This window comes from Abrus precatorius, unplaced genomic scaffold (assembly GCF_003935025.1).
Source record: "Abrus precatorius isolate BTA unplaced genomic scaffold, Abrus_2018 Scaffold9, whole genome shotgun sequence".
In the NCBI taxonomy this organism is placed as follows: domain Eukaryota; kingdom Viridiplantae; phylum Streptophyta; class Magnoliopsida; order Fabales; family Fabaceae; genus Abrus; species Abrus precatorius.
The window spans coordinates 22,245,996-22,349,578 of record NW_020874439.1 but is presented as its reverse complement, the minus strand read 5'-3'; the positions used below and the strand labels follow the sequence as shown (position 1 = coordinate 22,349,578).

Here is a 103,583-nt window from a genome sequence, read left to right as displayed (position 1 = left end):
TTCTTTCTTTCTTAATTCATAACATATTAAGGAAAAAACGGCTTAGAGATTAAACATAAGACTGAATTTTATCAGCTGATATTAAGTAACGTGAATTTCGTTTTGAATGCTCAAATTTTAATGTCACAAAAGGAAAAAAATTAAAATATTTTGTTTTGGGGATGAAAATCAATTTAACTATGATTGCAGCCTTTTTATTTTTTAAAGAAAAACCAATTCTAACTATCTTTCTTAAAGATATCTAGCTTCCTTTTATCCTTTAATTTTTGTTCGTCGGTAAATCTACCTTTGAACAATCTAATATGCAGCGTGAGACTCCTTAATTTAGACATAATCTAAAATTTATGGGCCTAATAGTTTTGGGTTCATATTTGCTGCTATCACTGACAAGTACATTGTTCTAATCCTCTTCTTTTGTTAAAAATTTAAGGAGAGAGAAGTTTCATTCTAAAGCCAATACATATCAAAAGCTTTAACAAAAACATACAATGAATGATGTTTATAAATATTAAATAACATAACAATAACATATATAAATTACATATAAAATATATAAATATCAACTAGAATCTATGAATATAAAAAACCATTATTAGCCATTCTTGGGCTTTTAGGTAATGTGCAGGGTTAACCATCGTTAGCCAGTCTTGGGCTTTTTATTTTGTATCTTTTAAAAGCCTAAAAAAGTCCTTGCCAATTATTCGTACCTCATTAAAAAAAGAGTGCAAAGTGCAAAGTTAGATTCTTAAAAAAATGTTATTTTACCCTTTCAATATATAGAAACGTTAGATTCTTAACACTTCAGCGTCAATTTAATTTATATTAATTTCAATGAACATTTTTTAGGGACGTTAACGATACACTTTTTTGAACATATTCTTTAACATACTTCATGCAATTATTTTATTTTATAAAAAAATTAAAATAATATTTAAAAAGTGATCTATTTATGAGACAAATATTTGACATTTTAAAAAATAACCAATTAAAAAAAGGTATATTGAAGAATGTGTAACTGGTATTTCTTTAAAAAAATAAAAAGAGTGTAACTCTAATTAGTAAAAGTGCATCAAGACACGTTTGCTTGCTTTATATTGCACTCGAGAGTTTGAAAAAATCTTCACCCAAACATTCCTAACAAACAGTTTCAACGGTATAAGCCATCACAAGTCACGGTAACGAGTTGCGTCGACACTCCTTCACGTAACAATTGATGATATTTTAATTATGACCATAAACACATTAAATTTTCAATATTTCATATGGTTCCTTGAATCGTACAAATAAATTTTGTGCACTGCACCAAAACGAGGTGTACAGTAAACAGACCAAACTAAACCGTAATTTTATCCCATTTAACCAGTTTACTGGTTAGATCAGATTTTTTAACACCCCTTGTGGTTTGGTCCATTTCCATAAATTTTCTCTGGTTGGACACATTGGGAGAGTGGAATCGCCAGAATCTACTTCTCAGAATAGCAACAGCTGATACACAGAACAAGCTTCCACTCCTTAATGTTTATGATTGCCATTGAATTGCCAGTGAGAATCATCAACTTCGGTGTTGAAAATGAAACTGGTAAATACTGTAGTGACGTCCCTGGCCAGTGACCAAACGAAAATGAGAACCATGAACTCACTCCCAACTAGCGCAATGCAAATCATGGAGATAAAGGAATGCAGAGATGATCCCATTTAATTAAGGACAAAATGAAAAGTAGTTCCAAACAAAAACGAACGAAAAGATATAGGAAATTGAAGTAACTGTGATTCCCATTATAGGCACCCAAATCAGTTTGGTTTGTTTTTGTTTTCAGTTTCATTTTCAATAGATATGTTTTCACTAATAATCACAGAAATCCCTCCTTGTTTTCACTTTATTTCATGTTTTGAAGAATTTACATTAGACATGCTGAATTCAGAAAAATGAAGCCATATTTTTATAAGCATCGATAAAAATTACAATAAGTAATAACAAAGGTACTTTTTTTTTTATTTGTCCGATTCTCAATATACTATTTGCTGATTGATACACAATAATGACATGATGGAAAATTATTCTGATAGACCTCCAATAACTAGAGTCGATAATAGACAAAATAAACAGGGGAACAGGGAATCAGACCAAAAAGGGCTTTAACCTAATGTAACAGAATATGCTCGATTGAAACTAGATTGAGGCATCTTGGAGATCAGAAGTATAATTGGGACTTGGAAGAATCCCGGATCTCTTGAATATCCAGGGAATCAACATTCTTTCTTTACATTCTTCCCATTCCCCAATGTTGCACCACATTAGGGAAAGATCAGAATTCGGATAATAATACATTCTTTTCATTCATATTTTTATCCATGTTTATCGCAATCATGATGGAAAAAGATATTAGTAAAAGAGGTAAGGTGAAAAAATTAATTACTTCAGATAAGGAAGAGTCAGGTGCTTTAAGAGTGTTGGGTGCCGAATAACAAAAGCCTTCCATTCTTCTTTACTTATCTTATCATCCTTGTCAGCATCAGCATCTTGAAATGTCTGATAAATTTTTTAAAAGGAAAAAAGGTTGGTTAAAGTATCCAAACTCAAATCAACAGAGAGAAGAAAATGTTCATGCTAACAATCACCTTATCAATAATGACATCAAGGACTTCATCTTCCAGATTCATGCCACATTCTGACAGAATGGCAACAACCATTTGCCTAACCTGGAAAAGGTTGCAGATTGAGAAAATGATTTCAGACGTTGGTAAACACTAAACTGACAAGAATAACAAGAAACACTTCATATGATTTACGTTCAGTTTTAAATACTATTCAATGGACATAAGATTGCTGCAGAGTTGGCAAACAGAAACCACCACTTTCCTTTGTTAAACTTGTCAAATCAAATTGATATTGCATAAGAGAATTCTGGTGCAACATTATTCTTTTATCACAAAATATATTTAAGCCAATAACATCTTCATAACCTGGACATTCCAAGATACTCACTTCTTCTCGCTCAATATATCCTGTCTGTCTCAAGTCATACAATCTAAAAGCAACTGCAAGCAAACCAATAAAAGGAAATTAATATTTTCATTATTACTAATAGCTTTAAACAAGGTAATATAAAAGTACAACTGCAAAATGCTTACTGAAGGCTTACAATCAATTTTCTTTTCCAAAGGAGTATAAGGATGAAAGACACTGAGCGCATGCACAAACTCTTCAAATTCTATAACGCCATTTCTTTTTTCATCGAATAGATCAAACACCTAGGAAGGAAAATGGCTGTAAACAATAAATCTTTCTGCAAAACAAGTATATATATGCGTGTAACCACACAACATTTTACTCTTTCTAACGGCAGGGGAATGGGGCAAACATACATAAAACAACAAATCCTGATACCATTGGCTATGCCGAATAAGGTCAACAACGTGAAATTAGATATTGAAACATAAAAAATACAGTTGTCAATCCGTAAGATACACCTTTCAGTGTCTTTATTGAAAAAAAAAAAAAAAGAAATACATCCTTGACCTCGAGTCAGATGACAAACAGTTTGAGTTTTAAGCCTAACACAGAAACCATTCTAAACTTAATACACGACAAAATGGGAGATAGCAAGTATCAGGTTGCAGCGGTGGAACTTGATAAAAAGAAAATCTTAAGAGTAGCGGTAGCTTGAATATGCTCTGGGGTTTTACTTTTTAGTTTATGGCTTACAAGGGATGACAATTATTAAATGGGAAAGGATTAAATTGAGTTGTGTGAACAATACTTCCACCTTGATTTGCCCAAATGCAACAGGAGATCAAAGAGTATGAACAAATTGATCAAAATAGCCTTCTTTACAATCATGAATGAAATCAAGGAAAAAACGAAAAACAGTTGTGAAAATGCTCAATACCCTGTCTAGGAAAAGATTCTCTCCAGTTGGGGTCTTCAACAGTGCCAAAGTGAGCTCTTCCTTCATAAGAGAAACAACACTAGTTAACAGTGATTGTACAAATCACAGACTCGACCCATAATTCTAAAAAGGAAAATGCACAAATCAAAAACACATTCCCAAACCCCAATCTGACTCAAGTAGTTACAACATATATCTTTTTCAAATGATTTAATTGAATCAGGTACCTTGTGGATGAGGCCATCATCAATGATTGAACTACTTAACTTCTTGAACAACTCACGCAACGCCTCAATTTCATTAACAGTAACTACCACAAATCAGAAATTAAAAATAATTAAAAAAGAGTTGCATTTCACGAACAATAATATAACAGTAATTAAGGGAAAGAGAAGAGATGAACATGGAGAATCCTTGGCGAGTGTGAGAATATCGTTGAAGGTAGGAGAAGGTTTCTTCTTCTTCTTGGGATTGAAATCGAAGCAACCAGCGAAAGTGTAAAACAAAGCTTCAGCTATTCCGATCAACGGAATGAACACCGAACACAAAATCTCTCCAAACGTCAAGCTCGATCTCTGACACAAATTCAAATCCAATAATAATAAGAACAGTGAAATTCATTTTCTTGGTATCCAAACACATATCAAACTGAAAATCGTGAGTTAGAAAAATGTATTAATTACCAAAGACAGAGAATTATTGGGGAAGTCCATATCATAATCAACCACATCCGAAACTTTTCGAGCAGATTAAAATGTCTTTTATTAATTATCCTCTTGATGACAAAATTTAGCTGCGTGCACGGTTTCTATATTTACGAGTTCAAACATTCTTGTTGAAAAGTTAACTGCAAATTAAAATTTGTTTAATTAGAAGGGTATTACAATTAATTATTAAACTATTTAAATGTAGAATAACATAATATGACACTTTATATGTAATAAAATTAGATGGCATAAAATTAGTTCGTTTTCAACTTTGGTTATTTTTTATATATAAATCAACTATTTATTAATAACTAAAATAAAAATAACTTAACATTGATTAAGGATTATATTAATTAAATTGATTAAATTTTTTGACAAAATTCTAGAAGTGTCTAAAAAATACAAGTTGAGATTTTAATTTTAGCTTGGTGCCACATGTTATTAGTTAATTATTAATTTTATTCATATTAAAAAATTATCAAATATATTTAATATTTTTATAAATCTATATAACTTTTATTTTTATGTAATTTTCAATTAACACTATTTTTTTTTAATTTTTAACAGAGTGACTAACTTGTACTAATTCACTTTTAAATAAGTTAAAGCTAAAAAATTTTGTTTACTTTAAACTAACACATTTTTTTAACATAATGTTAGCACAAGACAGGTTAACTTAATCCGACACCTCTACTTACGAAGTGTTATTTTTTTCAAACAATGCATCTTTACACTTATAATAATTACTACTTCTAATTTTATTTATAAAAATAACTATTACTTTTTTAAATTTAATTATCAAAAATAATTTTTAGTACATTAACCATTAAATTTTTATATACTTATTTATTGTAAATATTTATCTAGTATTTATTAAGTAAATTATATTTATTTATTCAATATAAAAATATTAATTTAACTATTTACTATTGTAAATATTTTTAAAATAAAACATAAATTTATAAAACATAATTAATTTTAATTAACTTAATAAAATAAGGATTTACTTTTTACAAATTGAAGCAAATATAGTATTTCTTATAAAAATTCGAAAATTATCTAAAATTTCCCAACAAGAAAATAAGAAATCCAACGCGATAATGATCGTGTTTGTGGTGAGGGGCCCAGGATATACAACGTGAGGCTGCGAATAAATGTGATTAATATACTAATCAAAGATAACTATTAATTAAACTAGTGATTAGTTTTTCTCCACGTGGATTAACTATTTCTTTCTTCCATGGAAACGGTCCAAACGGTCCAAACGGTCCAAACGGTCCAAACGGTACATACAAAAAAGGCAGTTAATTATTTGGCTAATTTTTTATATAGTATTTAAAAATAATATATACTAAAATGTGATTTAAAAAATATAAAAATACGATAAATTAAAATTATTAATTACAATTTTTAACTAAATTTAATTAATTTCTTTTAATTCAAAAATTACTAATGAAATTTTTAAATTAATTTATTTTATTTAAATTTTTTAATAATAATTTTTAAATTTAATTTTTTTTTGTAATTCTCTTTAAAATTTCAGATTTTGATATATAATATTTTATAATCTCATATTTAAATTAATTTTCTTCTACTTTCAATATGATCAATATTTTTGTGTGACTGTTGCATTAAAAAATTTATTAATTTCGTAGTACAAGAATTAGAATTAGTATATAGAGTATGTTTATAAGAATTTAAAATTATTTAATAAAAATATTAATATCAGTTTTAAAAATTTATTTACAAAGTTTTTTAAAAATGTTTTTATTAAAAGGTTACATATAAAAATATAATAAATATTTTTATTTCAATTAAAAATTAATGCTTTAATTTATTAAAAAATTAAAAAAATGATGTTGATAAAATCATATTTAAAAAAGTCATTTTTACTTTGGCGTGTAGAAGTCAATGTTCAACCTGATTAGGCGAGCATTAACCTTAAACAACGCTAAGTAATTAGGTACACGATTATTTAATGGATCCTTAATCAATTATTGATTCTTAAATAAATAATGAAGTGCTTATTTGACATCCTTATTAACCAATTCCTCTGTATTGACCTTATTTTAAGTATTTAAAAAATAGACTTAAATAGTTTTCTATTTTGATAAAAGTTGTTATGTTTAAAATTATTTTGTTTAAAATAAATTAACACATACTTTATAATAAAATAAATAAATAAATATATTTTTTATCATTAATTTTATAGGGCTTTAATTTAATACTCTCACATGTTAAACATGTGATAGAGGCTTGTCTTAATTAATGTATAGCATTTAAAAAGTCTTAGAATAGAGATTTAATTAAATTTTATTTTTATAAAATTGTTGTGTTTGAAAAATTAGCTTCTTAATTTTTAAATTTTTGTTAAAATTTAGTTTTTAATGAAGTTAGTAAATAAAAAAATAGTCCATATTTTTAACTTGTATATTCTTTAACAAATATCTTAATGAAATTTATTAACATTTAATTTATAACGATAAATGCATCATTGCTTAGTAGTAGTATTTTACAAACAAACTGATCTATAAGAATAATTTTGGTTGACACTGGCACATGTTATGGGTTGAAAAGTGCTTTTATTTTCTCTGCTTCCATATTTATTAGAACACTAGTGTTTGTGTGTTCATACTCAACCGTAGGTCTATGTGGTAAAGATAGGAGGCAATATTTTAGACCTCTTTCCTTTCACTAGAGAATTTGTATCAGGAAAATGAACTCCATCACTCGAGTCCTTCACATACCCTTCTTGTGTTACTCTCATAGGGTATGTTACAAGGTGCACGCCTTCCATGTCCACAATTTCTTCATTGCTATAGATTTCCCACATTTGATCTCCTATTGAGCACATTCTCTTCACACACTCCAAACTTTCTGGCTCTAAGAACAATTCATCATCACTAACAGTGTGCTCATACCATAGAGACATTCTATATGCATGAATATCACCAAGGTTCATTTGGTTATCAGCTACATCTTCATATTGGTAGCATCCTATGGCAATCTCAGTGTCTCTTTGCCCGTCCATGGATCTTTGGTTCATATTTGCTGATCCAATTAATATGTATAGGTCGTCCACTAGTGGCACATGCAAGAAAATATTTGTCAAACAAGAATATCAATAGAACTTTTACCATAATTCAACAATTTCACACTTCAATGACTTGGATGTTTATCATTTTATAAAATGCAGACAGAATACTGTGCAAACATCATTTCGAATAAGAAGAACCTTGGAAAATATGAAAAGGTTAAATAGTCTAACCGGTACACAACTAAAAAAATGATATAAAAATAAATTGATGAAAGAATTCTGTTATTTGAATAACTTTATTTTTAATATCTATACCATATTTTTATACTTTATTATACTTGTTCATATTTTTTCTCTCTCCATATCACATCAAAAGTTAAAAATGTGGAGACACCATTATGGGAGATTTTCAGATAACATTTTCAATGCTGAAAATGGTGTGCATGAGCTCAAAAGGTTGCTAATAAGCCAATTTTTAACTCTTGTCACAGCATATGAGGGACAAAGAAAAAATCAAAAAGTGAAAAAGAAAATAATAAATGAAGAATAAGGCTTAAATACCTATCATGAGCTTGGAGTGAACATAAACCATGAATCTCCTATTCTTTTGTGCATTCCAATATTGAGTTTCAGGATGGGGGGAATCTGGTGGAAGATACTCCCCTGGTCCCTTCTGCTCCCTATTTGCAAGGCAAAAGAAATTCAAGTAATCTCTTGGGTGTTCTGGTTCTCCACTTTCTTCTATTGCTTCTCCAATCAACCTATACATCATTGATATTGTTTCTCTAGTCCAATGCAGTATATCTTGAACAGGTTCACTTTCAGGCTCTCCTTCTGGCCACATTGGTATGACTATGTACACAGCAAACCTCTCCTTTGCTTTAATCTTACTTACCACCTTGAGTGCAATTTCAATAGGAACTAGATTATTGCAACCACAATGCCTATCCTTCTTCCACCAGTGGCACCCCCCAATGAAGTATTGGTTTTCAATGTAAATAAACCTTTCAGCTCTCCTAATTGCTTCAACATAAGCTTCATGAATGCTCCTCTCCACAGTTAACTTTGTAAACAACTCACCAACTGAAACGTGGTCAATTGACCTATATACTTGAACTTTCCAATTCCTCTCTCTAAGAGTGCTTGTGCTTTCCCGGGGCATAAGATTTTCTAAGGTGCTTGAAGGAACTAGAAAAGAAGGATCACACTGCTTTGTCCATCTTTGCTCAAAATTGGTTAGCACATCCCAAGCAGCTTCACCAGTAACACAAGCATGAGCATCATGCCAAGGCATTCTTGGCCCTCCTTTGTTTAGGCTAGCTCGTTCAATGTTAGTTTGGTAGAAATCATAACAATGAGATTCCCTAATGAGTGTTTGAAACAATGAATGTTGTTCCGTGTCATATCTTCCATCATACAAATCTAACCCTCCAACAAAGCTCATAAGTTCTCTGTCACCAACGGATGTGAGTGCTTTTGTGTCCACTGTTATAGTCTTTTGATGGTGAGCAAAGAGTGTGGGAAACTTAGGGTGTAATCTTGGACACTTCCTGCATATTACTTTTGTGTGGTTAAAATAAGCAAAAGCCTCCTCATCATGTGTGTTCATTTCACCTTTGTTCTTAATAAAGGGCAAAGACGTTTCATCATCCCATAGCATAACCCTCACAGCCACTCCTTCCTCTGCCTTCTTCTTCAATAGGTCACCCAACTTTATTCCTCTGGCATGTGGGATTTCTGTGTGAGGATCTCTAACCTGGCAAGGAGCATATTAGCTTCTCAAAAATGTCTATCAATATAAAAGGGGAGTGGTTCCTCTCATGTACACAATTTCATGATAAAATTTTGTGTCTATATCTCTTCAAAAATATTAAATAGGCCCTACCTATAAGGAGAAAGAGCTTAGATACAAAATTTAAACATGACTTTATGACATTAAAATTTAACATGAGAGGATCCATTCCCATCTGAAAAAGAAAGTCTTAAATATGAGCTCAAGCCTAACCAAGTCCCAAAAGCTAATTTATAAGGTGAAAATTGCTTTAACGTATAAAAGTTCTACTTTAGCCATATTTATTGTTGACGTGGGACTACAACAAAAAAAATGAAATAGCATTGCATTTACCAGAACCATCTTGGGATTAAAGGACCAGCCTGCAATATAAACTATATACTTTGCACCCTCAATGGCTTTATAGACATCCTCCCATAGCTTTTTTGGAGCTCCAAATAGATCAAAGGGAGGTAGGAAAGCAGAAGAATGGTGAGCATCATGATAAAGTTTAACATGACAATTGGACCTTTGTGGGAATGTAACATCCCTCAGCCCTTGAAATTGACCATTGCTTAACACCTTTGACCAACTTAGTTCCAATTCTGCTGGCTTGAACCATAATAGAAACTTTAACTTTAGTTTTGAGTTTGGCTTTCCATTTTCAATGAGGAGAGGGAAGAGTCCATTAATCAAGCCTCCTTTCTTCAATAGCTGCTGAGCTTGGATGTGGAATTTTCCCAATATGGAAGAACATGATGTTTTCAGTGTAATGGTGATAGATGAATCAGCTGGATGAGCACACTGAATCTGAAAGGTTTGGTTCCATACACGGTTGCTTTCTTGGCTGGTTTTTGCAACCTTGTGGTTGTCTATCTTAATAGTCACATAAGCAGCCTTTCCATTTGTACATATGCACTGAAAAAATTTAAAGCGCTGAAAATAAAAATAAAAATAAAGTTTAATACAAGGCATGAGTTTATTTAAACACTACAGAATTTTCACTGTAGATATATAAATACACAAATACACTAAGGATGAGTTTAGCATCATAGTTTAATTAAGAGCCAATAATCCCTTTTTACATGAGTATTTAGAGTCTATTTGAAATAACTTCTAAACAGTTCATGAAAACTAACTTATGAGTTATCTTATTTCAATAAAAAATTTTGTATAAGTTATTAAAATAAGTTGTTTTTACTTTATTTCAATAATTTTTATCATTAAATTTATAACATAACTATATAAGTCATTGTTCTTAAAAATATTTATTGAATAAATACTTCTAAATAAGCACTGATATAAGGGCATTTTTACTGTATAAACTTGACCAAAAATCTTTTTGAAATAAATTAAAAAGAACTGTTCTAATAAATTATACTGAAAATTTTATTAAAATAAATTTAAAAAATATAAAAACTATAAACTATTTACATGATCTCTTCCAAACATCCTTAAATACATATATGCACGGATATATATACATGACATATACGCATACTACACGTGTGTGTGTGTTAATGGAGCTCACATTGAAGGGAAATAAAGGTGAGTGAGGTGAGGCATGAAAGATGGTAGCTTCAATTGTTCCATGGAGGAGCTTAGGCGTTTCCTCCATTGCTTTTAAGCTTCAAATATTGACCAGGAAGAGAATTTGGAATGCAGAGATAGAAACTATGTAGTTTGGTTTAACATATGAAGGATTTTGTGCCAATTTACCATGCCATTTATTATATTACATTTATATAGGTGAGTAATTTTATTGTTGCAGAAGAAGAAGCAAAGGGAACCTTGGAATACAATTGAAAGTCAGCATAAAGGGAAAACTTGTATAACTTTTGCCTTATGTAGACACAATCCAATCTTCAAGTATTTGCCATCACAAGTTTTAGCTTCAAGCTAAGTTTCTTAAATCCAAATCACAGTTTACCGTAATCAGTACAGCTCTCGTATATTGTTAGCACACTAATTACATCATATACTGATTAATTAACAAATATATGATTTTTTAGCAGGATAATTATTTTGTGATTAGTCCAAATTTGTTGAATAAAAGTTTCATGTCAAATGTATGTTAATTTGGCTAGAACGAAGAATTAGGTGAGTGCCTTGCGGGAAAGGAAAATTCCAGCAAGAAAAATCATGGTCTCCATATACCACAGGAATCCGTATGATAATATCATATAATCATATCAGAAAAGACAAAAATAATAATAAAATCGTATTTTTAAAGAAGGTATTATTAGATTAATATAAAAGATAGAAAAGTAAAAATAATAGTACAATAATAATATTATTAAAATATAAAAAGTATTATAAAAAGGAAGATGGTATAAAATTAAATTATTATATTCTTGTAAAATAACATCTTCCACTATAATGCAATAATCAATTTTAATATTTACATAGATTAATATTTTGAATGTTTTATTGTAATTATTGATATGAAAATTTTTATCATAACTAATTAATATTTTATATGTATAATAATAATGTTATTATTTTTTCTTTTAATTATAAGTAATTGTGTAATACTCCAAAGAGAATATCATATTTACACGCCATTGATACAGAAGCAAAGAGTTTCAGCAAATTAAATTGATCTGATCAGTTCAACATTAGATTCCGAAAATCCTTAGCCCAGAATTAACTAGAATCTCTGCAACCGTATACACGTGGAAGTGAAGTTATTTTATGAACCCTGTTAATTGGCTTTGTCCCATGGTTACGTCTTGTTACCATCAAGAAACTGAGCTATTTTTGTGAACCCTATCTGCTTTGGGTCATAGGAGGGAGAAAACCAAAAGGAAGAAAAATAAGCTAAAAAATTAGTTAATAACGTAGAATTATTTTAACTTTTATGAATTTTATTTTAGCCATATCTTATAATTAATCTTAGTACCAAAATTTTTTGTAATATTATATTGAAAAGGTTGAGGGACTAAGTTAATCACATTGAAAAATTTTGTAAGACAAGAATTTTTTTGTCTGTCAAGAATGATTCAATATCAGATTTATTATAAACTCTTGTACTATATGGAAAAGAGAAGATGTTGAGTAATTATTATTTACAAGTGTCAATACGTATTTTTAAAATACTAATTTAAGAATTAACAATAACGTTTTTTTATAGAAAATCATACTTGAATGACATTAGATATCATAATAAAGTGTATTGGTAACATTTGTTTATATATTTTTTTTAATTTTAAAAATAATATCTTAAAGGTATTTGTTGGTATTTTCTTCTCTTTAATTGACAAAATCAAAAGAAAAATGTTTGACAACTTTCTCTGAGATTCCAACATGGAGAAGGGGGGTCTAGCTGGGCTGGACCTTTCTTAAGTGGTTACTACCTTGTCGTGGCATTATGATTTGGTATCCCTACATGCCATGGTGTAGTGTGGCCTGAATTATCCACTGTATACTCCAACTTAATATTATCCTTTTAGTTGCAAGTGTCAAAGTGTGGGATCCTTCCACTCATATAATATATTAGAGATGAGTTTTTGTATCCCACCACCCAATGACTTCACCACTTTTAGTCTCTGTCATATGCAATACAACAAATACAAGACAACAACTTGGTTTGAAAATAAACATGGACTTGAACAACAATTTGATCTTGTTTCTCCATCACCTCTGCTTAGATGAATTTTAAATATCTCTTCTTTTTTCACCTGTTTCTTCAATTGTAAAACGATAGTTTAACTCAGTTTTAATATGCAATTATTTGTATTAACACAATTATAATAGCATAGATAAAAAAAGAAAAAGAAAAGTATGCATATAAAGATTAAAACAATTTTTTTTATAAAAATTAATTTATAAACGAATTTTAATTATATACTTTAACCATGTTGAGGGTGGAACCATGTATATGTGTAACAATGAGGCCAAGGCCAGTGGCGAGTGGACCTTTAATTCTTCATAATTGTTAATTGTTACTGTAACATCATTTGCTCTGTTGAATAGGGATCTTTGAGCAGTCAGAATCTGTCATTTTCGATTCCCTTTCAACATCTTTTCTGCTCCACAATGAGCTTAAAGTTCAATGAATTAGAGAATGCTAAGAATAGGGTGTGAAGATAATATTAGCTGCTTAATTCTTCGTTCCAAATCTCTAATGCCACACGCCAAAGGAGATGACGAGATAAACACTGAAATCCTCTATTATTCGACTATTAGATGAAAACAAGCATATAGAAAATGTATAATCTTTTCTAGCATGTCGACCATTAACAGTGTTCAGAAGGGTCGAGCTAAATCCTACTTCTATGATATATAAATTTTACATGCAAATTAAATTACAAGTCTATCACCTAATAGTGTTTAGGCAATTAGAGATTTTACTTAACCATCGATCTTAATAGAACCAAATATGAGTCTATTAATTTGCTCGATCCAAATTCTAAAATAGTTTCAACATTACAACCAAGGGAGAAAGCAACACCAACCTCCTTCCAAATTCGACAAGAAAAACTTGCTACGAATGTCCTCACGCGTTTGGAAACTACACAAATCAAAACCCATCAACGACCCTTTTTCGCAATCATAATCCAGGAGTGAAAATCAAACTCAAATTAACATCAACCCCAACATGCATGATATACCCAATCATACAACATCAAGATGATAATAATACACACATAAAAGTAAAAAAAAACATAAACAAAGTCACAAAACACATCACACCGTAGGACCCAACATCGCCTATAATTATTAAACCCCATTTCATTATTTCATAGTGAAGTGTCACTCAAATCACATGCATAACGCATTCCCATTCTCAAAACCAAACCTCGTGAAACTGCGAAGAACTAAGAACTTTGAAACATGACAACAACCTACGGCACAATTCCAACCTCGCCACCGCCGAACCTCGAGTACATCTCACGCGCCAAGCAAAGAATCAAAGCTGGCTTGGGAACTCGCCGGCCATGGAAAACCTTGTTCAATCTCCGGTCACTGAAGATTCCCGCCAGCGGAATACCGGAAGCGGTTTCGCGGGTGCGGGTGAACGTGTCGTATTTTCGAATGAACTACGCTATGGTGGTGTTGTTGATCCTGTTTCTGAGCCTTTTGTGGCACCCAATATCGCTGATCGTGTTTCTTCTTCTAATGGCCGCGTGGCTATTTCTCTACTTTCTCAGGGATGAGCCACTGGTGCTACTTGGACGCTTCGTCGACGATAGGTTGGTGCTGATGGTGATGGCGGTGCTTACGGTGGCGGTGCTGCTGCTGACGGACGCGACGGTGAATATTGTGGTGGCGGTGGTGGTCGGGGTGGCGGTGGTGGTGGCGCACGCGGCGTTGAGGAGAACGGAGGATTTGTTTTTGGGTGAAGAAGAAGAAACTGTTGTTGGTGCTGCTTGAATTTTCATCGTTATTCTTTTTCTCCATCGTTTTTTTTTTCTTTGGAAAAAAATGCTTAGATTTGGTTGGGTTTTAAATTTTATGGTTTATTATTATATTTTTTTGGGAGATGTGGGATTTGGGAGAATGTTGGTGGTGTGAGACTGCGATGGATGATGTAGTTTGTGTTGTGAGTTGTCACATCAGATTCTTTTAACCATTTCCTTTTTTTTAGTATTATTTACAAATATATATTAACATTAATCTTTAAAAATGATTTTAGATGATTAAAAAAAAATCTTATAAATTTCATAGAGACACAAAAATATAATAAATGTTTTAGTGAAAATTATTGTTTTAAATACTTCAAACCAATAACCAAAAATTCAGCAAAATTGTTATTTTATAGCACTATAATAGCTAAAGAGAGATATAAATAAATAAAAAATAAAAAGTTAAGCATAAATTGTATAAATAACATTGTTTTTTATTTTATTTTTAACTTTGACGTCTAAATTCGTTTTTTGGTTTTGATTTAGAAGGGGAAATTGAAATATAAAAGAAAAACAATATTTATATATGCTGATTAGTTGCTCAAAACAATATGTTATTAGAGAGTTTTACATACTACAGTTTACAAATTAACTGAGGAAAATAAAGAAGAATGACAACGTTGATGATTTCGTTTTGTATTCCCTATTTGGAAAATGATAACATTAGAACACTTTTTCATTTTCTCAACAATGCTATCAATTTAAGAGTATGTTATATTTTTATTTTAAAGACAATTTTTAATTTTTAAAAATATAATATAATATAAATTTATATTACATTTTATTTTTAAAAACTAAAAATTATTTTTAAAATAGAAATTAAAGATCTTTTAAATTTACTATATTTTAAGGATCAAAATAATAATTTATTCATATAAAAATAAATTTTTCTTCTCGTGGGAAGAAAACAAACAGGTGGTATGAGCACCGATGATATTTCTCTATTTTTCATAGACTAAACTAGCATTTTAATCCCTGAGAGAGTTTGGGTCTAGCATTTTAGTCTCTAAGACATTTAAAATATCACATTAGTCCACAATTTTCTTCTTCGTTATGCATTTTAGTCCCTAACGTTAGACCCCATTAAGAGACTGTCACAAAAGGCTAAGTTGTCACGTTAAGTGCTACATCAACATCCTAGTTGGCAGCAACGACATCGTTTTGGAAGCTGGCGTGCACAGATAAATGCGAAACAATGTCGTTGTAATTGAAACCCTTTTTTGTCCAAATTGAATCAAACATTTTTTTATTATTGTCGAAGAACTCTACCTTAATTTCAGGCTCTCTCTCGCCCAAATTCTTATTCTTGGTTGTGTTTAGGGGTGAAAAATTTAAAGATTGAAGTTTGTTGTTGTTGAAGAAGGGTCAACACATGGAGAATTCGGTAACAAGAAATTTTCTTAATTCATTGAGTCAATTTTTTGGTTTAGGGACGAAGAACCTGTTCAATATTTCGGAGACGACGAACCATAAGTGCTCATTGTTTTTGGGACGACGAAGCCTATTTGTTTTCTTTCTCCTTAATCAGTGTCAATGTGGTTATTGAAAAATATTTTTTATTTTTTATCGAGAGATGGTAGAAAGTGGTCCTTGGTAGGCAGTGGTCCCTTATGTTGTTTCCTACAACTTTTTAGTTTTTAAAATTAAAGAAGATAATGTTAATGAAAGTGGTCCCTTTCTGCATGGTTTAACCCATTTTCTTATGTACGTGCATGAAAGTCATTGTTTATTCAGTAAATTAGTTTAAATTTGCAAAAGATTGCTGACTTTATTGATAATTGTTTCTCTATAAATGCAATCAATTAAGTTTTACATTCACCATAGGGGAAAATTTTTGGAAGAAAATAGAATTAAGAAGGAGTATAGGTGAGATAAAATTGAGGTTTGGGCTGATGTTGATGAAGATATGGTTGATATCTTTAACTTCATAAACTTTGCCAAGGCAATGGGGTATTTTAGTAACATAAAAAAAATATATTCTGGTCTAACCTTGATAAAGAGTTTGATGAAGATTTGAAATTATTAAAATATGATGCTGATGTGTTGAAAATGGTGGCTGTTGTTAAGAGGAATAGAAGGGAGATGCATGTCTATTATGAGCATGAGATAGGTAGACCACAATTGCTTGAAGACAGTGAAATTCTAATGTTGGAATGCCCTGGAGGTGATATTGCAGCAATGAAAGAAGAAATTCAAGTTGAAGAAGCAATAATATAAGAAGAAATTCAAGTTGAACAACCAACAATGGAAGAAGGTTTGAAAGTTGAACAACAAGCAACAGGAGAAGTACAAGTTGCACAACCAGCAATGGAAGAAGTACAAGTTGAAGATGTAATAGTTGAAGAATTAGAAGTTGAAGTTGAAGTTGAAGTTGAAGTTGATAAGAAACAACAAAAGAAAAAGGCAAAAGGAAAGCAAATTGGAAAGGGAAAAGAAAAAGGTATCTCTAGTAAATCAGAGAAGAAGTTTGCAAATTGGAGCCATGAAAGAAAACGTTCAATCTGCTACATCAGAGAAAAAATAGAAGAAAAAAAAGCATGGGAAAAGAAAAAGGAAAAGGGAAAGTGGCAAAAAAAAATTGAAAAAAAAGGTAAAGAAAAAATGACCTATATTGATGACGAAGATTATTTACATGAGGAACTTTCTGAAAATACCATAGAAGATGTAGAAGAGGTGGGTCATAGGGAAACTCTAGAAAGAGAAGAGCATTCTGAAAATTCATGGAGGTTTAAAGAATTAAGAACTCCAGCAAACTCATCAGAGGATAGTAACAAACAAGTTTTTTCCAAATTTAATGAATCTGCAAAAATTGGAAATGTTTACTTGGAGCTGGGAATGGAGTTTGAAAGTTTACAATCTTTCAAAAAAGGTGTTAAGAATTAGGACTGCAGAATGAGTTGTTCTGATTATGTTACTTGTTTTTATTATTTTTTATGTAACAAGTTTATATTATGTAAGACTTCTGTCATTTGGACATGCTTTATTTGGAATAGTTATTTTGATTGAACAAATTGTCGTTTCAATTATTTATTTCCACTGAAGTGTTATTTTATATTTATGAATGTTTGTTATTTGTGGTTTAGTCGTCTTTACTTCATTCATGACCCAAATTAACATTTAGAACTCCAGCTTATATAACACTAAAGGTTTGATTGCATTAGAATTGGTAGGGATTGAATTGTATGAATAATACATCAGTTAGGGACTAAATTGCATGGTTTTTATTCTATTAAGAACTAAAATGAACTTCATAGTTTACTGCAATGTTTGATTCCAACTTTGCAATAATTGATGTCAGGTGCACACCATAGGTTTTGTGTGTGACATTTATGGTTTTGTAAGCAATGGAAGGATAAAGTCTTCAAGCACCTTGTATGGGAATGTGCAATCTCCAGTTCTATGTTTCATTTTTCTTTGGCGAGAACTTTTCAAAATCTATGTGTGTTAATATGCCATCTATTAAATGATAAAAACGTTCAATGAAAAAAATAATATTTTTTTTTCAGTACTCTCCTCTTTCCTTTCAAATCACACATATTTGATCCACTTATAATGCATTCTAAATTGCAAATTCATATAGCCTTCAAGTTACTGCTAGTTGTCCATAGTTATTAATTATCAGTACCTGATAGAACAAACTAAAAAATTGCTCTGTTTCATTCTTCTTTTCATAAATTTTTTCACTAAAATATAAACGAAATGAGGGTCAACAATGATTACAAAAGCATTCTTTATTAATATTAAAACAAAATTTTATCCAATTCTTACAACAAAGTACATGACAATACACATCAAAATACAGATAATTTCTACAAACAACTTTAATTTCTTAATTTCAGCCTCTAAATATGTTATTTTGACAGCCAAATTCTTCATCCATTCTTCATTCATAGCTGCTACACTTGTAAGAGGAGACGTTACTTGACAGGTTGCATAATTAGCAACATTATAACTATCTTCCACACTATTTTTGTTATCATCTTATGCAAAATAATTGCAATGTTCACTAACCTACATCATATGTAAGAAGTAATTTAATTTAAGAAATGGCAATTGAACACAACAATAAATTAACTTTGTTTACCATATATTTGGGACATCCAAAGAACAATCTTTCAGGATTAGCTTCTATTTGTGAAATTCTAACAGCTACTTTCAACTCACAATGACAAATTTTGTCATTTCATTTCTTATTTTGTTCTGATGATGACCTTGAAGCAGAACTCATCAGAGGGCTTCTATTGCTATTACTAGCCATATAAAGTATTGGAAACCAAAATCGTGCAAAGAAGGAACGAACCTAATAATAGAAACAAGAAACCCCAACAATAGAGGAACGGAAGAAACCCAACAAAATCAAGTAACCCAATTGCAACCATGAACCCTAACCCTAATGGTGGAAGAAGACCAACGGCGCAACATATATTCTGATATGTTTGATTCAATTTGGACAAAAGGGGTTTTAATGACAACGACACCGTTTCGCATTTATCTGTACCACGCCAGCTTCCAAAATGACGTCGTTGCTGGGATGCTGATGTAGCACTTAACGTGACAGCTCAGCCTTCTGTGACAGTGGTCTAACGTTAGGGACTAAAATGAATAACGGAGAAGAAAGTTGTGGACTAATGTGATATTTTAAATGTCTCATGAACTAAAATACTGGATTCAAACTCTCTCAGGGACTAAAATACTAGTTTAGTCATTCTCCATATGTAACTTACCAAATAAGGAGATTAAGAGATATTTTTTATTTTTATAAAAAAAATTATCTTATATTTTTATATTTAATTTCACATTAGCTAAATAAAGTACTTGTTTGTTTTTAAATTTGATAAAATTAAATTTAAATTATAAAATATAATTAAGATGTGAACTAAAAGTACTATCTAACTATAGATTTTTATTTTTATTTTTATAAAAATTTATACATGGTTAAAATTCTGATTCTAGGTAGTAAAACAAGATGGAGGCAAATCGGTCGAGCCGGATAAATAAATGACAATTTTTTATTCAATATTTAATATAACTATATTTATTAAGATTTAAACTCAATTGTTGATTAAGTTAAAATATTTACTATTCAACAAAGTATATGTTTAATATTTATTTTACTTTTAACAAAAAATATAAAAATTGAAATAAAAAATAAAAATTATATGTTATTTAAAATTTTAAATATTTATCAATTTAATTCTTACATTTATAAAAAAAATCAATTCCATAAATTATAAAAAGTCAATATTTTAGTCCATAAAATGAATCGGGTAACGTTAAGCATGCATTCATTTAACCCACGAACTGATGTCGTTTACTTGGGAACGATAAAAGCGAAGTAAATAAACGACACTGATACGAAGAATTTCGATTTCGTTTCGTTTGTGCAAAACAAAAGCTAAACCCGTCATCGACTCGGCAGATTAAAGTGAAGAGCTTCGTCTTCGGCCACCGCCATCTCCGCCGTACACGACGGTGTTCACCCTCTGAATGGCTCAGCAGCCGTTCGATCCGTACTACCTTTATCAACAAGATGAGCGCAACAACATCAACACGCTCTTCGTCTCCGGCCTCCCGGACGACATCAAGGCGCGTGAAATTCACAACCTCTTCCGCCGCCGCCCCGGCTTCGACTCGTGCCAACTCAAGTACACCGGACGCGCTAACCAGGCACGTACTCGTTTTCCCTTTCCTTCTCCAAAAATGTTAAAGTTCCTATCTACTTATGCAGTTTCAATGGACATCGAAACTCGCGAATTTTGTATATATTGAATAAAAATTCGATTTCCTTTTCAGGTCGTAGCATTTGCTACATTTTTCAATCACCAATCAGCAATGGCAGCGTTGCACGCCTTGAATGTGAGTGTGTCTTGGTTCGAGTAGTAGAATTCACGATGCGTGTTTGAGTTAGGGATTTAGTTTCAGACACCTTAGTTTTATGATAATATAGTTTTTTGTTTAAATTTCTGTCCCTTACAATGAAAATTATGGTGTTATATTCCCCTGTTAGGGCTAAATTTGTCAATTGCAGTGGGTTCACACACAGTCAAAAGGAATTTATAAGAGTTAGTGGAGTTTTTTTTTATAGAGAATGAAGTGAATTGGGTTATGTCTTACATAGAATATGCTTGCCCTATAAATTGGTCTTCTATCTAAGTTTTATTTTCCTCATCAGGGTGTGAAATTTGATCCTCAAACGGGATCTGTTTTACATATTGAACTTGCCAGGTCAAACTCTAGGAGGAAGCGTAAACCAGGTATGTATGTATATATGTATTATATATTTATGTATAATTGTATATTATGCATGCTTTGACTAGAGATGAATATGATTGCAAAGGGAGGAATGGAAAATATGAAACTATCAGTTATCAAGCTATAACGCATATATAGATATCTTCTCATTTTCGCTTTTATTACATCAATTTTTTTATCCAAACAACTTTTCTTCTGTTTCCCCCAATTTATGAATTGTGTTTTGCTTTTATGGTTTTACTGCTTTTTCAGGATTATTACTGGACTTCTATTTTGCACAGGTGGTGGAGCCTATGTGGTTATTGATAAAAGGTCGAAAGGGGAGACTGATGTTCAGGGATCATCCAGTGATGATGGTAATATTACGTTAGTTATAAGGTCAAGGCAAAGTGTATGTGTGCGTGTAATTTTTCAACCTGAAATGACTATGATCTAGCTTGCTACTATTTTATTGAATGAATCTTTTGTAATACACACATGCATAGCTGTATGTTCTTTTCTTTCAATTTAAATTGGGTGAGGGAGAATAAAGAGGGAAAAAGGGAGAGGAGTACATCAGGTAAATTAGATTTCATATTCTTTCTCTTCTTGTTCATGTCTCACCTGAACATCTTTCACTTTTAGGTGACAGTGATCCCGATGAACCATTGGAAAGTGGCAGCAACCATGGTGATTTAGCAATCACAAAAAGGTTGGAAGTACAATAAATTTCAATAACTATTTGCAAATTGTCTGCACAAACAAAAAAGATGAATGATAAAATTTATACAAGTACTTTGAATATTCTAGTGGTTCACTAAGTCTGCAATATTATCTGCTTGTTTGCAGTGGTGAAACTGCTGTTATTTCTGAGAATGCTGTTCCTGTGGTAAGTTCAAGTAAAAACCAGAAATATGTTGGAACTCTCCAGCTTAGTACATTTGTAGAAACCTTCCAATATTTTCCTCTGCTTTAAATGCATCACATAGGATTCATTTCATTTCCTTCTGTGTTTCACCCAGAGCATATAGATATGAAACACGAAAAAATGAGTAGTTTGTAAAAATTATTACTTCCTTTTTCCGTTAAGAACTTGTGTACTACCATCCTTTTTGGCTGCAGGAGCAACATGAAAAGGGTGGTGATGGAGGACCTTGTTCCACTCTCTTTATCGCAAATCTTGGTCCAAACTGCACAGAAGATGAATTGAAACAAGCTTTTTCTGTGTGAGTTCCTGCCTCTATCTTGTTAATTAATCTGCTAAGGGCCTCTGGTACTATTATTCAGATTGGAGCAGTTCAGTGCTTAACATACTGGTTGCTGTTATATCTAGATCCTTCAATGTTCTTCATCTACTTAGTTTTGATCATATAACTTCGTGTCTTCAATCCATTTTTCCAGATATACTGGATTCAATATGGTCAAAATGCGTTCTAGAGGAGGAATGCCTGTTGCATTTGCTGATTTTGAGGTAAGTCACGGTTCTAGCAGGAATAAGTGTCATTAGTAGATTAGTAGGCATTTGTAATATTCATGCATTGTGTGTGGATGCCCAAGGGAGAGAAAAAGGAGGGGGGCGGGGGGGTAATTGTTTTGGTTCCATAACTTCTATTGCTGTCACCAAATTCTTTTCTTTGGAATGATGTGCTGGGTTCTTTGTATTGAAGTTATACATTTTATGTACAGCATAATGTGATCACTGATCATTGTCTGTGTCATGTTATCATTTTTGGAGCAGTTTTCTGGAAAACCTTATTTGATGTGTTCAGTTTGAGGTAAGAAAAACCAGCAACAAACTCTAGCTGTACATCCTCATCCTCAGCTGACCATACATGTCTAGTAGAAGTGTAGAACTAAATTTGATCCCGCACTGGGGGGGGGGGGGGGGGTTGTGTGGATTTCAATTGGTGCGCAAATGCTGTTATTGTAGCATGATTCTTGAACGGTTGACTCTTACTAAAAATGAGAAGATCCTGGCATAGGCATACTTGAATGGGACAAGGTTGTTTGATTTTTTTGGGTCAATTTCTTTTCTGTTGTTTTGCTGATTGGTATTTATATATCAAACGTTCTCTGTTGACTGCAATTACCTTCCCTCCCATACACCCCTGTCCTCTTCAATGCTTTGCTACCAAAATATGGTTAAGCATATCATATACATATCATATATATCAAACAAACATGCCCTGAATTTTTGCTCATTTTTTATCATCTTATCAACCTTCTTTTGATAGGAAGTTGATCAAGCTGCTAAGGTCATGGAGGAGCTTCAGGGCAGCCTGCTGCATTCATCAGACCGGGGTGGCATGCACATAGAGTATCTTTTAAACCTAATGAGTTCTATTAAATCTTTGTCTGGTATGATTGAATATTTCATCCTTCTAACTCTTTTCTCTTCTTGCCTGTGCTGTCTAGATATGCAAGGTCCAAAATGAGGAGGCATTAGAAGAAACAGGTTTCCGGACAATTTGGTTGTTTGATATATATAGAATAGTTGCAACACATAGGGAAAGGTTGAGAAGGTGGTCCAAATTGAAAAATGATTACAGCAGACATTTATTTGTTATGTCTAGAACCTTGTACTATGTTGGAATTAAGGGAATTAGTTCTTGCCATTTGGCATAGATGATTCCAAAACTTGGGCCGCTATCGTTTGTAAAATCTCTTGATATACTATATGCAAATGCTGACTACATCAATAGTAAGAGTTTTTTAAGGGAAAATTACACTCTAGTACCTTCGAATTATATTGTCTTCTCTTAAAAATCTACTTTTTTTGGTCTGATTAATGTGTTACACTATAATTCATTTTAATGTTGAGTAATTTTTCATTCTGAACCCCTATCATCAGTGATAGTTAATTTTATATTCTTATTATCAATTTTAAATTTTCAGAAAGTGAAAATTAATTTTGGATAAGGTTTCATGGTCAATAATAATGGTTTTTAAAACATATCTTTTAACACAAAAAAAAAAAAAAATCAATAATTTTTTGGGTAAAGTATCGTGGTCAATCATTATTGTTGGACCATTGTAACGGAGGCTTTTTAGAGTAGACAATAGAAAATATGGAATAATACGGATTTTCGATCCTTTACTTAAAAGGATTCGCTTACAGAGGCCCAACGTTAATGCTGTGAATTGATCAACCGTTTATTGAATTGGTAGTGACTCAGTTATCAATTCGCTATACAATTGAGCAAAGTAACGATTAGCCTCTTTTTTTTTCTAACAACCTACCAAAAATTAATTATCAGAGACGTCCAAAATTTAGGCACTATGCTTAACAAGGCACCTGAGAATTTTTAGGTGACATTGTCATGTGAAAATTTTATTCTATATAATGCAAGTCTAGTCTAGAATTCCTTTCGTTGATAACATCTTGGATCAGCTCCTTACACCAGAATTAAATAAATAATAGAAACTCAGGAATAAACAAAACTGATTATCCCTTGAGTATCAATATCCAAATTGTTAACTTATCAGAGGAGATCAATTTTGCCACTCTCAACAAGTGCCTTTATTGATTTGTAACATATGAAGTGGAGGACGCCCGGTTCCATCTCAAACAGCTTCGACCTGCCACAATAATCAATTGAACTATTATTTTTTTTACCCTTTTCAAAATAGAGAAGAATAGTTTCATGCAAGAATAAAAGAATTACCTGTCATCAACAGGCCCATCTTCAAGTTGAATGCCTGTGAGATACTCTCTACTTCTACATAAAACAAATGTGTCTAGGTGTGGTTCTGCGACTGAAACATACAAACAAAATAATTGTCACCGTGGATGGTTCGGTTATGTCTGGAGACATCCTAGTCTCAACTCTCAAGGAAATAAAATGAAAGCCAAAGTATGATTTAAAGTAAACCGGATCCCAAACCTAGCAATGAAAGACTTCAGTTAGCAAAAGAGAAACATTAGTAGGGAAAATGAGGGAGAAACCTCTCTAACATGGTTCTTTGTGGAAATGAACCCACCATAACTCAACCACCATCAGTAAAATATGTGAAAATCATTACCTAAAATAATATCTAGAATTAGAAAAGCTACAAGCACAAACAAAATTTATTGGAAAAGTACAACAGAACTGATCCTCAGACTGACTTTGATGCCTTTCAATTCAAGAAATTTAAGTTATTTCATGCTAATAACCAAAATGCCAACAAGGTGAGAAAACAGAGCAAAGCAATTTTGATTACCCAGACAGACACAAAATGGTCCAAAAGAAATAAAATAACCTAAACTGTCCTTTAAGGATGGTAAATTACCCATGTCATCTTCTTCACTAATTACAGATTGCTTCAGAACAGACTGATAATTTTCAGGCAATTTTGATAGAACACTTTCCTCCAAATGTTGTTTTAGGTCATCTGTACACCTGCAGCCTTAAACTAGATTAAAAACCACAACAAGTATGATTTAATGCAATCAGTTAAAACACACTGCTAGTCAGAATTGTATAGGACAGCCTTACCTTCTAGTGAAACTTTTCTCATCTTTAGATAGCCTGTTCCAAAGTTCTTCAGTTTTTAGGATGTGGAACATGTACTTTTCAATCTACAATGAAAACGTGGTTATAAAAAATAGAGCAATTAAGGTGCGTTTGGAAAAGCTTATAGAGAGGTTATGAAAATAGCTTATGACTTTCATAAACTCTTTTCAACCTATTTCAACAAGATTTTTTTTATATGACTTACTAAAATAAAATTTTCTAAGCTTATTTCAATAAATTTCCTAGTCAAATTTATTGTATAAACCCCTTATGCAATAATAGCTCATTGAATTAGTTAGTCAAGTCAATTCACATCTCACCTAGTCTTAAAATAGTTCCAAAATATGTATTTATAACTTTATTCCGTTAGATATCTGGCAAAGAGAGTGTATATAGAAAATTTTACATCTAGTCAAAGATTAATGCAGCCATTACTAATACAAACAGTAAAACGCGAGGTCAAGGCTAGAATAAATTGGATACGTTTATTTTCGCTTTAAATTGGTACCCTATGAGTGTTGAAGTAATTTAGAAATAACAATAATGGAATTTCTTTGAGTGTAGACGCAACAGATGATGATTGGTTACCTTCTGAATGCGGATCCGAAGATAAGATCTTAACAGAAAGAGGGTTCTGTCCAAGTCCATCTGATACAGAGACAACGAAAGAGGATCAGTGCCGTCAGTGGATTTCTCCTCCACAGTGTCTTCCTGCACAAAAGAATTCAAAATTAAAAAGCGTTATTGCCAATTGATTGAATTGCAACGAATGAATGAATCAAAGCGAGGTGTTGTTGGTTAGGGTTTAGAGTTACCATGAGTTGAATCTGTTCTCTTACGCGGGAGATCAAATTCGATTGGAATTGAAGGATTTCCGGTGCTGCTTTTTCGTTACGCCAAGCTTGCTTCAGAAGCTCAACGTCCGTCGTTGAATTCAGAAGATCCTCCACTGATGCTTCTTCCACTTCCATTTCCACACCGGAGGAGCTCGAAGCCATTGCAATGTTGCAATTCACAACCAAACAGTGTTGTGTGTAGGGTTAGGGTTTTGCTTTCTCCTTCCTATTCACTCACTGCAACAATGAATTGGCGCCAAATTTGAGAAGCGAAATAACTTAGAGAGAGAGAGAGAGAGAGAGAGAGAGAGAGAGCACTGCACATCGATCATCCACCGTTAACAAATATAAGTTAATTAATGGTTGAGATGAGAGACCTAAAACGATCCAAAACAGTGTGTAAACAATTCCAATTTTTTTAATAATAGTAAGATTAAATAGTTAATAATAATAATTTTATTTAAAAATATTTTTATATTTTAAATATAGTATTTAAATTTTTTTAGATAAAAATTAATATATTTTAATTATTAACTTAGTTTTAATTTCTGAAATTAATAAAATAAAAAAATAATAGCATAATGAACTCGCTCATTTTATTTGAGAGTTTTAAAAAAATAATAATAAAGAAAAATAAAAAATATATTTAAAAATTTTCCTAATTAAATTTTTTTTTTATGTTTAAAAATTCAAATAAAAACTATCATCAAATAATTTTTTCTCTTAAAATTATTAAGTGTTTAAATTACAAAATATCAACGCATCAAGATTAAAAATAAATGAACAAATAAATTGCATAATAGGCGTTGAAAATCAATTGAGTCTATTATTATTTTAAAATATCTTTTGTTATTTAAAAAATAAATAAATTTTATATAACATTTTTATTGGTTGATTAAGCTAATAATAATAATATTTACATAAAAGATCATAAACAGGGAGCGACAATAAACACTTTCTTAAAAGCTTAATTTACATGTTAAGAATAAACTTAATTTAACTAATATAAGATGAGAAGGATTAAAAACATAATTTTTTAACAATTTTATTACATATTTTTATTATGAGTTAAAATTATTAAAATTATAAAAATATTAATAAAAATCATTAAATTAAGAGTGAGAGTCAAATAATAATAATAATAAATGCATTAAAAAAATATGTTTTCATCTCTCGGATAGATGCTCTCACTCTCATTCAAAATTTTTGAGTGATTTGACTGAACAATTATTTTGAAGTGCTTCAACCCCTTGAATATTATTATCCTTTCATTATCAAATTAGATTATGCTAAATAATTGTGGCATATACTTTGAAGGGCTATAATGTTTTTGACATCCTGTAAATGCATCTTAATCTTATGGGCTACTTTTAATCTCAAGTCTAATTATATAGGTATCCATATTTCCTTTACCAATTTCACTAACATTATGAACCATGCAAAGATACAAAACTGAAAATAGTATATTTTGTGACTACTCATTGAATATAAGATCTAATTGTCATGTCTATGTTTGCCCCTAATATAACAAGTTTGCCTTAAAGAAATTGAAACCAACACAACACATTGCTGAAAGAATCAAAGCTGTCGATTCTGCAATGAGGTTGATAATTAAGTATGATATATGGACAAGAATCAGACAAAGTTACCCTCGGGATAAGGTGTGGAGTCTCTTTTGTTGATAAGTTGCCAAAACATAACCAAGAAACAAGACACTTGACATGTCTCTTGATCGTATTATGTCTGAACCTCACACAGCCTTGTCACCATCAGCCAACCAATAAATTTTGTTTTATATGTTACAAAAGTCAAGAATTCAAGAAAAATTACATTGTCATAATCAACCAACCAAGTAGCATGCTTCACAAGATAAAAATACTAAAACGGAAAAAAAGTTACGACTCCCATTTTACCCTTCATTAAGGCTTGAAGTTAACTGATTTGGTGCAATCATTGTACTGTTTACCAGTTCACATGACAACCTCAACCCATGTTTGTTTGCTTTTTCAATGCATGCATGTCATGCACATACAACCTTGGAACAAGAGAGAGTTGAACCATTCACCACCTTACAAGAAGCTATTTCATCCATTTGAAGACCATAGACAGCACTCAAGTCTGTCAAAGGTCAATTAGGCACTAGTTTACATGATTTCCTGAAAATTTTTCAAAAGCTTCTATATTTACCTATCCTACTTTCACTCTGCTATACAATGCAAAATTAGATCCCATTGCAGAAAAAAAAAAGGAATGAAAAAACAACAAAGAAAATAGGCGAGCAACAAACATATTTAGCATAACAAGAATTGCAATTTTCATCATCAACCACTTCAAACGTCATCTTCACATGAAGCCCTCTTAGGCTTGTCCCTATCCCAATAGGAAGGCTTGTGCTTTTCAAGGGATAGCTTCCCACTGAATGACTCCAGAGACTCTTCTAACAAGGGACCACTATAGTGGTGTTGCCTTTGCAATGGCTCTGACCAGATTCGACCACTTCGGTTTCCCACATCATAACCTGGAGTTGAAATGTAATTTGTGTCCATCACCATGTCACCCTCCAGTATTCGGAGAACCTTCAACAAACAACCACAAGTATGCCAAAACTGTTAGATGAGGAAACCAAAACTGGTGCAATGAGCAACAGTTTAGAACACTGCCACATGTCCAAACATCTAAGCCATTGAACTTAGCATTTAATTGAATTGCAACAAATTATTTAAACATCACATATTACATAATCAAGTTCTAAGAAATATGCAATTGTGAATTCTTCAGAGCAAGTGAAGCTTGCCCAAAGAAAAAAGAACAAAAAAGATGGGCTTTAAAAACTTTATTTACCTGTGACATGCGTGGTCTAGAATGAGGATCTCGCCGTATGCATAATGATGCAGCATGCAGCATGCAATAGACCTCCTGTTCTAAATAGTGGTTACCAAGCCTCGGATCAATCAATTCCTCGATGGCATATTCTTCCAACAGTGGTCGTGCCTGTTTAATATCCAAATGTTTACATAATTATTAGTCAAGGAAAAACAAAAGAAATTCAAGCTCTTAATTATGCCAATTGGTGTTTCATATTTCTCATGAATGTTACTTTTGACTCTTGAGATGGTGCCAACATCCAACAAATATATATCATAATAAGTTAGATACTAGTTAGAATTTTACCCATTCAGTAAGGCACTGTTGTCCCTTAGGCCGGGTGAGATCCACAGCTTTCCTCCCTGTAACAAGCTCCACCAATACCACCCCAAAGGAATAAACATCAGCTTTTTCAGTGATTTGGCCACTTTGAGCATATTCAGGAGCCAAATACCTACACAGAAACAGCATAGCTTAGTTGCAATCTCATTGCATGTGCCGGTTTAACAATGAAACTAATTCAAGATCTACACGTTCGACCTACCCAAATGTTCCAATTACTCTGGTTTCCACACCCGTGTCTCCATCAGGTTGCCACCTTGCCAGTCCAAAATCACCAACCTTGCATAATTTAACATAATACAATATTCTTAGAAAAGGAAGCACACATTTGATGCACCTGAAAACAGGTTATTATCCATAGGAAACTGAAAAATCCATGACCATTAATAGGTAATTAAGTACACTTTTAAAATGTTAAGGAGTCCGCAATTATTTCAAGTAATGTTGCCTTTCAATTTCACTATATAAATTACTGGACTGCACTGTACAAAGGAGGCAAACAAAACACTAGCCTACCAGAGGTTCAAAATCATGAGTTATGAGAATGTTGTTTGGCCTCATGTCACGGTGGATAATACAACCCACTCTGCACTCTTCATGAAGATATCGTAACCCACGAGCAGCACCAACAGCAATTTTTTGCCGTGCAGACCATTCTAATGGATCCCTTTGTCGCCCTGAAATACTTCAAAGTATTAAATCAATTTTCAATCAAGTCACCATATTCATAGCACTGAATGTAACAAGAAAAATATCATAATGTTAACATACTATGCATGAATATGTATAACCATTAATGACAAAATATATTATGATAGTTGACATAAATTTATAAACCAAAAATGATTTTAAAATAATCTAATCCCTTTTTTTCATTGTTAATGATACTTAGAAATTTGATGAATATATTGAATGTCTTAACTAAGTTCAAGCCAATTCAAAAATATGTTTCTATCATGAAATGATTGGGAGCAAAAGAAATTACCATATAAATGTGAATCCAATGATCCATTGCATATGTACTCATAAACTAGTAGCCTTCTCTTATCCTCTATACAGAACCCAATGAGCATAACAACATTTCTGTGCTGAGCACAGCTCAGGACTTCCACCTCTGAGCAAAATTCAAGATCACCTTGAGAACTAGCCAATTTGTGTTGCTTGACAGCAATGACTTGTCCTTCAGGTAGAACCCCTCTGTGAACTGATCCAAATCCTCCTTCTGCCAAGAAGTTGGCTTGTGAAAACCCACCAGTAGCAAGTTCTAACTCCGCATAGCTGAACCACCTAGGAGGTTTTCCAAAAACAGGTGCTTTGTGCTGACATATTGAACACAATGGAGGGGGGCCAGCTGGGGCATTTCCAGATAATGCTATTGCTTCTCTTAAATTTCCACTGAAATCCAAGTCATTTCTATAGGCTGAGATTTCAAATCCAGCTCCTCTATCAAGCCTAGAATACTTTTCCAGGAAAGCTCTTGTTGAAGATGCTTGAGGCATACCATGAGATATCTCTGATCTTTCTTCATTGTGTTGCGATGGCTGTTGATGTAAAAGCAATTCTGTGATCCATGGCTGGTATCTCAAGCTTGCAGATGAGGTGGACAGACTTTCACTTTCAGAGTCAGAACCAAGTTCTTGACTTTCCTTGATAGTTTCCTCTTTCTTGGACTCACCATTCATCTCTAAGATAAAGAATGGTGAGGTTCCTGGATCAGAGCTTGAAACCGATGAAGCGCCAGCTTCAGTTGCAGTGAAGGGTGTCCCTAGCTCAGGGCTGCTTGTTGGAGTTACTGTTGGTCCTTTTATGGAATTTAAAGAATCAATCTTCTTTTTGGTTCGCATATCATCTTGCTCAGAAGGTGATAAACCTGCTTCTTCTACGTCTTTCTTTTGTGGACCAATCAAATTCAAACGAAGCACTTTTGGTTGAGACCGCTTCATAACCACAATGTTACACTGCAGCTCTTCCATGCATCGCTTTTCTTCATGTTTGAGCTGCCTGCAAAGAAGGCAACACCAAACTCAATTATAATCACAGATTAACAACAAAACAATATATCAGTGATGGAGATATCTTTAAGTTTCATGGGAAGATAAGAAAGACTATTACTTGTCCAATACAACCCAATTGGCTTGTGCTTTCTTGGCTTCTGCAGCCACTGCTCCACAAGGTGATCCAGAAACAATTTTAATCCTGACGTTTATCTGTTGGAAAAAGGTTGACATAAGGATACAACCTCAACATTTAATTTGCATGTACTTTTCACACACTAAGGCTACTAACCTTATTTGGATCATAGACATCATGGAGCTGAAGGATCATCTGAGAGCAAGAATCAGTGATATCACTCTTCTGCTCTGAAATTGTTCCTGGAGGGCACTTCTTAATACCACTGGCACAGTCACCAGCAAATCTCGGAAAACCCCATAATCTTCTGCCTGCACATGAGTAGAATAACAGTCAATTACGCATAATAGCATGGTGAAGGTTCAAATCCCCATAAAAAAGAAAAACGAAAACACGAACGAAGTCCATAGTTTTGTTCCCAACACTACATTGAGGCCAAAAAAATGCACTCAGTACTATTTTCTGTCACACTGCCATGACATAATATCAGAATGCAAAACCAAGAAACAATCCCTTTAGGATAAAAGAAGGAATGAAATATCTGCGGAAACCACTGAGGCACTGACCATTTTTCCAACTTTTCAGAAGAAAAAGAGGCATAAAAGTAGATCAAATGCAGAAAAGAGGAATCACCTGAACTTTGTGAAGGCACAACCACTAGCAGTGTAATGCAGTCTCCAGGTTGAACAACATGAGTGAGAGACCAAACAAGAGCAGTCTTTGGAATCTCCTTTGATGCCTTAACGGCAACAATGACCTTCTCAGCACCATCAGAACCTTTCTCTTGCTTCCCCCGCTTCTGTTGCTCTTGACTCATCAGCACCAACAATAATGCCACAAAAACTACCTTGCTCGAAAGACTTAACTATCAGGTCTTAACAACCATCATAAGCATAGAAGTTTTCTAATTCCTATTATAGCAGAAAGTGAAACACAAGAAGTTCAATATCATATCATTAGCCTGCCCCACCAACACAATTATTATTTATCACCAACATACTTGTACGTTCCACCAGGCAACAAAAGAGACAAACTCTTATAACCAAATTCAAACCCCTGTTGTATCAGTTAAATTAAACCTCCACCAACGTTCACAGAATCTTGTTTCTTTTTTATCAGTGATCCTACAAGTACCTTCCCGAAGTAGTATCAAATCTGTGAAGAATCAGATACCCTTTTGTGGATCAGAAAGCAAGACGTTGTTGCAAACACTCCTCAGTTCAAAATGCAAATATTATGCATTTCAAGCTTTCTGAAATTCAACAAGATTCAAAGCAGTGAAAGCACACCACAGTGCCACACGTCTTACTGCTTGATGAGAGATTTAAAAGATAAGACACCCCCCAAAGAGACCCTTCACTCCACTAGCCGTGCTTTTTATGCCTTCAAGTCACGTACCAAGTCAAAATAGTCGAAAAGAAGCTTCAAAAAAGGTAAAGGGAGTGTGTGATTTGGATCCAACTATTTGGCTCTACTATCGAAAACACTTAGAACGAAGCCTCCACCAAAGATTCCTCTACAGAAATAGTATCTTGTCCTTCCTACTTCAACAGCAAAAGAATCCAATCACCCCTGATAGGTACATAAATATGACTTGTTGAAAGTATGGGCCATTTAGCTCCCTGGCTTGTTGAAACTTCACCCTCAATTTTTCACCCTGCATAGTCCCAGATTCAACATAGATCAGAAAAATGAAAACAATAGCAATATTGCAGAGTTAGGTGTATGATAAAGAAATGCACATAATAAATAAATAAATGTACAAACATATATGATTCACTAATCACTTGCAACCGCCATTTTGTTGGTTTACAAGGTCAAAAACATCGTTGGAGACTACAAAACAAAAAAGAAAGGGAAAGGCCAGAATAAGATCCAAAGTTCAAACCTTTCATTTTCTTTATTATATTTATTTATATTATATTCGTCTATCAAGCAATCCCTGTGGACAAATGAACATCCAGCGAAAAAACAAGGAAAAGGAATAATACACTTTTTTTTAAAAAAAATTCTTACAATTATTGTCAAGAGATTCTTAAAATTTGATTTCCAGCGAAAACCCGTCTGAGCCAACTTCAATCAACACCCCCCCTCCCCTCTCTTTCCCATTAAAATATGAAAATAGGGACAAGCTCAGACACACACAAAAAATGAAACAAAGTTAGGTGCTTTAACAAAAGATACGTCAACCCAGAAAGAGAAACCGGCGTTGGTTGATGGAAAATGAGTACTGAGTACAAAATGGTTTCTGGTTAAGAAAAAAGATATCAGCTTTGTTGTTAGTGACCAATGTAGATGGAGACAGAGAAAACAAAAAATAATAATATTAATATAATATTCATTTTCTTTTGTAAGAAAAATATAAATTTTTAGAGCAATGGCAATCCTGTTCCACTTTGGTTTGGTTCTTACATTGTAATGCAGAGACCTAAGTGGCAACTCATGTCTATCAGTTTTGGTTTTTGCAGTAAAATCTGTTTTGGTTTGGACATGGGTATGCCCTTTTTGTTACTCTTAATTTCGGATATGCCCCTCAATTTTGTTTTGTACTAGAAAGTAAAGGTGTTGTTTTAGCTAAGAATTTAAACGTTGTTGCATGGGCGGGATCTTGAAGAAAACGGTATCAAAATCTGTAAGGGGTTGCTTTGCTTTGCTCTGAGGTGCATTGATGTTTTTATGACTTATGTAATTAATAAAGGGACAGTGTCTTGTTATGGCTGTGGTTATTGGTATGACAAACTCACTGACAAATGAAGCAATTTGTTATTTGGAGCAATGGGAAGATAACAGTGTGAGGGAGGGGCCTACATGATCTTGTTCTAGTGTTTGTTTTCTCTTGTCTTAAATTTCAAATTAAAGGGTTTTGTTTTGTGGTGATTCGAATGTTGTTAAAGTTTGCTTGTTCCTAAAGTTGTGTGCCAATTGAGACCAAAAATAGTTGGGAGGGAAATCTAGGTGACATCAACTCATCTTAAGTGGAGTGTTGTGTGTGCTTTTTATGATGGAAATTAAAAGTTAACCTCCATCTAAACACCCAACATTGTTATTGTTCCTTTATTGGATCTTCCCTTCATGATTTAGCTTATGATTGGTTTTGCTGATACATCAATGTTATTAGTGCCATCTAATTGACATTTTATATTTGGCATATGAATGTACTAGTGATTGCAAAAATTAATAACAAGAAACTCTTCCTTTCAAAGGGTGAGATTATTAAAGGAAAATTCTCTCTTTTAATAAATTTCTTTTCATACACACAATTAATAATTAATTTTCTGAATTATATCAGACGTATTAGTCTAAAAAAGTGTAATGCCATAACTTCCAAAAAAATTCACATATTCAAATAAATTAGAAAAATAATTTTATAGTCCTAGTGATTATTGTAGAGATCCTATGCAAACTTTCATTAGAAAAACAAAATATTTATCATCATATTACAATTTTAAAAAAATATAACAAGTATTTTTAATAAAATTTTCCTATTTTTAACTATTTACATTCAATCTTAAAGACATTTTATTTGAATATTTGATCCAAGGCAGAAGCTCAAGTTCAAAAACAGTCAAACAAAGTTCACGCACTTTTATAAGGTGATAATATGTGCATTTAAGTGTAGTGGTATGGTCTGTATGGCAGCACATGTGTGTGAAGGTGAACAGTAATAGACAACAATGCCATGATCGTAAATTGCTCAAAAATGCTGTCCTTTTCTCTGAAGTCTGAACCCATTCAATGTTTTTGGACTTAGCCATAAATGCCAGAGAGGTTAAACTTTTAAAATGCACCGTCACGTCACCGTAACATTCAACGGTTCATCTCTCGCTTCAATGCAAAGCTTCTTCTCATGAATTCAATGTACTCCATTAACTAACATAATGTTCTATTTTAACACAAAACATAACACTGATTAAGAATATAAACTATAAAAAATGTTCAAATGTCTGTTTTTAAATTAGTTAAAATGTTTTACAGAATATGTTAAACACTTTTTTAACTAACATTTTAAGACACTCATTAGTAAAATCCAATAGTGATTTAGAATTTCCAATCTAATAGTCTGACTAAAGAATCGTTGTTTATCTTCTAATATGAAATTAATCTGTTTTATCAAATGAAAATGCAGTCCACTTGGGTGCTGAAATGTGTTATAAAATTGAATTTAATATTGACACAGTATTAATATAAAAAATTACACCATCAATTAATTAAAATATATACAACTCTAATATCTAATATAATTATTACAAAAACAAAAAAAAAATGTTTCTATAATAATATATAATTAAATGTTATCTTTTATTACTCGACGACGTCGTTTAGTCTACTCGAGTTTGATGCCACGTATCCCGGATCGTGTCCCGTGGCTTTGGAACCTACGAAACGTTTTTTATTCTTCGCTATTTTTTTAGAAGGAATAAACAATATGTGGTAATGCATGGCTATTATTTAATAGAAAGTTGCTGACAAAACGTGTTACAGGCTCAATGCCAACAACAAATGATAAAAATTATAATCAGAAAAGTTAAATCCATTGCATTAGGGTATCTGCTATGCTCTGCACGCCCAAGTTGTCTGCTATTCTTTATTCAAATTCGTAAGCAAACATAAACAAAATGATATCAATTTCATGAATGACATTTTTAAATTAAGTGCTGATTATTAATGACTTGTATAATTAGAATCTTGCTTGTAATCCGTAATGAGTTGAATCAAAAGACCACTAATTAACCTTCTTAATATTCTCCTCTTTAAAAAGAAAGAGCCATGTGAAAGGAAATAACAGGGAGCAGTATAGTCAATCTGTTAACCTTGTTTCACTTTTATTGGTATTATTGGGGTACAAGAAGATAAAATTACAACATATTTAATTTTTAGCAGAAAAAATACTAGCAATATAATTTTTATTATTAATTAAAATATATTATAAATTAAAAAATATTAATTTAAAAGTGAAAAAAATATCACTTACAATTTGTGTAATTTTTAATAAATTTCAACTAATAATAGAAAGTGTGTTGCTAATGTTATTCAAGAGAAAATATCTTACGACGTTAGTAAATATTAGCAAGAATTTAGCATAATGCATCAGCATTTTAAATTTAAGTAAACTTCAAAAACATAAATTAAAAATTAAAATTAAGCAGAAATTTTGAAAACTTTAAAAAAATTAAAATTAAGATTTAAGGGTGAAACAAAAGGAAATTTTAAAAAAAAAAATTTGTTTTTCTAATTATAAAAAATAAAAAAATTAATATTTAATAATTTTAAAGAAATTTGTATGATTCAAGACACCACTACATTAATGTATATAGTTGAGCCTAACAACCAAAGTTTTCTTATAGTAAAAGATATTTTTAGTATGGTGAAGTTAACTTCTTGTAATTGGTTGAAAGCATGTATAGTATTTACTCTTTGTATTCATTTTATACTTTATTCTATTTTAAAAGGTTGATAGTTTACACTTGGAAGATCACTTATTTATCTTTTTCTCAGTGTGCATGCGTGGGTCCTAATTCTTGAGTTTGAGTGGTTAAGTGAAAAATGGGTCTTAATCACAAAATTTCATTGTATAAACTTCTTTTCATGGAGGCACTGATTGAACAATTATTTGAACTTGTTGGATATGTTTTCATATCGATTTTCGTACACCCATGACAAAAGGGTTTTGATGTGAAACTTGGACCTGTTTCAGGGAACATGTTGGTAGGGTGCAAAGTGCTATAGTTATGCTAATACTCACTGATTAAGGTTATCTTAGTTAGCTTAATTACGCTATTTGTACTACATTTCTTGTTTTATTTCCTTTTTTGATGCGATAGATAATGCCCATCTCATCTGAGTGTTTGACTCCAAATTGTGTAAACTTCTTTTGATAGAAACCTCATTTGCAATTTATATTCATCGCGTGATTAAAGTGAAAAATTATGTTGTATCATACCAGAAAAGAAGAGCTTAATCATTAATTAGCTACCAATTTGTCTCATAATAAAGGGTATGACTATCCTCATCCAGAACATAAACAGTTAGTGTTGATCATGATGCAATTGTTTTTGTTTTTATTTATATGTTCAATGAAAAAATATTTGAATTTGATGCATGCTTAGTATTTTAAAATAAAAAAGTAGATTAACAATAAATTAAAGAGTATATGAGTAAGAGTTATAAATTGTTTTTATTTTATTTTAATAAATTTTTTAAGTATACCTCATAAAATAAATTATTTTACTACATTCAAAATTTTAATATAGTATTAGAACACAAATTTAAGAAAAATTAAAAAAATTAAAGATGAAGCAAAAATAAATTAGACCTGCGACATTAAAAAGAAGAGGAATTACAAGTCCAAAAAATAACCATTCGCAAACCCTAAACCCTTCTTGTGTTGGAAACAATATACACTCTCAATTGCAATGACCCTACAACTGCATTAGACCAAACAGCTTAAGAATTTGCTAACCCTTCAATCACAAACCTACCTCTTCCACAAAAAATGAAAGACACATGCTAAATAATGTTTTAAGAACATAAAAAAAGTATACAATAATGCACTCTTCTATAGTTTTTAATATATTTTCAAGATGTTTTTTATTGTAGCTGTAAAATGCCCAAATTAAAATATTAAAAAAAGTCCCCACCAAGATTATAAGGGTTTGTGTTAAGTGTACCATACACTCAATAATGCAAGTCCTCATGGGTGGGGCACTTATGGCACATAAAATTTCTCCCAGGTAGGGTGGACATGTTACATCCCCATATGTTTCACCTTGTTCTATGAAATGAAGTTAGGGTTCTTGGGTCACTCACAAGGCCCCAACCCTTTATTGCTACTGCAGGTAATTGCTTTATGTCTGTCTCAATTCTTAGCTTAATGATTCCATGGAAATTCCAGAGTCAGAAGAAACATGCAATTATTATTTGTGGCCATCCATGATTTTGCCCAACCCAATACCACATCCAAGTATCAAATCTTGTCTGCTTAGTATATTATATGATTGTAAAATGTTCTGATTCCAACCTTTGCCACTTTTCTTTAATCTTTTTTTGTTTAATTTGTTTTCCCTTTTCTTCTTTTGTTTTTATCTGATCAATTTAATATTTCGGCCATCATTTCACTATTATATACTGTGTGAATTGGCTGCTGATTCTGCTAGTAAGACAAATTCAGCTCTGCAAAGTGACAAAAACATTAAATATGTTACCAATGACCATTGTTCCAAATTCAAATTATTGTAGGAAAATGTTAACCAAGTATGAATAAATAATTAAAAGTGATAAATTTTTATTTTAAAGAAATAGTTATCACTTTAAAAATATATAAAATTTACTATTATTACTTATTTAACATCAGTCCTAAAACATTTTTCAAAATAGTATGATAAATTATATTTTTAATAAAAATATTATTTTTAAATGTTTGAAATAGACTGACATTAGCAAAATAATTGTTATATTCCCTCCTTTCATTTATATCACCTGCTTGTTATTCATGTGTTTGGGATTGAAAAGTGGATATCATTCAAGTAAACCATCATTTTGCTCCTTAAAATAACAAGTGCAATTTACTTTATTTCTAATTTTATAAAATATTATGAAATTTCTTTCACTTTAACCCTCAATGCTAATAAAAAAATAATAAAAAGGGGTTAGAGGACCATAGACTTGAGGTTGGGAACAATTGAGAAGTTGCTGGGATTTAGACCCAATAGTAAAGAGGTAGTAATGCATGTGGCCCAATTCAATGATGGGGGCTCCAATTTAGGAGGCCCTTTTACTCTTAAAATAAGGGCTTGTTTATTGTTAGATTGAAGTGGATTAAATTTATAAGGTATTTTGATTCGAAAATCTGAGATTTAATTTTTAAATTTTATATATATATATATATATATATTGGCTTTGTTTAGAAATTAAATTTAAGAGAAAAAAAGAGAGTTAAAGATTTATTTGGCAAAAACTTTTGTTTAAGAATTTATAAATGTGAAAAGAGTTTTTTTATAGACCTTCTGAAGTTCTTTTAATCTTATGTTTTGTAAGTTTTTTCAAATTGAATTTTTTTATTAAATTTTTTCTTTGACTTTCTTTCTCTTTCCTTATTCCTTAAACTCTTTTTTTTAACTTTAAAAAAATATATAAAAATTTTTAAGAGTTGTTTGATTTGAGAAATATTTCACGTTTTTCATTAGTTATAAAAATAAATAGAGAAAATAATTATTTCTTATAATTAGATATATCAGTCAAACGCATAATATAATTGTAACATGAGTCATCAGATAAGAAATTAAGAATTATAAAATAAATTTAACATTTTAAAACAATTTAATATATTAAGTAAGTGTATTTAATATTTTTTTTACATAAAAATAATAATTACATAATTAAAAAAAAGCTAAATTGTTCGTTGGAACGGTAATTAAGATACCCTTTACAAAAATGAAAGATGCTTTTAGATGGGCATTTTTTTTTATTTAAATCGTAAATGGTCCTCCTACTTTTATCACTCGTTGTTCATAACAAACACGTGATTTTATTAGTTAACCTATTTTTAATGATTGATTTTAAAGAATTTAAAGTCATATATATTTTTTTAAAATTTATAATATTAAAAATTTAATAAACATTTTTAATTAAATATTTTAAATATTTAAAACCAATTCAATGAATTTATGTAATTAACGAATCAAATATTTGCTTTCTCGAGATTTTTGGTGCTACGTGGAATAAGAGTTTCTTATAATTTTTTTAATCAATTTTTCAAAATAAATAAATAATTCTTAAAGATTAATAAAAACAGTCACATATAATAAATTTAAAAAGTATTCATATTAGTAAAAAAATAATTAATTAATAATTCGTACATTAAATGAATAAATATATTTGTTTATATGTATAACAAGTTAGTTTCTTAATAATATAAATTTCATACTAAATAAAGATATAATTTTTTAAAAAGAACAAAAATTTAGGTGCAATATTATAAGTATTATTTATGTTATTCTTTAATCAAAATTAAAGTTTTAACTTAATAACATGGGTTGAGATTTAATGCTAATTTTTATTATATGTATTATTAAGATAAAATTTTAATTTTGATTAAAAATAATATTTATAACTTTATATTTTTAAATTTTGTCCATCTAAAAAATTAATAAATAGATAAAATTTAGATTATTTATCATTCAAAATTAGAATAGCACTTTTGATAATTTGAATAACATTGAATATAATTATTTTGTTAAAATAAAAATGTAATTTTAATAAAGAAATAACATTAATAATATTTACAGACAGTCCTTAAATTTTCTTCTTAATACATCTGAAAATATGACTTTATTTTTTATATTTTTTTTACATTTCATATTATAATAAAATATTAAGGTAAAATTAAAAAATCATTGACAAACAACATCAAGAATATTTAAATAACGGTAAAAACTCCTCTAATAAAAAATTTGGATAAAACATTTTTGTCTCCTTTTTGATATTCACAATATGAAAATCAAAACATGATAACTATATTTTTATTCTTAGTTCTATGATTTGTTTTTCTTGATTTTGGGAAGTTGAAGGAGCATTTTGAGAAGATAGTCTTATTAAAATATTGTTATTTCTTTTGAAATTTAAATCACTTAAAGTTATTAATAGACTAACCACTTTTAATCTTTCTTAAAGTTGCTATTACCTCTTTTGGGTTTTACTATTGGAACCACCAAACTTAGAAGCTGTCAAACATCTAAATAATTAACAAAGATTAAGAATGCTCAATCTATCATAGAATAATATATAATTTAAATATATTTGAACAAATCAAGATAAAACTTGTTAATTTGCAATAATTAATAGAGACATAAGTAGAATGTAACTTATGAGGATAAAATTAACTTGTTAGGTTGTTCAACGTACGTTTATGGAAAGTAGGTAAGACAAGTAGATGAGACTTTTGTTTGCTATATTAAAAACTAAGTAGAACTAAATGATATGTGCTAAACATTCATATCATAAAACTCTCAACAATTGTAAGAAAATTTTAATGGTCTAATTAACCTTTGTCTAAATATTTTTGTATGTTTTGATAATATTAAATATTATTCATTCATTTGTATTAATTTAACTTTGTTTGAAATATATTTTTTACTCTATCCTTTTTTGAACGGTAACAAAGCCTCATATAGTTCTTAACTTAAAAAAGCTATGGGATTTGTTTCACAAAATGCTTTTACCACTTTTTTCTTAAAGTTTTTTTGATCAATTTTTATTTGTTTTTAATACAATTTTATGTTGTACTTTTTTAATTTAACATATTTATGTGCCTTTTTTTTTCATTCAATTAAATTTCCCTTGTTTATCAAGGCTTCTTGTTGTGGGTTTAATAGAATACAAATATACATGATTTTTAAGTGTCTCTAATACTAATCCTTCCCAGATACAAAGGACAGAGTAATATTAGGAAGGGTGTTGCTGAAATTAATTACAACTTTATACTTTTTTGTGAATACAAATGATATTCTATAGCTTATTTTTATTTATTTCATCATCTGATAATTTATATTGAATACTCGTTTGAGAGCTATTTATATTGCTAACTCCTTCGATTGATTTTTTTATAATATTTTATAGGTATTAATCTTTGTTAAACATAATTGGTATTGGCTCCTAAATCAATTAGAGTGACCATATTAAATATTTCATCTTATACAACAAAGGTTACTTCACAATGTCATTTATATGATGTAATTATACTTAATAAATCAATAAAAGTGACTTCATTAATTTGTTGTCTGTCATTTTTATCTTGAATTATATATTTTTAATCTTCTAATTTCAGTAATCTATATTTTAGAGGGATGTCACTTTGCTTTAATATTTGAATTTCTTGTTTAAGACTTTTAATCTGCTCATCTGTTTCAAGTTTATAATCTGCTCACACTTATCTCTTGTTCCAACCTTGCAGAAAAGGAAATATGAAAATATTTTCCTTTATCATTGCTATGTTTCAAGTTTATGAGTGTCATTGTTGAATCTTTTATTTTTCTATCCTATAATTTTAAGGGTAAAATGGGTTTGAATTTCCTTCAACAATCATTATTAAATTATAGCAATATATCACACGAGAATGTTCAAAATATATTATTAACCATGCTTTACAAATATCAATATTCGGAAATAAAATATATCATATTTTATTCAAATTTCATTACATTTTGGTGTTAAATTTTATTTATTTTTCATTATTTTATTAGACAACAAATTTTTGCTTCAAAAAAGTTGTACGGTACCTTGGATAATAATAATTTTCTTTTGGCAAAAGTAAATGGTCCAATATTTAGAAGAGGAGAGGCAGAGAAATGGTCATAGCTGATTAACACATCTGGAAGGTCTCTTTTGTATAAATCAAATGCAAAAATTTAAAAATATCAGAAGGAAGATTGATTTGATTGATAGAAAATTAATTTATTAACAATAAAAATTAAATTAAAATATAAAAATACAAGGAATTTGATTTTTTTTAATTATAAAGTATTTAAAAAATGATTTTGTTTATATAATATGACCACGAGGACCATGAGGATCAAGCTGTGTAGCAAAGGAATTAACAACATAAGAGAATGGATGAAGTTTCTTCATCAGTGACAGGCTTTTGGAGCTCATTGGGTAGATTTTGACTTTCTTCTACTTTCATTTACTTTTCCTCCTTTGTTTGCTTTTTCATTATGTTTTATAAGTATTAATTCTTCTTAAATATAGCTGATATTAGCTCTTAAATCAATTGCATAACCATATTTCCTCTTTAAAAATAATTTTCTTTTTTTAAAAATAAAATATAGTATAAATTTGTATTATATTTTATTTTTAAAAACAATTTTTTTTAAAAAAGAAATCAAACATGCTCTTAATGTTTTATCTCTTATACTACAAATATTATTTCACTATATTACTACAAATATTATTTCACTATATTATTTATATGTTGTAATTATACTTAATAAGTTAATTAAGGCTTTTAATCTCATTTTGTAAGCCCTTTACCATCTTATAACTTACTCACGATTTAAAACTTCATTTGATGTCATTTGTACAATAACTTACAAATTTGGATAGATGACTAAAAAGATTAAAAAAGAGTTTATTTTTTAAATTTAAATAATTTATAAAAATAATTATAGATATGTTATGATAATTTCATATTTTAAAACAAAAATAAAAAATATTTACTTAAAATAAAATATATCATAGTTTATACTATAAATTTATTAATTTGAATAGAACAAATTATTATTTTTTGGTGTTAAAATTTATTTATTTTCATTATTTTACTGTACAACATAATTTTTTTTAAACTTGAAAAAAGTTGTACGGTACCTTAGTTTTTGGCAAAAGCAAATGGTCTTAACTAACATGCGGAAGGTCTCCTTTGGATGGATGGATAGATAGATAGATTTGTTGTATAAGTTAAATGCAAAATTTTAAAATTTAAAAAATATCTTGAGGGAGATTGGTTTGAATGATAGAAAATTATTTTATTGACAATAAAAATAAAAATAAAATATAAAAAGTTACAAGGATTTTTCTTCAAATTTTTTTAAAAAAGGATTTCAATTAATACAAATTGTTTTTATGGTAATTTTCAACTATATCATTCATATGTAACCCCCCAAAAAAAAAATTGTATTTTTAATTACAAAGACAGGTACCAACCTCTCTGGCGACATCATTGAAGTAGCATCAGTGTAGCAACCTCGTTTATATAAGACGAACCTGAGGACCAAGCTTCACAGCAAAGAAGTAGCATAAGTGAATTATTGAAGTTTCTTCAGCAATGGCTTACTTTTGGAGCTCACTGGGTATACTTTTGTCTTTGGATACTTTTATTTACTTGAGCAAATCATAGTGGATTATAAATTATAATTCATAATATATATGTTGTGCAAGATATATCAGGTTAATTAAAAGCATACTATTTGATTGTCATGGGATGGAAAAAAAGGTTATAATGTTAATGGCACAATTAAGGAATGCATGCTTCTATACTTTCAGAATAAATAATGTTTTATTTGTGCATTCATGGCTCATTTTATATAAACAGATATATTTAGCAACTTTAATTTTCTTTCGTAGTAAAAGAATGCAAGGGTATTAATATTCAAGTTTTGTTCTAAAACCAAATTCCTCCTCACTGTTTGCAAGAGTAACTTCCATATGTTTGTATATGTATCATTAGTATTTGTGATTTTGATAACTTAAATACCATCAATGGAAATGCAGGTGGACTTTCATGGATTTGTGAAGGGAAATTTACTTTGGCTTCTTTCTGCATTCAAAGAAGCATAATTGATGGAATAAATCTGTTGTTCATGTGTGTTTTCTACCTACTTATGCTGATAGGCTTAGGTAGAAAACACCATGCAAGTGGTATCAGCAGAAAGGATCGTGTTTTGGTGGTAGCATCAATCTGCTGTTTTATTACTAGCATGATGTACTTTATCAATCTTTTGTATAATTTCATTGATCAAAATGAAAAATCAGATTATTTAAGTTGGGTTGCAAGTACTATTAAGGGACTAGTTTGGACCTCTCTTGCAGTTTCTTTGCTCACTCAAAGGAGCAAAAGTATCATATGTCTAAACACTGTTTGGTGGGTGTGCCTATGTGCATTGCTTTCTGCTATGAATATTGAAATTCTTCTGAGAGTACACACTATTCCTGTGTTTAATTTGTTGCCTTGGCTTGTAAGCTTCCTTCTTCTCTTTTGTGCTTTAAGAAACCATGGTTACTTTATTTCAAAACAATCCCAGAGTAACACAATGTTTGAACCATTGTTGTGTGAAACTGAAAAGGTAGAAACAAGCCAGACAGGATTAAGCCAGGCCAATTGTTTTAGCAGATTCACATTTTCTTGGATTAATCCTTTACTCTCTTTGGGTTATAAAAAGCCATTAGCTCTTAAAGACATCCCTTCTCTACCTTGTGAAGACAAAGCTAATTTCTCTTTCCAAAAGTTTGCTCACACATGGGATTCCTTCTTAAGTGAGAATGGTTCAAACAGTCCCAAGAATCAGGTTATCTGGACCATGTTAAGAGTCTTTACGAAAGAGAATATATGCATATCAATTAATGCATTAGCTAAGTCTATTTCTGCAGCTCTTTCACCTTTGATAGTATATGCCTTTGTAAACTATGCAAGTCGCAGTGAAGATAACTTGTGTGAGGGTCTTGCTATATTGGGGTGGCTGGTTCTTGCCAAATTGGTGGAGTCAGTGTGTGAGAGGCACTGGTACTTTGACTCAAGGAGATCAGGTATGAGAATGAGGTTAGCACTAATGGTGGCTGTGTATGATAAGCTGTTGAGGCTTTCAAGCTTGGGAAGGAGAAGGCACTCAACTGGGGAGATTGTGAATTACATAGCAGTTGATGCCTACAGGATGGGAGAATTTTTGTGGTGGTTCCACACTGGATGGAGCCTTACATTGCAAATTTTCTTATCCATTGTGGTGCTTTTTTGGGTTGTGGGACTTGGAGCTCTTCCAGCATTAGTTATTCTTCTCATATTTGCATTCTTCTTCAATCTTCCATATTCGAAGAAGATTAAAAATTGTCAGTCACAAATCCTGATTTCACAAGATCAGCGACTCAGGTCAACTTCAGAGATCCTGAATAGTATCAAAATTATTAAATTACAATCATGGGAGGATAAATTTATGAGCATGGTTGAGTCACTTCGTGATAGTGAGTTCAAATGGTTGGCTGAGACGCAGTTCACAAGGGCTTTTGGAACTGTAGTGTTTGTCCTTTCTCCAACAGTTATTTGCGCAGTAGTGTTATTAGGATGCACCCTCTTTAAGACTGCTCCACTAAATGCTGTAACTATATTCACAGTTCTTGCCGCATTGAGAACCATGGCTGAACCCGTTAGATTCATACCTGAGGCTATTTCTGTTGTTGCACAAGTTGGAGTTTCTTTGGATAGGCTTAACACTTTTCTCCTTGATGATGAACTCAAAACTCGTGAAAAAGGGAGCATTTCAATTTCAAAATCAGATAATTGCATTGAAATAGAGGCAGGTAATTTCAGTTGGGATGAAGAATTAGTGACCTTGACCTTGAGAGACATCAATTTAAGCATAAGTCGGGGACAAAAAGTAGCAGTTTGTGGACCAGTTGGAGCTGGAAAGTCTTCTTTATTGCATGCTATCCTTGGAGAGATGCCAAAAATTTCTGGAACTGTGAGTTATAAATTTTAAAAAAAACTAGTTTTAATGCAGTTTGTTTGATTAATTCTATTTCTATATTTTGTTACCGGACAAAACTTATGTACTGTTCTTCAGGTGATTTTAGTGCTATTTACCAATTAATATACATTTAAAGATTTACTTTAATATGGATTTAATGTTATTGCACCTTACTAAGGTAAAACTAATTTGATCGGTAAACAATATCAATAGCACTTAAGTAACTGGACCTAAGTTTTATCGTTTGTTATTTGCTTTGATTGCCATCAGGTTAGTTTGAATGGAGCAGTAGCCTATGTTTCTCAAACTTCCTGGATTCAGAGTGGAACAATTCGGGACAACATACTCTTCGGAAAATCAATGGAAGAAAATAGATATGAGAATGCCATTAAAGCATGTGCCTTGGACAAGGATATAAATGGCTTCAGCCATGGTGATCTTACAGAAATAGGCCAGAGAGGGCTTAACTTGAGTGGAGGACAGAAGCAAAGAGTTCAACTTGCGCGTGCTGTCTATAATGATGCTGATTTATATCTTCTTGATGACCCTTTCAGTGCAGTAGATGCACATACTGCTTCAGTTCTATTCCATGTAAGAACAGCACCCTGAAGATTTTTTGTAGCACAATCTTTTAGTCTAATGCCTTCTACTTAACTTCAAATTTGAATTGCAGGACTGTGTCATGAGTGCTCTAAGAGAGAAAACAGTCATCCTAGTGACTCATCAAGTGGAGTTTCTGACAGAAGTTGATAAAATTCTGGTGACATATTTCTATTCTAATAATGTCCCTACATTTATCATAGCATGATAATGTTAAAAGCCAACTCCTTATTCAAATGAATACAAAAATATACGACTTTGCATTTTCCAGGTTATAGAGGGTGGGTGTATTTCTCAAGCAGGAAGCCATGAGGAGCTGTTAACATCTGGGGCAACCTTTGAGCAGCTTGTGAATGCTCATAGAGATGCAATAACTGTTCTGGATATACGTCAAAGCCTAGAAGAATGTCAAGAAGTAGATAGAGCCAATAATGAAAAACAGCATCATGTGTGTGAACCCAGTAAAAAAAACAATGATGGAGAAATATGTGAGACAAGTTTTGAAGGGCAACAACTTACTCAAGAAGAACAAAGAGAACTGGGAAGTGCTGGATGGAAACTATTCCTGGATTACGTTATAATCTCCAATGGGATGCTTCTTATGTGTTTGAGCTTCATAGCTCTGATAGGTTTTGCTGTTTTTCTGACTGCATCATCTTATTGGCTTGCCATAGCCAGTGAAATTTCAAGCATCTCCAGTATCATGCTGGTTGGAGTTTACACAGCAATGGCATTTTGTAGTGCTACCTTTGCTTATGTGAGGGCTGTTTTTATGGCTCATCTTGGATTAAAGGCTTCTAAAGCATTCTTCTCAGGTTTCACTTCTGCCATTTTCAATGCTCCCATGTCATTCTTTGACTCAACTCCTGTTGGGAGAATTTTAACCCGAGTAAGTTATATTATATGTCAGTTAGGCTAGGAAACTCAAGTTTATTTTATTTCAAAATTTTGATTTAACCATTGCTACTCATTTAGAATTTCAATGTTTATGCTACGCAGGCATCATCAGATTTGGCTATTTTGGATTTTGATATACCTTTCGCCATAATCTTTACAGTACAAAGTGGGATTGAGCTTATAACAGGAATTGGGATTATTTCTTCAATCACATGGGAAGTTCTTATAGTAGCCATTCTAGTTGCAGTAGTAGGAAACTACATTAAGGTTGATGCAGTTTCTAAGCTTCCTTTTTCTTCTGTCCTTGAACTTAAACAAATGAAATAAGTGACAATTATTTTTTTTCCTTCCTTTTTATAAGGTCTACTATGAAACCTCTGCAAGGGAATTAGTAAGAATTAATGGAACAACAAAAGCTCCAGTTGTGAATTATGCCACAGAGACATCAGCAGGAGTGGTCACAATAAGAGCTTTCAATATGGTGGACAGATTCTTCCAAACATTCCTACGTCTAGTTGACACAGATGCTGCACTTTTCTTGCATACTAATGCTGCTTTGGAATGGTTACTAGCAAGAACTGAAATACTCCAAAATTTGATCTTTTTCACTGCAGCTTCTCTATTTGTCTTTCTTCCCAAGGGATCAATAGCTCCAGGTGGCATTAAAATCATGATATTAATCTCTACATTGTTCTCATTTATGGCATTTTTATAGGACTTTGACATGTTTGATTATTTTTCTGGTGTATTCAGGTCTTGTGGGACTTTCTCTGTCTTATTCTTTGTCATTGACAAAAACCCTGCTGTATTATACTAAGTGGTCTTGTAACTTGTCAAATTTCATCATCTCTGTTGAACGAATCAAACAATTCATGCAGATACCACAAGAGCCTCTAAAAATAATGGAAGATAAAAGGCCACCACCTTCATGGCCTTCCAAAGGCAGGATAGAATTTCAAGCTTTGAAGGTAAACAAATGAAAGAATTATATAATATGAATTCTGCACCATCCCTTGTTTGTCACTTCACTTTATTCCAAATTTGGTAGTTTGGACCGACCAAAAAATTATTATTTTCAGGTTAGATATCGTCCAAATACTCCATTTGTTCTGGATGGAATCACATGTACTTTCAAAGAAGGGACTAGAGTAGGGGTTGTAGGAAGAACAGGGAGTGGAAAAACAACTCTTTTAAGTGCATTGTTTCGTTTGGTAGAGCCTACAAGTGGTACAATTCTAATTGATGGGCTTAACATATGCTCAATAGGCCTGAAGGATTTAAGAATGAAGCTTAGCATCATCCCTCAGGAACCAATCCTTTTCAGGGGTAGTATTCGAACCAACTTGGACCCACTGGACCAATTCTCTGATGATGAAATATGGAAGGTATGATGGTAAACTCTACCAAGGACTTTTCTTCTTTCATTTTTAAATACAGTTTTTAACATTTTTAAATAGGTGCAAGCCAACTAACATAGGGTACATCTCTAAAACCTAATGCTTTTCAACAGAATCAGCATTATACTAGTTCCTAATGCTTTTCATCACTCTGTAGGTTTTAGAGATGTGTCAACTCAAGGAGGCTATAACTGGACTACCATATCTACTGGACTCATCAGGTGAGCTGTATTCATGTTAGAGTTGTGTAATCTAACTCTACATCTGCTATTCTTGGCCTATTTTTCCTTTTTTTTTTCGTATTATTATATTATATGTGTGACTAGTTCTAAACCTTCAATATGCATACACTGTTTGCTTCATTGGCTGAAATATGCGAAAACTTTGTTCATTCTTTTGTCATTTTTTTCTCTCTCTCTTTTATCTTCTTTCTCTTGTTACTCCCAACAATTCATTGGCTGAAGCATGTACTTCATTGTTTCTAATGACACAACTTACACAAGATTTAATTTTGTTTCTTTTGACTTCACTCTTCAGTATGATTTGCTACAATTATACATAACTTCATTAAAGTTCTTTTTTTTATTTTATAGTGAGTAGTGAAGGCGAAAATTGGAGCATGGGACAACGCCAATTATTTTGCCTTGGAAGAGTCCTTCTGAAAAGGAACAGAATTCTTGTTCTGGATGAAGCAACAGCTTCCATTGATTCTGCCACAGATGCTATTTTACAAAGAATCATCAGACAGGAATTCTCTGAATGCACTGTTATTACTGTGGCTCATAGAGTTCCAACTGTAATAGACAGTGACATGGTCACGGTTCTTTCCTATGGTAAGATGCTTTTCTTTTAAGTGTACAAAAAGAAAATTCAATTTTTTTTCTCTTGAAATTGGTTTGCTCGGTTCAAGGAGGGACCAATCTTGTTGAATAAGATAATAGTAAGAAGTTGTTTGTTTCATACCATTGAGTTTTTTGTTATAATTGTAGGAAAATTGGTGGAGTATGATGAACCTTCAAAACTTATGGAGTCCAATTCTTCATTCTCCAAGCTTGTAGCTGAATATTGGTCTAGCTGCAGGAGGAAATCTTTGTAAAGGAATTTCGGACTTTGTCTGAATTCTAAGCTTAGCTTGCCTTTGTAGTTGCTTGCATCCCTTTATAGTTGAGACACAAAAAGAAAAAGAATGTGTGTATAAAGAAATGAAAATTCAGTAAGCTTTATTTGATGAATAATCATATGTGCCGAAGTTCATTATTCACAGAATACTCCAACAAGCATGAATTTTAAATGAGAATGATTCTTAATCATTCGTAAAAAATATAGGGATAACCAATGAAGTATTTCACAATATGTGAAATTGGATGCAGCCAGAAACAGAACCTGCAATCTTTGTCAGTCCTAGTCTTTGGCCTTGTCATATTATTTGTCTGATGGCTAAGATTTATCTGAGTCAGTTTGATGGCCTTAGATTACCCTTTTCACACACTTGTGTGAATATGTATTTGCCTTCTTTCATATATGAACACATATAAGACAGAGTTTCAGACATCATGTATTAAAATAATGATGAAGTTTATGCTTAAGTTATTTTAATACTATTTTGACTTTTTAACAGGTTGTGCCTATAAACATTATACTCATGCAAGAATGATTCCATCTTACGAAGTCTTCGTCTGTAATACAAGCGTTCAAAGTTAATTACTTACAACATTCAAAGTTGAAAGAAAATCAACAGTAAATTGAAGTTCCGAAAACCTCTACTATTATTAACTTCTAAATTCTTCTTTCATTTTATGTCTTGAATTCTCAAAATTAGTAACAAGAGTATTCAAAACTAACAATAACAATCAGTGATGTTACGAGTCACAAAAAAGGGAAAACTGCTCTAGAGAGACTTGTTTATAACAGTACATCAATGCTAATTAGATGTTCATTCACATTAAAATATATTAAAAATTATTTTCTTAATGATTTCAATGTGATTGGTGTTTTTTTCTTATTTAATATTTTTTTATTTTCTTATTTATTGTTGTAACATAAGTGTTAGCAAACCTCAGAGAAAAAGAGAAGCGTAAAAAGAAGAAAAATGAAGTTCTTTGGTTTATGGCTATGCCACTCATGGATATGTCTGAAAAACCGAGGTTGCTCTGCAAGGAGCAAAGTTTTGTATCAAACCTATGTGTATAAATATGACTTTCAGAGCTTAATTGAAACCTGTGTGTGTGATAAAAGTTGGAGATGGTGCTGGATGTTATTGTCAAAGCTTAATAAAATTGCTTTCTTAGAAGGGAGAATAGGTGCTAAGTTAGGGGTCAAAATTAGCATCTCCTCATAACTTATTATTTGCTGCAATAGTTACCTTCTGATCCCAAAGGTTGCTCCCTATGAGACTCCATACTGAAAAACACTAATCACCTCTATGCTAATTGGACACGGATAAGATAACACTATTAGATCCTAAGTTGTTCCATCAAACCAGTGATCAAGTGAAAATATAAAAATATATGTTCAAAACATAAATTCAGTTCTTAGGTGTTGTTTATCAATTAAAATTAGAGTTTTATTTTAATAATCTGTGATAACATTAAGAACAAATATTTTAACAAGGTAAAACTCTAATTTTAATTTTCAAACAACACTAATAAGATCTAAAGAACAACATATAAATTTAGTCCAAAATATAATACATGAATAAATTGCAAAATGGTTTCCAGTATATAGAGGGATAAATATTTTATTGAAAAAATACAAATGTTTTATTAAAAAATCTAACTTTAATTAATAAATAGAAAAGTATTTTTTAAAAACTGAATATATATATCATATATAAAAATAATTATATATAACATCAGCTTTATTAATTTTTTTCTTATATGTTGAAATAATGTAACTTATGGCTAAATTAGGACCATTCATTAGAAAGTAGACGATGACAGCAACAAGTATACTGCATGAAAGAGAAACCAAGCCACTTTCCAACATTCAGATAAGTCAGACATAGTTACATATTTTTAGACAATTAATACTTTTTTTTTAAACTTTTACTATGACTTGAAAATTAAAATATAAATAATAATCATAATAATTAATTTTATTGTATTAATATATACAATAAATAATAAAAATTAGTAATATATTTTAAAAATATAAATATTATGTAATATAAAAAATTACAATTATTAATTTTAAAAGAGTAAAAAATATCTTTCAAATTTATAAATATACAGTGTTGTATTATGTATTTTTAAAAGTTAAATTTAAATTATATATAATTAAATATACAAAAAAATAAAATAGATATTTTTTATTTAATATATAGATTACTATTTTGACTATTTATTATTACAGATAATTTTAAATGTACTATAAATCTAAAAAAATAGTTATTTAAAATGGTTACAAAAATTAAAAATATATGTAATTATTTTATTTTTTACTAAAATATTATAAATTTGTGTCTATTTTAAAATTTTATTTTACAATAAATAAATAATTTTAAAAAAATAATAATTATCTTAAAATTGTAACATAATTATTATTTAAGAAAACTAATAAACTTATTTGTTTAGAAACAGAAGGTACTATATTAAATGCAGATCGTACAATTGCACAATTGTAGATACATGAAAAATATTTAAAAGAATCAAATTATCTGTGAAGATACAGATACAGTGAAATATATTGAAAAAAGAAATCACATGAAGGAAGAAATAGGTATAATAAATTGAAAGCAGAGTGGAGAATTAATTGCCAACAATCTTGCAATATCTAATAATATTGTTTCCTTTATTGTAATTTAATTAATATATATTAATTTTAACCAGATTTTATTAATTTAAAGCGTCCATAATATTTTATTATTTGATGGAAATTGTCTTCTATAGATATATTAAGATATAGATTAGGTTGTATTTGTTGTTTTGAATTCTGAATAAGAAATAGATTAGGTTGTATCTGTCTTTTCTTGATTTTAGCTGTCAGTATTATGTTGTTATTATTATTTGAGTGAAGTGCAAGAGTGGTTTCAAACAATTATTACAATAATGCGTTTATAAAAAAAAATGTTACATACTATTGATTCTATTTTAAATATATATATTAATAATTTTATAATAATTATTTAAAATTTGTAAAACTAATATAAAGTACAAATGTATACAAAAATCATAAAGATAAAAATATGCATCTATAAATATGTTTTATGATACATAAGCATTAATTTTATTTTATTTTTGAGTTTGATATTTATATTTAATTATTCTTGTACTATACAATATGATTTTTTTTAAATATTACAATTTTATTGGATCTTAACTATTTTGTTGGTTGATATATATATATATATATATATATTATATTATAGGTAAAATAAATATTATTAAAAAGAGTTTAAGAGAAATTTAAAACTCATATACACACAAAAATTTACTTACTCAGAGAAATAAAAAACAAAAATATATTTATGCAAAATTAAAACAGATGCAATTTTGTATGTTAAAATACCAATCAGCTAACATAATAGGTTTTCCCTTACTAACAAGTGATAACCATTTTCAGGATCTCAGAATAATAGAATCTAGGACCTCTTTCTCATCTAAAATACCATTAAAAAATACAATTATATTTCTGTAACAAATACTTGTTAAAAAAATTATCTATTTTTAATAACAAATTTTATTAATCTGATAATTAGTGTAGGACTATGTATAAATGTTTATCAAATTAGAATACAATTAATTAGTGTGATGGATGTTAATACTTAATATAAGATAAAATAGCTCAAGAAAATTCTTCTTTTTTTTTACTATTCATTTCACTGATAAGGAGAGACATGAATTTTTTTTAGCCCCTTTGTTTTTTCTTTATTTTCAGATAAAAACAACACATTGGAATAAAAATAATAATATTTTTATGGACAGAATCATTACCCTAAATTTCTTTCCTCGTAAAATCCGCAAATCCAAACAAAAACAACAATCTTTCGGTGTTCTATTATTTGTTTTGTCGTATAATGCTTTTCCCAAAGAAGATTCGGCATGAATAAGACCATCGGATATATGAGCCATGCATAAAAAATAGTTTGAAACTATAAAAACGAAATTTTATCGTAAATATTATTATATTCTGACTGGTTAATTTTTTATTTAAAAATGTTAACTGAAAATAGAAAGCATATATTGTGATTAGCTATTTTAAAATTCATTAAATTATCGTGTGAAAATCTTTTATAAGCATAGCTGAAATAATTATTTTAATTTTTACTTATTTTCTGTACCACATTTTTGTTATAAAAATTCTTACCCCTTTATATGCTTTATTTTTTTCATCCAAATTATACTGTTAACTGGAATTTCCATGTCATGTTGAAAACAATGGGTGCATTGCATTTGATACATGTGTCGATATCAAACAACTCTGTTATTTAAATATTTTAGAATTAATTTATATATTATTTTTAATATTTAATCGTATTTTTAATTTATATATATATATATATATATAATTTTGGTCGCTTAATTTTAGTTGCTTACACTTAATTCTTTTAATTTTTTAAATATACGATTTTAGTTTTCTAGTTTTAGTAGCCTGTATTTAGTCTCTTTTAATTGTTCAAATATATAATTTTGGTCACCTAATTTTAATTATTTATATTTAATTTCTTTAATTTTTAAATATTCAAATTAAATAATTTATTAAGATTTTTATTATATTTTAAATAATTCATTTGATCTAATGCATGTATTGAAAATAACTCTGTTGTTTAAATATTTTATAGTTAATTTATGTATTATTTTTATTTTTTAAGGCTTAATGGATCTTTTAATTCTTACACTTTAACATATGTTTGGTTTTTGCCTCCTAATTTTAGTTGTTTACGTTTAGTTTTTCTAAGTTTTAAAATGTTTAAATTAAATCAAGTTCTTTGCTTGTAGTGTGCTTATATGATCAAGTTATTTGTTATGCAGATAATATCAAACATGTTCTTCATTCTCATAAGAGATAAACTTTTGGTTCAAATCTGAGTTATTGTTCACCAATTAAAGTTGAACTTTGAGGCTTATTAAATGGTCTTTGTATCGCAAAGGATCATAAAATAATTCATTTGAAGGTTGTATTTCTTAATTTTACCCATTCTCTTGATTTAGGTTATTAGGTGATATTTAAGTTCAAAAAATTCATTTTCTTTGATGGTACAAAATTTCATTTTCCATGCCAAAGTAAACTGAACCTAAATTAAGATCATCTGCACAAACAAGATTTGGAATATTTGTAAAAGCAAATTTATCCACGACTCTATATCTTTCATAAACTGTTCCATATGCATATCATGAATATCTCAACCTACTGTCTCTATTTTATTCATGTAAAAACATAATCATCGCAATCATCATTTATTTTTTATAATTTTACCATGGCCAAATTTTCCTATATTATTTCATCTAAATATTTCTTGTATCTATCTGATATTTTTTTTCCCAAAAATTATATTTTTTATTTTTAATTATTTTGTATGTAATTTTATTTTGAATCTATCCTCTGTCAAATAAGACAAAACAAAAAGTACAAGGGTCTACTTTCTTTCATAATCATCAGTCACATAGGTTGGACCACGGAAAAATAATAGAAATGATAACTTTTAATTTTTCTCACTTTTTATATTTATTTTTTATTTATTAAGTACATAGATTCTTAAATATGTTTATATTTAAAATAATGTATATAATTTAGTATTTTATTTTATAAAAATTAACTAAAAATACATAAAAAATTCCAAAACTTTATGTTTTGTTTAGATAGAAGAGAAAAATATGAAAAAAAATATTTTTGTTGGATTAAAAAATGAAAGAAAAGAGAGAAAAAACCTTTATTTATTTTTTAAAATTGTCTTTCAATTTAAGTTTTAAGTTTTCTTTTTCTTTCATTCTTCCAAAGAGATCAAAGTTAATATTAGAAAAATAATTCCTTGACGCCTCTTAAATGAGTGCATAATGTATGGGAAAAAAGAGAAACAGAAGAAAAAGAGGAGAGAGAAAATAGTAAATGTGATGGTCTTGAAAATGAAAAAAATATAAAGATATTATAGTTATTAATATCAACAAAAGAAAGGATGACACGTTATTTCATGTCAAATAAATAGATATAAAATGAGTAAAGAGAAAATAAAAAAAAAATCAAGAATGATTTGGTAGTACAAAGGAGATAGAAATACAAAATTAATAAATTTTGTATAGCCGACGAATGAATGTAAAATGAATGTGGGTAAGAGAGATATATAAAATAAAAAAATAAAAATAATAGAAATGATGTGATAAAAAATGATAGAAAATGGGAAAAAAATGTAAAAACATTATTATTAGAATTAAAAATGAATGTACAATAATAATAATAATAACTCCAGACAAATACTCGTATAAAAAAACTCCACATGTAAAGAGAATGTGCACTTAGTGTGACGCTAAATATGATTAAGTTGGAGGAATTTTGTTAGATAATAGTCAATAAATAAAAAAATTTAAAATGATAATAAAATTATATTAAAAATTAACATAAATGTGCACTGAAATATTTTTTATTAAAAATTTATATTGAATTATTTAAGTAGTGTCAATTGTCAAAGACAAGTTGTTTCACGAGTTCTATTTTGTTGACCAGAACAAAATATATATTTTAAGAAATTTTCTACTCATGCTGAGAGACTGCTGATACTCCTGCAGAAGGAGAAAAAACGCGAGTCATTCAGTTTCAAGCTCCAAACATGGCTTTCTTTGCGAGTGCAATAGGTATGCTTCAATTTCAAGTTGTTTTCTCTTGTGAGTATGTGCAAAAGGGTTCACTTATTTATAGGAAAACAATATGCTTTTGCCATAAAATACAATATTTTATTGCTTTTCTGCACCATCTATATATTACATAACTCTTGCTCTTATTTATATGCAGTAAACACAGACCTTCAAACATGCAGATAATATATTAGCTCATTTCTTTTAGAAAGTTGGTTTTGGTCATTGATTTTCATGCAAAGTTTTTTTATTAATTTTTCCAACGATGAGTTGTTGCTTGTATTGATGATTGTTTATCTTTCATGTATGTGCAGGTGATTTCTCATGGATGTGTCTGAAGGATTTCGATTTCACTTCTTTCTGTTCTCAAAGGATCACATTAGACGGAATAAATCTACTTTTTGTCTTTGTCTTCTACTTTTCCTTGCTTATCAGTTTTATCAGAAGAAATTCTACAAGTACTAGCCCCCTAAAAAGTTGGACTTTCATCCTTGTTTCTATCTGTTGTGCTATTATTAGCATTGCTTTTTACATTATTGGCTTGTGGAATCTCATAGCCAAAACTGATAACTCTAAGCAGCTGAGCTGGTTAGCTTGCATTATTAGAGGATTTGTTTGGACTTCTTTGGCACTTTCTTTGCTTTTTCAGAGGCACAAATGGATCAAAATTCTGAACTGTGTTTGGTGGGCATGTTCCTGTGTACTAGTTTCGGCTGTCAACTTTGAAATTCTGTTTCAAAAGCATGCAATCGAAGTTTTTGATACTGTACAATGGCTTGTGCACTTCCTTCTTGTCTTCTGTGCCTTACAAAATCTTGGTTACTTTGTCACTCAAAGTGTGCCAGAAAGTTTATCTGAGCCTCTGTTGGCCGATAAAGATGAACCTAAACAAACAGGACTGGCCCATGCTCCTTTTCTCAGCAAGTTAACTTTCTCTTGGGTTAACTCCTTACTTTGCATAGGTTACTCAAAGCCACTAGCTCTTGAAGATATTCCTTCTCTTCTTTGTGAAGATGAAGCTGATTCAGCCTATCAAAACTTCATGCATGCAATGGAACGCCTTGTAAGGGATAGGAGCAAGAACAGTAACAGAAACTTGGTTCTTTGGTCTGTTGTTACAACTCATTTAAAAGAGAACCTATTAATAGCCTTTTATGGATTACTCAGAACCATTGCATTTACTGCTTCTCCTTTAATACTCTATGCTTTTGTAAACTACTCAAATAGCACGGATACAAATATCAAAGAAGGTCTTTCCATAGTGGGTTTTCTTATTCTCTCCAAAGTGGTTGACTCTTTGTCACAAAGACATATGTTTTTTGATGCTAAAAGGTCAGGATTGAGAATGAGATCGGCTCTTATGGTGGCAGTGTATAAAAAACAGCTAAAGCTTTCCAACACAGCAAGGAGAAGGCACTCAACTGGTGAAATTGTGAATTACATTGCTGTTGATGCATATAGAATGGGAGAATTTCCATATTGGTTTCATATAACATGGATTTGTGCATTGCAGATTGCTCTGTCTATTGGTATCCTTTTTGGTGTTGTAGGTGTTGGTGCTCTTCCTGGTTTAGTCCCTCTTCTCATTTTTGGACTTCTCAATGTACCATTTGCCAAGATCCTACAAAATTGTCAGGCAGAGTTCATGATTGCACAGGATGAGCGTCTTAGATCAACTTCAGAAATTCTAAATAGCATGAAAATCATTAAGTTGCAGTCCTGGGGGGACAAATTCAAGAACTTAGTTGAGTCCCTACGTGCTAAAGAGTTCATATGGCTTTCTAAGGCACAGATCTTGAAAGCTACTGGCTCATTTCTTTATTGGATGTCTCCTACCATTGTTTCTGCTGTTGTATTCCTTGGATGTGCTCTTTTCAATAGTGCCCCTTTGAATGCTGGGACCATTTTCACAGTTCTTGCTACATTGAGGAACTTGGGAGAACCTGTTAGACTGATCCCAGAGGCTCTGTCTATTATGATCCAAGTTAAGGTTTCCTTTGATCGTCTCAATGCCATTTTGCTTGATGAAGAGCTAGATAGTGATCGTAATGGAAGACATATAAATCAAAATTCAGTTAATGCAGTGGAAATCCAAGCTGGCAACTTCATTTGGGATCATGAAACAATGTCACCAACTTTGACAGATGTTAATTTAGAAATCAAATGGGGACAGAAAATAGCAGTTTGCGGGCCAGTTGGAGCAGGAAAATCATCTCTTTTGTATGCAATACTTGGAGAGATTCCTAAGATTTCAGGAATTGTGAGTTTTTAACTGAACAAGTATAGTTTTTTTAGCATGCCAAAATCTTGTTTATAATCATAGTAACTCAACATCTTTTCACCATGAAATTTCTTGACAACTGGAAACAGGTCAATGTAGGTGGCACCCTAGCTTATGTTTCTCAAACTTCTTGGATACAAAGTGGGACAGTTAGAGATAACATACTCTTTGGCAAGCCAATGGACAAAAGAAGATATGAGAATGCCATTAAAGTTTGTGCTTTAGATCAAGATATTAAAGATTTTAGCCATGGTGATCTTACAGAAATAGGTCAGCGAGGGATTAACATGAGTGGAGGACAAAAGCAAAGGATTCAACTAGCTCGAGCAGTCTACAATGATGCTCACATCTATCTCCTTGATGACCCTTTCAGTGCGGTTGATGCTCACACTGCTGCTATTCTGTTCAATGTAAGAAAGTATCGCTTTTCTCTTGTTAATTATAATAAAACTATTGTCCTCAAGTCCTCTATTTGATGAATCAAACTAAATGCATTTAAAAAATCATAGGACTGTGTCATGTGTGCTCTAAGAGAGAAAACAGTTATTCTAGTGACTCATCAAGTGGAGTTTCTCTCAGAAGTTGATAAAATCCTGGTAAAGTATCTCATTTGGATGCCTGTTACATTACATTAAAATATGATTAACATGAAAGGTTATAACACAAATTCTAGGTAATGGAGGGTGGAAAAGTTACTCAATCAGGTAACTATGAGAGTCTCCTGACAGCTGGAACAGCCTTTGAACAACTTGTGAGTGCCCATAAAGAAGCAATTAATGAGTTGGATCAAAATAATGAAAACAGAAGTGATTCAGAAAATGAGATTATGGTTCATGCAAAAGAGTCTCAAGGTTTATATCTCACTAAAAATCCAAGTGAAGGGGAGATTTCTACCAAGGGTCAACTTGGGATTCAGCTTACACAAGAAGAAGAAAAAGAGATTGGTGATGTTGGCTGGAAGCCATTCTGGGATTATATTTCATTTTCAAGGGGATCATTCATGTTGTGTTGGATCCTGTTGGCACAAGCTGCTTTTGTTGCTTTGCAGACTGCATCAACGCTTTGGCTTGCTTTAGCCATTGAAATTCCAAAATTAACTAGTGGCACGTTGGTTGGAGTTTACGCATTAATTTCATTTGGTAGTGCAGCCTTCGTATATCTAAGGTCTTACTTGAGTGCACTTCTTGGATTAAAGGCTTCTACAGCCTTCTTCACAGGTTTCACTACAGCTATCTTCAATGCTCCTATGTTGTTCTTTGACTCCACCCCTGTAGGAAGAATTTTAACCCGAGTAAGATTTCATTCCCAGCGGAAAAAAAATCTAAATAATTTCCTTCTGTTTGTTCATTACTATTTGATAATGCCCAAAGTCTAGATCAATTTTTTCTCCCTTGCAGGCTTCGTCAGATTTAAGTATTTTGGACCTTGATATACCTCATGCCATCACTTTTGTTGCGTCCGTAGCAGTTGAAACTCTGGTGACAATTGGTGTAATGGTTTCAGTAACATGGCAAGTTCTCATTGTTGCTATTCCTGCAATGGTTGCATCAAAATATGTTCAGGTTTATCCACTATCTAAATTTTCTTGATTTTCCTATTTCCAACCCTGCTTAAATGATCGAGCTAACAATTTTTTAACTTCTTTTTTCGCTAAAGGGATATTATCAAGCCTCAGCGAGGGAATTAATAAGGATCAATGGAACCACAAAGGCTCCAGTCATGAATTTTGCAGCTGAGACATCACTTGGAGTAGTTACAGTAAGAGCATTTAACATGTTAGAAAGATTTTTCAAAAATTACTTAAAGCTTGTGGACACAGATGCAACACTATTCTTTCATTCTAATGTGGCCATGGAATGGTTAGTTGTAAGAATTGAAGCACTTCAAAATTTGACAGTCATCACTGCAGCTTTGTTGCTTATTCTAATTCCTCAGGGATATGTGTCCCCAGGTAATATTACACAAAAAAGTTAATTCCCATGGTAAGGCTTTGTCCATGCTATTGACAAGGTAATAATTACTGGAAAATCTCCTTGTCTGTGCAGGCATCGTGGGATTGTCTCTTTCTTATGCTTTCACCTTGACAGGATCCCAAATATTTTGGACTAGATGGTATTGCAACTTGTTAAACTATCTGATCTCTGTTGAAAGAATCACGCAATTCATTAACATACCTGCAGAGCCTCCTGCCATTGTGAACGATAACCGGCCTCCATCTTCATGGCCTTCCAAAGGAAGGATTGATCTTCAAGCCTTAGAGGTAAAGTTGCATCCTTGTCTTTCAATTTTTTTTTTCTTCTTCATTTTGTTACTGTCAATTGGGCACATGAATTCATGCCTAATGTCTGTTTTTTGTATGTTAATTTCAGATTAGATACCGTCCAAATGCTCCATTAGTACTTAAGGGTATCACTTGTACATTTAAAGAAGGAAGTAGAGTAGGTGTTGTAGGAAGGACTGGAAGTGGAAAAAGTACACTTATAAGTGCTTTGTTTCGCTTAATTGAGCCTTCAAGAGGTGATATTCTTATAGATGGGATTAATATATGCTCAATGGGGTTGAAGGATTTGAGAATGAGACTAAGCATCATCCCTCAAGAGCCAACTCTTTTCAAGGGCAGCGTTAGAACCAACTTGGACCCTCTAGGCCTCTACTCAGATGATGATATATGGAAGGTGCGTGAACTAGTTTTGTAGTTGAAAAATATGTTACATTTGAATATCTTTAACTTGTACATGATCTTTTCAATACGCACAGGTTTGATTATATTTAATTTGTATATAGGCTTTACAGAAATGTCAGCTTAAGGAAACTATCAGCTGTCTACCAAATCTCTTGGACTCCTCTGGTGAGTAAACTTCATTAACTTGAAGCTAAAAATCTGATGTGTATCTTCTTGCCAATTCTCTCAGCATACTTGGACAACAATCTTTTGCAAATTTACTCTTTTTAATGTTTAATTTTGAAGAGAAACACAAAATCATTGAACCTACATGTGGTCATTTTAAACTTATCATATTTCCAAATTATGATTTTGGAACCAATTAGCTATTGAAGTCTAATTCTGATCAGTTTTACAGTGAGTGATGAAGGTGGAAATTGGAGCTTAGGACAACGCCAACTGTTTTGTCTTGGAAGAGTACTCCTCAAGAGGAACAGAATTCTTGTTCTGGATGAAGCTACTGCTTCCATTGACACTGCAACAGATGCCATTCTACAAAGAATAATTAGACAAGAATTTGCAGAATGCACAGTTATAACTGTGGCTCACAGGGTTCCAACAGTAATAGATAGTGACATGGTCATGGTCCTGTCTTATGGTACATTCATCACTTGTTCATTTCATTTTATCCTCTTATAAGATATACTATCTCTCTTCTCTGATTCTCTCAGTTACCTAATTTTTTTGCTGCTTTCTATAGGGAAACTGGTGGAATATGATGAGCCTTCAAAGTTAATGGACACCAATTCTTCATTCTCCAAGTTGGTAGCTGAATATTGGTCCAGTTGCAGGAAGAATTCATCCTCAAATATTAGCAAGCTGCAAGATTGAATAAGAACATTGTGGAAAAGGAAGATGAATAAAGGGATTACAAATAAATTGAAGGAAAAATGATTGACCTCCCTGTAGTAAAGAGACCAGAAGAATCACAAAAGCAAATGAATTCCTTGAAATTTTATATGTATGCGCATACTGATTTCCATTCCTATCAAAATCGATGGTTTAACAGTATCTTATGCTCTGTAAATGATCATAATTTTAATTTTTAAGAATTAATTTTTATGCAAATAAAATTATATTTTATTTCAATTTTTGACATAAAGTTATCTATTAAATATTAAATAAATAAATAAAATTTTATTTAAATATTGTAAAAAAAAATAAGTCAATTCAAACTTAAATTCTTTTAATTAAAATAAACTCAACCTTTAAATTTGATTCATTTAAATAAATGAATCAAACATAAATATTTTTTATAAATTAAATTTAAATTTAAAAGTATTTGACTTAATTCCTTAATACTGGTTGATTATAAAAAAAGATCTCCTTCTATTACATGAAGGACATGTTTCGTGTTTTTGCATTTTTGTTTAAGTGAATTATTTTTTGCTTAAACAAAAATACAAAAACATGCTAACACATGTTTGCGTGCAAACAAGAGAGGAATCCAAAGTAGAAGGCACGTATCATGCATGCCATGCATCGAAGATGTGGTTTTCAACGTTAATGGATGCCTTATACATAAAATAAACAAAATCAATGAAATCTAAGAATTCCCAACTCACAAAATTTCAATCCATCCCTCATATTTGACTTCCGTTCAGCTCGTGCTTCGTGCCACAAATTGTTTTTACTATTATTATATTCATTGAGATGTAAAGTTTCAAATATGGAATTTTAAAAAATATATAAAAATCTCCAATGGCAATTTTTGTTTTAGTTTTTCGAAATTAGCATTAGTATTTTTTATTTTTATTATTTTTTAAAAATTACTATTACGAATTTTGATTTTTAAAATTTGTTTAATATTTTTTAAGAATAATTTTTGTTATTTTATAATTTTTAATTGTTACATCTATATATTTACACCAAAAATTATCATTCACGAGTTTCTTATCTTCTATAAAGCTAATGAAATCTTGAACTAATCCACTGCCTCGTCTTTCTCATCCGAGAAACACACGTGCAGTTCTCATTCAACAATAGAAGGATAATGTATCAAAAGGAAAAATAATAGAATTTAAAAAAGAAACAGTGTAACAAAAAGTTGCATAAGAAGGAATCTAGATCCTCTCCATTTTTTTCTCTCAAGTTTTTAGTCTATTTCTTCGTCTATCATTAAAATTATTATAATATAAATTTTATTGTAAAATTATTATTATTATTTTTATGAAATTTATTAATACTTGAATTTTTTTTAATTTATGCCACATTGCATAAAAAAAAGTTATACATAATAAATTTTTATTAAAAATTCTAAAATTTAATATTATTAAATGTTATAATTTTAAATAAAAACTTAGTATATTTTTTTTATTATGAATAATGTCCAACAAATTAAAAAAAATAATACTTTTAAAATTTTCGATGTTGGAGAATGTTGTCCATTTCCTTAGCAAATGGAGGGGAACAATTTTCGATGGAGTGAAGAGTGATCAGAAATTGGATCAACTAGGGTATAATCCCTCCAGTTATTAATTTCTTCAAAACTTAACTTCCTTTTTTGAACCACACATTGCTGTGCATGTAACAAGCCACTTTGAGCTACATAAATGGCATGCTTGGGAAGTACAATAGGTGGTTTATTTCTTAATTCCTTGACAGAACATGTTTTCTTTAAGGTTTCAAACTTCGTATGTAACTAAAGATAATGAACTTTCATTGTTTCTTGTTTATGGGATTTGCAGATAACTTCTCATGGATTTGCATTGGAGATTTCAATTTGGCTTCCATTTCTACCAAAAGGTGTATGATAGACATTGTAAACATGCTTTTTCTGAGTGTCTTCTATGTATCTTTGCTTATCCATTTGATCAAGAAAAGCCCTGCAAGTGGTTGCTATAGAAAGGGATGTGTTCATGTAGTTACCGCAGTTTGTTGTACCCTTTTGAGCATTGCATATTTTATTGATGGTTTGTGGGATCTCATAGCCAAAATCAGTGGCTTCAATCAGCTGAACTCATCGGTTTGCATTGTCAGAGGACTAGTTTGGATTTCTTTAGCAGTTTCTTTGTTTGTTCAGAGGTCCCAATGGATAAAAAATTTATGCTCCATTTGGTGGGTGTCTTCATGTACATTGGTTTCAGCACTTAATGTTGAAATTCTGCTTAAAGAGCATACCTTTCAAGTTTTTGGTATGGTAATATGGCTAGTACTCATTCTAACTGTTCTCTGTGCCTTCCAAAACCATGGCTACTTTGTCCCACTGAAAACTTCAGATACCAGTTTGTGTGAGCCTCTAGTAGTTCATGAGGTCAAACTTAAACAAACAGGACTAGGCCATGCCACCATTCTTAGCAGATTGACTTTCTCTTGGATGAATGCTTTACTCAGTTTGGGTTACTCAAAGCCTCTAGCACTTGAAGACATACCTTCTTTGGATTCTGAAGATAAAGCTGATTTTTCATACCAAAAGTTTGCTCATGCATGGGATTCCCTTTTGTGGGAGAGGGGCATGAAAAATTCTAGAAACTTGGTTTTGATGTCCATAGCCCGGGTTTACTTGAAAGAAAACATCTTTATAGCCCTTTGTGCTTTTCTTAGGACAATTTGTGCAGTTGTGTCACCTTTACTTGTCTATGCTTTTGTAAACTATTCCAGTAGCATTGAGGAAGACCTTAAACAAGGAATGGCCATACTAGGGTGTCTTATATTTGCCAAGGTAGTTGAGTCTGTGTCTCAGAGGCATTGGTCTTTTAACTCGAGGAGGTTAGGAATGAAAATAAGATCTGCTTTAATGGCTGCAGTATATAAAAAGCAATTGAAACTTTCAGTTCTGGGTAAGAGAAGGCATTCAACTGGAGAGATTGTGAATTACATTGCAGTTGATGCCTATAGAATGGGAGAGTTTCCATGGTGGTTTCATACATTGTTGTTTTCTGCATTGCAACTTTTTCTGGCTCTTGGTGTCCTTTTTGGTGTTGTTGGTCTAGGTGCACTTCCTGGTTTAGTGCCTTTTCTCATTTGTGGATTTCTAAATGTACCATTTGCCAAGATCCTTCAAAAATATAGATCAGAATTTATGATTGCACAGGATGAGCGCCTAAGGTCAACTTCAGAGATTCTGAGTAGTATGAAAATCATAAAGTTGCAATCCTGGGAGGATAACTTCAAGAAGTTAGTTGAATCCCTTCGTGCTAAAGAGTTCGAATGTTTGGCTAAAACACAGTTCACGAGAGCTTATGGTACATTTATTTATTGGATGTCCCCTACCATCATTTCATCTGTTATTTTCATGGGATGTGTGCTTTTTCAGAGTGCCCCTTTGAATGCTGGAACTATCTTCACAGTTCTTGCAGCATTGAGAAGCATGGGAGAACCTGTTAATTTGATTCCAGAAGCACTTTCCGTTCTGATTCAAGCTAAGGTCTCCTTTGATCGTCTCAACACCTTTTTGCTTGATGATGAGATAAAAAGTGATGATGATATTGGAAGAAATTCAAAACTAGAGTCATGTAACAATAGTGTTGAAATTATAGCAGGCAACTTCAGTTGGGATCAGGAATCAATGCCTCCAACTTTGAGAGATGTGAATTTTGAGATCAAGTGGGGGCAGACTCTAGCAGTTTGTGGTCCAGTTGGTGCAGGAAAAACATCTCTCCTATATGCGATACTTGGAGAGATACCCAAAATTTCAGGAACTGTGAGTTATTGACCTTGAAAATTTAGTATATTATCATGTCAAACAACTTAGTAACTTCAATAACCTTCAATTCTTTACCTGTTAATGAAAATGGGAAAACAGGTTAGTGCAGGTGGAACTCTTGCCTATGTTTCCCAAACTCCGTGGATTCAAAGCGGTACAATTCGCGATAATATTCTCTATGGAAAACCAATGGATGAAACCAGGTACAAGTATATCATTAAGGTCTGTGCCTTGGATAAGGATATTGATGGATTTAGCCATGGTGATCTTACAGAAATAGGTCAGAGAGGGATTAACATGAGTGGAGGACAAAAGCAAAGGATTCAACTAGCAAGAGCTGTCTATAATGATGCTGATATCTATCTCCTAGATGACCCTTTTAGTGCTGTAGATGCTCATACTGCGTCTATTTTGTTCAATGTAACTTGAACCACTTTTAGATTCTTAAGAAGAATGAAACCATTAGCTCATATTCTGAACACTATTCTAATTTATGTTATGCAATTGCAGGATTGTGTCAGGTCTGCTTTAAGAAGGAAAACTGTTATTGTTGTGACTCATCAAGTTGAATTTCTCTCCAAAGTTGACAAAATTTTGGTACTGTGCCGCATATTTGAATTTCATGCTTTTGTTTGGTCTTAACTCATATATAAGCAAACCGTGTCTCTGGAATTCTAGGTAATGGAAGGGGGGGAAATTACTCAAATAGGTGGTTATGAAGATTTGTTGACAGCAAGAACAGCCTTTGAACAACTTTTGAGTGCTCATAGAGAGGCAATCACAGGGTTGGAAATAAGTAATGAGAACAAAAGAGAATTTGAAAATGTGGATACAATTCAGCCTGAGGATTCTCATGTTTTTAATCTCACTAAAGGTGGAAGTGATGGAGATATTTCTTCCAAAGGTCAACTTACACAAGAAGAAGAAAAGGAGATTGGTGATGTAGGGTGGAAGCCATTTGGTGATTATATTTTCTTCCCCAAAGGATCATTGCTTCTGTGTTTGAGCACATTATCACAGTTGGCTTTTGTTGGTTTTCAGACTGCATCAACTTATTGGCTTGCTCTAGCCATTGAAATCCCAGAAGTAACTAGTAGCATCCTAATCGGAGTTTATGCTGTGACTTCTTTTTTAAGCATTGTCTTCGTATATCTGAGGTCTTTCTTTGGTGCACAACTTGGTTTAAAAGCCTCTAAAGCATTCTTCTCTGCCTTCACTGATGCTATCTTCAATGCTCCTATGTTGTTCTTTGACTCGACCCCTGTAGGGAGGATTTTGACGCGAGTAAGGTTCCTGTATTCCTAATTGTATTGGAAGACTTAATTCTATTCTTGTGACTATTCTTCAACTCGGCATGTCTCTCACTTGCAGGCTTCATCAGATTTGAGTATTTTGGATTTTGATATCCCTTTTACCACTATCTTTGTAGCAGCTGAAATAGCTGAACTTCTGACAATGATTGGGATAATGGTTTCAGTCACATGGCAAGTGCTCATTGTTGCATTTCTTGCGATGGTGGCTTCAAAATATATTCAGGTATTTTTCTCTCCATCCTTGTTCAAACTGAGTGAGCAAGTAATGACTGTTGTTTTGTTATTTTACCTATGCTTTATTATTTTTTTGTATATAAGGGCTATTATCAAGCCTCTGCAAGAGAAATTATACGGATCAATGGAACCACAAAAGCTCCTCTTATGAATTTTACAGCTGAGACATCACTTGGTGTAATTACTATACGAGCATTCAACATGACTGACAGATTTTTCAAAAACTACCTAAAGCTTGTTGACACAGATGCCACAATGTTCTTTCATTCTAATGCTGCCATTGAATGGTTAGTTTTAAGGATAGAAGTGCTTCAGAATTTGACACTCTTCACTGCTGCTTTGCTACTTGTTCTACTTCCAAAGGGATATGTGGCTCCTGGTATTGTTATTTGTTACTTGACAAAATTAGCATATATTACATACTCATGTTATGTTCATATTTTTTTAGCGTTTCCATGCTGATAATTTATACCAAATTTTGTCTCTATCTGGTTGCAGGCCTTGTGGGACTTTCTCTGTCTTATGCTTTTTCACTGACAGCAACTCAAGTTTATCTGACTCGAATGTTTTGCAATTTATCAAACTATGTGATCTCTGTTGAACGAATCAAGCAATTCATTCACATACCAGCAGAGCCTAGTGCAATTGTAGAGGACAATAGACCACCATCTTCTTGGCCTTACAAAGGTAGAATAGATCTCCAATCTCTAGAGGTAACAAACCAACAAAATTATACTTATATGATTGCCCCTCTTTTCTACCTTCATCCATGTTTAACACAAATGAATTTAAATCTGATTTTCTCTAGAATGATTTCAGATTAGATATCATCCAAACGCTCCATTAGTCCTTAAGGGCATCTCCTGTACATTTAAAGAAGGGAGTAGAGTAGGTGTTGTAGGAAGGACTGGAAGTGGAAAAACTACACTTATAAGTGCTTTGTTTCGCTTAGTTGAGCCTACAAGAGGTGACATTCTTATAGATGGGATCAATACATGCTCAATAGGGGTAAAAGATTTGAGAATGAAGCTAAGCATTATTCCTCAAGAACCAACTCTTTTCAAGGGTAGCATTCGAACCAACTTGGACCCTCTAGGCCTGTACTCTGATGATGAAATATGGAAGGTAAAATGAACTGGCTACTGAAAAATCATATGCAATAAATTACATTGTTTTTTTCGATTTTTTTTTTCACCAAGCAAAGGTTTTGTGGCCATTCATTTGTACAGGCTTTAGAAAAATGTCAGCTTAAGGCAACAATTAGCGGTCTACCAAATCTCTTGGACACTTCTGGTGAGTTAAATCTGTGAACTTTAACGTTACAAAATGAAATGGAAGTAACAACAATCAAACTTCATATCAATTGTTAGGGTCAGATACATGGATAAATCAATAAATGTAATTTTTTTTCCAAATTATAAGCACAACTGTATTGTTAATCCATACCATAAAAGATTTCACAAAATTTTGCATGGACTATCAATTGCTTAACCCGAACCACCTTTTATATGAGTTGAGGCCTCAAGGTCCAGCCATGTAACGTTCGGATACAGATCAAGATACAGGCAGAGAGATACTATATAACAAAGAAGAAACTTTAAAAAATGGCTCTAGAAATTTGGATTCTTTTATTTTAATTCCAATAGGAATATGGGACCTGTTGTGGGAAGTAACAAGATCTTCTTAAGAGCTACAATGAGAGAGGATGAAGATCCTCGTTATAATATTGCAACAATGACATCATATTATTCAAATTCAAATTTTATACATATGACTGAAGTAGTCTACTTCTGACCAATTTAACAGTGAGTGATGAAGGTGAAAACTGGAGTGTAGGGCAGCGCCAACTCTTATGTCTAGGAAGAGTACTCCTTAAGAGGAACAGAATACTTGTTCTGGATGAAGCTACTGCTTCCATTGATTCTGCAACAGATTCTATTCTACAACGAGTTATCAGACAAGAATTTTCTCGATGCACAGTTATAACTGTGGCTCACAGAATTCCAAGTGTAATAGACAGTGACATGATCATGGTCCTATCTTATGGTATGTTATTGTTATTATCATTATTATTATTATTATTATTATGTTTTTAATTATATGGCTGTGCGGTTACAAATTATTGTATGTTACTTATTTGGTCACTCTTTAATTTTTCCTTTATTATATCAGTAGATTAAATATGTGTCTCTTTAGTCATCCCTTATTCCTTATGTTTATTCTGATTACTGTAGGGAAACTGGTGGAGTATGACAAGCCTTCAAAGCTTATGGATATTGACTCTTCATTCTCTAAGCTGGTAGCAGAATATTGGTCCAACTGTAACAGGAATTTGCTCCCAAAAGATTAGCTTGCCTCAACATTGGCACTGAGAGAAGCAATATAATATGAGAGCTCGTATATTGAATTGAATAATCCTCCTTTTGACCTTCTCAGCAACAATAAGAAAGCACTAGAAACTCAGAAGATTACTCATTTTCTTATTTAACATGCAAAGAAAATGCATTAGCCTTACCTCAAGTCTGAGACTTTTTTTATTTTAAATAAATACATTTAAAATTAATATCTTTTAAATTAAAATATATGAATTGATATATAAATATAAACTTAATGTATTAATTATGCATTTATCATCAGAAATGATACATAGGTTTTTTTAACTTAAAATTAAAAAATATGTTACTATCAAATGTAGGTCACCTATTTCCTTTCTCTATCCAAATTTTGACAGAATTTTTGCACTTCTATTTGTATTGCCACTCCTTTTTACTTTATTTTTCTTTTCAACTATTGACATTGATGAGTAACTATCTTAATTTCATTTCAATCTTACCCTTCAACTAATAATTTTGATTGTCACAAAGTGTACGATCGTACTATAAAATATGAATGGCATGGTGATTAGTGAAACCCAAATCAGAAACGAAACTAACAAATAACTTTCCGAAATGAAAAACATTACTGAGTTACTGTCATCTGGATTTTTTTTAAAACATTTGGTACACATGTAACTCATTTGGATGTATTCAGAATCGGAATATAAGCGTAATTAAGATTTAATTGTTATCTGTAGCTACCAGAGAAAGATTGTGAAAGTGAACCAATTCCTTAGTTCATGCAATTGTAACACGACTTCCCATTAGAATTTGTGATACATTATGAACAATAGAAATAATGTGACTGGAAATTTATATTTTAAAAAATAAAATTTAGAGTTGTCACGAAATTCAAATCCTTTCCTGAAAGTGGAATATTTGTAATCATTTTTGGGGCTGATAGGATACACGTTTGTATTAATAGGTTTACTCCACAAAATCTGAATTATTGGCTGCCATGATTCTTCTTACAAGAAAACCAATACTTGTTCCACTTTGCTTCCGTTGAAAATGGCTTTCATAATTGAAGATGAGTTGAAAGCTCAATTAGAAATTGATACAAGGTATCTCTAAATAAACAACTAAACAAAGTTCTTATTTAATAAGCTTTAATTACATGATTACTTATATTGTAAATTTTATTATCAAACTAAAATTAAAAAAGGTTTAGAAAATAAAGGGTCTTATTAATCAGTGTTTTAAGGATATTGATCAATAAAGTAAAAAATTTTCATTAAAAATTACATTAGACTATATTGAAAATCACGAAAGAATATAAATTCATCCGTGTCCCTGAGATCTTGGTTAGCCTTTGCCTAAAAGAAAAAAAGTGATTTAATAAACATAATTCAGTTTGATGAAAGCACTTCCAAACACCCATAGTTGACGTCTGAACTCGACACAGCATGAAACCATGCTGCATGTATTTCACACAACACAACTGCTCTAAAGTTATCAAAAGGTAGACCACATTGCTTGTACGGAAGGACTTCTAATGAAATGATTTTTGTACATTTTCTTTTAAAACTATTATTTGCACTGTTTTCCTATCCTGTGCTTGAGATTGGAGCTTTCTATGCTAAAAAAAAAGGGTAGAATTTTTGTGCATGAATTAGCCCTATCTCAGCAAGATCTGGAATATTGTCAAATCTAGTTATACAAAAAGAATAGTGCAGAAATCTAAGTTCTATAAACAGAACTCAAATGCATTGTTTTGTCACAAAACAAGATTAGATAAAAAAAAAAGACAGGGACATCAAAGGCCATGCACATGAGAAATAATGCATGATGTGTTGCTAGTGTTATAGGTTTTCTTGATAATCATAATCTATATAATGGTGACAGTATTTTCTTGCTTTCTTGCTTTCTTGCTTTATCTTTTTCTCAAGTGAGATCCAACCTTGTGTCCATTTCCTAATTAATGGTAGAATAAAGCAAGCTAAAGGTTGTTTAGTGCGCATGATAGATACACGATGCAAATAAGGCAAAGACGATGCATAGAAACATAGCTTTTCTTGATTCAATTGCGTATACTTTGAAGAACATGGTGACCCAAATCCTGCAATTTCTGAGAAAGCAAAGAATATGACACATTAATGATTATGGGGGAGAATGGTGCTAGAAAAAAGTGGTAATGATTGGATTTTTAAGTTAAACATTGATCGGAATCATGAATAAATGTTTAGTATTTCGTACCATGATTGTCCAATTGGTGGATTTGTACGTAGCATATCTATTTTCAATTTATCCTTACATACAAAAGAAAAAATTTGATGTTGTTGAAATAAAGCCTTGCTTTTCATAAAAAAAAAAAGTTAAAAAGAAAAATAAATAGAAGATAAATCTAAGGTTTCCTTTTATGTAAAACTGCGACAATTAAGCATATATTTCCACGTTTAGTGTATTTTTTTGCTGTTGTAATTGGTTTGCAATGTCATATTTTTTAAAATAAATTATATATCCATCATATTTTAGATCAAATAATACATAAGACATGAACGTTAAGAACTTAAAAGCCAAATCATATTCGCATAAAAATGTAGGTTTAATTTTATAATTCAATTATTATCAAGATGAGGTCGAAGGTGGGGTGAGAAGATATATTTGTATCTCCAAACCTGCATCCCCTATTTTTGGGAAAAACTTGATCCACACTTGAAACTAGGTCAAACTGAATTTTCATAGTCGATCGATCGATGTCAGAGCAATATGGAATAGATAGATACTATTAGAGGTGTAAAATAAGTTAGATATACAAGGCTAACGCCCTTATTAAGTTACATGTATTAACTCATCAAAGTCTGTCTTATATAAATTAAGCATTATAGTAATTGAAGATTAATTGATTGATCCACTCTCTTCTATTTTATCAGAAGTCTAAATATAAACTTAATTCTTGTTATTTTTAATCTCTACTTTCATTTACATATTCACTTTTCATTTCATTCGTTTTTCAAAAGTAACTTTTATTTTTTATTTCTTAAATAAATTAACCCACCAAATTTACAAGGTGAATTATATTCCTAACCTATTTTTAAAATCAGGTCAAATAATTTTATGAAAAAAAAAAATATTTTTCACCCACACTTTTTATCATTGACTAAAATTTATTAAAAATTATACAAGTCTCACTCATGATTTTATTATTTTCCTTTACATTTTATTTTTAATAAATTTTAACTAATAATTATAAATTAATTAAAAAAATATTCATTTCTAATACTCTTCCTGACCCCTTGACATCACACCCTTCTTCTGCAGTTGTTAACGGGGAAGGTAAATCCAATTTACCACCTCTAGATTTTGTTGTCATCTCTAATATATATTCACCATGCTAGTATTTGAATATACAAATAATAGAGTACCTACTCTCCTTTATTCACTTGACCAGCTATTAATTAGACAACCAACGATGGCTGTCAGAATCTAATAATCTATTCATCAATATTTGCTCCTCAGCTGTCGATGACATTGCCAGTAATAGTGTTTTATTCATTCTTCAAACTAAATAATTGTTGGTTTAAAAAGCTAGTTGAAAGGCAAAAGTAAATAATTCAAGCTTTTTAAGAGAAAAGGTAATGACAATGGACATGCAACACAAGGCACAAGGTACTTTAATTCTTATACTTTTATTCAACTAAATGTCATGATATATTTTATTATCTTCAATGACCAAAGCACTGCCTCGTACACTGTCTGATCGAGAATGAGACAGCAATTAATATTTTAAAATAAAATTTAAGAAGTAGACAAGACACTATGACAGCTTTAATAATAAATATGAACATGCCATTCATGGCATGTTTCAAAATGATAGCTTACTTTTTAAAAGATCTTTTTTTATGATCGATTATTTATTCATTTTTTGCAATTTAATTTTAATTTAGCTACTATTTATTGAGGAACTGGGAGGGATTTAAGCAAAGGTTGATGAGCTGAACCCAATTTGCAATCAGCTGAAATTGTAGGAGTAGAATTGTTAATGTTGATTCCTTGATCACCATTAGCTTTGTTGATGATATGGAGCAAGACTTGCTCAAGCTCTTGTCCATCATTCCAACCATGTACCTCTGCCTTTATCTTGTTAGAATTTTTGGATACTAAATCACGCAACGGAAATTCAATTCTAGGCATCAAATAGTCCCTATCTTTGAGCTTCAAACTAGGGCAAAAATCTCCTTTTCCATCTCCAAGGTAGATTAGTTTCTTCTTTCCTGCTGCTGCTAGGGAACTCTGAATCCTTTCTATCACCAAACCCTACATGTCATTAAGAAAATTTATTAGAGGAAAAAAAAAAGCTTGACACCAATTATAAATTATTTCTAGGGCAGTCTTGATAAATAAATGAATATTCTTTATGATTTTTATTTTGTTTGCTTCAAGGAATTAATTCTTTTTTTTATCATTGAAAATTTCTCATGTACATTTTTTATGCATGCGACATAATTTTGTCAAATGTTATCCTGGTTCCCTTGGATTGTGACATGGAAATATGACACGGATCAGCAAAGTGGATGATGTGGGGTGAATAATCACAAAATGTTAAAATTATATTAATTATATCAATTTTTTAATATGTATTCAACAATACACAATAAAAATTTATATATAGTAATTTTTTATAAAATATATATATATATATATATATAAGATATAATATACTTATAACATTAAATATTATATTTCTTTTTACAAAAAATATATTTATTAAATTTTTAACATATATCCTTAAATACATGTTAAAAAATCGTAATTATATTTAATATTATCAAAGTAAAATTGACCAAAGCATCCTCCAATAGGTTCGATATTATTCATCAGAGAATTATTAAGTGATTAACAATATAAGTAGAATAAATGAGAAATATTATTTCATGCATGGGCATAAATAAGTAATTAAATAGGTCTTGGGAGTTATGCAATTGCCTTGCACATGTTTGGTGGACAAAGATTGCATCCATGGGAAGATTTTAGATAATCATGGTAGGGAAAAATACTGAGCCTCCCTTCATTGACATGGCTGGGGTTGGTAATGACCTCTGAGAAACAATTCCACACTCCATGATGCTTCAGAATTGTCTCAATAAAGAAGATATTTGCATCACTCACAATCTTCAGGTCACATCTGAACCCAATTCAATTCCATAGGCACTAATGAGTATATATCTTCATCCAGCAAATAAAAAGCAAAAGACCCCACATAATTCACTAGCTATTTGATCATAAGGATGCAAATGGAAGAAATAAATTTAACGTGGTGAATGAAAAATAACAATAAATCCATTCATACTCCATCGATTTTCACCTTTAGACACGAATATATGTAATAAAATTCACTATAATAAACTAAAAGAATTTATAAAATTCTCCACAATTCTTTTCAAATGTCTCATTATTTTCCTACCAGGCACATAATATTACATGTAATAAAGCAGAGAGTGAAAGAGAAACAGCAGATAACCCGAGGGAATAAGCTTCCTCAATAGCATGGACAATGCGGGGATGCATTGGAGTCCTGTTCAGAATTTCTACAATTTCTTCAATGGTTTTTCCTTGTGAATGAAGTTCATTCATCATCCTATCCTGCAAGGTTTTAAGGAAAACAAAAAATAATACCGAAACATTGAGAGAATATAATAAGATAGAAAACATAGTATGTGAAGCAAGAAAATAAAACCATTAGAGGGTTCCAAGCCATGCTAGGAAGAAGCTTATAGAACTTTTGAGTTAAATCCGTCTCATCAAGCACCCAATTATCACTATCACACTCGATGATTGTGGAGTCAAAGTCAAAAATCACTACAATCCCAGCCATTTGAATTAAACTATGAGATCATGCACCTAAGTGAGAGGGTATTTATAAGAAAAGAAGGTGCGAGCTTGCACGTAACCATGATAATATAGCATTTTGGAGGAAAAGCTACTTTCTCTCCCCTTTTTCAATATACTTTTTTTAATAATTCTAGTAATACACTTTCTAATACATTATTTGTAACACACACTTTATTATTAACTAAAATTTATTTAAAATTAAAAAAATCATGTGAATTTTTTTTCTCACTAATGTTTCTCTCTCATGTTTTATTTTTTAAGTTTTGATAATTTTAGTCAATAACAAAAGTGTATTAAAAACTATGTTGTCACTTTTCAGCATTCCTCCATTTTCTTTTATTGGGACAAGCAATTTAGTTGAAGAGATAGTTAATAGATATACTCACAAAAATTAACATAATAAATATTCTACTATAAGAGAGAGTTAGACTAGCTATAATAAAATTAATGATACATAAAAGTGTTGTATAGACTTAATTTATACAAATTGTGTTGATTAAACTAATTAATTAAATTCTAGTTATTATTTTTAAAACTTCCCAAGTGAATATGATAGAATAAAAAATATTGGATATTCTAGTTGAATAAATATAAGATATTATAAGAGCAAGATATATTATGTTGTACTTTTTTATTTGAATGCATACTGTGATAATAATATTATGCTATCATATATAATATTTGAGAAAAATAAAAATAATAAAATAAAATTATTGAAATGATAAAATTATATTTTATAAAATGAGTAAAATATGTTTTATAAAAAATTTAATTTTAAAAATTATGAAAAGTATATTAAAAAAATTATTAAAAAGAATATTCATATAATTTTTTTTATAAAATAATAAAGATGATATAAGGTATGAATACGTAGGGAAAAAAAAGTTAAGATAATTAAATTTCTTTGCTTTAACTTGAGGTGTGGAAAAGGGCGTCATCATAATGCATATGTGTGTGTAACTGAGTACAACATTTTCTATAACTCAATCATATGAGTTGTTAATATGCCCTCAGGAATTATACGACTTGGGATAGAAACAAAATTTGACATCAAATAGGAAAGTTCAACAATCTTCAACACCCAAATTCCTATTTGTTTTTGACATTTTCACTCAGAAAATATTTAAATATTAATCTTCATAATTATATATATTATGTTATGTGTTTCAATTCCATATTACTAATGGGTTACGGGTATTGAGCCACCATGACACCATCATATTTTGTTTTTCTATATCAACAATTTCTTCACCTTGAAATTATTTATCTCCCAAAACTTGTTGAATGTAGTGTTTCAAGACTGATAGGAATATGCAAAAGAAGACAAAGACCAATCTGCCACACCTAATACTTCTCCCCAAAATAAAAATACTTTGACTGAATTTTTTTTACTTTATAGGTCATACCAACCACATTAGCTCTTAGTCTTTTAAAAAAAAAATACATAATCAGTTTGTCCTCAATAGCTAATTTAATGTAACTTTAAATAATTAATGCAATATCATTTATATTTATATATTTATAAATAGAAAACTCAAGTAAAATAGGAAAAAAATAAATAGAGGAAAAATAAATAAAAAATAAGTAATATAGTGAAAAAGTTTTAATATTTAAATGGATTGAAATAAGAGAAAAAAAATCTCCACTAGGAAGTGTAAATTTAAAAAAAATAGTTAAATTATATTAAAGTAATCATAAAGACTTAAAACTAATACCAAAAAAATATTTTTATTATAATAATTTTTCTTAATAAAAATTTGTTTTAAGTTTTTTGTATTATATAAATATTTTTAACAAATAAAAAATTATATTTTTGATCATCTAATTTTTACACTTTCAGAAATGACTGATTATCTTTTTTCTGTTTTATGAGTTTTCCTTATATCAATTATTCTTTTTATCCTTTCTCCTTTTTTTTTCTTTTCTTTCCTTTTTTCTCTTTTCCTTCCTTTCTTTCCTCCTTATATGCACCTTCACAATTTTCTTCCTAAAATTAGTTTCACATTTGGTGGAGCCATTGACAGTGTTTGAGGCAAATTTATTATAATATTATAAATTTAAAAAAATTATTATTTTATAGCAAATCTGAAACAATTTCTCAATCTGGGATTTTTTTGCCACGTGGATCAATTTTTTGCTATAACGGTTGGCGAAAGTAATTAATTTTTTAATTTTTTAATATCTATTTCGCCACAAAAAATATGAAATATGACTTCTTAGAGCGGTTAGTTTAAAACCGCTCTCATAACTCCATTTTAGAGAGCGGTTCCTTATGAATCGCTCTGGAATTTCAATATTAGAGAGCGGTTTCAAAAGTCATGTTAGTCATGTTAGTTTTGATGGATCTTCTAACCCGGGATTAATAACCCTACTTTGTTGTGAAGATGATGCCATCTATACAACAATAAAAAATATTAGTAAAAAAATTTCATTCAATAATAATAATAATAATAATAATATATTTTACTAGCATATTAATAATACATATTTTATAAAGGTTAAACAAATTTTCTAACAAATCATTATCACATTGTAATGACATCATATTATATTCATTACAATATATTATAAATGCAAAAATCAGGTGTATATAAACAAAATTAAATAAATAATTTTTTTTAAATATACTAACCTATATTCTATACATATTATAACTAAAGATATATAAATTTTTAATTATTCTAAATACAAATTTACATAAATTTTACATACAGATTTTATATAAATACAAAACTCTAATTACTAGCATAAAATTAAATTACATTTTAATTTTTTTCATATTTCCAATTTAAATCTACATAAATTACATTTAATTTATAATTATATAAATACTATTACGTTTTTTAAAGTAAAAATATTATTATTTACATACAAATTTTATTTAAATACAAAACTTTACTTACTGCATAAAATTAAATTACATTTTTATTTTTTTATATTTCTAATTTAAATCTACATAAATTTTATATAAATACAAAACTCTAATTACTAGCATAAAATTTAATTATATTTTTATTTTTTCATTTTTCTAATTTAAATTTACATATATTACATTTAGTTTATAATCATATAAATAATATTACATTTTTAAAAGTAAAAAATTTTATTATTTACATACAAATTTTATACATACATTTCATATAAATTATGATTACTGCATTTAAAATTTTACTTTATTATAGGTGTAAAAATTATTTATTACAATCAAACTAAATATAAATTTATATTTAGTTTTATATAATTATTTTATTTAAGTCAATTTTTAGTTTTATATAATTTTATTTAACTCACGTAAACTATATTTAGTTTTATATAATTACAATGCCTGAATGGTTTCACTAACTGCAGGGCGAAATAAACTTTCGCCAGTAACAGCGCAAATCATCTCAGATGTTGCCACGTGTATCAAAATCTCCCCAGCCGTCTATTTTAAATCTAAGAGCGGTTCCGGCAGGACCGCTCTCTGAGAGCGGTTCGCTCACTAACATGACTTTTGAGAGCGATTCAAATGGAACTGCTCTCTAATATTGAAATTTCAAAACGGTTCCTTAAGGAACCATTCTCTAAAATAGAGTTATGAGAGTAGTTTTAAACTAACCGCTCTAAAAAGCCATATTTTGTATTTTTTGTGGCGAAATAGATATTAAAAAATTTAAAAATTAATTCCTTTCGCCAGCTGTTATGACGAAAAATTGATTCACGTGACAAAAAAAAATTCCAAATTAAAAAATTGTTTCAGATTTACGTTTTATAAATTATTTTTTAGTTTACAATATTATAATAAATTTGCCTAATATTTGAACGTAGTTCACAGTTGCCTTTGCACCTGTGCATTCTGCCAAGTGATAGTGTATCAGTGTACCTCACAATTTCATTCTTCGCATGCTGCTGTGTGACATGAACAGAACTTTGTTATTTGACTTGGATAATGTGCCAAAAGAAGGAGAGAGATGAAATACAAGGAAAATTAAAATTAAGATAAAGACGTAGACAAAAAATTTGTAAGAAAAAAAATTGCATGAAAGAAAGATGATGAATAATAATGTGATCAAAAAGTAAAATTAACATCCGTAATAGAAAATAATTTAAATATTTTAAAAATTAAAGAATTAAATTAAATTTTTTAAAAATAAAAAAGTATAAAACTAAAATATCAAAATATAATCTTGTTAAAATAATAATATACCTGATCGCGTGTTTTTTCACTTATTCAAAAAAATAGAAAGATTTTTTTTTGTTGAATCAAACTTAAAAACTTTTATTCATCTTCTTTCTCTTCATTTAAACACTTAAACCTTTTTTCTCTGGCATATTTTCTTTTCTCTTCAATTTTTCAACCAAACATACCATTAGTCTTCTGAAAATTTATTTAATAATAAGTTTTTCAAGATAATTTAATAAGGAAAAATATGGCTTTTCGTTTATATTTATGTATTTACAAATAGAAAACCAAAATATTAGGAATATTTGAAGAAGGATCAAAATATCTATTCATTTTCCAGAATAAAATAGTGCTGAGAAGATAAAATAAGCAATCCACAAGGATCAAGATCAAACCGATATTTGTATTTGATAAAAGTTATTAGTTGTCCATCTGGACCAATTCCAACATGAGCTATTTCGATGAAGGTTTGATTGAGGTTAATAAACAAAAAGCCTGTGAGTTATGATACATTTGTAAAGATACTAAACTAATAAATCATGGCCGAACTGAGAGAACTTTGGGCAAAGCTTCAGGGGTAGAAACAGAGAGATTCTGTAGCTTGCAATCAGATGAAATAAGCTGAGCATTTTCCTCAATGGAAATTTTGTTGATTAAATGCAGTAAAACTTGTTCAAGCTCTTCTCCATCACTCCACCCATGGATTTCAGCCTTAACAAGCAAAGGGTCTTTGCATATCAATTCCCACACTGGAAAGTTCTTCCTTGGCATCATCAAGTCTTTCTCTTTAAGCCTCAAACTTGGGCAATAGTCACCACTTCCATCACCAAGGTAGATGAACCTCTTATTATCCTCTTGAGAAATTGACTCTTGAATTCTATCTATTATTAAGCCCTGCCATGATAAAAAGAAAAATATTTAGAATTATAATAATTGGTCACCAAATTTCAAATTAAAGAAACTTCTTAATGAGTAAACGAAGCTTCAATCCATCATCTTTTGGGAGATAATTCTACTTATAAATTGAACAATTGGTAATTGGTGGGCCTACGTCAAAATTATTCTTTATTTTTCTATTTCCATCAAATCCAGTGGGCTCAAATCGTAGACGCAAAACTACGATTGAGTGGTTGGTTGGCTAAGCACAGTTTTGGCATTTTTTAAAGGCCAAAATATCAGGAGACAGCACTCCATTGTTATAGGATAAAGTCATGATTCATGAACATATTGACTCACGTTAGCAACTATGTTCATGATTAAAAATATAAATAATAATATCCCAAAAGCTATAGCCAGTTAAGACCACCACGAAAGCAATATCAAGAAACATGTATTGTTGTCAATTGTTGACACAAATCATTTAAATAAATAACAAGAGTCCCAATTGAGTTTTTCACAATGATTTTGACAAATCAATGACAGGTCCGTATTATTAAAAAAATAATTTTAACAAAGTAAAAAAAGGGAATGGATTAAAAAGGAAGCATATAAATATATACCTTGCACATGTTTGGAGGGCATAAACTGCAGCCATGTGAAACCTTGTTAAAATCATGGTAAGGCAGAATCCTTAACCTTCCTTCTTCATTAACATAACCTGGATTAGTGTTAATCTCGGAGAAATATTCCCTTATTCCCAAGTGTTTCAAAATAGTCTCAATGAAAAACATGTTGGCATCACTAACAATCCTCAAATCACACCTGAAAAACAAAAAACAAAAAAAAAAAAACAAATGCCACACATTATTTATTTTTAAAAGGAAACAAGGCAAACAGAAACAGAACATCATGTAATGGAAATTTGAAAGACAAGAAAAATAGAAACAGAGTTACATACCCCAATGCATGAGCAGCTTTAATGGCAGGTATCACTCTGGGGTGCATAGGAATCCTATGCAGAACCCCTTCAATGTCCTCAATTGTTTTACCATGTGAATGAAGTTCCATCATCATCTTGTCCTATAAACCAAAAACATAAAACAAACAAAACACGGTTATTCATGTCATTAACACAATGTAGATTGCAAAGGTAAAAAATAAAATAAAATAATTCCAAAAGCTTACCATAACAGAGTTCCACGGCATGGTGGGAAGGAGTTGATTGAACAAATCAGTGAAACCCAACTCATCGATGACCCAGTTGTCACTGTCGCAATCGATGATGGTCTTGTCAAAGTCGAAAACTATCACAATTCTAGACATCTTGTATTTGGGGGATCACTAAAAACAGAATGGCCCAGAAGAAGAAGAAGAAACCTTCTTCACCAGAATTAGGCTCTATTTGGGTGTCTCGTAGTGCTCTCAAAATCGCTTCTTGGCGTGGATTTACCACTCTGAGAGAAAAGGGTATTTATAGTGATGCCAAAACCTAAATTCAAAAATAAAAAAAGGATCTTTGATTCCAAAGGAATATTACGTTGCACATGGATAGTTCGTGGTAGGGGAGAAGGTGGCCATGAATTGAAATTGAAATTGAAAAATTGCCCTTTTTACCCTCTAGAAGAACTTTCGGGGCGTGGCATTTGAAATTCAACCTCAGCCGTTGGATTTGATGAAAATGGGGTCAATCGAAGAATCGGAGGGTGTAGCACATGAGAACAAGACGCGGGAATAAAAGGGAATATTCGAGAGTGGAATTGGATGCAATTTTGGTGCTTCTGATTGTGAAACGCACTTCTCCACCGTATGCAGCCAACCAGAATATTCTGGGTATAGTCCCTTTCTAATTAATTCATGCATTTAATTTTCCACAAAAATATATAATTTAATTGCCATGCACCATATTTACAAAGTTTTTAAATTATAATCCTACGTTTGTGATTTTTTTCACTTATTGTTAACATATTCATGATTTTTTATTCAATATTTAAATGAAATTTCAGCAAATAATTTATAAAAATAGTTTATAATTTTTATAATAGATTCATTTAAGTTAGTCTCTTCATTAATAAATAAGAATATATTTTAAAAAATAAAACCAATAAACACTTGTCAAATTTTGGGGATTTTTCTGTGGTTGTTAAGTTGATCGCAAAGCATGTGCTCATGAAAATTCGAGCTCAAATTGAAGTGTATTTCATTTATTTAACTTTGTCGCTTTGCAAATTCAGTGGTCAAAATTCAAACTTCGAAGGTCCCCTGGAAACAATGCTGTCAACAACCTTCTTACATTCCAAATTATTTATTTTTATTTTCTTGACCATCACAGTATTCTGAACAACAAATTATGTTTATGTTTTACGATTATATTTTTATATTTAATAAAAAATATAAAAATATAAAAAAAATGTTATTGACAATTAGTAAAAGCAAATTCAAGTTCAGCTAAAAAATTTAAATATAATAAATTTATGTACCTTTACATACGCATCGAAGAAACTGTTAAAAAAGGGGAAGGAATTAGAGAGAGAGAGAGTTATAGTGATCTTTCTTTTGCCTTTGACAAGTTATTGAAGGCAATGACCAAATGGATTACGACTTAAAGCTGAAACATTAAGCTAATCACATTTCCAAAGACATAACCTAATCACACATTTATTTATTTATTATATAAACATGTTTTCATTGCAAAGAGAGTTCCTTATTACTATTTTATGTTTTTATTACCTTGTCGTCTCCCTCTTTTTTGCTTCGTCACATCTCATATCATCAAGATAATGATCACACTTAGTCTTTATTGTTGCTGGTTTTGACTAACTAATGGATTTTATTTTCTAAATCCGCCACTTTATTTGCGTCTTAAAATTAGTAATCCACTGATTTCGATTTGTGTAATTCAGATTATATTAAAGTTTGCATGTTGAATGCGATTATCAATTTTTTATTATTATTAAATTTATTTTTACATGCCATTTGTAAGTATTGAGAGTGACTTTAACATTTAATATCGATAGTTCTTGTTAATGACTTTTTATATAAAAAAACTCGATTGTTTCAATAAAATTGATATTTATAAGATTATTAATTTGATCATGATTGAGTACTTGCATGTTGCATGAATTCAAAATATTGTGAATCGTGATTAGTATTTTAGTTTAACTTAGTTTTAAGCTTTTGTAGAAAGAAAAAGATTCTTTTGAAACATGGTGTTGAAATGGTTTCCAGTTCCTGAGATTCCATTCACATAAACATTTTTATGGAAATAAAAGAAAATATTTAAAGATAATAATTATCATGCAATGGATTTTTTTATACTTAATCATGAAAAAATAAAACTAAAAGTGTAATCGAATTCATGAAAAATATTTTAAAGATGATCTACACATTATACAGTCCAGAAAAAATTTATGAACATGTAATATATTATTAATTAAGGGATTGAGTATACTCGCTTCAATTATAAAACTGATTTTCAAAATCTTAATTAAGTTCTGGTTGGAGGGAGACTCTTCTATTGCTATTTAATTTATTATGAGAGGAATATCGATAATATATTTTTAATATAGCTTTTATTATTGAATAAAATTTGTGTAAAACTTGCTTTTGCATATTTATTAAATTTTAAAGAAATATATATATAATCAAATATTTCATTATACTTGCCAATATTTTTCTTGACTATCCCTTTTATTAGTTTGCAATTTTCAAAAAATACTTTAAATGAATAACAATCAAAATATATCAATTTTAAGTAAATTATATATATATATATATATATATATATATATTAATAAAATGAGCTTTGGGAATTTTTTATTTGTTTATAAATTTTATCATTTTTCAATCTTACCCTCACAACTTTTAACTAACCGTATTTAAATAATTAATAATTATTTAGTAATTAAGTTCATAACCGATGTACCTCTACTCGTTAATAAGACCCTAAAATAGTATGATATATAGATCATATTTAATTACTATAATATGAGATGAGGTTTCTTTTAACTTTTAGGTTTTTAAAAAAATGATAATTATTTCATTCATTAGATAATTAATTGTATTAGTTGATAAAAAATTATTTTTAACAAAAGTAATAAAGAAGGACCTCTCTTTTATAATAGTGTAGAAGAAAATAAATACTTCTTATTAATTATATCATTCAAATATTATTGATTTTTTTTCGTAAGAATTCATTGGTCTGAAACAATGTCAATTATGATACTATCATTATATTGGATATAAGCTATAGTGGAACTAAATTATTGACAAAGAAATTTGATAATTAACATTAGGTTATAAGTTCAATTCGTATTGTCATCATTGTAAAAAAAAATTATTAAATGCTAAACTTAACGATAGAAATTTATTAAATTAAAACTAAGATAAACTAAATTTCACAAAAACTATTGTACATGCGTGACAGACACCAGACACATGAATAAACAAGCATTTATGCTGTTGTCCTCCTAAGAATAAAAGTCATCCAAAGTGTTCAAAAATGTCAAGAGATGGTAAAGAAACGTTAAAGAAAATATTCCTTCCATTTCAAAATAATTATTGACGATTAATAAATTTACTTTATTTTAAATTGTTTATAATTTTTAAAAATTTAAAAATATTTGTATTTTAATTTTGTAACTATCTTTAACATATCTATTGATAAAAATAATGATAGAAGGAGGGATGACAACATTAAATAACTTCATAAAATAATAATATAGCTTTGAATTTCAATTTTTTATAATTTTAAATAATAATAAATCATCTTTAGCTTTCGGTTTTTTTGCTTCAATCATTTTGAGACATGGCGGTGATGGAGGCAATTCTCATTTGCCAAATATATACAAACTTTTAGCAATTTTTAGGGTCACTTATAAATTAAAAAGATATTTTTTATTATTAATATTATATTAATAAATAATAAAATTAGTAATTTATTTTAAAAAATATTAATATCTTTTAATATTTGAAATATTAAAAGTTTATAATTATTAATCTAAAGAAACTCAAATTTATAGATATTATAGATAGTGTGCTTTTTTATTTTAATTTTTATAAAAAAATATTGATGCCATATATTTTTCAAATTTAGTTTTTTAAAAATAATTAATTTGAGTTCATGGCGAGGTATTTTATCAAACATGAAATTAAATATTTTTAAAACAAAAATAAAAATGGTAATATTTTCGAGAATTTGGTAGAAATTTGGTGAGGAGTTTAAGATTAAATGCAAAGCAAAGTGTCACATTTTGAGTTGCGTTAGAAGACACGTGGTACTGAAAATACGGTCTTACGTACATTATAGGAACCAAACAATGCTTTGGCATCATTGGTAAGTGCAAAGTGCAAATGTTGAGCGGTTAAGGCAAAGTTGGAAATTCCAGATGGAGCATTTGCAATCAATCTTCCACTTTTCTTTTCAACTTTTAGCAATTTGTGGTTGTTCATGCTAAACATTTTGCAATCAAACCACGTTTTCTTCTGCTTTTTTGGAAATGTACATACGTGTCTTTGAGGGTTCTTATTGAAGCCATGAAATCCCAGCAAGAAAGAAAATCAGCTAACTTCCTTCTTCAATGATTTGCTCCCCTCTTTCTTGTTTTTAATATTATCTACCCTCAAGAATGGTTGCATATCAAGTACCCAAAAATCAGATTAGGTGAAATTCATCAGGTTGTGACTTCAAAATTAAATTATACTCAATTATTTGATGGAATCCATTATTTTAACTTAAGTTTAATTAATTGGAAAATATATATTCTCGACCCATAAACACCTTTCCCCAACATCACTCATTTGCTCTGCCATATTCATATTCTCATCAGTATGAGTGACATTTAAAGGTGTTTAGTTAGGTAAAGTGCGATGGAATTAAGAACCCATTGATGATAAAAGATCATTGCCACACGTATATTCATTTAGGATAAGATTCTTTTAAAATGTGTTTGTTTATAAAATGAAAGAATTAAAAATTATTTATTACTGATTTACTTTTAAGTACATCATATATAATATTACTTTAAACTTTAAGGGAGTGTTTTATCCCACCTTAAATTACCAGAAGCTACTTCATATAATGTTCCAAGGCAGATTCCAAATAAACTAACATACTATACATAAAGAGAGGCAAATGAAAGCACAAAAGATAAGTTTCAAAAAATTCAATAATTGATGGGTCTATATTTTTCTTTCCAATGCTATAGATAGCTATGGAATAGGTTTGGAGAAAAAATTTGCATGAGTATAAGAAAAATTCTTACATCTTATTTAAGTTTTTTATTTAATTTAAATATAATAATTAATAAATTATAATTTATTAAATTTAAGTTAAATAAAATACTAAAATTAAAATAACTGTTAACCTGTTTATATTGGTTACCAAAACATGGTACATGAGAAATGAAAATAATGAAATTTGTATTCATATACAAACTGGTCCTATGTTGATGTATATTCAAACACATGCATGTGACATATGATCATTGGATTTCATTGACAGAACGAAACCTTGATATCATTCATCAGTATGGGATTGACTATTTAATTTCTTACGAGAAAGCAACACCTTAATTTCGTCATCATATATATATATATATTCCTGATAATCATGGAAGTAATTTGTTTTATTTAAGCATTGCTAGCAACACCTTGTGATATTATATGTGATTATTTATAATTATTTATTTATTATTATCTTTTTATGCATAAATATTTCAAAAAATATTCTTTTAAATTTAAGGAAATTAGCTTTCAGAAATAAAAATTTAATTGTTTTTCTTTCACTTTTTTTAATTTTAATTCATTTTCTTCCTTTTGCACTCTCATGTGATACGTAGTTGTGCAAGTGGGTTCTTTTCGTTTAGAATATAAAATAAAATGAATGATGCAATGAAATAAATGAGCCATGAGAATATATCGTGAAAACGTCACTTTTAATTTATATATTGATGAAATGAGATGATGCTCCACAAACATTCCTTAAACCATGCACCTTAACCATTCTAGCCTGAGAAAGTAAAGGACTAATCATTTTAATTTGAATTAAGATGTTTTATTAATATAATTCATTTTAAATTAACAGTGGTTATATAAAAAAATTCGTTAAAATTGTGAGATTGTTCACTCACCAAGTGATTGGACGAGATCTATCATTTAAATCACTCAAAATTAATAATATATATGATATTGCATATTGTTATTTTTATCTTTTATTTATTTTATCTTTTCTACATACATATTTTTAATATATATATATATATATATAGCACTTATAAAAGAGACCCTTTTGGTGTCCCATTTATGGTTAAAAAAAATTTCTATTGTGTGGGTGGTTGAATCTAGCTCTTATGTGGCTAAATCAAATTCCTCCTCACATAGCATTAAATTTTATAGATACGTGTTCCAAAAATAATTTGAAATATAAATAAAATATAAAATATATAAATTATTGCAATTTTATTTTTAAAATATTTTAAAAATAATTTATTAAGAAAAATGACTTTACCAGCGATTTACAAATATTTTAGGCAACATTAGTAATTTATTCCTCCAATTTTATTTTTTATTTTATATTTATATTTAGTCTTTAACTTTTATTTTTCTCAGTATTATTAAACATCGTCAAAATTATGTCTTTGAATTGGATTCGTCTTTATCTATTTAACTCTCAGTATATGGGCCATGGAATATTTGTCCTTAAAACAATGAAAGTAATTATTTCTTACATAGATACTTAAAACGAATATTTTTTTTTATCGATAATCGAATAATAAAATGAAAATAGGATAATTCTTCACTTTCTTTATTCTCACATTATTTATTTATTTTTCTTTTTTTTGGTCCATTTGGGAGGTTTTACTTTTGTCAATAGAATGTGGTTGAAAAGTAACGCGAATTGCTATGTCCATTCAAGATCATAGTCGGCATATACATTTTTGGGCCTCTTAATGTCCCAATTATCTGATGAACCCAAAAAAAATTTGAGACTTGCTTTAGGGTGCAAGAATGTCAACTTTCCCAAGAACTTCGATCATACATTTTGATCGAATCTTAAAATTTTGAGTATCGTTGACCCAAAAAAAAATAAAATTGAATGCTAGAAACAATTAAAATTATAAGAATTACAAAATTATAGGTATTACCCTGGCTTTACCCATAATGCATATTAATCCAACTAATGTTGGTGGAAACAAACATGTTATAAAATTTGAACAAAATTACGTGTAGTAGCAAATCAATATTGTTTTAGCCTAATGTCAAGTGTACGGTGATCGAGCTCAATTCAAGGTAAAGCAAGGATGGTGGCACATGCAGCTATAAAAACGAAGATGTTGATGCATAGAAAAAGGTTCAAAGACAATTGGTGGAATATTGTGTAAAAAGGATGATACTTGAAATATTTTTTAAATTTTAACATCTCTAGTGCTTATCACATCCGTAAAGTACGTCAAGGTTCATAAGATTTATCGAGTATATGTAAGTCATTGCCACTATTATTAAATTTCTTTCAATTTAATATTTCAGAAATATATAATGTCAAATTTTTTACCTCGTAAATTGGTATGTTGTTGATAGATAAATAACTATATAACGCGGATGAGTAAGGACTAGAAAAGAAAAACATCAATTATAAAAAAAAATCATATTAATAAAGTAAATAAACACCTAACTAAATATAAATAAAATCCTAATTTTATCTATTCTCCTATAATGTAATGAAAAAAAGCCTAAACCTATTGATAAATTAAAATAGAGATTGGAAGTAATAATAATTTGTAAACACACCAAGTTCCTCAATATTAGCATAATTCTAGTGAATTTACGAGAAGTGAATACTAGATATTATGAATTTTAACTAGCTAGGGAATTTAAAGCTTGAGAGTCAAATCAAGCCCCTCTACAGTTCCTTTCACAGGCATTGAAGGAGAATTACTTACATGGCCAGAAATATTATCAAGTCCCTCAGTACTTGCATTTAGAGGTCTTGTTGAAGAATCGCTTGCTCGATCCAAATTCTCACTATCTCGTAAAGGCTTGACATTGAAATCATGTCTCTCTAAGCTAGCATTTTGAGATCCTACTGGAAAATTGCTTGCTTGACCAAACTTCTCATTGTCACATAAACTAGGATGTAACAAATGTGGTTGCAACCCTAAATTTTGTGGTCTTCCACTAGATGTAGTAAAAAATACAGATTGATCGGATTTGTGGTGTTGATGAAATCCACTCCCACCGGCCATCAAAGTCTGCAAGAGATGCAAAGTGGGTTGAGAACGATTCATAATGTGGTGCCTTTGCCATGGATCATCACAAGAGTCATGTTTGAGTTGCATATGAGGCCATTTATAGTCATGAGGCTTAGTTTGATGAAACCCCATTGTTCTGCCACCAAATCCATAAGCTTGATTTGAAGCAAAGGTGGAATAATCAAGCGATGAGTCTTTGTAAGCAGAAGCCATGCTAAGAATCTTTTGCTTTTTTGCTGCTGCTCTTTCATCCTTGTGGGCATTTTGATGTCCACCCAAAGCTTGGCTATTTGTGAATTTCTTATTACAAAACTTGCATAATAATTCTATTGTTCTTGGTGGTGACTCGCTTGATGATGTAGTAGGAGCTTTTCCATGACTGCTATCAATTTCCATGTTCTTCTCCATTCTGTCTTGGCTACAAAGATTGCTTCCTGACTTGGAGGGTTCTTCCTCATCAGCATCATGCAACATAATATTGCTCTCAACGCTTTCTTAATAATGGTGCAACCCTATTTCCACTACTTTTATTTCATTAAGTTTCATTATATGGTGGTTTTGTTTGGCTATTTTGGCAATCTTTTCTTACCTTAGTTATCGGAGAACATATCTTAGTTGTGATGAGAGTTATCCTTCAGATATTGATGCACGTTGCTTCATATTGTCTTCCAATGTAGTTACACAAAATCTTGCTAAATTACGTATATACACTCTAGATTTCCCAATTTTAATAGAATAATCCTGTTAAATTTCAAAATTTTCTTAGTTAATGATATTCGATATACTTGATTATCAGGTTTTGATCTAATTTCTTTTTATTCTTATCAGATGCTGATTTCTTTTATTAAATAATATATATATATATATATATATATATATGAATTAATTATGAAGAAATGTGTTTTATATCTCAAATTATGTTATAAATTAATTTAAATTTAAATACTTGACTTATTAAGATTTAGATTATCTTCTCAAAGTAAGATAACATAATATCACAAAAATACGGTAAGATGTACAAATTACTAGTAATTAATGTGCATTATCTTTTTATATGTTACGTATCTTGAATTGTGTGATTTTTTTAAAATAAAAAAGAATTAAATGATAAATTTGTTATCAATATACTTATTTTGTGGCGTCCATGGTCTTATAGAACTTAGAAGAATTGATTTTCTTCTTTTTAAGAATATGCTAATCAAAAGATACTTTAAAATGTAAATTATTATTAAAAAAAACTATGTTTTTAAAGGTAGTTATATATTTATTTTAGGAGTATATTTTGTGTAATTTATTCCACGTAATATATATATATATATATATATATATATATATATATATGCTATTGTTAAATTAAAAGTTCATATAAAACATAAATTTATATAATTTACGTTTTTGCATATTTCATCCATAAAATTGTCTAAAAATTAATATATATGATCATCAAAACAATATAATATAACTTAATAATTAAACTTGTCAAATTAATATTTTAAAAGAATCATTAAAAAGAGAAAGTATTAAAAAAGTGCTCTTAAAATAAACAGATCCGTTTCCTTTTTAAATGCATTCTCTCTTTTTTGTATTTTTTTTTTCTTCCTTCGCTTAATTCTCTACTTTCTCTGTAAAGTTCCTAACGACATATTCAATTTCTTGTATTTTTATTTTATTAAAACTATGAATAACGTAGTTTTATTGTTTTTCATTAACAAAATATAAAGATAATTTTACAAAAGAAAAATATAAAAATCTAGAAATTGAAATAAAGATTGATTTCAAAAATAAAATTTATCTTTATTAATATGGTCTATCAAAATTTAAAAATTAAATTAAAATTAAAATTAATTAAAATTAAAATAATCTTAAATTTTAATTTATCTAAAAGAATTATAGATACAATGTATCAATATTTAAATTTTAAAGTAAATTAAATTTGAAATTATAATATAAGAATGATATTTAAAAGAAATAAAAAAATTAACTACTAAATACTCGAGAAGTCATGTGATATAAAATAAATAAATAAATAAATAAAAACACTGTCATTTAAAATAATTTTTAAAATACTCATACTTAAAAATAAAGATAATCAAATTTAACATACTAATATGTTCTTAAATAATATATATATATATATATATATATATATATGATATAATATTTTATTTGCTTATTCAACCTAATCAAAGAAATTTTTAAATTGTCTCTTAACCTGTTTAATTTTCTTATTTTTATTTGAAAATAAGCATGTACACTAAGTACTATGATTTTAATAGAAAAAGTATATACTTGGCCTGTGAGCCAACTAGAACAATTTGTTTATGCAGGAAAAAAAATACTTCATATATATGTTAACATAAAACCTTTGTTCAAATAAAATTACTTTAGATAAATAATTATTTATTTGTATTAAATAATCTCAATGCTAAACACGTGTTTCTTAAATAAAGTAATGACAAATTAAAGCTTACATAACATGTTGCATTACTATTCTTTACAATAGCAAAATCTAAACTAATTTGGAAGATGACAATATAAGAAAAAATGATGAATGTTGACGTGGATTACACTTATTATAGGGAGGAAGTTAAGGCATATATTGTGTATTGTTGATAGTCAAAGCTTGCATGCATGTCCATTGTTATCAAAGTTTGAAATTCACCATCGATTGTTCTAATTCATTTCCCCTTCTTATTCAAAGTGGGTACTGGTAAGCGAACCATTGACATCTCAAGAGCTTTTAATGTTGTGTGTCTATCCATTTCTTTTCAAAATCACAGTTTTTTCTTTCAGTAATCCTCTAAGTACAGAAAATTCAACTTAGATGCTCCCATATCTACCTTGAAAATAACTCTTCTCCTTTTCTTTGTCCAAGTATTTGACCAGCCATTTTTCTTTCTTCAATTTCCCTATATATTAAATTAAACTAAAATTTGTATTTTATATATATATATATATAATATACAAAATTTTAACTATTTTTCTTTTAATTTATTTTAATTTTACTTGGATTTTAAAAATACTCCGAGGATGGATCTTGTTGCTAGCTATTTATTAACTAACTTTGGACAGCTCCTGTAAATTAAATGGATGCATGAATCTCTGGCGAAACTGAGCTGGCAACCACACACATGTGAAATGGTAACACTAAGATCACACACACAATGGTCCATCTTAAACACATCATGCTATGTGGAGACCACTTGCGAACTAAAATGATCTCACACATCCATAAAAGAATAGACAATCAAATCAACTTGAATTTAGTTATGGGAGCACATTAAGGGTAGAATTTGGTGCATTATTTGGAGGGATTTTAGCCACCCATTGACTAAACATATGCCAATAGCTAGAATGTACACAAATTGCACGTATTTGGTATAAATGCATTGAAAGAATAGCCTAAGCCATAAATTTGAATTTTAAGGAGTTAATTAAATAAATAACACTCCGAATTCAATCCATTAAGTTTTGAATGAGAATGATAAGTGGTAAAACAATGAGCAAGATAGAGACTTAATAGCAAAGAAACAAGGTGTCAGTTGTCAGGCCCTCCATTGATAAGGCACAAATAAGATACAACTTCAAACAGTGTATTTTGGGATTTCCCCATGTCATCCCCACATTGCTTTAAATATCTAAACATTATGCACAACAACAACTTGTCATGTAAACTTCCATATATCCAAGGATGCTTCAAAAGCTATGCAAAAACATACACCAAACATGTGATGACCACTGTCACTATATAACAACATTTCACATCCCTATGCTCTATCCCCGCAAAAAATGACTTCCTTTTTTTTTACTTTTCCAAATTTCACCATTGGTAAAATTGAACGATACCAATCACAAACATAAATATAAAAAAGGTAAAAACAAAAAGAAGCCTTTACCTAAAGGATGCTGCTTTTGTGATCTTGTGGTGAATGATCCTCCATAACAGCATGCTGTCCTTAAGCTTGAACAAATTATATAACTCTTTAGACAACCAGTTTCTGAGTCTATATATCTATATATGTATATATATATATATATAAAAGAACAATCAGCATAACTGAAAAGCAGGATTAAACCAGAAAGGATCAATTCTTTTTACTGAAAGCTGGAGCCAGGTGTGTATATTGCAAGATCAGACCAACCATGGCTACCATTCCAACAGCTTGAATCACCATTTTGCATGCCCAGAAAGCTCTCTGAGCTGCCATTACTCTGCATCTGATTTGGACCCGAATCCGTATTCACAACTGGGTCACAACTCACATCCTCCCCAAATTCACCCATTTGCACCATTTTTAGACTTGACCCATTTGAATTCAGGCCCTCTAAAAGGCCCCCAAAATGCCCATTCGATGCCAAAAGGGAACTGAAACTCCCACCAATGCTTAACACCCTTTGGTCTTGATCAACCGGGTTGGTGTAAACCCGGGTCGGGTCAGCCTCTGGAGCTCCAGGTTGGGCTGCAGAAGAGAGTGATGATGATGATGATGGTGTGGCGCGTTTGGAGGTTGATGAACGTTTTGTGCTCTTTCTGCTTCCACCCCCAACTGGGATGTTTCTCAAAGCACCACCTTTTGTCCAATACCTTCTACAGTTCTTGCAGAAATGGCGTGGCTGTGAGAGGTTGTAGTTGTTGTAGTAGCAGAATTTGGTGTTTGTGGATTCACAACGTGGGCATTTGAGTTGTTCTTGTTCAGGGAATTGGGGCTTCATGGGATGGAATGCCGTTGGGTCTTGCATCCTTTTCTATGCCTTAAAAAGACTCAAATTTCAAACACTTTATGACAGTTCTGTGGAAACCTTTGAAGGGGTTGAGGCTTTGTATGTGGTTTTTAGGAAGAGAGGTGTCAAGTTAATTAAGATATGAGTGGAAAATGGCATTCAAAGGCTTAAGGGTGTGGTTGGTATACTAAGATCAAACGGTTGTTAGCTTTTGAAGGATGTGAAGTGGCAAAAAGGAACCCCCACTGAACACAAAGTAGAATGCGGACAAAAAGTTTGGATATGCTTTTTTCAGACCTTGATATGGATTTTAGTCATAACACACCAAAATCACATCTACAAACAATTTCAGAGAGTTTGTTTTGCAGGGTTGAGAGACAGAAAAAGGTTACAAGGTCATGGATAAGTGCCAAATGCAGAGAGCTTATTTGAACCTTCTATTCTATCTAAGATGTGGAGGATTATAGTGACTCAAAAAAGCACACAGATTAAACAAACTGGGTAGGGGGGAAACCATGTAGCATTAAAGATCAAAGGGGAAATAAATATTTGAAGAGTATGAAAATCTTGACAAAGATAAAGAACAGCTATGTATGTATCTAATCTTCACTCAGTTTATCCGCGTGAGGGTGACCACAAGCTCAGACTTCAAATAGAATCACAATACCGCATTCTCTCTCTAACCTGTATTCTTAATCTATTCAGGATAAATATCAATTACAATCATTTTTCTATTTTTCAAAAATTTTAAGTCACTTTATCTATTTTATCTTATTTTTTTGTAAATATTTTATATCATTATAAAAAAAAAAAACATAGGTAAAAATAACATTCTACAAGTATTGGTTGGAATCTGGATGGCAATTGATATTTTGTTTCCCCAAACTAAATAACTTTAGTTATGACATAATATAAATTAGCCTTCGATAACATCACACATTTAAGGATTTAAGGCACTCCCACAAAATCTTTCCGTTGAAAATATTCATAGCATCTGCAATATTCTATTACGAGAGAACACATTATCGAAGTTTTTTTACTTAAATCACATTTTATTGTAAAAGTTATAATTTATAGTGTTTTAAAAATTACCTTTAAATGAATTTAACTTCAATACAAATATACGTGATTCATTTTATGTTAACTTACTTTAGGAATCAGTACATATTAAGAGCATATTATATGAGATTATGAGAAATAACCATAGTTAAAACTCCAAGTACTGTCAATATCAAAACTGAATGACATTACTTGTCTAGATGTTTCTGAAAATTTTAAAGCTAAGGAAAACTATATCCTAGGATATACCTAAAATTTTATTATAAATTTTGAATAATTTTTCACAATATATCTATAAAATAATAATATTAATCTAAAGTAACAATTTATATGATAATAAAAATATAATATGTATAACAAACAATAAAATGATTAAAATTTAAGTTGTCATTAACAATTATAATTCAGTTCTTTTTCTTATGAGGTAGATTTCCTGTTTAAAAGAGACAAATCAATGCCTATTGCCCATCACCCACTTCCATACATTCAAAAGTAAGAAGGTAATTAAAAAGTATAAACAAAATAAAAGAGGAGAACCGCGGTTATTCTTTAGCGAAAAAAATTCCTATGGTAATAAACAAATCAACACCTTTTTTTTCTTCTAAAATATCATTATATTTTTTTTACATAGAAATAGAATTAGTTTCTTTTTTAATGTTTATCAAAAGTATTTAATAGAAAAAAAATAAAATGAATTTTGTCTCACTTGATAAAATATTTTTCATATGCACAACAAGAATTCAATCTGTGCTAACTTATTTAAAAGATACAATTATTTATGAATAGTGTTGAATTTTATTGGTTACATAAAATTAGTCCGTGACAATATATACCATGTCTCCATCAAATTAACAATCTCAATTAATCCACCAACCATAAATACCAATTATCAACTAATAATCTAGTTTACAATTTTTTTAAAAATACTTAAATATGTTTATATTTTATAAAAAAAAATCTAAAATTAGAGAAACTTGACCGACACATGTCTAATCGTGAGCTGAGGCAGCTGAGCCACGGCAAGCAGTGGCCCACGGCAGAGACTAAGGCTCGCCTCGCGTGCGAACAAAGCAAAAGGGACATCATTTGGTTTGTATGGAAGATCACACCCGTTCAATGTTCGCAAATCAAATCTGGAACGTCCATGCTTGAAGAAGTGGAATTGCTTGCGTCGTTGCGTTGAGTTAACGTCACCCAACCCCACCCACAGCCAATGTCACCCGCAACACGTGGCGGAACCCCCTCCCCCCCCCCCCCAACTGAATGCAGAGTGGGAAAGTACTCAGTCAGTCACACGAAAAAAAAAAAAAAAGGTTTTTGTCATTTTCTATTTTTCTAATATATGGCGATGACGTGGATGCGGTTTGTCTCATTGGCCTTTTCTAAAGTACACGTGTCATGTGATCACTGGTCACGTGCACCACAAATTTCTCGTACAGCCTAGGTAAGATGGTAATATTATTCTTTTAAAAAAAATAATTAGATCCACCATTATTAATTAGTGAAGATATTGGTTGAGAGGGCATAAGTCTAACTATAATAATCAGCATTAATGCATTTTTAAATCATAAAATAAATAAATTTATAATAAAGGTGAGATAATAATCATTTAACGAATATCATATAAGAAAATAATTAGTATGCGTGCAAAGCATAAGAATAAACTAAGAAAAGACTGTACATGTAAGTCTCATAAAATTATGGGTCGACGATAAAATATTTTTCAGTTGAATTGAAATTTTAAGAAATTTATTTCAAATAAATTATCTGTTGCTTTTTAAGCAACTTTTTTATTTTTAATCATTTTCTAAGTATTTTAATTGTGCCATTTCTTACACGGATTTCATAGTTTTCGAGTCATTTTAAAAGACATATACGATTATCACTTTTTTTTTTGTCAAATCAATCGTGCTGATTTTTTTTTCTTTTATCAATTATTCTAGCGAAAATTGGCTAACGATAATAAGGCTTAAAATTTAAATTAATTTTGAGTTATGGATAAATAATACTCTGATATATTTATAGTAAAGTCAATACTTTAATTGGACGTAACACTTACATTTAATACGGCACTATCGTACTATTTAATGAATTATATATAATTCATTAATTATTAAAGAAATGACAAATTAGGTTGATCAAATGAAAGATAATATAATAATTAGACAGATACAGAGGTAGATCAAATAGAACTATAAGTCAAATTATCAAAAGAGATTGAAAAATAGTTTTTTTTTTCACACTTTACAAATGATAAACTCTTGTAGCATCATAAATTTTATGTAACTAACTCCATCTAATGGAAAAAGGCTTAATGCATTGTTATTGTGTGTATTATATATAATTGCCAAGATTTTAAAAAATTATTAAATATAATGTAACACTAAACATTAACTTCTTAAGGGTAAATTATATATCTAATATATATCAAGATAAACAACTTGACTAAACACTTATTTAATAAAAAAAAAGTTCACATATTGATTTATAACATGATTTTATTATAAATTTTATTTTAATAAATAATATTAAAATAAACGTAAAAATCTATTAAAAAAAATTACAAAGTATTTTGTATTAACTTGTTTGAAATCCCCTTAGTAGGGTCCCATGGGTACTTATTGGATTGAATTAGTTGGACTAGTAAAGAGAAATAGGTGACTGAAGGAGGAGTAGAATCATGGGTTTGGTTGTGCACTAGAAGCAGTGGACCAAACCTTTTCTCATAAATAAATAATTGAATTCATAAATCAAAGGCATCAAACAGTGAATGAATAATTATTATCTTAGCAAAAAGTGTGCATCTATGATATGAAGGATGTGCTCTTCTTACTCAATATTTTACCACTTTTCTGCATATCACACTCCCAAAAACCATCACTATCTCTCAAATAAATATTGAATTTTGTTCAACTCTTAAAGGATAGTTGTCTCAATATAGTAAAGGTGATAAAAATGAAGTCTGATAATGCATTTAAGTGCTAAATTTCTTATTTAATAAGCAGCTTGTGACTTTAGATATGATGAAGGATACATTATAAAAATTAAATATATCAAAATTTTATTAAAAACTACATAATATTGCTTACTTTAAATGTATCAAAATTGAAAATTTTAAATAAAAGTTGATACAAGAGATTCGATATTTCTTAAACAAAGTTCTAAGTTCAGTTTTTTATAAATAAAAAATCTTTAATAATAAACTGATTGATCTGGTTTTAATTTTTGCATGCGATGTATTAGTGTTTACTATTATTCAATGTAAATCCAAAAACACACGTTAAGATACCCTTAACGCAGAATGCGTTGGATAACATGGCACTTCTCGACTCAGCAAAATAGTGACAAATCATTGTTATCTTTCAACAAAAGAGACCCATCTAGTGACATGCACGAAAATGGTTTTTCTTCTCAATGATCCCAAACTACAATTTTAATGTTTCACAAAAAATGGAAGTGAAAGCATGCATGTCCCTGAAAATAACCCCTCTTCTGTTTCATCCACAACAACACGTAACACTCTTTGACCCTTCTTTGTATCCACCTTTTGACCTCAACCATGAATATAAGCGCAACACTTGAATTAATCTAGGCCACTATACAGAAAAATCCAAGCTAATTAAATTTCCATGAAACATTTAAAAAACAATGATTCTGTGAAAAATAAGTTTAAAGAATCATATATGTTCATTCTTTGTTTTCGAAGTTCCGAGATATGTGCAAGAAATTGGCATAACACTGGCCAAAGATGAATATAATGATGCCCAAACATGAAGTCACACGAATCGTGTATACAGCTGTATATATGATTTGTGCCTTTAAGAACTGTAACAGTATAATTAATTAACATTACTTGGGTTTTATATTTGTAACTTTGCAAAAGTGGGAGTAATTAATAGCGTTACATGATCACAGGCATTGGTGAGTGAAGAAAGATGAATGAAAAGTGGAATAATGATAACTACACACTCAAATTAAGGAAGCAATTGACGCAATCACCTTTGAGCCTTTATTATTTTCATAAAAGTCAAAATTTTCTTTCATTAACTTTTATGAAAAAGTTTTTTATACTAGTGTTTATTAAAAAAAACTATTTTCAACTAAAACCTTGATTAAACAGAGTGTTTTACATAATTTAGACTTTTTTTTATTTTAGAACCTATGTTAATTATATCAAAAGTAAAATGATGCATATTGAAATTTATTCTTTGATAAATTAATAAAAAAATAGAGTAGTTTGTATATTTTGAATTATAAAGTAAAATGTTTGAAATAATTTAAGAAACTCTTATTTCAATTAATGTAATTGAATTAATTAATTAAGATGTATGTACATTTATAGTAAATTGTGTTACCTGATAGGAAGATGAAAGAAGAAAAGGTAATGGAAAGAGAAAGTGATGTTACTGTAAGAATGATGAGAGAAGGGGTTGGTGTGAGTGAGAGAGGCAGCGTGTGGCTGGTGTCATGTCGGTGTCGTTTCCCCGTCCAACACGCCACAGAAACAGATGAAGATCCAAACAGAGCGCTACAACGCTACACACACAGTAACGGCTACACCTATCTATCTTATGCTTACTCCCTCAGTTTTCCCCGTTATAGCTTACCACTCTTCACTTTCCCATCCTTTGTACAACATCTTTCTCTTATAATTAAAAATAAAATAGGTAATTTTTAAAATATATTTTACGTCTTTTCATACATAAAATAATTTTTAAAAAATATATAAATATTTTTAATTTTTAAAATATTAACAAAATCACAATCATTAATTTAAATATAATATATAATGTTCTCTCAAGGTTACAGATAAAATAACAAGCACATAATTTTTTTTTCTTCTAAATATGCAATTTCTCTCTAACCTTTTACAAGTGAATAAATTTTAAAATATATATCAAAACAATTCATATATATACATAATATATATATATATATATATATATATATATTTTACACGTTTATTATTTTTTGTATATATTATTATCTGGCTTAAATTGTTCTTAGAGATTTTGTTTTAGCGTGATGAGTAAGTTTTTGGGTTTTAGTTTATGTTATTAATGATTACTAGGTGACCTAAGTTATGGAAAATTAATGCTTGAAACACACTTATGGAAAATTAAACTAAGTTACCCATTTGACTAGAGAGATTTAACACCCCCCCCCCCGGCTCCTTGCTTTTCCTTGCAATTTTGACTAAATTATTTCTAATATATTAATATAATGTTAAAAATTATTTTAATTATTACTATTTGATCTTAATTGAACCATAATTGAGTTAGTAAATTACGAACTAATGATTCCACCAATTGAACGACTGATCCAATTTAGTTTTAAAAAAACTGTACATAATTAATGGTCCAATATGATAATTTACCTAAGATCGAAGAAATCATCTTTTTACTCAACTCGCTTTCATGTCACCTATGCGTGAAAATAACCTCAAGAAACAATATATCCTATTATTTTGATTCAAGCTAGAGTTAGAGTTTATTTGTTTTGGACAGAAATTGAGTTTATTTGTTAAAAAGTGCTAGAGAATTGGCCCATTAATGACCCAAAGAAACTGGTGAATGGATAAATAAACAGTTAGGATACAAACTGTTATGGATGTGTGTATATGAATAACGAAGAAAATATTCACAACATACTTTTTAATATATTTTTAACATTTATTAAAAAATACAAAAATATGAGAGATAAATATTAATTTAAAAGTAAGAATCAATAAAATTTACATTAAATTTTAATCAATAGTTAAAGTGTATTACAAAGAGTGTGTTAGGAGCATTTCTTAATAATGAATCAAGTATTTTCTTCATGTGTGTGCTCAAAAGAAAATAGAAAAAAAAAATTGTCCATACTATCTTTAGTTACTAAGACAGACATTGAAGATCACAACTGTCAGAAATCCACGTGTCATTTTGAAGTTTACTTGTCCATTGGTCATGAAGAGAAGGACCATTTAAAGGAGAACTTATTCTTCATGAGATTCTCCATTAGATTAATACAATATTCCAATAACACGTTCCATAATGCAGTTTGCTAACAAACAGTGAAGATACTCAGAGAATACAATCTCTGACAACAATGTTTTGATAATTTCTAGTGTCACAAGCTCATCACAGTTTACTTCATTACAGCTGGACTTTAAAAGAACCTTTCCCTTTAAGCTTCTTAAATATTCCATAATCTAAAGTTTCTTAATATTGCACATAAAGCTAAATCTATTTACTTTTGTTGACACAATAAGATTTTATTAATTTTATCTTTAAAAAACTTATTTTTGTTAAAGCAACGGTTATTAGAATTGTTGACGTTATATAAATAATATAAGTATTTAGACAAAAAATTGTCAACATTGAAAATTTGAAACTTAAATTTTGTGGTAGAAAAGAGAAAAAGCAATACAACAATCAAATTCGTCTTAACTCGAGAACATTGTACACGTGTAAAAGATTTGTGGTTTGAACAATTTTCACTACATGTAATTGGGCTG

At 30.2% G+C, this 103,583-nt stretch overlaps 13 protein-coding genes across 20 annotated transcripts; 5 read left to right on the top strand and 8 right to left on the bottom strand.

Moving 5' to 3' along the window:
• Positions 1-1,207: 1,207 nt before the first annotated feature.
• Positions 1,208-4,668, bottom strand: LOC113849211 (calcineurin B-like protein 10). 2 transcript variants are annotated; one of them, XM_027478946.1, is made up of 9 exons: positions 4,574-4,668; positions 4,294-4,465; positions 4,118-4,200; positions 3,891-3,950; positions 3,144-3,252; positions 2,987-3,039; positions 2,620-2,700; positions 2,418-2,530; positions 1,208-1,600 (listed from the first exon to the last, which is right to left on the bottom strand). In XM_027478946.1, the coding sequence occupies exons 1-9, from the start codon at positions 4,601-4,603 to the stop codon at positions 1,513-1,515; spliced, it is 789 nt and encodes a 262-aa protein (XP_027334747.1). In that variant the 5' UTR covers positions 4,604-4,668; the 3' UTR covers positions 1,208-1,512. The 2 variants fall into 2 exon arrangements, with proteins under 2 accessions (XP_027334747.1, XP_027334748.1); XM_027478947.1 differs by having other exon boundaries at positions 1,274-1,586; positions 4,574-4,660.
• Positions 4,669-7,171: 2,503 nt separating this feature from the next.
• LOC113850165 (phospholipase D alpha 4-like) lies at positions 7,172-11,096 on the bottom strand. 2 transcript variants are annotated; one of them, XM_027480566.1, is made up of 4 exons: positions 10,937-11,096; positions 9,760-10,341; positions 8,196-9,390; positions 7,172-7,678 (listed from the first exon to the last, which is right to left on the bottom strand). In XM_027480566.1, exons 1-4 carry the CDS (start codon positions 11,021-11,023, stop codon positions 7,245-7,247), a joined length of 2,298 nt encoding a protein of 765 aa, XP_027336367.1. In that variant the 5' UTR covers positions 11,024-11,096; the 3' UTR covers positions 7,172-7,244. The 2 variants fall into 2 exon arrangements, with proteins under 2 accessions (XP_027336367.1, XP_027336368.1); XM_027480567.1 differs by having other exon boundaries at positions 9,760-10,323.
• Positions 11,097-14,241: 3,145 nt separating this feature from the next.
• Positions 14,242-14,781, top strand: LOC113851020 (PRA1 family protein F3-like). Its single transcript, XM_027481511.1, has one exon. The coding sequence runs from the start codon at positions 14,242-14,244 to the stop codon at positions 14,779-14,781; it is 540 nt and encodes a 179-aa protein (XP_027337312.1).
• A 5,399-nt stretch (positions 14,782-20,180) lies between these two features.
• On the top strand, positions 20,181-23,786 carry LOC113849819. Its single transcript, XM_027480005.1, has 10 exons — positions 20,181-20,480; positions 20,607-20,669; positions 20,986-21,067; positions 21,347-21,421; positions 21,690-21,756; positions 21,894-21,933; positions 22,167-22,270; positions 22,446-22,515; positions 23,279-23,361; positions 23,460-23,786. The coding sequence occupies exons 1-10, from the start codon at positions 20,301-20,303 to the stop codon at positions 23,488-23,490; spliced, it is 795 nt and encodes a 264-aa protein (XP_027335806.1). The 5' UTR covers positions 20,181-20,300; the 3' UTR covers positions 23,491-23,786.
• A 546-nt stretch (positions 23,787-24,332) lies between these two features.
• LOC113850596 (DNA replication complex GINS protein SLD5) lies at positions 24,333-26,695 on the bottom strand. Its single transcript, XM_027481181.1, has 6 exons — positions 26,356-26,695; positions 26,129-26,251; positions 25,523-25,605; positions 25,317-25,426; positions 24,710-24,800; positions 24,333-24,623 (listed from the first exon to the last, which is right to left on the bottom strand). The coding sequence occupies exons 1-6, from the start codon at positions 26,536-26,538 to the stop codon at positions 24,527-24,529; spliced, it is 687 nt and encodes a 228-aa protein (XP_027336982.1). The 5' UTR covers positions 26,539-26,695; the 3' UTR covers positions 24,333-24,526.
• Positions 26,696-28,107: 1,412 nt separating this feature from the next.
• Positions 28,108-33,978, bottom strand: LOC113849565 (inactive protein kinase SELMODRAFT_444075-like). The gene is made up of 10 exons (XM_027479561.1): positions 33,730-33,978; positions 32,347-33,370; positions 31,870-32,024; positions 31,696-31,790; positions 30,569-31,584; positions 30,100-30,260; positions 29,786-29,862; positions 29,548-29,695; positions 29,218-29,367; positions 28,108-28,952 (listed from the first exon to the last, which is right to left on the bottom strand). The coding sequence occupies exons 2-10, from the start codon at positions 32,528-32,530 to the stop codon at positions 28,707-28,709; spliced, it is 2,232 nt and encodes a 743-aa protein (XP_027335362.1). The 5' UTR covers positions 32,531-33,370; positions 33,730-33,978; the 3' UTR covers positions 28,108-28,706.
• A 10,494-nt stretch (positions 33,979-44,472) lies between these two features.
• On the top strand, positions 44,473-51,212 carry LOC113849874 (ABC transporter C family member 8-like). The gene is made up of 12 exons (XM_027480091.1): positions 44,473-44,552; positions 44,974-46,931; positions 47,208-47,528; positions 47,611-47,697; positions 47,809-48,426; positions 48,537-48,701; positions 48,796-49,090; positions 49,188-49,402; positions 49,514-49,819; positions 49,989-50,052; positions 50,425-50,664; positions 50,821-51,212. Exons 1-12 carry the CDS (start codon positions 44,528-44,530, stop codon positions 50,925-50,927), a joined length of 4,401 nt encoding a protein of 1,466 aa, XP_027335892.1. The 5' UTR covers positions 44,473-44,527; the 3' UTR covers positions 50,928-51,212.
• Positions 51,213-57,455: 6,243 nt separating this feature from the next.
• LOC113850233 (ABC transporter C family member 8-like) lies at positions 57,456-63,668 on the top strand. 3 transcript variants are annotated; one of them, XM_027480682.1, is made up of 13 exons: positions 57,480-57,615; positions 57,773-57,830; positions 57,930-59,875; positions 59,986-60,306; positions 60,406-60,492; positions 60,570-61,187; positions 61,294-61,458; positions 61,553-61,847; positions 61,942-62,156; positions 62,266-62,571; positions 62,681-62,744; positions 62,977-63,216; positions 63,319-63,668. In XM_027480682.1, exons 3-13 carry the CDS (start codon positions 57,944-57,946, stop codon positions 63,447-63,449), a joined length of 4,374 nt encoding a protein of 1,457 aa, XP_027336483.1. In that variant the 5' UTR covers positions 57,480-57,615; positions 57,773-57,830; positions 57,930-57,943; the 3' UTR covers positions 63,450-63,668. The 3 variants fall into 3 exon arrangements, with proteins under 3 accessions (XP_027336482.1, XP_027336484.1, XP_027336483.1); XM_027480681.1 differs by lacking the exon at positions 57,773-57,830 and having other exon boundaries at positions 57,456-57,615; XM_027480683.1 differs by lacking the exons at positions 57,773-57,830; positions 63,319-63,668 and having other exon boundaries at positions 57,456-57,615; positions 62,969-63,107.
• A 1,426-nt stretch (positions 63,669-65,094) lies between these two features.
• LOC113850234 (ABC transporter C family member 8-like) lies at positions 65,095-71,359 on the top strand. 4 transcript variants are annotated; one of them, XM_027480685.1, is made up of 13 exons: positions 65,095-65,195; positions 65,306-66,287; positions 66,327-67,260; positions 67,363-67,683; positions 67,774-67,860; positions 67,942-68,547; positions 68,635-68,799; positions 68,895-69,189; positions 69,309-69,523; positions 69,630-69,935; positions 70,040-70,103; positions 70,617-70,856; positions 71,045-71,359. In XM_027480685.1, exons 1-13 carry the CDS (start codon positions 65,171-65,173, stop codon positions 71,158-71,160), a joined length of 4,356 nt encoding a protein of 1,451 aa, XP_027336486.1. In that variant the 5' UTR covers positions 65,095-65,170; the 3' UTR covers positions 71,161-71,359. The 4 variants fall into 4 exon arrangements, with proteins under 4 accessions (XP_027336486.1, XP_027336485.1, XP_027336487.1 ...); XM_027480684.1 differs by having other exon boundaries at positions 65,306-67,260; XM_027480686.1 differs by lacking the exons at positions 70,040-70,103; positions 70,617-70,856; positions 71,045-71,359 and having other exon boundaries at positions 65,306-67,260; positions 69,619-69,793.
• A 3,437-nt stretch (positions 71,360-74,796) lies between these two features.
• On the bottom strand, positions 74,797-77,008 carry LOC113850235 (inorganic pyrophosphatase 2-like). The gene is made up of 4 exons (XM_027480688.1): positions 76,863-77,008; positions 76,647-76,768; positions 76,112-76,310; positions 74,797-75,442 (listed from the first exon to the last, which is right to left on the bottom strand). The coding sequence occupies exons 1-4, from the start codon at positions 76,998-77,000 to the stop codon at positions 75,080-75,082; spliced, it is 822 nt and encodes a 273-aa protein (XP_027336489.1). The 5' UTR covers positions 77,001-77,008; the 3' UTR covers positions 74,797-75,079.
• A 4,537-nt stretch (positions 77,009-81,545) lies between these two features.
• On the bottom strand, positions 81,546-83,517 carry LOC113849202 (inorganic pyrophosphatase 2-like). Its single transcript, XM_027478922.1, has 4 exons — positions 83,244-83,517; positions 83,017-83,138; positions 82,679-82,880; positions 81,546-82,073 (listed from the first exon to the last, which is right to left on the bottom strand). The coding sequence occupies exons 1-4, from the start codon at positions 83,379-83,381 to the stop codon at positions 81,717-81,719; spliced, it is 819 nt and encodes a 272-aa protein (XP_027334723.1). The 5' UTR covers positions 83,382-83,517; the 3' UTR covers positions 81,546-81,716.
• Positions 83,518-90,925: 7,408 nt separating this feature from the next.
• LOC113851019 lies at positions 90,926-91,777 on the bottom strand. Its single transcript, XM_027481510.1, has one exon. It carries the CDS (start codon positions 91,775-91,777, stop codon positions 90,926-90,928), a length of 852 nt encoding a protein of 283 aa, XP_027337311.1.
• A 3,621-nt stretch (positions 91,778-95,398) lies between these two features.
• On the bottom strand, positions 95,399-96,686 carry LOC113850409 (dof zinc finger protein DOF3.1-like). The gene has a single exon (XM_027480948.1). The coding sequence runs from the start codon at positions 96,041-96,043 to the stop codon at positions 95,399-95,401; it is 645 nt and encodes a 214-aa protein (XP_027336749.1). The 5' UTR covers positions 96,044-96,686.
• Between the last annotated feature and the right edge of the window lie 6,897 nt (positions 96,687-103,583).

Excerpts from the sequence above, each read along its gene's own strand:
- LOC113850165 (XM_027480566.1), bottom strand. The coding sequence starts at position 11,023 with ATGGAGGAAACGCCTAAGCTCCTCCATGGAACAATTGAAGCTACCATC. Across the intron at positions 10,342-10,936 it reads CACCTTTATTTCCCTTCAAT|CGCTTTAAATTTTTTCAGTG; the intron begins GTGAGCTCCATT and ends TTTTATTTTCAG. Across the intron at positions 7,679-8,195 it reads TCACTCCAAGCTCATGATAG|TGGACGACCTATACATATTA; the intron begins GTATTTAAGCCT and ends ATGTGCCACTAG.
- LOC113850235 (XM_027480688.1), bottom strand. The coding sequence starts at position 77,000 with ATGGCTGGGATTGTAGTGATTTTTGACTTTGACTCCACAATCATCGAG. Across the intron at positions 76,769-76,862 it reads TGGCTTGGAACCCTCTAATG|GATAGGATGATGAATGAACT; the intron begins GTTTTATTTTCT and ends AAAACCTTGCAG. Across the intron at positions 75,443-76,111 it reads GTCCACCAAACATGTGCAAG|GGTTTGGTGATAGAAAGGAT; the intron begins GCAATTGCATAA and ends AATGACATGTAG.
- LOC113851020 (XM_027481511.1), top strand. The coding sequence starts at position 14,242 with ATGACAACAACCTACGGCACAATTCCAACCTCGCCACCGCCGAACCTC.
- LOC113850596 (XM_027481181.1), bottom strand. The coding sequence starts at position 26,538 with ATGGCTTCGAGCTCCTCCGGTGTGGAAATGGAAGTGGAAGAAGCATCA. Across the intron at positions 24,801-25,316 it reads TAGTGAAGAAGATGACATGG|TCGCAGAACCACACCTAGAC; the intron begins GTAATTTACCAT and ends TGTATGTTTCAG. Across the intron at positions 24,624-24,709 it reads GATGGGCCTGTTGATGACAG|GTCGAAGCTGTTTGAGATGG; the intron begins GTAATTCTTTTA and ends TTATTGTGGCAG.
- LOC113849819 (XM_027480005.1), top strand. The coding sequence starts at position 20,301 with ATGGCTCAGCAGCCGTTCGATCCGTACTACCTTTATCAACAAGATGAG. Across the intron at positions 21,068-21,346 it reads TAGGAGGAAGCGTAAACCAG|GTGGTGGAGCCTATGTGGTT; the intron begins GTATGTATGTAT and ends TATTTTGCACAG. Across the intron at positions 21,757-21,893 it reads GATTTAGCAATCACAAAAAG|TGGTGAAACTGCTGTTATTT; the intron begins GTTGGAAGTACA and ends GCTTGTTTGCAG.
- LOC113849211 (XM_027478946.1), bottom strand. The coding sequence starts at position 4,603 with ATGGACTTCCCCAATAATTCTCTGTCTTTG. Across the intron at positions 4,201-4,293 it reads ACTCGCCAAGGATTCTCCAT|TTACTGTTAATGAAATTGAG; the intron begins GTTCATCTCTTC and ends GATTTGTGGTAG. Across the intron at positions 3,040-3,143 it reads TTTGGAAAAGAAAATTGATT|TTGCTTTTAGATTGTATGAC; the intron begins GTAAGCCTTCAG and ends GTTTGCTTGCAG.
- LOC113850234 (XM_027480684.1), top strand. The coding sequence starts at position 65,171 with ATGGCATGCTTGGGAAGTACAATAG. Across the intron at positions 68,548-68,634 it reads TAGGGAGGATTTTGACGCGA|GCTTCATCAGATTTGAGTAT; the intron begins GTAAGGTTCCTG and ends TCTCACTTGCAG. Across the intron at positions 70,104-70,616 it reads AAATCTCTTGGACACTTCTG|TGAGTGATGAAGGTGAAAAC; the intron begins GTGAGTTAAATC and ends CCAATTTAACAG.
- LOC113849874 (XM_027480091.1), top strand. The coding sequence starts at position 44,528 with ATGGCTTACTTTTGGAGCTCACTGG. Across the intron at positions 47,698-47,808 it reads CAGAAGTTGATAAAATTCTG|GTTATAGAGGGTGGGTGTAT; the intron begins GTGACATATTTC and ends TGCATTTTCCAG. Across the intron at positions 49,091-49,187 it reads CAAGGGATCAATAGCTCCAG|GTCTTGTGGGACTTTCTCTG; the intron begins GTGGCATTAAAA and ends TGGTGTATTCAG.
- LOC113850409 (XM_027480948.1), bottom strand. The coding sequence starts at position 96,043 with ATGCAAGACCCAACGGCATTCCATCCCATGAAGCCCCAATTCCCTGAA.
- LOC113849565 (XM_027479561.1), bottom strand. The coding sequence starts at position 32,530 with ATGAGTCAAGAGCAACAGAAGCGGGGGAAGCAAGAGAAAGGTTCTGAT. Across the intron at positions 29,863-30,099 it reads CTCATGATTTTGAACCTCTG|GTTGGTGATTTTGGACTGGC; the intron begins GTAGGCTAGTGT and ends AAATTATGCAAG. Across the intron at positions 29,368-29,547 it reads AACAGTGCCTTACTGAATGG|GCACGACCACTGTTGGAAGA; the intron begins GTAAAATTCTAA and ends GATATTAAACAG.
- LOC113849202 (XM_027478922.1), bottom strand. The coding sequence starts at position 83,381 with ATGTCTAGAATTGTGATAGTTTTCGACTTTGACAAGACCATCATCGAT. Across the intron at positions 82,881-83,016 it reads AAAGCTGCTCATGCATTGGG|GTGTGATTTGAGGATTGTTA; the intron begins GTATGTAACTCT and ends TTTGTTTTTCAG. Across the intron at positions 82,074-82,678 it reads GCCCTCCAAACATGTGCAAG|GGCTTAATAATAGATAGAAT; the intron begins GTATATATTTAT and ends TTATCATGGCAG.
- LOC113851019 (XM_027481510.1), bottom strand. The coding sequence starts at position 91,777 with ATGTTGCATGATGCTGATGAGGAAGAACCCTCCAAGTCAGGAAGCAAT.
- LOC113850233 (XM_027480681.1), top strand. The coding sequence starts at position 57,591 with ATGGCTTTCTTTGCGAGTGCAATAG. Across the intron at positions 60,493-60,569 it reads CAGAAGTTGATAAAATCCTG|GTAATGGAGGGTGGAAAAGT; the intron begins GTAAAGTATCTC and ends CACAAATTCTAG. Across the intron at positions 63,217-63,318 it reads GGTCATGGTCCTGTCTTATG|GGAAACTGGTGGAATATGAT; the intron begins GTACATTCATCA and ends TGCTTTCTATAG.